Genomic DNA, 136,001 nt, shown 5'->3' with positions numbered 1-136,001 from the left:
CAGTCAAATTCTTTTATCTCAAAAATGCATTTATAATAATATGCATAAATGTTTCATACCCAACTCCACAAATAGTACACCTTAGTTTGGTTTTGTATGTTTCAGATTCACAATGTGTATACTCTAAATGACCATATTTTTTATAAATACGGATTTGTTATCAAGCTCTTAATTATAAAAATATAATTACTTAATAGTTATATAACATATATATGATGCGCCGAAAATCTTGATCTTCCATCGAATAGCTTCACCATTAAACAATTTTGAATCTAACCGTTTGGAGTATTGAAAAATCACTAATCAATTTGCAACTAGTTTTCTTCCATTGTAAATAATTGACACATGGATGAAAATTTCACTGAATTGAATGCTATAATACAAGACAAGATAGAAACGCATTTTTTAAATATTTTTAATATAATATTGTCATACTATAAATTTATAATAATTTTTATTAATATATGATAAATTTATAAATATCACTATAAATTATAATATATATATATATAAGTAAAATAATGAAAATCTTCTTTAAATATATTGATATAGATATTATAAAAAAATAATTTTTTTGATAAATAATTATGTAAGTTAATTATAAATATTTAAATGTAATAATTACATTATAAAACAATTAAGAGTAAAACAGAAATATTAAATACATATTATTCCTATATATTGAAAAAATATATTAATACATGTGCATGTGTATCATCTTTTTATTATGATAGAAAAAAAATAATTTTTTTATCATAATTATTAAAATAATTTTTTATTAAATTTTATAAAAAAATATGTTTATAAATATAATTATAAAATAAAAAATTTATTATATATGATTATTATTGTAAATAGTTAATTGAGTTTAAAAATAGAGGATAAAATAATAAATGTACACTGAAACAAGTTACACAAGGTTATAAAAATAATTGCAAGTACTTCCAATTGTAGTTTCAACTACTTGTTGATTTTCAAATTCTGTTGCACTATTTTTGTCCCCTCACGAGTCACAGATAAATGTGAACAATATTCAATTCACCGCTTCAATTAAATCTAGCAATAATTACAACTGCTTCTGATTCTATATTTGTTTTTCTCATTTTAATGATTGAAACAAGAAAGAAATATATTTCACTGAATTGAATGTTATTGATGTTTCAAAACTCAAATGTATATGATAATTCAATTTTTGCTGAGAAAAAATAAAAAAATAAAAAAAATATTCTAGAAATTATGAATTTATCACGAAAATGACAAACTAACTTTGAGTAGGATGTTTCCAATCATTTTCACCGAAAGATTGAAAAAAAAAATCTCTTTATTGATAAGTCCATGATATCTTAATCAAAAAAAAATTGTTGAGAGTCAATGAAAAAACAAATAGAGAATTGATCGTTTTGGAAGTAAATTATGTTTTTCAAGATTTCTAGGATATGCAGAATTATGGAAGAAAACATGGCATGAGTTTGAGACTTTATGAGAAACAAATTTATTCCACCTTATACTATAAGACAAATAAAAGGTTTAGAGAAGTTAGACAGATTTTTTATAAGTTATATAAGGATGCAGGTTTAAAAACATGGGATGGAGAATGCAATGTCTCCAAATCAATTATAAGACCCCATTCAAAAAATTACAAGGTAGATAAAGATCTAATGCCAAAAAAAAAATCAAAAATACAAAAATTTCTATCATAACCTTAACCATCATTTGTGGTTATTTACCATGTTTCATCCATGATTTCCTCAGTTATCCTTCTTGTAAAAAATTGGACCACGAATTTAGCAGTTTATTATCTACCAGCAAACATACAAACATAAATACTAAAAATATCTCAAAGTTGAAATAACTCAAAAATAAAAATATATTTAAATACTAAAAATATATTTAAATTCACATTTGAATCTTCTTGAGAGACAAGTTTCTTAATATCAAAGACAAACTACCATAAACACACATCAAACAATTTTTAAATAATTTGTCTATTCACAGGCAACCCAAGAGGAAAAACATCTTAATATCTTAAATATAAAAAAAATAGAGGAGAGATGCCCCTTGATTTCCATACAAAATTTATCAAATAAAAAATCATAGTATTAAAAATACATTTATTTATTGTCAAGCTTCTTTTTTCTTTTATTTTATTTTCTCTTGCCTTTTATTTTTTTTATTGCTCCTTGATATGTAATTCATCCAAAGACAACAAAACAAAAAGTGTTAATTGTTGACTATTTTACGGCAAGAGTACCAAGTCAGAAGTAGTAATATATTCTTAAGAACGAATATCAAACTCATAAGAAATAATTATTTTAAATCTTAATAGTAGCATTCACTTAAGTATATGAATATGTACAATAATTAAATTTGAAAGAGATTGACATAAGTTTGCATGAAAATTAGATGAAAACAAAATAAATTAGTAAAATAATTCAATTGAGAAAATTGAGAATGACATTTATCCTTCTCACTCATCTGTATCTACAATGCATAAAAACATATAACATTTCATCTTGATTAACTTTGATGCACATATAAAAATCATTCATATCGATTAATCGCATACAAAATTATTAAGATTATCTTCTAAGTATCGATTCACAGTGTGTTTATAAAAACTTTTTATCAATACGAACATATGTTATAAAACAATTAACATTTCAAATATATTCGTAACATTCAATTATGTTAAACATTATCATTTAGGCTGGATATCTAGAAGTATTTTCCAGTCAAATATAATTATCAAAATAATGAATAAAGGTTCAAACTTTGAAAATAAAATGAGAATACCGATATAAATCAAGCAGAAAATATTATAAATAAATATCATCTCAATACATAAGAATTTGAAAGAAGAATTTTCAATCAACCTAATGACATGTTTTGTGCAAACTTATAACTTTATTTTATACTAAAATCACTTTTCATATGCTTTATTTTTAATTTTTAACTTATTTTCTTTTTGTTACATTTAGAGTCACAACGACGACAAAAAAAATACGAAAAATGGATGGAACTACTATGGAAAAACATTAATATACATCATATTGTTGATTATTCATGTGAATTTTATTAATAGGAAGTTTTTTTTCTTTTTGAAAATGGCTATTGAACATAAGATGATGTGTAACATTATACAAATACTTAAACGATTATTTTTATTAAATACCAAATGACACGTGAGGTTACATGGATGCCAAAAATTATATTTTTATTTTATTTATCACAAAAAGATTGTTGGTGGTTGTGTATGTAAAAATGGGTGGCATATAGCAGAAACACTGGGCCAAACATGTGGGCCCAACCTTTGAAAAACTTATGGTGGAGATATTAAAAAGGGGACCGTTTCTTCATGCATCTCCATATGTTCTTCTGCCACCACATAGAAAACATGAAAAATACATTTTTACCCTTTTTGTGCCACCCCCATAGAGTAGCTTTCAAATTATGTAATCCGAATACGCATTTGAAAAAATACTTCCATATTATATAATCCAGAAACTAATCATGCATTTGAAAAAAGGCTTCCGGATTATGTAATCTAGAAGCTAATTACAAATTTTGAAAAAAGACTTCCGGATTATGTAATTCAAAATATTACATAGAAATATTTTTGGAAATACAAAAATTTATGGAGGTGAGAGAAGAACATATGAAGTTGCAGGAAGAAACATTCTAAAAAGGGAATTTCAATTAATGGAAACTGTGGGCGGAATGAATGGGTCCATATTTAAGAAAAAAGGCGATGAGTGTATATAGAAAACATGAGTAGCAAAGAATAAATCTATTGGGTCAAACGAATGGACCCAGGCTTTTTAGAAAATTAACGACGCATATATAAAAAAGCAAGTTGCAAATAATAAAAACGTTGAACCAAATGAATGAGCCTAAGCTTTTCAAAAAGCTGATGGTGCATATATAAAATAGAGTGATAAATAATAAAAATGTTGGGGGCATAAAAATGATGAACTTGCCCAAACATATGTTTTTTTTGCAGTTCGAAAATGGCAAATTCTACCTTCACCTTTATACTTCCCCCGTATATCTCCATATTTTTTTAATTCCAATTTTACACTTTTGAGTATACGTTAGGATTTTTTTTCGCTTATTTTTTATTTTTTTTATGTATATCAAATTGTAAAATTCAAAATACTCTTTACTATAACATGTATTGTGGATTATAGAATTCGAAAGGTAATTTTAGATTGTACTTAATATATTTTAAAATTAATATTTGTGTTCATTAACAATCTAAAAGAGTGATAACTCTTGTATACATCGTAATATGTTACCCTTTTTTCTAGAGAGCGAACATGTGATTTTTTTACAGCACATTCTTTGTAAACATTTTGGTCTTAACGATGTTCTAAAGAATACTTGTGTTAGTCAGTTGTTGCAGTGTTCTAAAGAATACTCAGGTTAACCATAAGTATCTAACTTCCAAATAATATTTAGTGTTTAACTAAGGAACTTTTATCCAAATAATACTCAATTTTAACAAAAAAATGTTCAATGTCCAAATAATATTAATCTATATCTTGCCTCTAATATTAATCTATATCTTGCCTATGTAGTATGCCCACTAAAACTCAATCAATTTATTGATATCTAAATGTAATATTTATTAACAAACAACCGATATAAGAATACAATGTAACTCAGTCCTTTCATTGTACTCCAATAAATTAATTTCAACAAAGTTTTGTAAACCATTTCTACAAAGAAAAAATCTCATCTACTCAATCCAATGATGATAATGTAGACATCATTTTATGAGACTTTTAAGAAAATCTTTTGGTCACATAAAATAAAAATACATGTAACTTACAAAATTTATGGATAGCAACTTATTCTCTCCGTTAATACATAATTTTTTTTTATCTTTTAATTTATGATAATAACAATAATTTATTCTTTCTACTTTAATATAAAAAAAAAGTCTCTTTAGCAAATTTATATAGATTACAATTACAATCCACCGTAAAGTGATATTTTTATATCAATTACAATTCTAATTAACATAAAATGTCACATTTATGTTACATGTAACACTTGATGAAAATAATTGTTTTTCACTACTCATATCTACATGAATTATATAAATTATGTAATTTGCTAAAAAATAACCAACATAAAAAATCTACTTTAAAGTGATGAAACATCTTAATTATGAGTTGTTGAATGTTAAAGAAGAATTAACCACCTAATAGATTTTTAATAGTTTAATAATCCAGCCAATTTAGGAAAATGTGGGTTGAGCATTAGTGAATCAAAATTATTTTCCCAATCCATTTAATTTTGTCATCATAAAAAAAATATTACATTAAAGTTAAGCATGGATATGGATTGATTGAGTCATGGATACATAAATCATTTTGTCGAGTGATGAAAATATTATAAGCATGTGATTCGTTTTTATTTTTACCCAAGCAAAAAACTGCATTATTATTTATAGTGGAAGAAGGGTTGAAACTCTACAAATTGTGAAATGCTTTTTTTATATCACCCAAACTCAAACAAATTGTACATCTTCCTTACAAAAGATTCGAGACACCTAGAATTAACCATCACCTCATTGTATTTTGTACATACCCTATCCCACGAAATCTGAAGTTTGTTTCTTTACACCAGAAAAGACCATTACATAAATTTAGATTTGGCATTAAGGTAGGTGCAGGACATAAAACATCTAAATACCCATTTATAGATGAAGGAAGATATTGATGTATATATATGCAACATAAACTGGGATAAATTTTCTATGCACCTCTATAATGTAATTCTATATATATTTTTTTAATTTCAATAATATATATATTTTTTTAATTTCAACAATATATTTTTTAAGTATAGTAAAGAGTGTGATTCATTCTTCCTCATTTTCAAGTGATGGTTGTTTGTGGTGACTGGTAGTGTATCGAGCTAAGTTTTACGGTCACAAAATTTAAAGAAAAAAAAATAACGTGAAAAAATGGAGTACAAAACTCAAAAATAAAATTATTGTAATGCTGAGAAAAACTGAATACAACAATTTTTTCGTGAATCAATCTTCTCACACATACTCAATAATGGGATTACTCTATCAAACAATGTAGTCGGAGAAAAATGAAAAAGAAATATGAAAGTGCAACGATAGAACTTGCTATTTAAAAATACAAAGTTATACTTTATTTAAGATTGTATTAGTTAAAAAAAAATTAAAATCGACCTTTTTTACAATAAAATGTAGAAACAAGGAGTGTATGTAAGATGGTAGATGAAGAATTTGGCTAAGTGAGTATAATATAAGTGTTTGATTGTTATTGGGTTGATGCTTGTAGATGAATTTAAGCTTGTGTGGTTTGTTTTGTTGGGCTTTTCTAGAGAGAAAAAAGTTGATTATTTTGTGTGGCGTGTGGTGCGAAAATAAAGAGTCCTTTAAAAAGACGCGAGTGGGATTGTGTAAAATATTAAAGCAATAAAAGAGAAAGGGGAAAAAGAGAAGAAAAAATGACCAGTAGTAAAAATGATTGAGGATGACAGTGATGTGATCTGACGGTTCATGAGGCACCACGTTAGAAGTGTGTCCCAATGTCAGACGATAATTAGGTCTAGAGATGAAAGGAAGGAACACGTGGCAGACAAGAATTGGGTCCCACACTCAAGTGTGAAAAAAAGGATTTTTGAACAAACTGACTGAGCCCTAAAGGAAAAACTTTCTGCTTTGGACACCCTCGATGGGAACAGATTCCAAATATTGGAAAATCTATATCACAAGAAAGGAATGGGTTTGGGATCCCACAAAAGATTATATTTCCTTGGACCCACTCAAGATTTCAAATTTCCCAAGTGGACCCATTTTGGTCCCATTTCCCACCCTTATACATCTCTTCTTCCCTTTACCATTTACTATGCAAACATTAATGCTAACCTTTGTTTGTGTAAATGTCATGCCATTCTATCACATTCCTCTCTGTCTAGTGGTCCCTCTTCTTTTTCTCATTTCTCATTCCTTGTTTAGACCTTCAAATTCTCTACAATTTCTTATAATCTTCCTCATTCTCTGATGTGACTTCTTTACCCAAACTCACCAATTAAACCAGATCCAAGATTTATTCCATGTTTTTACTCTTCCCCACTTCAGTTACAAATTTACTACAAACAAAAATAAATTCCATCACTTCTTGCCCCATGTCAACATTGCGTCCAATTTCAGGTAGGAAAACATCCATTTTCTCATATTTGGTGGGATTTCATAAAGATCTTGTTATTGTTGTTTGCGTAAATTTGGGTCATGTTAATTAAGATTAGACTATCATACTAGCAAGCCAGAAATCGTATTGAAAAGATGAAAACAACACAATAATCACCTAGGTTGAAGCTATTTGGAATAGGAGTTCATAGAATCTTAATTGGCCAAGTTAATTTCAAACATCTTATTCCATTTGGCTAGTTTATTCGATTTTTTTCGTGCCCGACAGAATGAGTTTGTCATGTATAGCGAGTTGATGGGTTTTAGCATGTGAGGATATTTAACATCAAAATTACTATTTCTCTACTTTTTTCTTATAAGAGCACAATTTTTTTTTCAGTGCCGAACTTCACAGTAAAAATAGAGGTTAATGAGCCAAAATCATTTGGGTTACATGAAATGATGAGTGGAAAATTTTGATTAACTTAATTTCTATGGACTTCTCCTTTTTACAACAAAATGATGATAGGAAAATGATCCTATTTAATTAGGGGTCACACATCCTACATTCCTTAGCGAAATGTTAGGCTAAAGTAAAATAGGGTGATGTAAGATTATCCATTAGTTGGAGAAAAGTCTCCGAAATTACCTTACCCAATGCATCATGCACTTTAGGAGTAACATGAAACACTGTGTTTTACAATGAGAAAGTAAAGGAAGTGGGTGGAGAAGCAAGAATATTAAAATAATAGGAGAAGCAAGAATATTAAAATAATAAGGTGAAAGGGAACAAAAATAAACCCCACTCTTTGGCCTTGGCCTTGGAATATTAATATAAGTAGTTGAGAAAATTAATTAGAAAGTAAAAGCGGTTTAATTAGTTAGGAAAGAAGGGTTGGTTTAATTTTGAAAGTGATGGCAGAATTAATCCTCACCCAAAATTTCAACCTTGTTTCCATCATCATGATGACCGAATGGGAACAAAGATCTTGGGTTTTTCCTTAGCAATCAAATAAAATCTAATTGAAAGGGGAAAGAGAGAGAAAGCTTATGTATGTGTGGTTGTTGTACCAAAGAGGTAGAGAGAATCTAGGGAGAAGATCTCAGCATGGAGAAGCTAAGCACACACAAAAACAACACCACATCCATGCCACTGTGCCACCACAGTTTTTTCTCTCATGCACCCACTAATACCAAAACAAAAAATCAAAAATCAAAATAAAAAGCTACAAGGGATAATCACATTCCACCTCTTCTCCCCACTCTCTCTCTCTCTCCCTCTCCTTCTCTCTCCCTGAATTACTGATATACATTTTAACCAGCTATATATATATTTCTAATAAACACATAGATAGTGTTCAGAAGCTTATTCTCAACCCTGATATGGAGTTTGTGGATACCAGAAAACTACACTTACAACAACTGCAACAACAGCCCCAACCGCAGGAGCAACATTTTCATGTGTTGGCAGTGGACGACAGTGTCATTGATAGGAAGCTTTTGGAGAGGCTCCTAAGAGGTTCTTCATGCAAAGGTTCCTACAATATATACCCTTTTCTTTTTTCTTTTTAATTCTTCCCTAGCATCTTAATGTTACTATACTACCATACCATCTTATAAAGCAGGTTCTGTGTTGCTAATTTGGTTTATGGTTGTGTTAATTATTTGTTAAGCAGTTACCTGCGTGGACTCTGGAGACAAGGCTTTGAAATATCTTGGTTTGGTTGACGACCTCCATGATTCTACTTCTTCAACCTCTTCAGAATCACCATCTTCTCCTCCACCTCAACCATTGCAGCAAGAGGTAATAATCTTATTCTGTTTTTGTCTTTCTATCTGCAATGGTTGTGCTTGTTGTGTACTACATTTGAGCCAGTCCATTGATTTGAGTTGTAATTTCATTCTGTGGACTTTTTCTTTCTGCACATAGAAAGTAAGTTCTTGCTTAATTCGCTTACAAAACTAGTTTTCAAAACACACGGCTTCCATTTCGTTGCAATGCAGCATTAGTTCATGTAGTTAAACTCTTTTTCCCCCCTTAAGTAACAGCATTCAATTGCCAGATTCTTTAAGGAAAAAAAGGAAGAAGATGAAAGTTAAATAGAAAAATCGAAGTGTTTAGTTAATTCTAAAGGGAGAGGAAGCTAATCAATGGAAAATAAAACATAGAGAAGTATAGTAGTCACTTCATATAATTATAGATTTAAAATTGAAAACTAAAATGGGATATATTTTCTCCAAAAATTACCTTGGAAAGATACATATATACAGCAATTAATAACGATCGAGGAAGTTTCTGAAATTGTTGTTAATGTAAATAACTCTTGTGGTGGAATCACGTAATGGTGGCTAATCTGGAGAATCATAAAGTGACTTTGTGTTACTCTTTCAGCACCACTTCGATTCATTGAGATCGGGCATGCATATTATGTATCCAAATGCATAAGATAGCACACTGTTATCTTTGTTATGCATAATTGTTTGTGCTAGTTTTCTTGAAGATCCAACGGCATTGTAATCCGTAAGCATGGCATGAAAAATAATACAATTTTGATGGGGTGTACGTAGTCGTAATTGTTGTTATTTTTGTTTTCTTGAATTTTCTTGAAGTTTGTGGAATTTGGTACCTTTAGTTTTTGGTGACAGTAATACGTATCGATCTAGTTATAGTGGGGTTCAATATTCCAAATTAATAGCAAACAGTAACATGTACTTTCTGCTGCATCTTTTGAATTTCAGGGAATCAAAGTGAATTTGATCATGACAGACTATTGCATGCCTGGGATGAGTGGCTATGATTTACTCAAACGAGTCAAGGTCAACACACAACTCTTATTCCCCGACACCTTCCCCAAATTCCCTCTGTCTTTTTTACCATCTACTCACACTCTCTAAAAGATTCCAAACATTCCCTTCTCCTTCAATCAACACTTATACTTGCACACCACTTCATTCATCTACTCTTTTTATTCACCATCACATACACGTATCATTTTTTTTAAACGACTCACTCATGATAATGTAGTTTTCAGCAAAAAGAAAGATAAAAGAAAAAGGAAAAGTTACAGATCTCAGGATCTAAGTTTGCTTTCACTTTTTTTTTTCTCACTTTTCTTTAATTTGGTCATTCTTTTTGTTTTACTTTCTTTCTTGTTTTGACATTGCTTACCGCTGCAGGGATCTTCTTGGAAAGATGTTCCCGTCGTGATTATGTCATCAGAAAATGTACCTTCCAGAATCAGCATGTGAGTTTTCTTGCTTCATTTTTAGAATTTGAGTTAACTTTTCTTCTGCAATTTTTAAAATCGTGTGATTGAGAAAATTTTGAAATTGTTGATAGGTGCTTGGAAGGAGGGGCAGAAGAGTTTCTGTTGAAGCCTCTTCAGTTATCAGATTTGGATAAGCTTCAGTCATACTTTCTGAAATCCCTTGAAAACTCTTGCGAAAAAGAATCTGCTAACAGTATCATAGATTCCGAGAATGACAATGTCATCATTAACATCAGTAACACTAACAGTAACCATATCAATATCAATAACAATAACAGTATTAGCAAAAGGAAGGCCATATCTGCGGAGTCTCATCAAGAGAGATCAAGACCCAAAATGAAAGAGTTGGCTGTGGTGTAAGAAAACAACAACACTATAGAGAGTGTTTGGTGCATACCTGTTATATAGTTTGTGACTATGATCCTAATTATGGCTATCTCCTCAATTCTCAGAGCTTAATGAATTCCCAGTGAGTATTAATATCGTTATTCACATTTAATTACCATTTACCTCTTCTTTAAATCACCATTATTATCTCCTTTCCTCTTGTTGCATATACCACTTCCCAACTTAATTAAATCACTGTCAAACAATTTTCACAAAACCATATTTTGCACATGTAGCTTTTTAACTCCCTTCCAAGTTATATTATCACTTCCATCTTCATGTTGAAGAAGGAATAGTTCAAGAATATACCATTTGTAATATTCACATAAACTTAATTTAGTGCGTATATAATATCATAATTTAATTCTATTTTGGAAATCATTTTATAAGATAAAGGATATGAAACACAGGTGAGTGGCTTAGTGGGGTCTTTGTAAATCCTTGTGTCTACTGCATAAACTAAACTCTTGATTACACGTTAAAGGTTCTTGCTTTGAACATACGCAACAGATGGTTACTGCCAAAGAGTAAAATCAGCGTTTACAGTGACAAATGGTGTGTGTGGTGGGGTATTGTTTGTATTGAGTCACAGTGATGAACCAGAACAATCACGTAGCACGTGCTTTCCACTGTTTTTCTTTTCTGAGTTGCATTGCATGTATCATCTACTTTTTGTTAATGCTGTTGTACGCTAAAACAAATCATAGGCTTTTATCATAGGACACTTTTTAATACTTTTATTTTGTAAGGTTTGTCTACATATAAATAATGTTACTTTTTTTTAACTACATTTGAAATACTGGTGGAGTATTTTCATGCATAAAAAGTATATAATATTTTTTTTATTCAACAAGGTAAATTTCTTAATATACAATTCTAAATCACCCAAAATCGTAAATCCAACTTATAAGAGTATAGTTATAAGAGCATGAATTGACATCTAATCTTTTTATAATTTTATGATAAAAAGGCAGTTTATCAATTTAACTTAAACTTAACATACCAGTAAATACATCATATTACATTAACAATTAGTGAAATTTCAAATAAACTTTTAGCTTCATGATACTACAAACAAAAAAAACATTAAATAAAAATTAATTTTAAAGATAAAAAAAATTACTTAATATATTGACTAAATTAGATACTATTTTAGAGACTAAAAAGAATTATATTATTGTTATGAAAGTAGTTTCAATTATTAATAAAATTTATAAATTAGTTTATAAATTGTTATCCAATTAGTTATCAATGTTTTAGCTATCAATTTTATAATCTAAACTAGTTGGTAGCTTGAACATTGGTAACTAGTTAGATATCAATTAACTAACATTAGTGCAAAAATGCTAATTTACAACAGTTAATATACAACGTTCTCTTTGCTCATTGCTTTTGTAATTTCTTCCTACCCTCATTGCTTATTCTTCCGCTTTTGTTATCGGCTTATTCCTCCTCCATTCTTCCATTGGTTTATTGCTCATTCTTCTATTGGTTCATTGTTTAAGGTTCTTGTGTGCTTCCTCACTACTGTTCTTTTTCTCGTTTCTATTATTGCTCTACCACCACGCTTCGCTTTCCCTCCACCGCTGCCCTCCACTGCGCTCCGCTTTCCCTCCACAGTTGCCCTCCACCACGCTCCGTGTTTTCCTCCACTGTGCTCCGCTTTTCCTCCACCACTGTCATCACCTTGAGGTCGATGTTTTTTTTTTTTAGTTTTTATAATAATTTATATATTTTAGTATTTATTATAATGTTGTATATTTTAGTATTTACAATTTTTTAGGTAATTATTATTAATTTATATTATGTTAATTGTAGTTATTATTAATTTATATTTTGTTTATTTATATTATGTTAATTGTTAGAATATAATTATTAATTAGTTAGATTATAACTAGAGTAATATTATTTTATAAATAATTTAATGATTTATAATTAATATTCTTGATTGAATTGTTTTTATGATTAAATTTGTTAATGTTATATTACATGTATATTTATAATTCTTTGATACGTGTTGGTATTAAGTCTGGGGGTGTTCAACCCTCGAGAATTGTTTTCGGTATGAGAGATAGGATATGTATTAGTGTTTGTAATACATTTTATCAATATATATAATTTGCTTCTTTGAATGAATGTGTTTGAGTTTATGTATCTATTTGATTGGGTTTAAATGAACAAGTTAATTAAGATGAGAAAATGCATAAAACACAATGAACTAAAAAAATGTCCACAATAGACGGTGATTATGACCATAACTATCGTCTATACCTCTCAAGGAAGGAGTATAAACAGCGGTTATGGTCATAATCGTCGTCTATACCTCGACCATGCACACATTTTGAGTAGTGACAGGGAAGGGTATAAACGACAGTTATGACCATAACCATTGTTTATACCTCGACCATGTGCACTTTTTTAACAGTGTCAGAGAAAAGTATAAACAACAGTTATGGTCATAATTGTCGTCTATGTGTGACTTATACACGACAGTTCTAGAGTCGTCGTCTATAACACAATAGAATAGACTACATGCTAATAAACATCGATTTCTAAACCACTATCTAATTGCTAAAAAATCGTTACCTTTGACATTTTTTGCACTAGTGTAATACCAATTTAGAAATTACTTTATAAATTTAGAAACTATTTAGATACCAATAATTTTTTAGTCTATAAAATAATATTTAATTTATTTAATATAGTAACTAATTATTTTTTGTCTCAAAAATTAGTTTCAAAGATAATGACTTTCTAGTAGTGTTACTCATACTTATTTTTTGATGTTATAAAAGATATATTTTTTTTTTCTACTAATCAAATGCATGAGAGAAAAATTGAAAAAGAGAAAATATGATATAAAGAAGTTCAATAAAAATAGTTTCATGTTTCTAAAATTGAAAATGAAATCAGTTTTAAGAAAATATAATTTTGCAGATACAATTGAAGAAAAGTTAGTAAACATCACAAATCAAAATAGGAAAGAAACTAATAAAAAAAATAATGAAAAAATGTGGTTTTATCTAGTGTTATAGAAAAAAAATATTGTGAAGGGGACTTGAGATGCCCTTTGTCAAATTGTATGTGGAATATTCTTAAAAAAACTTTATATTTTTTTAAATTAGTGAACCCACATTGACTGAAAACATCATCAACAATTTGAATGCCTTATTTGCGCAACTTTCAACTGGAGATTTCAACATAATTAAAAATATGCAAAACTTCTACTTCATAATTAAAAACATGCAAAACCTCTACTTCACAATTTACCTTATTCGTATTATTAACTCATCATCAACATAATCTACACTTTGTGGATGTTTATGAAGTTATTATTGAAGAAGCATCTACACAGAAGAGTAAGGTAGATATGGTAGAAAGTTTGAAGCAAACAAAACCTTAAACAATGATGAGAGGTACATTAATGGAATATGATTCCAATGGGATCCAAAATCAAGGTAGATCAAAGTCTTGAAGAAGGAAGATTTTCAAGTGTTAATTACCATTGTTGCATGAAAGGGCTCATAAAGAAATTTGGATCCAAAATTTAGGAAGTGTATATTCTTGAGTATGTTAACAATATGAAGGGGTATCCCTAATGGGATCTCACTACCCATGAGGTTCTTGTTAGTAAGTGATGTAACCATGAATGAATCATCATCATCTGAACTAACCCAACCTTACAAGAGGATGATCAGGAGTAGGGAACAAGATTCAAGGCTAGGTCAGACATCTCAGGCTAGGTCACAAGACCTCACCATTCATAAGAAGATTATCAAGAGAAAAACACTAAAACATGGGCCAGGATACCGACTATTCTTTCTTTTAATCTTTTTAAATAGTAGGTGTTAAATATATAACATAAACTGGAATCACATTAGTTCAAGAAGAATAACCTAGCTTAGGTTTTTAGAAACCTTAGTTGGAGGCGAATATGCTTAAATGTGTAAAGCATTATCCCATCTAGATCCACAATTAGTGACATATTTATAGGAGTTAAGCTAACTTAATTTGAATTTCAAATTTTACTCATTGCCTTAATCACATGACACCTATCACTATAAATAGGTAGTCATCCCTTCTTGTAATATGCATTGAATTTTGAGTAAAGAAACTCTCCTTGAGTGAATTTTCGTGTGTTCTAAAATTTCCTCTTAATCTTATCTTATATGGCTTCAAGTGACGACTCCTCTTCACTTATCTTGGATCCCTCCTCCAAGTGGCGTGACTACCTCCATGATTCCACCTCCATCGGATTCACTTCCTCCATCTAAGTGTCTTCATCCTTTCTATCTTGTTTTGTTCAATTTATTTTATTCATTGTCTTTACTTGTTGCTTCTTTTTATTTTTGTAATTCATCATCAATTAGAGTGTGTGTGTATTTCTTCTTTTCCTCTTTCAAGAGAACTTTCACATTTACTTAACCAATTTGTTAAATTCGTGTTCAGTGACGATCATCACTCAATTATCATCATAATTGTCAATTTAATTCCTAATCCAAGTAAAAACTATAAAAATATATGTAATTATCAAATCAACTAATATCAATAAGAATGTAGTCCGTAAAAAATAATTGAAAATAAGCATAAAAATGTTTGTTTTACAGTACAAAAAAAAAAATATATTTATCAACAGATTTTATCCACGGATCTAAATTCGTCGATAAATTTAGCATTACTTACATATATTATCTGCAAATTTCTATTAGTAAGTAAATTCAATATTATTATTAATATAAATATTTTTATTAACATTATTAATTATATTAATATTTTTTATTATAGTATTAATAATACTACAAATATTAATACAATTAATAATGTTTATAGTATTAATAATATTAACAATATTAAATATATAAATAATCTTAATTATATTAATAATTTTAATTTAATAATATTAGTATTATTCATAATATTAATAATATTATTATAATATGATTAACTATAAATAATAGTCGTAACTAATATTTATAAATAATAATAAATACTAGTTGTAAATAAAAATCATAAATAATAAAAAACAATAAAAAATAATGAAAAGAATAAAGAAGAGTATGCAAGATTATCATCGAATTTACTCAAATAGGTAGATATTACCTACAAATTAGTGGATAATATTTACCGACCCCAATTGGTGAATAATACCTATAACTTAAAGTGAGGGAGAGTTATCTTGAATTAAAGTTAATAAATATTATATAATTAATAATATTAATATAATAATATAAATAATAATAATATCAATAATATTTATAATATTAATCATATTATTATTAATAATATTACTATTACGAATAATAGTAGTAATAATAACATTAATATTATTATTAATAATATTATTATTAAAATGATTAATAATATTAATAGCATTAAAACTATTAATAATATTTAAAATATTGATAATATTAATAATATTTATAATTTTAATAATATTAAAAACATGATATTAATATATTAATATCTTAATCATATTAATATTAAAGTTATTAATAATATTAATATTATTAGTTTTATTAATATAACTAATATTATTAAAAGTATTACAAATTTATTATATTTTTAATATTATGAATAATATTAATTATATTACTAATGATAATATAACGATATTAATATTAATAATATAACGATATTAATAATATTAATGATATTAATAACATTATTAATATTAATGATATTCATAAAATAAAATGAATAATATTAATGATATTAATAATATTAATCATGTGATATTAATAAAAAATAGTAATATTAATTATATAATAATTATTTTAATAAGATTAATAATAGTATTAATTATTAATTATGTTAATTAATTAACTAATTATATTAATATATTAATTAATTAATTATATTATATTAATTCTCAACTCTATTAAAAGGAGTTATTACATAAGAAGTCCGCCACGGATTCCATCATTTTGTGTTGATTCCTCGTTTTATATGCTTTCAGGAAAGTTTTTTCTCAACAAAGTTCCCCTTATCATTTTTATCTTGCTTGTCAAATTTCCGAGGCATTTTTTGTTTGGGAGGACATGTGAAAGCTTTTAAGTAAATGACAAAGTATATTACTTTGTCGGGGTTGCTGGTTATTGACTATCAAGTTTGGGAGAAAGCCATTGTATTGAAAGAGGAAATTATAAAAAATAATCAATTATTTCTTTTTAAATGATAAAAAATAAGGTTTAAAGAATATGAAGGCAGAAAAAGGATTTTATAATACCGAAGATAATTAAAAAAAGTAGTGTTTACATTAATTTTATACAAAAGAGTATTAAGTAATAAAAAATATTGAAAAGAGGGTGTATTTCTTACGCAAGAGGTGTGTAAAAGAAACATAATGCCGTGAGTATAACCCAAACTATTTTATTAATTATCAGTATTATTGATGTAAAATTATATTATTAATCACTCATTATTTCTCTTAAAAATCTTAAAATCTAATTTAAAAATAGAGATTGAAAATATAAATTAGGGAAACAAAAAATACTCCTAACGTCTTATTTTAAAAAGTAACTCAAATAAACATGTTTTGTTTAAGTTACAAGTTCAGAATGATAGTATGATAATATACAAATTGATTCAATTTTCGTGCGACATACTTTATGGCAAACATTTGCACTAGAAAACGTATTAACGGGTTTCTTTAGTCTGTATATCAATTGAATTTCGATTAAAACAAATTAAACCGAATTGAATATAAATTATAGAGAATAAGATACCGGAAATCTTGTGCTAAAAGCATTCACTAAATTAATTTAGATCCAAGCTACAACTTTTCCAAAACTTAAACTCTACTCCGCCAGGGAAAATCCGTTTTATTTCTCGAAAACTGAAAGATAAAATGATCCGAGAAAGATAGTTTGCACCTAAAATTCTAACTTCTGATGAAGAGATACAAAGGGGGTTAACACCCCACATGTAACTATGTGTGCCTATATCCCCAGAGAGGAGCAACTCCTTTCCTGCAAAAAAGAGAGACTAAATAAAACATATGCAAAGTCTTCCAGACCTTTTATAGGCATTGCAATGAAAATGGACAACTAATGATCAACACAAACTTACCTTTCAAAGCTCATCTTTTCCTGTTTCTTGCTCATCTTTTACTTGTTCTTGATGAGCAGGTTTATCTTGTTCTTGCTGGGCAGGTTTGTCCCGGTTCTTTTCAATGAATTCTATGATGTCTTCCTTGGTCCTACCACCGTCGTATTGTGATAGAGTTCCACTTGATGACCTGAAGTACAGGGTTGGATAACCTTGGACCTCAAAGATATCACTTGGGATATCGTTGGCAGTTGCATCCTGGAAAGTGACAAACGACATGCAGAATGTAACCAAGCAAAAAGACCACGGAACGGTAATTAAAATATATTTCTTAAAGCTCTGCAAAATTATGCTCCAGTTTTATACCACCGCTTTCAGTTCACCAGTCAAAACTACTCCCCAGCATCGATTGACACGGATCTACTATCATAATTATCAAAAGCTGAAAACTTAAGACATTTCTTACCAGTTTGGCAATGATAACATTAGCATCACTTTGATATGAGATAGCAACTTCCTCCAATATAGGAGCCAACTGTTTGCAATGACCACACCAGGGAGCGTAAAACTCCAGCAGAACTGCAAGTAAGGTGTTTGTGTTAGCAGTTATCATGGACTGATAAAGGTTTACCACTAATTAACAAAAACGATGCAGATGTATGAAAGGTTCTACTATGAGCATAATTACTACCATATATAATCAAAGACAAATAGTTTTCTGAAGAAGATGAAGATGTCGTCATATTAGCATCGGCAGCTTAATTTTGTACACAAACATAAATATAATATGCAAAACTGTCAGCAAATTTGTTCACAATCAACCAGCTACTACCAACAGTCAAGAAAGCTTCAATTCCTTGAAAACAGTATGATTACAAGCTAATAAAAGCAAGAGAGAGTATTGGCCAGTATGATGCCACATACTATTTTGCTAAAATCTTTAGTCCTTTTAAAAAGAATGGATAAATTTTGTTATTCTTTTAATTTCATAAATGAAGAGAAAGACGTCTAATGTTTAACACACCTTCTGATTAAAAAATTCAAGTTTGCAAAACATAAATGATTATGCAACAAATGCCTATACAAACAGATTCAACATATTAAATGTGGTAAAAATATAAAATCATATCTATCAGCTTCAGGTAAAGGTTGGTGATATTACACAAACTAAAGACGCATTCATTATCTAAATTATCTAAATTGGACTGTAATGCTCCATCAAAAATGAGGAACAAACATTAGAAACGTGATATTTTTTAAGAGTACAGTGTGTGCCAAAATCTCTGATAATCCACGAAATAAAACCAAAAATAGAAAAAAAGGATAAGTATACCATTCTTCCCAGACTTGAAAACGATGTCCTGGAGATTCTCCCCAACTACCACTTTAACTGGTTCATTGTTAGTTTCAGGAATAGGTTCAGATTTCACATATGGTGCAATATTACCCTCCTGAAATATTCAGAAGGAAAATGTTAAGATTTATAACTTCCCAACACGAATAGCAGTCACAACATAATTTAAAATAAAGACTTCAGCAAACTGTTATATCCTAACCACTAAAAGTAATAAACCGGATTGAATTAGGCCTACGTAATAAGCCATTAAGAGAAATAAGAATAACCTTGTATGCCTTCAACCAAGTTGGAATGTGGTCGGCTTCCAAATTGGATTTAAAAAATTTCTTTCCGTCATTATGTTGTATGATAATTAAAGGTACTTGTTCTTCCTTCAGTCCAAAATACTGTCAAAACAAGTCATACTCACAGTCAAATATTGACATTAAGCAAACAACAGACAGTTATAGAATGTTACATATTTTGATACAAACCTGGAAAGCTCCTTGACTAGACTCAACATCTCCAACCAGAAAGCTTACACCCTGTTGTTTATATTGCTCAGCAGCTTCACGGTATTTTGATTTGAAAGATTCAGCACTTTCAGCAGTGAAGTTGATGAACATCATTGCCTGCCAATATCAACAATTTAAAAGTTTCTTGAAAACAGGATAAAATGGGCGGCACACAACCAAAACAAAGGAAATTATAAATATTATGGAACAGGAAGTGTAGAGAAAGGTAACAAATTTAGGAAAATGCTATTATGGTCAGATTACAAAAAGGCAAAAAGCTGCTAGTAGCCAAATGGCCGCCATTGAAAAACTCTATTTCAATCCATGCCCTGCTACTCAGCTATAGCAATTATTGAAACCATGGAGGTGTTTAACAAATAACAATTCAGCTGCAACAACGTAATTAATACGGAAATCTTCAGTTCAATATTGAAAGAACAAAATTGACTTAAACAGCCCATTACCTTTGCATTGGGGCTGTTGAAGAATTTAACAACAAAAGGGTGATTATTAGGATCATTGTTAAAGACAGTAACGACAGGGGTACTGGACTCCTCAACAAATTTCTCTAGGGTATCCACATGGAAATCCTGCAACCACAAGATAATTTTGTACACATCCAAAATTTGATTAAAACATCTAATAAAAATTGCAAAAATCATTCACATAAATCAACACTACCTTGGAGTCAACAAAAAGTTCATCGAACGGCTTGAATAACCTAATTAAAGGGCCAGCGACTGATGATTCACCTCTTGGAAGGTGTTTGGCATTCAGAGTGTGACCAAAGTCATACTCAGCACGCAACTTCTCTGCTAAGGCAATAAAGTTATCAAACTCCTCCCCAGAAAATTTCGGGAAAACTCCAACCTGAAATCATAGGAATATGTTATTATTACTGGCCAATATGAGTTTAAAAAAAAAAACAATTGATCACTTACAATAGCAATTTTATTTTCACCAATCAAAGCTGTAGCTTCATCAGCAGATTTAATTTCTGTTGAAGCCGGACCATTCTGTTTCTTCAAATAGTCAACTATGCCATCGGCTTCACGAGGACCCTTGTATTCTTGAATATTCTTTCCCCCATTCCTCACAATCTTAATTGTCGGGTATCCCTTAACATCATATTCCATTGCAAGTTCTTTGTTCTTCTCTTCATTGGCGTCAACTTTAGCCAAAACAATCGGAGGATCATGACTGCTCAAGATAGAAGCAGCTTTCTCAAACTGCAGAAACAAAATGCCAAAAAATCATCATCCGCACAATCCTACAACAAAAAATCAAAGGAAACCCCCAAATTAAAGGTGACCAAAATTACCTCGGGAGCAAGCTTCTTGCAGTGGCCACACCTGCGAAGAAAAAAAAAAATATCACGTAAAAACCGCAATGCACTAATAACATAACAATCGATGTGAGTGAATCCGATTCAGAACAATAGATTCAACATGCAAATCAAACACTGTCAATTCAAATCAAAACACGGAATTAAATCCAAAACACACAAAAATAAATCAGAGTAAATTGTGGACATCAGTATAGATACAGAATCACAACAGGAAGTTAACAAAAGCGAGATGTAGAACAAAGTCAAAGCAAATGTAACAGATCAGAAGGAGTAAACATCAAGCAGAAGATAAAAATAAACAAAAATACAACAGAATCGGAACATACCATGGAGCGTAGAACTCGATAACAATGAAATCGTGCTTGCTGACAGTGTCGTGAAAGTTGGTGTGATCCAGTGTGAGCACGAATTCCTTAGTCTCAGAGGACTCCTCAGCAGAGATCTGAGACGCGATAAGAGAAAGTGCAAACACGAAGAAGAAGGAACTAATCGAAACCCTACGCGCCATTGTTCCTCTGAAAAAGAAAAAGAAGCTGTGAAAGCAATTGGGATTAAGAGACGGTCACGGGAGGGGCTTTTGTAGGAGTTAGAAATCAGACCCAGAAAAAAAAAACAGCGCATGACACGTGCGCTATGTTTCTCAGATATTTTGAACTGTGGGTACTGCTAACGAATCTCATATCCCCACGTAAGCACTCTGAATGACGTGGCAAAATCTTATTCGACAATTCTTGTCACACAACATTTGTTTTAATTTTGGTAATAGGTTTTGGTGTTTTTATTGGTATGTTCTTTTCTTTTCCTCAGTATCTCTAGTGAAACGGATTGCTCTAAAGGGCTTTAATTAAGGGATAAATGATTCTGAGGGTGCTCATAATCCCCTGTGGGTGAGGTGTATATTAAACATTTTTGGCTTAATAAATCTGATGGATTTGAATCATTCCATAGACATTTCGCTGAAAGATTGATTAATGATTAAGGAAAATAGTTTATTCTTGACTAGTGGAAACACATGGATTATAAAGAAAATATTATTAAATTTATAAAAAATATGTTCATAATATGTAATTAGAAAATAAATAAATAATTTTTATAATTAGTAATTTATTTTACTGTAAGTACTTAATTGATTTTAAAAAAATTAAAAAATTTAATAAATAAAATATATTAATAAAGATAAAATCAATAATAAATTATATACATTAAAACAAAGATTACAAAACTGTTATAAGTCATCTATACTAATAGTTATAAATAACATCATTTCCGGACTCTTTTTTTTTAGAGAAATATTACTCTATAATTACATGCATATAAACTTTACTATAACTTTATAAGCAAAACTATGTAAATATATGTATACATAAAGTCTCCATAAGAATTTACATTATTAAAAGTCATATAAAAAAATAATTATTAAATTTATAAAAAAAAATATGTTCATAATATGTAATTATAAAATAAATAAATAATTTTTATAATTAATATTTTTTTTACTGTAAGTACTTAATTGATTTAAAAAATTATAAAATTTAATAAATAAAATTAATAAAGATAAAATCAATAATAAATTATATGCATTAAAATAACGATTACAAAACTGTTATAAATCATCTATATTAATAGTTATAAATAACATTTGATTCTTCCCCATTTTTTTATAAGACAAATATTACTCTATAAATTACATGCATATAAACTTTACTATAACTTATAAGCAAAACTATGTAAACATGTATACATAAACAAGTCTCCATGAGAATTTACATTATTAAAAGTCATATCCTATAGCTCCTATAGTTATCACATTAGTTGAAAGTCTACCAACTTTCACTACTCCAAACAAACAAAACAACTCAGGTAAGTTAATATAAATAAATCATCACACCATATTTACATGTATATAAGTCAATCCAATTAGTATCCATCACCCACAAATGACCACCCAAAAAAGGACACATGTATATTAGGCATACATCATAATCATAAAAATGCATCTTAACATTAATACACCTCAGGTAAATCATTAAATAATAACTAAATTTAGAGACAAAATTATTAAATAACAATTAAATTTAGAGGCAAAAAATAATTAGTTACTATATTAACTAAATTAAATACTAATTTAGAGAATAAAAAATTATTAATATCTAGAATAGTTTCTATTATTAATAAAAATTTATAAAATAGTTTCTAAATTATTATCTAACCCTTGACTACCTAGATTTTAATTACTAATATTTTAGATATAAAGACTAATTTAGAATATAAAGTAGTAGGTAGTTAAAACCTTGCTAGCTAAGGGTTATATACAAATTTAGAAACTATTTTATAAATTTTTATTAATAAGAAAAACTACTTTAGATACCAATTAAACTTTTAATTTATAAAATGGTCTCTAATTTAGTCAAATAGTAACTATTTTTTTTTTCAAATTATTTCTATTTAATATTTTTCTTGTAGTGATGATGTACCTTATATAAATTGAACACATTTATAAAAACATCTAACATCGCACATTCCAATATATTTTCGTTTGATTGAACTCATCTTGCTTAAGGAGCTTTTTATAGTAAACAAGGGCATTAATCATCTCACTTAAGTAATATTCTTGCCACTAGAGTGAAATACAACCTAAGAGTAACATCCCCTCTAAGTTTTCTTCTCTCCAACTATTGTTGAGTTCTATGCACATATACAAGACTTTGACATCACATTCAACCCAAAAGCTTAAGACAGTGACTTTGTGTGTCTTCTTCATTATATGTTGCTCTGTTTTACTCAATGTAAGACTCAAATTCATACTTTGACTCCTAACAATCTTTCCCTCAAGTGGTGTGTCCCTTTCACATCGGTACACTCTCCCTCGAGCAGGAGAATTTTTAACAAGTTATTATAAGGTGACCCTTGCTTATCGTTGCCATAATCAGACACACGTTTGTTCGAAACTCTTGTTAAGAAGACTTTCGATACAAGGAATCAACAACATTAGATGCTTCAACCACAATGTTAGAACCATCATCTTTAATACAACCGTTGGATTCTTTCGAGAGAGTTACACCTATAAAAAAACTATGACACCACCTTTAACCTAAAATCTTAAGGTCGTGAGTTTCTAGGTCTTCTTCTTCATATGATGCTTAACTTTCTCATTTTTACTCAATGTTCGTCTCAAACTCAAACTTGGATCCTAACAATTTTTTACCAAGAGAAAATTATGAATAGAGATGTCACTTAACCCAAGTCCAATTAGGTTAAATAAGAGAGTAAGACATTGAGAAAGGAAGAGAAGAAACCCTAGGAGGTTGTCGTCAAGGAGGCTCTCGATCTTCTTCTTTTACTTTCAATCATCTTTTGGTGCATGTAATGACTACCATGTGTGACTAATTCATTTCCTTTGGAATTGGATGTGATTGTTTCAAACTCCTATGTATTGAATTGATATTTATCTATAACATTGTACTCTTATTTGATATTGTTAATTTTATTTTATGCTTAAAGCTTAAAAATTTTATTCTTAATTTAGATCTTTAGAATTGACTGAGAAGTATTTCTGATGATCTGACTTAAATGAAAATATAATCCTAGGAATAAAATTATTATATATCTAAAGCTTTATAACATATTTTCTTAATCATAAGAACTTTTGCTAAATAGTTGAGGAATCAATGTTTAGGAGATGATTATTTCATATGTGAATAATCAATATGAATGACTATTTTTGTTGCATCAATATCAATTAAATAAGAATGGTGTATGTTTTTATTTACCAAAATACAAACGAACCAGAAAGATTAATTTCAATCACAATTCAACAATCAACTTTTCATACTCATTTACTTTGTTTTTATTGCTTATGACTCGGTACACTTGTGAAATTAAATCAACAAATACTCACTAGAAAACAAAATATCCTCCTATTATCAAAAATATCACATTAAAAAAAAAGTTACTCGAGAAACTTCAAGACTTTCAAATTCCATACCATCACTCCTAACATCATTCACCTTTTCGTTTGAGCCTCCATTGTTTTAAGTGTTCTTGCCAACATTTGAGCGGCAACCACTTGCTAAAAGTATTTAAACACCTTTTCCGTTGACATGCGTTACGCATTGTCTTTAAGACACTCGTACATAGTCTTCACCACTTTTAAGAGAAAAAAAGAAACAAACTAAAACTCAGGCATAATGAAACATACTAAAAGAATCTAGACTTTTTTTGGTTTAAAACAATCAATACTCTTCTTAACATTTAAATTTGGAAAAATTTATATGATCATTTTTTTTTATCCCAAAGAGAATATAGAGACAAGGTTTTCAAATGAGAAAATATTTAAAATAAAATAAAAAGAAAACATCTAACTTTTATTTTTAGATTTTTATTCTTTATTAATTTAAAATCGATTATTAAATAATATTGGAGTATTGGTTCAAATACATGTTTACTATTTTTTTTATATGTATTCTTCAATTAGTTCAAAGTTTTCTTTCTCAATCATCTTTAATTATCTATATTTTTAAATTTTTATATGGATATCTAAAAAACATTTATCCTGTTAAGCTATATTTTTTTGTTATAATAAATTTAATATTTTTCTAACTTATAAATATAAGTTAATATTTTAATTTACTTATTAAAATTTAAGATAACTTTATGCGACATTATTAATTATTTGTTAACATAGTATTTTATATTTAAATACAATTATTATGAATTGAATTATAATATATTTTTGGAATTGAATATATTTTGAATGTAGTTTTTTTAACTATATAAAAATATTTATTTATATATTATATAAAATGTACAAATTAGAATACTAACTAGATTTTAAATTAATATTGAAAATCCTTTAAATATTGTTGGTTATTACTTTATGTGATGAATAATTTATTCCAACAGAGTGATTAAAGAAATTAATTTTAAATATTTTTTTATTTTATGTAATATGATAACCTTTACATAATATAAATCATTTATCATAACTAATTTGAAAGGCAGAATTCTTAAATCAAAATACGAGTTTATAATGAATTAAGCAGTTTTATTCTACTATACTTGGATTATATTTCTTATTGTTGGTACAGGTTCTTTATACTACTTCTTTAACAAATATTTTTCGCGAAAAAAATGTGTGTGCTGACAAGTTGGCTAATTTAATATTTATTTATAGAGAATCATTTCCTTGGGTATAATAGACTTCCATCTAGTATGCTTTTAAATTTTTTTATGAATAGGTATAGTCTACCTATGTATCACTTTTGTTAACATATGAGTTTTGATATAGTTTCCCCATATTTTTGTATTTTCTTTCTTTTTTTTAATTACTTTTTTCATGTGATGGCAAATGTTGTTACTTGAGGTGTCAGTCTAACTCAGGTGTCAAGTTGCATAATGATGCCTAACATGAAAGTTTTTATATAAAAAAAACAGTTAAAAACATTTATTTTATTTTGAATTTTGACTACATTATAATATAATTTATACTTTCAAAAATATTTATTATTTTTTTTATAAAAACATAATAATTTATCTTAAAACTAACAGTAACAGAGGAGTTAACATCGTATGGACAACATTAAAGAAAATTATTAGATACAACCAATTAATTTTTGTAGCATATTAAAAAAAAGGATAAAAAAATTTAAAATTGAGTTTTAGTTTCTTTAGAAAAAGTTACTTGCTTTGAGTCTATGCAATTTTATTCTACACCGTTTTTATGTTAATAGTTCATATAATGTGTTATAGAATGATAAAGAATAATTTAAATTGCGTATAAAAGGTAAAGAGTAGTATTTTAAAATTAAAATAATAGAATAAAAATAGGTAAAAATTTGAAAGGTTAAAATGAAACCTTAAATTTTTTATTGGACAAAAATATAGTTGAATCCGTATCAAAACAATGTAATAATAAATCAAAATAAAAACTAACAAAGTAAAACTTATTTTGATCCTTCGAAGTTCTTAAAATCATGCGAGAGATTGGTCACCTCTAAATTTTAGACTTCTCAATTTTTCTTGCTTCTAATCATAGGAAGACTTTTTTATTTATTTATTTTAATTGAACATCCTTTTAATATTTGTGTCCACACCAGATTTATCTAACATAAGCTTCTTCTATTTTTGGGTCCATGGGAATTTAAAATACAGAATGACTTTACATCTTTTTAAAGTATAAAATCATATTTATATATTATAAATTAAGACATATAACTTAAAGAATAGAAGTTATTTTATTCTCAGGTGCAAATTATATTTTTATACAAAAAATAGTTTTTAAGCCATTAACAAAACTAAAGTGGATATTACATAAAAAAAATTATAATAAATAATAAACATGCCTATTAATCTCAATTGCAAACTTTGTATTTCAACATATCATAAATCCAAATTACAAAATCCAATTCATAATTATCCAAATCCATACTAATTTTGATCCATTTAAATGGATTTATCTCAAATCCAAATTGGATTTTAAATCCAAGTCGAATTGAGTCGGTATAGACCAAAGTCAAGCCAAGTTATTTTGAGCCAAAGTCGAGCCAAGTCAACCCTGGGCAGAGTCGAGCTGAGTGGCCGATATTGAGTCGACCCGAGTCGGCCGAGATCGATATTGACCGAGCTGGCCCATGCCAATGTCTAGTCGAGTCAGTCCAGGCTCATGTCGAGTTGAGTCTTTCAGGTCCGATATCGAGTTGAGCATGCCCGGGCCAGAGCTAATGTCGAGTCGAGCGGGCCCAGGCTGATGTCGAGCCGAGCAGGTCCGACTATAGGTTGATGTCGGCCTGAGCGGGCCAAAGTCGATATTAAGTCGAGTGGGCTCGGGCCCATGTCAAGCCGAGCAGGCTCGGGCAAAAGTCAGGCCAAGCAAGATCGAGACGATGTTGAGTCGTCCGGGCCCAGGCAAATGTTGAGTCGCTCGGGCCGATATCGAATCGAGCGAGCCCGAGCTGATGTCGAGTCGAGCGGGCTCGGGCCGATGTTGAGCTGAGCGGGCCCAGGCCGATGTCGAGTCAGGGGCTCGGGCCGATGTCGAGTCAGGGGCTCGGGCCGATGTCGAGTCAGGGGCTCGGGCCGATGTCGAGTGGGCTCGAGTCGATGTCGAGTCAAGCAGGCTCGGGTAGGGATGGCAAAGCGGGGCGGGTCGTGCGGGCCGGCCCGCAGGTAAAAAATGCGGGGCGGGATGACCTTTTCAACCCGCTAACCCGCATTAGCCCGCCCCGCATTAGCCCGCAACCCGCGCGGACCAGTTGCGGGGCGGGGCGGGCTGGCCCGCAAACCCGCAAGAAAAAAATATTGACACTTAGTAGCAGCAGGGCAACCTAAACTGGGTTTAGAAGTTATCCATGACCAAACCATCAATTGAGCCAAAAGTTATCTTATTTTTATTGTATTATTTTTATGAAAAATTAATTAATTAATTGTCATTGTTTTAATATATGCAGATGACGGGGAAGATTATAATTATGAAATGTTATTGAAATGGAAGAATGCCAATAATGTTTATGTTTAATGTTTTTGAATTAATGTTTATGTTTAATGTTTTTGAATTAATGTTTTGGAAATGGAAGAATAGTGATATTTGATATTTATCTTAATGTTTTGATGTTTGACTATATTTGAAAAGGAATGAAAAAAATTAGGTTTGATAATAACAAATATATAGGTTTAATTTGACAATTTTTTAATAACAAAATGTAAAAAAATAAATATTTAATTTTTAAAAAAAAAAGAACGTGGGCTGGCCCGCAAACCTGCGGTGCGGGGCGGGTTGGGAATTCTAGCCCGCAATAACTTTGCGGGGCGGGCCAACCCGTCCCGCATTTTTGCGGGCCAAGCGCGGGGCGGGCTGGCCCGCTTTGCCATCCCTAGGCTCGGGCAAAAGTCAGGCCAAGCAAGACCGGGACGATGTCGAGTCGTCCAGGCTCAGGCCAATGTTGAGTCGCTCAGGCCGATGTCGAGTCGAGTGGGCCCGGGCCTCGACCTGGGCCAATGTCGGGCGAACTCAGACCGATGTCGAGTCGAGCGAACCCGAACCTATGTCAAGCCTAGCGGGCCCAAACCGATGTCGAGCCTAGCAGGCCCGAACCGATGTCAAGCCTAGCAGGCCCGAACCGATGTCGAGCCTAGCAGGCCCGAACCGATGTCGAGCCTAGCAGGCCCGAACCGATGTTGAGCCGAGCGAGTCCGGACCGATGTCGAGCCTAGCGGGCCCAAGCCGATGTAGAGTCGTTCGGGTCAGGACCGATGTCGAGTTGTTCGGGCTCGAGCTGATGTCAAGTCATCCGGGCCCAAGCCGATGTTGAGTTGTCTGAGTCTGGACGGATGCAGAGACGAGTTGGTCTGCGGCCAGGTTGAGTTGGCTTAGGTCTAGTTTAAACCAAGTTAGATTTAATGTAATTGACAAAGTGAATAATTAACAAAGTGAATTTAATCTAAATTTAATCCACTTTAAATGGATTTTAAAAAAATTTAAATATATTTGATCTAGTTAAATCTTTATTTGGATATGAATTGGATCTGGATTTTTCCATGCCTACCCCTATTTTTTTTATAGATAAAGAAACCTATTTTAATCTGTATTTTAAAAAAGATCAAGAATAAGAATTATACGATATTTAGATACTAGAAGAGATATTTGACTCGTGCCTCAGCAACAACTTGTAGAACAACACTAAATTCAAATCCACCAAACAAAGACTCCCATTTTCTTTTGTTAAACATACATACTTTGTTTATAAGTGAAACCGAAAACATTAAAGGCTAGCAAAGGAAGATAGAGTGGTGTCTGTTTTTATCTCCCAAGATGAACAATCCCCTTGCAGCAAAATATGCATAGCAAAGTTTTGAAGAGTTTTTTATAGCATTCCAGAAGAGTAAATGGACAACTGATGCTCTCCATATTCTTACCTTTCAAAGCTCATCTTTTAATTTTTCTTTCTCACCCTTTGCTTGTTCTTGATGAGCAGGTTTATCCCGATTCTTTTCGATGAATTCTATGATGTCTTCCTTGGTCCTATTGCCACCGTATTTTGATATCTTTCCACTTGATGACCTGAAGTACACAGTTGGATAACGTTTGGCTTCAAAGGAATCACTTGAGATATCGTTGGCAATTCCATCCTGGAAAATGACAAACAATATGCAGAATAAAACTTTAAAAAAGAGCATAAGATGATAATCTTTCATAAAAATGTATCTTAAAGTCCAGTAATACACTCCCAGCTTCAGTGACAAAGCTAACTCTAGCATAGATTGAAACAAATGTAATATCATAATAATCAAAGCTGGAAACAAGATACATTTCTTACCAGTTTTGCAATAATAACACCAGCATCACTTTGATATGAGACGGCAACTTCCTCCAATATTGGAGCCAACTGTGTGCAATAAATACACCAGGGAGAATAAAACTCCAGCAGAACTGCAAGAAGTTTGTATTAACAGTTACATTATTCTAACTCGGAATGGTAAAGGAAAAGTGATTTTATGAGAGATTCTACTTTGTGTGTAAATACTGCCATATAGAATCACAAATACATAATGTTATCAGAAGGGCATGTTACTTTGCATGTACAATTAATGCTGCTATATACGTAATCCCAGATACATAACACTATCAGAATGATTGTTTCCTGAAGAAAATAGAGGTTTAGTTATATGACCATCAGCAGTCTAATTTAGTATACAAACATCAATACAGTACACAACTTTCTCAGCGATTTAACACATCAGAAAAGATCTTTAATAGATAATGGATGCCAAGATGTAGACATTCACAAAATACTACATCACTAAGCAGTAAATGTGGCTGGCCTGGCCACAATCAACCAGCTACTTACTTACCGCCAAGAGAAATTCAATTCCAAAAAATTAGTATGATCACAAGTTGAGAGAGCATTGGCTACTTTGATGCCACATTCTATATTGCTAACATAAAATCTTTAGTCTTTTTATGAAATTAATTTCATCATTTTTTGTTAAGCTTTCTTTTAATTTCATCAAGGAAGAGAGGTTCCTTTGATTAAAAAAATCGTCTTTTCCTTTATAATTTCCTACCAATGATAATAGTAACAGGTTCACATTACACATTTATAAAGAGAACATTATTAGGTCCTAGAAATGTGGTAAAATCATATCTATCAGCTTCATGTGAAGGTTGATATTAAAAAAAAACGAGATACATTATCCAATCATCCAAATTGGACTGGAATATAATGCTTTTTCACACGCAAAGAACATTAGAAACGTGATATAAAACCTATCTCATAATCTGTGTTATAAAACCAAATAGAAACGGTAATAAAGTATACCATTCTTCCCAGAGTTCAAAACTATGTCCGAGAAACTGTCCCCAACAACCACTTTAACAGGTTCGTTGTTAGCTTCAGGAATAGGTTCAGACTTAAAATATGGTGCAATATTTCCATCCTGAAATGTTAAAAAAATGATAAAATTTTCAATTTTCAATACAAATGACAGCCTCAATGAGATAATTTCAAATTAAATAGTCCACTACAACTACAAATAAGATGACAGATTAAATCAGGCAAAAGCAAAAACTACCTAGAGAAATAAGAATAACCTTGTATGCCTTGAACCAAGTTGAAATGTGCTCAGGTTCCAAATTGGGTTTAAGAAATTTCTTCCCATCATTACGTTGTACTAAAATTAGAGGTACTTGGTCTTCCCTCACCCCAAAATACTGTGAAGACAATCCATATAAAATGTCAAATATTGATATTAAACAGAGAACAACTACAGAACGTTGCACCTTGAGTATTTTGATTTAAGATACCTTGATTTAATGCACACAAAACTGCAGAACGTTTAACATGTTTTGATACAAACCTGGAAAGAACCTTTAGTAGACTTGACATCTCCCACCAGAAAGCTTACACCTGATTGTCTATATTGCTCAGCAATTTCTCGGTATTTTGATTTGAAAGTTTCAGCACCTTCAGCAGTGAAGTTGATTAACAACATTACCTACCAATATTATAAATTTAATTGAGGTTTCTTGAACACACATCATATGATGGGGAGAAAACCAAAACAAAGGAAATAATAAACATTTTGGAACATAAAATGAGTGAAAGCAAGCACATTTAGGAAAATTGTATCACGTTCAGAATGATAGACTAATTGGGAGGACACTAACGGAAAGTGGGGCTCTCATAGAGATGCATAGAAGCCAGCAGAAAAAACCATTAGCAGAAAGCGGAATGGCTACTATTTTAATTATTACATATTATATATAATACAAACTAAGTAATTTATACCATATATAAAAATACTCAAAACAAAGAAAAAACGATATTATAGAAATTCATGATAAACAGAAGGTAAAATATTGTGAAATGGTCAAGGAAAAAAATAGCCTTATTGTGTTACTGCAAACAAATGCATTAGAGAATGAGGGAGAAATCACAATTTCATCCAAAATAAACCTAGACACCGTTCCAGTTGTAAAAATTATTTAAAAGTCTTATGTTCTAACAGCACAAAAAAGCTGCTATAGAGGTTGCAATTACAGCTATCGAAATCACTCTACTATTTGAATCCATTGCGGCCAGACCACTCAGCTCCGCTATAGTGCATTATTGGCAACATGGTGGGACTTGACAAATAGAAATACGTCTACAAATAGTATGATTATTGATTAATAACGAATTCTCTGGCTCAATATTGAAAGAACAAAATTGACTTCGATAGATACTTACCTTCGTATTGGGACTGCTGAAGAATTTAGCAATAAAAGGATGATTTCTCAGATCACTATCAAAGACAGTCACAACAGGCACACTTGATTCTTCAACGAATTTCTCTAGAGCTTCCACATGAAAATCCTGCAAGAATGAGATAGATGCTCAAGAAAAAATGAGATAGATGCTCAAGGCCAAAATAAGATTGAACAATCAATCCACAAAAATCAACACTACCTGAAAGTCAACAAAAAGTTCGTCAAATGGTTTGAATAACCTTATTACGGGCCCAGCAACTGATGATTCTCCTCTTGGAAGGTGTTTGGCATTCATAGTGTGACCAAAGTCATAGTCACCACGCAACTTTTCTGCTAACACAGTGAAGTTATCAAACTCCTCCCCAGAAAATTTCGGAAACACTCCAACCTGAACACATAGGAAATATGATTACAGACCAACTGATTTAAAATAAAGCAAAAACATGAAATGATTGGTCACTTACAATAACAACTTTGTTTTCACCAATAAATGCAGTAGCATCATCAACAGATTTAATTTCAGCAGAAGCAGGACCACTTTGTTTCTTCAAATACTCAGCAATGCCATCTGCTTCACGGGGACCTTTGTATTCTTGAACATTCTTTCCCCCATTTCTCAGTATCCGAATTGTTGGGTAAGTCCTAGCTTCAAATTCGGTTGCAAGGTCTTTGTTCTTCTCACCATCCGCATCAATTTTAGCCAAAACAACCGGAGGATCATGACTACTCAGGATAGAAGCGGCTTTTTCATACTGCAGAAACAAATATACTAGAAAATCAGCATATGCATAATCTTTACCATCAAAGGAAACCCCAAAATTAAATGTATACAAAATTACCTCCGGAGCAAGCTTCTTACTGCGCTCACACCTAGAAATAAAAAATAGAATCATATAAAAACCGAATCCATTTCTATGTAATCGATTTTGACCTAAACAAAATACAACAAAACTTCCCGCTGAAACACAACTTTTATCCAAATGATGTAACAAGAAAAACAAGAAGCAAGATACAAAAAAAAGATCAAATATACGCAGCAGATGTCTTAAAAAGAAAGTTCTAATACTATCTTAGATTTGTTGCTGCAACTGCCACTCCATTGAAATGTATTGGTATACATATCTGTTGCGATAAAGAAAACAGCACCTGACTAAACTGCAGCCTCTGATGGAGAGAAAACACACGCAAGCAAGAAGAAGAAGCAGGGAGAAGGAGAAAGGAAACAGAAGAGATATCTTTTATTAAACTGAGTGAATATGAAAGATTACACACACAAGCCTGAAAGACAAGGCTTTATATATACTGTGTAGACACGCAAACAGCCGTGCAACAAGCTATTGTTCTTGCTTGTGACACTGCAGATACACTGTATAGACAATGGTTTCTTGATCCGCCGTGTGAACAAATCTTTGAGGATCAGAAAATGTACGTATCAGTTCAATACCATGTAAGATAGGAAAACCTGCTGTTTCCACACAAGGAAATTCTCTTCATTGAGAGTTTAAGAGAGATGGCTGTGGTGAAGTGATGCAGTTGTGGTGAAGTGATGCAGTGAAAGAGCCATGTGTTGGGAAAGATCAGAGGAAGAAGAAGCAGGGAAAGCGGAAGTGGTCATGTGTGAAGAAGATTGATATCTGAGTTTATGATACAAGCAGTGCTCTGTATATATATGAAGAGATAGGCCGTATGTACATGGAGACCCTTACACATAACTGCCTGATTTTGTAGTTTTTGTTGTAACATCAACAAGATTACTTTCATCAAGTTACTAGGACTTATTTCAATGAATATTCATATTTCTATATGAATATTTAAACAAATAATGATGTTTTCTATATTTATTTATAAAGATGACAAATGAAGAAAAAATAATCATCTGTCTAAAGGTAAACCAACCTTTATGAGAAGAAAAGAAATAAAAAGAAAGATATTAAAAGTTAAATTGTTTAGATAAAGAGATATTAGTGAAAAGTTGAGAAGTGGTTTGATTTATGCGATGCAATAAATCCGGTTATATAATTAATAATATATTTAAAAATTTATAAAATAAAATCTTAAAAATAATTTAATGTAAAAAATAAATTTTAAATTAAAATGAAAAGTTATTACAAAACTTTAATGAAAAAAATTATATTTCAAACTTAAAATAGATTATTTATACATGTCAAAATTTAAATTAATTAATTTTTTTATTAATTATTTTTAATTACTTATTTGTTTTATAAAGCACATATTAACAAAATATTCATTTTATCATAATATTAATTAATATTAATTAATATTAATAATATAATTATTATTAAAATATTATCATTACAAAGGTAATTTGATTATGTAAACGTAAAATTTACAACCTAATGGATTATACATTTTAGTAAAACGTATAATCCCATTATAACATAACACAATCGAAAAATAAGATTTAATGTTACAATTTTTTGTTCATTTTTTTCGTATTTTTAATGTTTGAATGGATTAATATCAACAATTGATAATAATGATAGAACTAAAACATCTTATTAGAAGGATCAAAATACAAAAAAAAATTATAAATATAAATTATTGTTTTAAAATATGTAAGAAAATTAATATGGAAAAAAAATGATGTGATGAGTTTTGTATTGATTTATCCGAATCAGGTAAAATTAATAGAAGCGAGTTTTAAAATATGAATTAATCTCTTATAATCTCAAACTTTTCTAATCCTCTCTACGAATTAGAACAAAATAGAATGTTATGTGTATCTTTTTTTTCATGTATATGTAAATATTTACGGGAACAATTAAACTATAACATAAGTAAATGAATAAAAAATGGATATATTTTTTTTGAATTTATTAAAAATATGTTATTTACTTTTATATATGGAGGCAGGGGAAGGGAGAGATCATTTAACTTTTAAATTTTTATTTTTTTCGTCAAAATAAGTAACTTGCTTTAAAGAATGTTGGAGTGAAAACTTCCTTTTAAAAGAGAAGGCGAAAAAGTATGTCAAACACAATCCAATTTATGGAAGGCCTAGAATCAGGGAAATATGTGTTAATGCCGATCTAAGGTCTCAACTAGTTCAAAACACACACTGCATGCACAATTTTTTTTTGCATAAAAAATAACAAAATTATGATAATGCATGCAATAGTTGCAGTAGAAATTTCCTTCAAAAAAATAGCACTACAATTATTTTAGTGTATGGCTTAACTTTGTAAAAAAAACAATTAAAAGTTTATCTGGAAAATATTTAATAAAGTATTATTCTTGGTCCTTTTTTGCGAATGAAATGCAAACTGTGAAAAAGTTTTCAACTTTTTGAACGCATAACATTTTTTGGTTTCAAACACTGACAAGAACAGGTAGAATTGAAGCGCGAAGAAGAGCAGAATCGGGACATACCATGGTGCGTAGAACTGAACGACGATGAGATTATGCTTCTTGACGGTGTCGGAAAAGTTGGAGTGGTCCAATGTCAGAACGAACTCCTTAGCCTCCGATTCTTGAGCAGAGATTTGAGAAGGAAGTGTGAGAAGGAGAGAGGACACGAACACGAACGAACAAATCGTAATTTTACCCGCCATTGTCTTCTCAGAAGCAGAAAATGAAGAAGAGAGAAGATGAAGAAGAAGAAGAAGAATCTTTGAAAATTTGTTGAGCTTCACTGGGTTTTGTAACAAGAAGTCACGTGCAGTGTTGTTTTAAAAAAAAAATCTCATGTAATTTATTGAAACTACTCTCACCAGCTAGAACGCTTTATCGTACGTGGCTCAGTTATTCCTGTTTTGTCAAGTCCACACCATTTTACCTTTTAACTTATTCTTATTTTGATCTTTACCAATTTATTTATTTTTCTTAAACATTTATTTCTTGTAATAAGTTTTTTATATATAAATAAAAAGAAGCTGTGAAATCATTTGGGGTTTAGGTACTGCTAACGAATCTCGTACCCCCACGTAAGCACTCTGGATGACATGGCGAAACCTTATTCGACAATTCTTGTCACACAACATTTCTTTTAATTTTGGCAATAAGTTTTGATGCTTTTATTGGCATGTTCTTTTCTTTTCTTCAGCATCCCTTGTTCTAAAGGACTTTTCACGTGGAGGATGGAATGTCATGGATTAATTAAGGGTAAATGCTTGTGAGGTGCTCATAATCCGCTGTAGTGATGTGTTATATTAAACATTTTTGGCTTAACAAATCTGATAGTTTTGAATAATTGCTTAGCCATTTTCCTGTTAGATTGATTAAAGAAAAGAGTTATTCTTGACTAGTGGAAACACATGGATTATGAGCATGTACATCCAGTTTTTTCTTATATAACAAAAGTTAAATAAATATCTTTTATAGAAAAATATTATTAAATTGATAAAAAAATATATGTTCATGTAATTATAAATAAATAAATATTTTTCATAATTTTATAATTAGTAATTTCTGTACTGTAAGCAGTTAATTGATTTTTAAAAATATATAAAATTTAAAAATTAAAATATATTAATAAGAAAAAGATCAATAATAAACTATATAGATTTTACAGATATAATTCTTTATTAATAGATAAATAACATCATTTGATTCTTCCGGATTTTTTATTTTTATTAATAACACTGTACTAGTCAAAGACTACTCTATAATTACCTCTATAAACTTTACTATAAGCAAAATTATGTAAATATACATATACATGATTTTGGAACTTAGAAGCCTCCATAAGAATATACATTATTAAAACTCTTATGGCTTTCTATAATTATCACATTAGATGAAAGTCATTCAGAAATAACTCAACAAAAATTAATATTGTGTTTGAATTAAATAGGAAATTTGTGGGGGAGAAAAGAAAATGAATTTGTGAAGATTAAAGTTTTGGATAATGAAATATGATATATATTTTTTTCGTATGTATGAGTTAATTAAAAAATTTAAATATATCATATTTATAATTATTTGTATTTTTAATAAAAAAATTTAAATATATCATATTTATAATTATTTGTATTTTTAATAAAAAAATTTAAATATATCATATTTATAATTATTTGTATTTTTAATAAAAAAATTTAAATATATCATATTTATAATTATTTGTATTTTTAATAAAAAAATTAACAATATAATAAAAAATATTAGTGTTAAATTGAAATAAATTTATTAACTATATTAAAATTTGTGAAAATAATATTTATTATTATATACATTTGTTATTTTATATAATTATATATGTTTAGTTAATATTATAATTTTATTTTATTATTTTTATTATTTATAATTATATGTTATTAATAGTATAATTAAATACTTTTAAAATTTAAAATTTATGTAATATTTAATTTTGTATATTGTAATAAAATACCTCCACAATAATATTTTGGTAAAATGCAAGAATCCTACCTGTAATAAGCACAAATCTCTTTATTTGTGTGAATAATGAAAAAAAGTTTTCACCCTTCCTCATCCATTTCTTCACCCTCAAAACCATTTAAATAAACACAAGGAGCACCCCTTCCATATTGCACATATTTGAAAACAAACATAGTATAATTGAACTTTTTTTTCGATGAGGGTGAAAGTAGAAAAAAAAAAAAAAAAGTGAGTGAAAAATGGTGTTTTTTGAATTATTAAAAAAAAAATTATCAAATTATACACAATTATATGTCATTAATTTGATAATGATAAAATCCAGGATGACCACATAATTAGCTTATAATGTGGAGAGAAGGTCTCTATACACTTCATTTACCGTTTTTCTACCTTCTTCTTATATACCATATGGTATCAAAGCACCCATCTTGGTGTTGTGACAACCTCTCTATTTTTATCCGTTAAATAAGATATCATGTCTGGCAAAGAAGGCACAAGTGACGTGTTTAACTCGTCTATTGATTCCGCTTCTACGAAACCATAGATTTTGGATAGCGGAGCAACCGATCACATTGCACATGATTCAAAAAAAATCGCACACACTTCATCATCATTTATTCCAAATGTTAATCTGCCCATAGTCTCAACTGCGATCATCTCATCTACGGACACAATTAAATTCAATGACAATATCACTCTTAAAAATTTAAAGATGATATTTGCATTACTTCTTTTAATTTAAATCAAGATAACAGTTCACTAAATTGGTAAGTCATTCTTTTTCCACATGGTTGCGTAGGACTTGCTTAGGGGGAAAATGATTCGGTAAACAATACGCATACTTATACTACATGTTCCCTCTTCCAAACCAAGCTCGCACATCTCAAATTTCGACCGACCCTGATTTATGACACAAGCACCTCAAACATCATTTCCCGACGCGTCTATGCATCTTCATTACTACATTCATAATAGTGGTAGTATTTGTCCCAAAGTTAAACAGACAAACTACCCTTTCTTTTAAAATACGCAAATGCCCTTAAAAAAAATTACAAATAAAAATTCATTCCAAACCCCTTTTTCTATAATATGTTTTTGAATTTTTTTTTTCAAAATAAATTTTTGGATTGTGGATTTTCTTATCCAAATGGACTTTTGATTTTTATTTCCGAAACACAAAAAGTTCTTCTAGAATGTATTATTTTCAATTATGCACTTTCATTTCTGAAATAAAGGGTATTTTCAGAATTTTAAAATTGTGTTGGGTGCATAATCAAAAATATTGGGTGTAGGAAGAATTTGCATTTTTTAAACACTCCCAAACCATTGCAAGATGCATAATTCTAACTGCTTATTTAACTAACACAACTTGTCATCTCGGCCATATGACAGTAAAATAAGCAGAAATTTCCGGTTTGTTTGACAATAAAAAATGGAAATAAAAATCATTTAAAGCCTAAAAAGTAATAAAATAAAATAAAATATGAAGTCCACAAATTTAAATTTCCTTCCTATCCGATTTTGTTGGCAACCAAATAAGTTAAACTTTTTATTTGCTTACAATTCATCTGCATTGGACTCTATTTCCCTTTCCATATAGGGATTAGGGCAATTCAGTGTTGGCTGGCAATTGGGACTACGAAGTATTTACAACACTTCCCTTCACTGTCAACCCTCCTCTATCATTATTCTCCTCCATTCTATCATATTCCGCACCCAATCAACTCTTTCATCGGAGAAGGAAAGAATCAAAACTACAGAACATTATGTTTTAATTCACCAGATCATTCTTGAAACAACTACAAAATTTCCCTGCTTGCTCCTCATAAAGATCCTACTCCTTCCTAGGCATATGAAACATATACAGTCCACCTTCATGTCACAACCAATCAATCAATAAACGAATTTTTTTTCTATACAATTTTCCCCTAACTGTGTACGCACCCAGACCTTCATTGCTGAAACATGTTTCAAGCAAACGCTTTCCTACAGAATAAGACTAACTATAGCTGCAAAACTGGTGGGTTAGTTCTAAATCTTCCAGTACAACCCCTAAACTCCCCCAATAAATTCACACTAGTAAATGCAATCATGTGATTCAACAGAAAAAAAAAAAATAGTTGGAATCTCTACGAATCCCCAGCAGCATTTTGAAGCCTAACTTGTTCATGAGCTTTCACCACCTCTGAAGTGAAACTCTCTAATGTCTTAAAAATGGGAATCAAACCAGCCTGTAAACTGTTATTAGCTGCATCACGAACAAGTTTGACGGCTTCTTTATGCCTGACCCTCTCTTCATGTAATCTCTTCTTCATAGAATCTAAATCCACCTTTAGATCATCTAGTGGTGAAACACCACTATCAGAAGTGAGCTTCGATAATGCAGTCTTTCCTGAAACGTTACCATGTTCTAGGCCTCCCATTTCTGTGCGCAATGTTCTAAGTTGTTTTTCAAAGTCCTTTCTAAGATACTCAGCTTTGATTCTCTGGCGTTGCGCCTCATCTTGCCTTTCCCATAACTCATGTAGTTTTTGAGCAAATTCATGCATGGCCTCTGCCACCCCCGTTTCTGAAGTTCTAGTCATTGCTTGATGCCAATCATTGCAAATTATAAAAACTGGTGGAGCATGAAGCCGACTTGGAGAGAAAGGGGCAATACCGTCAGATGTTTCTTCAGGTTCGTTAGGAAGGCATCTCATGAGCCACTCATTCAAATTCTTGACATAAGTTTTTTGAGTCTTAACCCAAATGTTGAACTGACTGCACCAATTCAAAAGCTCCTTTTCAAGTTCTACAATGGCCTTCAGAACTTCATCTCCTTGCAGACCAACGTTAATCTTAAGAGACTGGCTTTTACTCTCCATGATAGCTTGAAACTGTTTCTGGTGGCATTTGAGCATGAATTTCCACATTCTAGTGAATCTGCTGACAAATAGGCTATTCATCAAATCAATAGCTCCATAACTTCTAACAAGAAAAATAATTCTACCATGTAAAAAAATAGAATTATCCATTCCAAAACCGAATAGGATAATGTTAATAATGATGACATAAACACGTCTTCAACCACTAACAACTGACAAGAGATAATCACAGAAGCCTATTTCTCATCAATCACTTGAAGATATAATTTGACTCATTGCCATCCCTCTATACGACTTGAGACAAAATTCTCAATGGAATGTCTGATTTGGTACATAAATTACCTTGTACCATCAATTATTGGCCTCTCTTGCATCTAGGGGCATTAATAATGACAGCACGATTTTTAAATTGCAACCTCAAGCATTCCAGAAGGGATTTCTCATTCTTAGGTGAATGAGAGAGTTGCATTGAGCCAATTGAACTGTGGTGAACAAAAACAGTTAATTGAAGCATCTAAGGAGGAGAACAGGGTTTTACTCAATTTATTTGTACATAAAAAGAAACAATTATATCAATTAGATCATTAAATGTCGTCATAATTCACAGAGATATTAAAACATGGCCAAAATTTATGTAAAACTTCACATAGTGGCTCTCGTGTGTTTAAAAACATTAACACCCCATCTTACTTACTTTAGCCCACTCTCTATAAGGGAAGAAGAGAGACCAAACACATTACCCTTTTAAACGATAACAAAACAGCCTTTTGACAGTATTTTCTTGTAAATTTTTTAAATGTTTGTGACCAGAAATTAATAAGAAATGACAGATAAAAATTAGCATAGTGAATGAGTGAAGCAATTTGATACCCATTAATCAATGCTGCAAGTTGAGGCTGCAATTCATTATCCCTCAATTTATGTATTCTTCCCATTATAGTTTCAGCGGTTCTGATGCAAATATTGATTTTTGTTTGCAACTTCCTAATTGATGCTCTAGTAGCATCAATTTTACTAGATTCAGCTCCTAGATTATCCAATGTTTTCAGTCTCTTGAACTGTTTCTCATAAATGACCCGTAACCTCTCTTCATCCTGAGAACAGGGCAAAAATATAAATACATAAGCATAATTTGAAATTAACACAGTATATTATCTACAACCACTTATCAATACAAGTATGTGGCATAATCTACAATTTATTGAATAATACAACAACAATTTATCATTAAAGATGATGCTGAATATGCATGACATTGAAAATACATATCATTGAGTAATGAAGTTTCAAATTATATCCCCTCCGATCCAACAACATGAAAGTATTAATGGGACTATTTCATAAGGGATTTAGAAGCCTTTGCCCTCAACAAGTAGGTCCATATAGCAAATCAGTAAGAAGGATATCAAACTATGAAAAGTTTAAAAAAAATTCTAATTTCATGATTCATTAAAATTGGAGTATTTTGAAACTAATCAAATACATACCTTAACTTCCTTGTACAATTTCTTCTCCCATGCGTAAAGCTTCTCCAATGTAGATGAAAGATTTTCTGGATTTGTCTTGAAGTCTTTCCCAGGTTCCCCACAGTATGTTCGTGCCAATTTCATTTCCCTAGAAGAAAATTGTATAGATGGAGGATCTGAAGGTAACCTGGAAGGTGCTACCATCTGCAAGATTCTGGAAAAGATAACTGCATAAAAACACATAACATAACAAGACATTCAGTTGACCCATGTTTCAAACTCAACATAAAAGAAGGTAAGGAGGATAAAAAACACAGATTTTAATAATAAAGCTCCACACATACGCTCACATGTATGTATGATTGCAGTAGAAAAATCATTTGAATGACTCAGTTTACTTGGACCTTCTAATCAAAATACATATGCATTTTCTTGAGGCACAAGCCTGGGAGGCTCGAGCATGGAAAATAAAACTAAAGGGTTCATAATGAAAAATCTATTCCCTTTATAATTATTCAACTTGGTTGACAGTCGATCACACAATCTGGTACCGCCTGCAGTCTGTCCATGACTTGATTATTTGTTTTAGGAGAGGAGAAAAAAAGGTGAATGGTACAGAAGAAAATGACTAAACGGAAGAAACCACAAAACACGTCTTGTAAATATAATAACACAGCATAAGAAATATTCTGCTTGGAGCTCATGCTTGCCAAATCAACAGAAGCCTGTTGCAGTAAGTTGTACAGAATACTGTTTTACAATAAACGTGCTTCCATTTAATGGAGTATTTAGCTTCTTGCCTTTTTTTCTCAATGCTATCTAATTTTATTGAGATTATGGTTTTTACATAAATACAGAAAGATCTTCACAATCAAACCAGTGTACACGGAATGATCATCAAATTGCATAACTCGTGTTTATTCTAACTAGTTAAAAGCACGCTGCCAGAGCCTAAAGAAAAAACACAATGAAAAAACATAAGACAACTCAAGCTATGTTTGGAAAGTCGGTAAAATATTTTTGCAACTTTCAATGCACAATTGTAAATTCCGATGCAAAATGAAGAAGAAATAATTTGTTGCTTTTAAAATAATAGTAAATTTGAATTCAACTGAAATCCAAACATGCTATACAGGCTGAGGAGTTTCGGACGCTCGTGCCCTACATCCTAGGATGAAAAAACAACCATACAGACAACAGCATTCATGTGGAGTCGCGGAATACTACTAGATGTCGGATTCATCCCAGCTATTTTCTAATAGAAATTATCATTGCTCAAAAGCCACAACAGGCTCCGGGTTTGTAAAGAGGATCTATATTTAGACCAGCAAAGCCAAATTATAATAAAAAAAAGGAACTAAATCTAACAAAACGTAAAGGATAAAGCAAACAAAATTAGCTTATTCTAGCTCTCACTTAATTACAAGATAATCTAAATAAAATAAAAAACCCAATTACAAAACGAAAGCCCCAAAAGGAGCAAATAAGCCAATCTACGTCATGCTTCCTTCCTCTACAGTCTACAGGTTCAGCAAAAGATGTAAAATACGCCAAATACTAACACTCACACATCACAATCTACAAGCTCCACACACAAACAAAAAATGCATGAAATAAAGGTAAGGCATAAATCTAACATTTAACAGAAAAGGATAAAACGTTTATACCTCTGAGTGCAGCAACCCTAGACCGATAAGGCGGTTTGCAAACCTCAAGCAACAATGCAACCTCTTTCCCAAAATTCGATGCCGTCACAAAGTCATCTTTAATCTCCACCACAACCTCACGCAGATCCCTGGTGCCGTGCGCCGACAAAGTGGTTAAACTACTTAGAACGGAAGAGTCACCGTCCACCGCCGTGACCGTCGCTTCATCAATCTCAAAACTCACCCCTTTCTTCGCACCATGCTCTTCGGAAACAACAGTGTCGGGACTGCTCTTAATCTCTTTCTCAACGGTACCGTTATCGCTGCCGTCATGGAACCTCACTGTCTTGGAACTCCCCTCGCTGCTACTCACCTGGTGCAACGGCACCGTTTTAGAGTTCGAAGGCCCTTCCCCGAAATCCCTTGCTCCAGCGAAACCCTTTTCCTCAGCCACCTTTTTATTCACCTTCTCCTTCGCCGGAGCCTCTCTCGGGGCTTCGTGCTGCGTTTCGTCTTCCAAATCGGGAATTCCCTCTCTCTCCCTCACCTCCTTTGAATCGGGACTGCTCGCGCTAGACCCGAACCGAGGGGGATAAACCGGGTACCCGTTCTCGAAGCTCTCGAAAACGTTGAGGAAATCCCAAGTGGAGACGCGAGGAGGAGACGGCGGCGCGGGAGGAGGACGCGGCGGAGATGACGACGGTCCCGGGGGAGGGTAGTGAGGGTAATCCCGACCCGGAAACGCGTAGAAACCATAACCGTAAGAAGGATCGGGCCATTGTCCAATTGTTGCGACGTGTCTCTCTGGTTCTTCATATACCATTGGTTTTCCGTTGGGAACAGACCTCTTCATGTAATGGGCGTATTGGTAATTTTGATAGTACCCGTAGGGAGGTGGGTCGGGTTCTGGGGAACGGAGAATGTGAGGCGGCGAAGAAGAATGAGAGTGCGAGTGAGAATGAGAATGAGGAGGAGAGGGAGAACTCAATTCGGATCCAGAAGAAAGAGGCAAGTGAGAACCCTCGGGGGAATCCGCGTGAGAGATTGAAGCAGAAGAGGATGAGAGTTTGTGATTGTTGATGCTTTTGGTTTCGGAGGGTAATGTAAGAACCGGAGAGGAAGAACCGGTGGTGGAGGTCAGGTCTTGTTCCGCGAATTGACAAAGAGCATCGCCGATTTCCCTGAGCGAATGGAAATACGCCACGTGTGCCGCTGCTAGAGCGTAGCGTTGTTCCGATGCGGCTTTTAAAAACCTCTTCCGCTCTCTGCAGAGAGCCACCGCGGGGAAGTCCTCTACCTTGGAGACGTTGCAGCCCATATCAATGACCGGAGATCGTAGACTGAGTTGCGGATGTCAACGCCGGAGAACATGCTTCAACGGCGCAGTGGTTCATGGAGACGGCGGCGCATGACGAAGAAGGTGGTGTGGTTGATGTAGTTGTGTTGTGTGTATCATTTAATAAGTGAGGGCGTGAGAAAGAGTGAATGGTGAGTGTGTGTGCATGCAAGGGGGTTAATGGGGGAAGGAGAGTAACAGAGAGTGAAGATTCCTGAGAGATTTATAATTATTAATTTTGAAAAATGGAAAAGAAAAGAGGGTGGGGAGGATGTTATGTAATAAAATAATAAGGAGAAATTGTATTGAGATTGGTGATGGTGGGGATCTGGGTTTTGTTGTTGGTGTTTGAATTTAAACAAAAATTGAGTGAGATTTATGGAAGTTTGAGAGTGCAGAAGAAGAGAAGAAGAGAAGAAGAGAAGAAGAGGGAGAAAGAGGAGACCCGCCATTGGCAACGGACCCCTTTCATCATAATACCATCTCATGCTTCTCTTTTTATTTATTTATCTTTATTTTACTATTTAATTTAACTTTAATATTTAATTTGGATGCTTTCACTGTCGCAGTAACTTGGACCAGCCTTCCTTGCACTTCTTCATTACCCATGCAATCCCACCTCAATATTCTGTCACACCCAATTTACATTTTCAATGCTTCCGCGTTATTCAATATACAATCCGCGTTACACCTATCTCTTATTTTATAATTTAAATCATTATTTTATATAAATAAATACCTTTTTTATACACTATTTTTTATAATTTTACCTTCTGAGTAACAAATGTTTCCCATATTAATTAAATATTATGGATCAAATCTGTTTTGTTTACCAACAGGGTCCATTGTTTGATCTGGAATGCCTTGCCTGATATTCATTAAAGGGAGATTAAATTGACTTAATTACAATTTCATGTAGCCACAATATTATTAATTTTTTTCTTTAAATTAATTATCTTATTTCTATTAAATAATATATACTGTATATTTTCGGACTGTCACAAAGTCCTTATATAACCGCGTGATCATTAAATATTGTAAATTATGGAGTTATTTTATCAGAAAAACTAAATATATGGTCGCCTGAATTTCACAAAATTTTATGTAAGAGATGTAAAAAAATAAATAAAAAGATTGAAATAAATTTGATTCAAATAAAATATTTTTATATTAATATATTTTAAAAATAGATTTATAACTATTTTAAAATAATTTATGTAAATAATAAATTTTAATATATGAATTGGAATTAAATAAATTTTAAATTAAAATAAATAATCACTATAAAACGTAATAAGTAAAATATTATATTAAAAAATAATAATATATTAAAATAAATTATTTTAAAATTATTAAAATTTAAATTAATTTAATTAAATTTATTTTTATTTAATAATAAAATATTATTATATATAACCAGTTATAATTTACTCGTGATTATACATATAAATATTTTTATTTTTATTTTTTAATTAAATTTCACTGAAATTTATATAAATTCACAATTGGAGTTTATTAAATAAATGATCAAATTTATAAATTTTATAATTTTAGACCATAATAAAAATTAAATAAAAACATATTACTGATTTTTTATAGTTTAATTTGCAGCTAATTTTCTGCTTGGATGAAGATTGATATATTTTCTTTATAAACCATGCAATTTGTAGTTCAAACTTTTAATATAATTTACTTCTAAAACATCAAAATATCATTTTATAAAAAAATATGTTTAGCTCCTTTAACTTCAAAAACTTACTTTTAAAAAGGTAAATTGTAATTTTTAATTAAAACACTTTAAATGTATTTTAAAAATAATTATGACTTTTATATACATTAATAATATTACTATAAAAATAATTATGTTCAATAAAAATACTTATTATATGAAAGACATAATTTCTTAAACTCAAAACAAAATTCAACCATATTTATTATATGAAAGACATATAATTAATTACCATCTTACATGACAATATTTATGTTAGTGTTTAAAAACACAAACAGAATTATATTATTATATAAAATTTATCAAATTTTTGTTATTATACTAAAAAAGTTAACAATATTTATATTGTATAAAATTCATATTTTACCCTAATAAATTAAAATTAACTTATTTATAAATTAAAATATAAATTTGTAAAGAGTCCAAAAAGCTTTTAAAATAGTTTATAAGTTAATTTCAATGTAAAAAAAAAAACTCATTTTTTTCTTCTCATATAGAATTTTATGAAAAAGTTATTCAAATACGTAATTAATATTTAAAATAATTCAATATTTAATAGGTAAAAAGTGTAAATTAGTAAGTTATTTAATGATATACCATTTTCTTAGTGTTTAATTATTTATAAAAAAATATATAATTTAATGATGATTTTACAAAATTTAATAATGGAGCCTAATTTTTATACTTTTTACAAATTTTAAAATTGAATAATGTTTTTCTTTTCAAAAAACTTAGTTAATAACGGCTTAATTTGAAAAGCATCCTCAAGTTGACGGGAAAAGTTCCAAATGAGGGAAGACTGAGAAGTAATATGTGACTTCTGCCATTAAATATTTGAATCTTTCTTAACGGGAATGAGAAGACCCAATTAGAAAAAAACAAGTTTATATTTTTATTTTGTAAAATTTTTATAAGGACAGATATAGATATTATATTATCTAACTTGTTATATAGATGTGTAATTAGTTCTTTAATGTGAAATAAATTTAAAACAAAATATTATTGTTACACAAATAACTATAACTAATTACATTGTTCTATAATTTCGGAATGTATTAAATATAATTAATTTATGTTATTATTCTTTTTTTTCTTTTTTAATCTCATTTAGCTGAAATAGTAAAAAAATACAATATATTTTTACTATCAAATTAAATAATAATTTAATTTATCTGACATCATATAATTATAACATGCATATATATTGAGACACTACAAGAAAATCATGGAATATAAATAAATTTTATAAACAAAAAATAATTAGTTGCTATAATGATTAAATTAGAGATCATTTTATAAATTAGTTTCTATTTCATGATTTTCTCGTAGTGCTACAATATCTCAGAAATGAAAGCAAATCTTCTGCAAAATACAAGAAGAATTATGGAAACTATTAACAAAATATAAACTACAATATTTTTCCAAGATCCTTAAAGAAGAAAAACTTATAAAAGGACACAAGCATCTAGGAGAAGAAAGAAAGCTTCATAGGATTTTTTTAGTTTCTTTTAATCTTTGTAATTCTTTTGTTTTGCCTCCGCATGGAAGACTAAACCATTTTGGTTGATTCCTTTGTAATTTTCCATTGAGTTCTGAGGTTCCGATCAATAAATTTTTTTATTTTTAATTATCTATAGCAGTTTTAATAGTTTAATATACTGGAAAACTAGTTTTTGTGAGAGGTTGTACTTGAACGCATGATTGAGAGTTTCTATATCTTAAACTTTGGTTTCTTAGTTAGTTCGTATTGTTCTAATTAATTTCTTGGGCGCGTGATTCAAGAGAGAGGAGATAAGCATTCTCATGGAGTATACGCATGGAACAAAGTGTGTATTGATTAAACCAGTAGACGCATGCTTTAATAGTGAGTTTCAGTTGAATCATATTGGCGCATGTTCAATCAGGTTTAGTTCTATTGGAGGATTTATAAATGATTAATCTTTAGAGAATTTGTGAAGAATGCAATGGTGAAAGAACTTGGGATCAACCGCTTTTTATTTGCTATTTTAATATTTTTTATATTTTTTGCACAACTATCAAGATTCGTGGGGAGACAATTTGGGATCATCTTACCACAATTATACTATCATCTCTCTAGTGTTAGACAGGTCTATGCGGGAATCATATTTAATTTGACTGCTAAATGACAACTATAATGCACACATGCAATTGGAACAAAAATATTAAGACATAGAGGAAAATAATAACTTACTGTGATTTAATCACCTGTGACATAAGAGACGCATTCTTATTATGTAGTTTTGCTTGGTGACAACTCAAGAAAGGTAATATGATGGTGCAAATCTTGAAGTTTAATTCAATAAACATATCTTCTAATAATATAATCAAATAAATTTTATGTTGATGCAGTGATTGATAGTTAAAAATCCAAGTATAAGTTGAAAGTTTCTCTTTGATTAAAAATGAGAAATTTAAATAACATTTAAGATGAAATAGACGCACGAGCATATAACCTTAGGCTTTGTTTAGATTGAGGAGGTGATTTGTGAGGAGGGGAGGGAGTGGATTTGTGAGGATTGAAGAGGATGTGTGAGGATATGTGAGATTGTTTGGATTGAGGGATGATAAAGTGAATTTGTGAGGATGGTTTATTGTAAGTTTACAAAATTATCCTTCTTATTAAAAAATATTTAAATAATGAATTATGATTTTTTTTTAGGTTTGAATTAATTAAATATTTTTAATATATAATATCCATAAATATTTATATTTTTAATAAAAAATTAAAAAATATAATATAAAATATTTTAGTGTTAAATTGAAATAAATTTTCTAAATACATTAAAATTTATGAAAATAATATTCATTTGTTAATTTATATAACTATATATATTGTTGATATTATAATTTTATTTTATTATTTTATTATTTATAATTATATGTTTTTATTAATAGTATAATTAAATATTTTTGAAATTATAAATAATAAATAATAAATAAATTTATGTAATATTTAATTTTATATATTAAAATAAAATGCTTGCGCAAGGGTATTTTGGTAAAATGCAATAATCCTACTAAATCCCCACAAATCTCTTCATTTTGTGAAGAAAAAAAAAAACTCTCCATCCTCTCCCCCACTCTCAAACTATGGAAACAAACACAAAAAACACTCCCTCCCTCCTCCCTCCTCCCCCCTCCCTCATGCCACTTGGAAGCAAACACACCCTTAAGATTTTGGGTTACAGGAGATTCTATGTTTTCTTATATGAGTTTACTTGTGGTTCATATGGTATTGAACATATTCCTTTAGACAAAAAAATCAATATCAATGATATGTAATATAGTTAGTCGATTAAGAGTTAGACTCTTGATTAGAATATAGTCTTTTTAATAAGTGAGTTTATATCAAACTTAACATAACAAAACCGATGAAGATTGCACCTCACTTATATATTTATAATTTGACCTTATACTAGTAGATGTGAGATATTCAACAATTTAAATGAATGAATTGAATATATATCAATGTAATTAAATATTTATGAGTGGTCTAACCAGATGTCAATGCTAGTGACACAACAACCCCAATAAACTTGATTAAGATAGACTATAATATTATATTAACAAGTGATTATATGTTTAAATAAACCTCACAAAATTGATTTGTTAGATGAGGATTGCACCTCATATATATAAGATTATATTAATAAGATGTAAATTGGTTCAATAAATTGTGAATATATATATGATTTTGATATATGTGTATATAAGAAATTTTAAATTATTATTTATTATTGTTGTGTAGTTTGTGTTGTGATTCAACTATGATAATCACAAATATATACGAAAATTAATGTTATGATATGTGAAAATTTTTATATGATGGACTGATGTAAGAAAAATATATTTTATATTATAGATTTTTTATTAAATTATGTATATAAATCTTTACGAAAAGAAAATTAAAATTGTTTAGAACATAATATATAATATTTGGGATCTTAGAGAGAGTATTAATATATATATATATATATATATATATAATATATATATATGGTTAAATATTTTTTTATTATTATAATACGAAATTGATTTTTTTTAATCTAAATCTTATTATTTTTGAATACTTATAGTAAAAGAAACTATTTAAATATTATAAATTATAATATAAATTATGATATTAAGATATTCCAAATTCACTTATCATTAATATAAACAATTTACTTTAAAAATTTATTTATTTTAATGAAAGAGAGAAAAAAAAATTAAATATAATAAACAACTTGATATCTATAATTAAGGTATAAAAACACTTTGTAGTGCCATCAAAATTCTATAACGGACGTAGTTTTCATATTGTCCGTAAAATGTATTCTTTTCTTACCAAAAGAAAAGTATTTAAGCTGACATTTTTACACCGGTTTTAATTTATGCAAAATTTATATAATAACATAAAATGAACATACTTATGTATAATTTTCTAATGCATATATTTCTTTCTCAACAAAAAGTATAATCATCATAGCAAATTTTATTTACATGTAACACATTATTTGTACACACTAATACTTTCGAATTGAAAGAGAGAATTTGAGATGAACGAATTCAATGTAAAAAAACACCTCTAATAGTAATTCTTTATTTAAAATATTAAAAATACTTTTAATAATAAAGAGCTCATATATTTATGGTAAATATTTATATTTTAGATAATTTTTAATGCATGAATTATAAATAATAAAATCTTATGTAGATGTTATTATATATTACATAATCTTTTGAAAGAATTTACAAGTTTTGTTCATGCTCTTATAAAATCTACATTTGTGTTTACATTTTAATGTAAATATAATTTCTATTCTTATAAATTAGGGTTTTATATAAGATCCAAAGATCTAATAGTATTTTATACTTGATCAACATATTCAATGATTTCTTTTGTTTATAATACTATTTATCTATAATATTATATTATAAATAAAATAAGAAATGTTTACGGAAGAGAATAATAACATTAATTATTGCTGCCACAGTGTCATCAACTACGCAACTACCTCTTTTATTTCATGCAATATGTTTAATAGGTTAAAGAATGCGTTAGTAACATTCACACAAGTAAGTACATAATACGTCCCAATTTCATTCTCATTTTAATATATTAGTTATTATATAAATTGCTGATAAAAATAAAATAAAACAAAAACTATATTTACATCTATTACTATTACTGATGTAATTAAGTTCGTTAATAATAAATTGTTGAATATCCCTGTAAATATGATCTTATTTATTTTTCTAGTTTTAAAAAATTATTAACTTTAATTTTTTTACATTCATATAAAAGAAAATTCAAAATTAGTTTCTGTTAAACTAAAATTAATTTATTCATAATATAAAAACTCTCTTGTCTACTTTTTTCTAATTTTTAATTTAATATTTACAATTAGCTTACTATTTAAAGTTTGTGCAATTAGTGGAGAGGGTAAATTTTGTGGCCTAATTTGATAATGGAAATTTTTTATTTCACATTATTTTTAAAAAATTTCTAATCTGACATTGTCTTACACAAATGAAGTTCACGTGGCAAATGATAGTTTTCTAAATGTGATGTAAACATTTATTCAAAATTAAATGATGTTAAATAAGAGTGTATTGATAGAAAGTGTCAACATATAATTTTCTTTATAATCACAAAGTTAAAAGCTAGATGTGAAGTGGTTATTTCGCATGAGAAGAAGGAAAATAACATCTAAATAACTAACTGAATTTTTTTTTTTAAATAAAATTTGTTATTTCAATATATTCAATAATATAACATTGTTTAAGAGTTAAAATCAAAGATAATTTAAATATTTTTTACTTTCTTAATCCATCAAAACGTTTTTTAAAAATAAAATTATGACATAATTTTAAATTACAAAATAAATAATATCTTAAATAAAATTATGACATAATTTTAAATTACAAAATAAATAATATCTCAAATTCAATAATTGATATAACAATATTTTATAAAGTGTCTTGACTTTCTTATATGTTTTTACTCATTTTAGTTTGATGATGCAATTCGTTTTTGTTAATATTAGTATTTTTAATAACTATTTAAAAGGAATTAGATGATTAAATCTTTTTATTTTTTTATAAGAATTGAATTATCTTAAAATTGAAGGAATTAATTTGTATTGCTGATAAAAAAATAAATCATTTTAACTTTAAGTTCGAACCACCTATTTACATTCAAAGTAGTCACATAATAGCAAATGACCTATACTAGAGTTTATGATAGTTGTAGCATTTTGGTTTTTAGGGTTGATGGAGAAAGATAATTTGCTTCAGTAATTGTCTTCAACAAACAAACTATCGTTGGTTCGTTGGTTGGAACTTATACCCTATAATATGAGCCCCACCTGCACGTCATTGTTGACTAGGATGGAAGAGGACCTACAATATTTGTGCAGTAACATAACTTGCTATTAATGTCTCTGTCCTCACCAAAGGTTGTCTCTTTTGGTTAGTTTTAAGAGTACCTGAAATGCATCACAAAACCACACAAGAAAACCATTTTCAACCACTTTTTTAATAAGTCAATTAACAACAATCTTATCACCCTCACCTTCCTGGTTTCTCCCTTTTTTATTTATTGAATTACTTTTTATATAATAAAGATTAAACACAATTTGTTTATTATATACTATGAGCGGATGATACCTAAATATTATATATACCAACTTATCGAATTATTGGCTTACCTAATTACACCTAAAAATAAAATCATATTTCATATTGGACATTTTCTTCCTCTTTTCTTTTATTATTTTTAAAGAGTGTGTGAGATAATCCGTGTGAAGATTGAGCTGCTATTGTAATAAAAAACAGGAACACTTTGTCGGCGTCATTGACATTGATACTAGGGATCCACCAGAGTATATGTAAGATATTATACCCACTTGTATATATATCTATCAGTGTCCAAAACAAATTCAGATATTTCAATGTTATATCCCTGTCTATAACAACTTTCATTTTTATTTATATATTTTTTCAATACTTATATGTATACCTGTATTAATTATGCATGCAGGATCGTGATAAAAAAACAGAGTCTAATTTTTTTTATGCATATAGTTATGACCTTATTTTATTCTATTATTAATATAAAATTTAATAAATTTTGTATCAAATATGTTACATTAAGTATTTCTAACATTTAATAATTAATAGAATATTTTTTACATAATTAAGTCGAAAGTTTCTAACAACCTTTCACACCTTCTGAATCTTGATACGGTATTTACAAATATATCTTGACGTTCAAATTTGTGTGAGATTAGAGTTTTGATTATCTTTTGTCATTAAGGTGTTTACTTATTTATTGTAATCGCGTTAGACTTTGATTAGAGGGTGATTAATATAGAATCAATAAAACTCAATCGTTACTTGATCATAATTTGACGGTGTTTTATCATACATTATTTGTTAAAGATGTTAATCCTTACACAATGTTGATGAGATCTAAACAACATGTGTTGAGATGTCGAGATATCGTTTATATCACGGTATATGATATACATGTCAAGATGTCAAAATGAAAAGGTATCCCGACATTCACTATTTCGGCAGAACACTAATATTAATTAAAAAAATTAATTTAAATAAATTACATTATGCATTAATAATTACAAAAATATTCATTTATATATATATATATATATAAAAGTAGTTAAAATAAATCTTTTTGACATAATTTAATATTTTTAATCGAGTGTAAATTATTTTGGAATTATTTAGATACACTGTCAAATATTTAATAATTTTTTTTCGACAATAAAAAATAAATAAATGTAAAAATATCATACAATAAAATTTATTTATTCTACGAAACCGTTTCATTAATATGATATCTATAAGCTGAATTTCATTAGGTTTATGGAAAGAGTTTTAGCATTTTAATTATAAATATCTTATTTTTTTAATATTATTTGAAATGAATTTAGTTGAAAAAATAAATTAAGAGCTTTAATATCAAGTCATCTCTAATATAGAACTCATAATATTGAATTTTATGTTACTTTTTGCGAGTTTTATTATACCACTTCATTTTAAAGATCTCATGGCTTTTTCTTTTTTCATGCAAATATTTTGTCAAAATCACATTTAATTATATGCTATTTGTTCTTTAATATAAAAATGTTTAATTATTACATTTAATATTATCATAAGTTATTAAGAATGATTATTGTTATGGAATATTAAAACTATGAGTCTTAAATTAGCATACTTTACATTTTAAAAAATTAAGATTTTAAATTTATAATCTTGAATATGATTCCTTCATTATAGATCTTTCTTGTATTATTTAAAATTGTGAGAGAGATACTGTGCTTTTAATATTATACGTGTGAAATGTTTTAATAGGTGTGTTTGTGCATGAATATTGCTATAAATCTGACCTCAATCTATATAAAATCAATTTATAATATATAATAAATAAGTATAAACTTTATCTTAAAAAAAACAGGTTAAAAGATTTTTGTTTAATACTATGGGATCCTTTAAAAAATGAGTAGTAGTACTAACTCTAAAATTAATTAGGCTAACTCTTCATATTTTAGCTTCTCAATTATATATATAATATAGTGATTGTCATATTTTTTGTATTGTACGAGCTAATATACTATTTTTCAATAATATTAAATTCCTCATAAATATTATGTGATAACTTTAAATACGAGGAGGAGTATATCAATAAATGATGTACTCTTTCTTACCATATATTTTTGTTCTACAATGACTATGAAATTTAAAGTTTTTACATATAATAAGAATAATAGTAAATACAACGCTTTTAAAATATATTTTTTTCAGTCTCAATAAATATATTGTTTTGAAGGAGAGAGGAAATAATTAATTAGAAGACAATTTAAGAAAAAAAAAGAGTATTTTACTAGAAATTTAGATTTTTATTAGAACTAAGACAGCAATCATTGTGGATGGAATGAGGTGTTTTACTTAATTTTTAAAAAAATACAAAAAAGACAAAAAAAAGAAAAGAAATGTGTTTCTCGTAATGTTTCCAACAACATGGTTTGAGTGTTCCCAGGAATGTGTGTAGAAAAGCACAACAAGGTCCAAATGAAATCCATAAACATTAACTCGAAGTTCAAGTTCCAACAATTCAAATTTCAAAGTGTGGACCTTTTGAAAATGAAAAGGAAAAGATTCGGAGATAGAATTGAATTTTTCTACGATTTGAGAAAGTTCTTCTTAATTGGTTCCTTAATTTGTCAACAGCAGAATCTAATTCTCGTGCAGTTCATTCAGAAAATGAAGCATCTCAGGGTCCCATCACTGAATATATACATGCAACTTTTTTTAATCAACAAACAAATTTATATATAAGAAACCACACAGCAATTATACAGAGGGTCCCATGCATGCATACATACATTGGACCAATGCATTTCATTATCTTTTTTCCTTTCTCACTTTGCCAGCCGAAATGGTTTTTTTTTCTTTCCTTGGCTACAAATATCTTCGTTTCTCAAACATTTATTGGGGACACATTTTCAGGATTAGGGTTTTATGTGTAACAATAATAACTTCTACCATTAAGAGCAACTTTACAATTCTCTATATTTTTATCATTTAGTTTATTAATCAACCTTTTTAATCGATTAATAAATAAATTTTCAGTTTTTTAACACTTTAACTTGTAATTTGATTTTTCTTAATGAGTTTGTATAATTTTTAAGCAGCAGTACCCTTTTGTGGTATGGTAGCTAATGGAGTTTTATCATGAAGCTTATGAAAGAAAAGAAAGCGAAACAGATAGCAAGAACATGATTGCAGAACATTTAAGAAAAAGAAAACCTTTTTACTAACCTTTTTACTATTCTCTTGTCTGGAGAACATTTAAGAAAAAAAAAACCTTTTTATTATTTTCTTATGTCTTTGGATTGAAGAGGAGATTTGTGAGGAGGGGAGAGAGAGCAGGGAGTGGATTTGTGAAGATATGTGAGATTGCTTGGATTAATGGATGATAAAATTAATTTATGATAATGGTTTATTGTAAGTTTACAAATTTATCCTTGTTATTAAAAAATATTTGAATAATAAATTATGATTTTTTTTTATAGATTTAAACGACATGTGTTAACACAAGAAGTCCAATTAGAATTGTTGAATCCTTTAGAAGGAGAAAATTACCTTTGAGATGGTGAAGCTTTTGTATACTTTGTGAGGAACTTGACGATGATGTACATGTTGAGCCTAATATTAGTTAAATAACTATGTTTACCTATTAGCCTTCTATATTCCTTTTTACCATGTATATCTATGTTATCTTCAAAGACATACTTCATATCTTTTGTTATATGATTAGGAATAGACTTGACCCTCAACATACATTCATCTGCGAGAATGTCTAAAGAATTTTTTTTCTTTAACATATATGAACCCCTTTATGTGATCAAGCAATTTCAAAGACTTCATAAATATTTAAGATGATCGATATCTTTTTTCTAGAAAGCATTATTTATAAATGTTTTAACATCATTGATATCAATTATACAATCTCTTATGTCATCCACCTATATAATATGAGTAATGAAAGAAATATTTGTTTTCTTTGTGAATAAAGAACTATCAAATTTAGATTGAATAAAATTGATAAACAATAGAAAATTAGTGAGTTTTTCAAACCATTGTTGGCTAATTTGTTTTAAGTTATATAAGAACATGGTCAAACAATATATACTTGATTAATCTTGAAAGGAGTCATACCTTGAGGTATGTTCATGTATATTTTTTTATTCAAATTTCCATGTAATTTTTTTTATCCATGTCTAATTGATTAAGATGACAGTTTTTTTTTTTTTATAGTAGTAACGACAATGACAAGACGGACTATAGTGAGCCTTGTAAGAGGATAATATGTATTCATGTAGTCAACCACTTCCAATTGTGTGTAGCCTTTTACTACTAGAAGTGTCTTTATCTCTCAATATCTCCATTGAATTTACACTTTATCTTATACACCTATACACCCATTTATATCCAATGGATGTTTTTCTATAGGTAAAATATTAAAAATCATGTATTACTTATCATGTATTACTTTTCATTAATAAGGAAGAATGAGTAGCTTCATAATAAAATTGTGTAGAAATTAAAAAAAAAAGTATATTTAAGATGATTAGGAGATAACCTTTTTATAGAATAAAACACAAACAATCAACATATTAAACATATAGTCAAATATATTAGAGTAGAAGAAAACACTACAAAAAAAAAAAAGTAATATCTACGAATTTTTATCCACTGATTTGAATCTATAGGTAAATTCAGCATTACCTACGAATATTATCCATGGACAACATTACCTACGTATATTACCCACAAATCTTAATTATCTGCTAACTTTTACCCACGGATCTCTATTACTTACCAATTATCACCTACAAATCTCTATTACCTACTAACTATTATCAAAATAATTATATACATAATATTAAAAATATTATTATAATATGAATAATTATAAAATCATAATTAATATTCATAAATAATAATAATCATAACTAATAAGTATACATATTATTAATATTATAAAATTAATAATATTAATATAATAATATAATTAGTATTATATTAATAATAAGAATAATATTATTAGTAATATTAATAGTATTAATGATATTAATAATATAACAAAATTAATAAAATTAATAATCAAAATATTATTAATAAAATTAATATTATTGATAATATTAATAATATTAACACTATTTATAATATTTAATAGTAATAATATTTAATAATATTAGTGATATTAAATATATGAATAATATTATTAATTTTTATTTTATTAATTATATTAACATTGATAATCATATAAATAAGTATAATAATAATCATAACATGACAACAAAATTTGACTTGTGTAATGGTTAAAATTATAGTGAAAACTTACTTACAAAATTAAACTCATTGACAAAATAATATATAATTCACTCATAATTTAGAAAAAAATACAATCAAATCTTAAAAAATAAATTCAAGAAAATACTCAAATTATAAAATAAATAATTAAATAATTAAGTTTCTAATTTAAATACTTGAAACTTCAACATTTAATATTCATTATTCAAAACTAATTCATTATATAAAAGTCACATTCTCACATCAAAGTTGATATTATTAATTTTTTTATAATATTTATTTATTTGTTTATGTAACCATTAATGTCGTTACAAAATATTATAAAAAAAATTATAATTATTTGTTAAATCATGATCGGATAATAGTATAAAATTTTCATCTCATGGTATATTATGATTAAGAATTTGGAAGATGCACCTCCCATAGATTAAATTATATTAACTTTCTTTGCATAAGGTAACGAAGAAGAAAGCCGAAGTCGAGAAGAGAAGCTTGGTTTGATAATGGTAAACTTTAGGTAAAACAAAACTAAAAATCTAAAATACATGGATGGAGCAAATTTGAACAGAAAGACGAAAAAAGCTTATAAATTGAGAAAGCTATTAGCTTTGTACGAAAAGTCATGAAAGGGAAAAGTAATTTTCCTTTCTTTCATTTTATTCGGCTTTGAAGAAGGTATGAAGAAAATCGTAGGCATCTTCGCTTCTTTTTCGGCTACCAAGATGCCTCTCTCTATTCTCCACCAATAAAACAAATAATCAATTTTTTTAATTTAATTCAATTACACACTAGACCGAACTTATAATTTTGGGTTGATAATGCTTTTAGACTCAAAGATAAAGGAATGGGGTGAACTTAGTGAGTTAGAGGAGTGTAAATAGAAATTGATATTCCTCCTCATTCCCTCTAAAACTTCAAAATCAATCTCTCTTTTCCTTCGTTTTGGTTATTTGTATAAAGGAGGTATATAGAACAACAATTTTGAGTATTGGCTAGGGTATATTCTTCTTCCTTTCTTCTATTTTCCATCTTTTATCTTAAAATATCTCATGCATGACTTATGGGTTGGGGTTGTATGGAAAATAAAGTTTCTAGCTTCACTTTGGAGTGTTTGATGGTTAGAGATTTTAATTTTAGGTAGACAATAAGCTTTTCTGGGGTTTTGCTTCAATTATGCTTTCCAAATTTTAGTTAGTATAAGAGGAAAAGTTTAAGGCAAGAAAAATAAACTCTAATTTATATTCTAATTTTGGTTTTAAACGACATGTTTTCCAAATTTTAGTTAGTATAAGAGGAAAGTTTAAGGCAAGGAAAATAAACTTTAATTTAGATTCTAATTTTGATTTTAAACGATGCATGTAATAAATATGTGGATCAAATTAACATTTTGTCAAGATTTTAAGAAAGTTTTGTTTTAAAATTGGAGTTAAAGCTCAATTTTAGTTCTTGAATTAAGTTTAGATTCTAGTTGGCAAATGATATTCGATGTTGTGAGAATGTTGTACTATTAGGGCATTTGAAATGTTGGAATAAGTGGTTTGATTTAGATATGTTTAAACTCTAATTAATGATGTAGTTAATTATAATTCTTACTTTGAAGTTGATATTGGCAAGTGTAATTATCTTGTGACTTGGATTTCAATGCAAGTTCTTAAACTTCTGATCTCTCTCCATGTAGTAATTAATAGTTGTTTTATTATTATGTTTTTCATGGAATAGTAATTTAAGTTATGATAACATGTGCAAAAAGTTTATGAGCATATTTGGAATTTTTCATGGAGTAGTAATTTTAGTTCTGATGTGCAAAAAGTTTATGAGCATATTTGTAAACATAATTTTAGTTTTAGTTTGAGACAAAGTAACATTCTTAAAATTTAGTTTCTGAAATCGATAACTTGGTAAAAATTTTAGGTTTTTTTAAGTGACACATTTGCATTCTTTGTTTAAATAATGATTTTTTGATTGAGTAAGGAATTTTTTAAGAGAAATTGATTATTTTTAATAAGTTTTCACTCAAAGAGGATCCACTTAAGAGAAATTAGCTTTAGTATATTTATTTTCACTCTTAATTATGTGATAGTCCATTTGGGAGAAATTGTTTAAATCTTATTCTTGTTAAAATTTCAGAAGAATCTTGCTCACGCAACTTTTCATTTGAATGATATCCTAACAAGAGATATTGAGTTTTTTTATAAGGAATGTGATTCAAATGAAGAAATATCACTTAATAATATTACCATGTTATATAAATAATATTTTATCTTGATTTTAGTTAGTTTTAAAAGTGGTGCAAGTTAATTTGATCGTTAAATACACTTTGATAGATATGACAATTTTTAATCATAAATTTTCAAACTTAATATATTATTTTTTAAATCATCAATCTTATGACTATTGACTTTTTTTAATGTTTTCAATATACAATGAATATATATATTACATATTTATTAAATTTGAGTATGTTTTATCATATTTATTATGTTTTAGATTGTATATATATTTTTTTATATAAGTTCACTTATCCATTTATTTGAGATCGTTATTTAACTTTAGTGTTTAAGTTTGATATAAATATATATGAAATTGCAAGTATAGATTCGTACGAAAGGAATAATAACTTTAATAGATTTTGGTTTATAAATGATTTGAATATATATATATATATATATATATAATTATTTGTTTTATGTAATTTAAAGTAATAATAATGAGATTAGTAAAATTTGTTTCCTTGCTATTAACTATGTCTCGAATGTTACAAAAATTACTAATGTGCATAAAATTTAATATAATTTCTTTTTATCTTTTTAATAGACATTAAGAGACGTAAATTTTTTAATTTTAAATTAAAATTTGGAATGAAAAAAAAATAAAAATTTGAAATTTAAACAAAAAATTTAAATTAAAAAAACTAATAATATATAAAGAGAATTCCATATAAAATATATATTAATTAAAAATTATTATAAATTTATAATATAATAATATTTATATAAAAAATATTTAAAAGATACAGATACATGAGAACAATTGTGTTTCTCCTAATATATAAAGAAAGTTGAAAAAAAAAATAAGAATGTAAAATATTAGAAACATAAAAAAAAAGGAAAACTGATTTAAATGAAGATAGAAGACAGAAGATATGTGTGAAAGTTACAAAATTAAGATAATCGATTATATTTTAATGTAATTAATTAATTGTTTGATATAATAGATTATTATTAATATTTTATTAATAATTATATTTTAAACGTAATAATTAGTTAATTAAAATAATTTAAATTTTGATATTTATTTTTCTATTGAGATATAATATTTATTTATGAACATTGTATATTATCTTATTTTTAATTTTTTTTGTTTTTATATTTTAATATATTTTCATTTTTGGAATTTAATTTAATTTATGAAAACTTTATATTTTAATTTAAAATTTATTTTAACTTTAGTTTGTATTTTTAAGAAGTAAATTTTAGATTAAATTATTTTTAAAATAAATTTACAAATTATTTTTTAAATATATTAATATACAGTTAGTATATTACTTCAATCAAATCATCTAAAATATTTCTCTTCCTTTTCTTTCACTTTTCACCTTCCTTCAATCTAAACAACTTCAGTTTGTACTCTCTTTCTCATCCTTTTTATTTTTTTTATTTTTTTTATTTCCACTCTAATTCAAATAAAGTAGTCCAAAACCTTTTTTTACTTTCAATAAAGATTAAAAATACATTTAATACATAAAATTTAGGAAAAAGAGAATAAATATGTCATTGAAGTTACTTTGAATAATATTTTATTAGAAAAACAAAAATAATCATTAAGGACGGAAAAAATAAAAGAACATGACTTGAAAACACAATTTTTTTTTTCAAAAAATAAAAAACTTCAAAGTATGATTTTTTTAAAAAAAATAAATAAAAAGATAAAAAACATGGTTGAAAGCTTGATTTTAAAAAATAAAAAAATGTATTAAAGATGTGCTTCGAAAGAAAAAAAAAATAAAAAAATTAAAGTAATGCTTTCATACACTATTTATCCATATTGTAAAAATTTACCAATTTTAATAAAATAAGATAGGAATTACACCATTTTTTATAAAAGAAAAAACTTAATCAATACCCTAATTATTATAGTCAATAAAGCCGCATACAAATTTGGCCCAAGGAGATTGTTGTCATAAGATCTCTTTTCACCATTTTTATTTTTATTCAATTTTAGAGAATATTCTTTTAACATTTTAAGAATAAGATATTTTGTCATCATTTAGGTTTTTCGGTCTAATATTTTATACATTTCTCTTTGTTCCTTTTTGTCGTCGTTTTGAAATAAGAGATTTTGAACATTTAATTATGTTTGTCTTTAGGTTTTGTAATTCGGGAGTGATTTTCAAGGAAAATATTTATTTTTTCTTTTTTAGTGGGAGAATAATAATAAATAGGTGTAAATAAAGTTGTCCACATTTATAAGAAAAAATTGCAATTTATCAATCTTATTTGATCTAGGAGGTAAAATATTTTAAGACTTTTAGAATTTGTGAAAATAATTTATATTTTTTATCCAAAATGTTATCACTACATTTTTGAATTAGTTTTTAAGAAATAATTGTAATACATCAATCACGTATTAATATAATAATAAAATATTATATAATTAAAATTATTATATTTTTTAATATTCATCTTTCTATATAAATTAAAGTAGCTATATATAGATATATTGAGAAGTTTTATTTTCGAAGTACTTTTAAGATTTTTTAATCTTTTATCTCCTTTACTAATTTATCTTCTCTAATTGTAAATTGAGTTTTAATAAAATTTTAAATAAATTAACAGTAGTTAAAAATAATGCCATATTGTTATAGAAATTATAACTATAATTTACAGTTTTAAAAATTTTATGTGTTACAAATTTTAAATATAATACAATTTACACGCTAAAAATATTTTTTATTTTAAATTTTAAAATAGTATAATTTATAAAGTAAACAAATTATTTACTATAAATTTATAAAATAAACCGTTGAAAAAAAATTATAAGTTTTTTTTATCAGCAAATAAAAATAATAAATAAAAGTATTTAGGTTCAATCCTTATAATTTTTTTTACTAAATATTGTTCATAAAAAAACAAATCTCACTACATATATCTTCCATGACCTACATTATCTAAATTTTCACAATTCTAATAAATAAAATAGATTCAATAAAACATAATAAGGGACATAAATACAAACTAAAACTATATAAAAAATGCATCCGTTAAATCAAAGAAAAAAAAAATCTAAAGTCACGTATTGATTAACTATTTAACTATTGATTTACTTAAACATATATTCTCTTCTATCTCACATCCACTATTAACTTTCTGGTCTGCTCTAAAGAAATTAATCTTCCATCATGACTACTATTACAAGTATATTTGATTTCAGAATAATAAGATTTTCTCTTTTTTCATGTCATATTTAGTATTTAATATGTTTTATTTAGTTGACAACTTAAGATTCTTTATATGTTAAAAATTCACCAAAATACATTTCCATAATAAAAAGTTGTTTATTAATTTGTATTAATACTTTTAAATTTTATTCAATCAGTTTTTATTTAGAATAATTATAATTTTTTTCAAACACTTTTTAATAACCCTTTTACAAGAATTTTAAAATTTTAAAATATGAAATGTGCTTATTTATTTAATAATATATTTTTTATAAAATAGATAAAGTTAGTAAAAAAGTGTAATAAGAAAATATAACATTATCGGTTTGCTCTTGTCTCTTTGAATCTTCTATTAGTAGGGCTCGTAATCATGAAAGACTTGAGACTGTTTAAGAAAATTACCACAAGGTAATTTATGAAGATAGTAATAAAACAGCAAATCATGAATTCTTTAACTATTTATTACAATAATATTGTGATTAATCATACCGTGCTTAACTTTTGAGGAGTCTGTTTATTACAGGATAATCTTTGGAACACTTTAATTACTCAATTATTTTTTCTATTGGTATAATTTTCCATTTGTATATATGCTCTGTTTTAATTCCAATAATTTTAGATGGCAGATAAATTAAAAAAAAAGAACATATTAAAACATAAAGACTCTGATAATACAAGAACTAAACGAGTAATGAAACTTTAATATTATATTTAATGTAATATAATGTCTTGTTTTGTTTTGTTATCTCAAACTGATTATACTTTTACAGGCTAAGTCAACATTTCAAATCTCAAAAGATATACTAATGGTGTGTGAAAATTGACATTATAAAGTCATACACAGAAATGAATCAATACCATTAAAAACGACGAATAAATCAACAGAAAGTTGTGTAATTCCTGCACATGCTTGGCAATGTTGTTGAAGTCTATCTTGGACATTTACTACTTTCAAAAGTTTGGTTTTTAAAACTTTGAATCACCTTGGAGAAAAGAAAAACAAATACATGTACAAGTACAACCTTGGACATTGAGACCAGCAAAGCATTACACGCGTTCACAATGGAAAAGAGTGAACAAATTCCCACTTGATTTTAGGGAGAAATGTAAATTTGTTTGGAGTAGTGAGAGGCCATAAAAGAAGAAGAAAAAGAAAATAGAAAAAAAAAATTTCAGCAAGCCACTTTATTTTTTGGTCCAGTGGCCGTGTGACCACTTTGAAGGTTTTGGGAAGTTTTGACGCCACAAAAGTGGGAAAGGATAATGAACTTTACACTTTCATTGATCACTAAAATGGTGAGGGAGATGTGAAAGAGAATCTTCATAATTTACTGGAACAAAAAGCTTACCAAATGTGATTCATCTACGAGAGTGATAATCAACACAAGAACCCACATGTTCCTAATTGGGAAACAGACCCATTTTTCGCAGCTTTTCACTCTGACTATCAAAGCAAGTTGCAAACGACTTCACATCCAACACCAGTCAGCTTTCCTACTTTGACCAACCAGTTTGTTTCACACAGAAAGTGATATTTCATATAAATGTTCATGCTTTCATTTATTTACGCAGTTATTTCATTAGTGATACCATCTCATATAATGCTGGTAAAGAACGTTATCAAAAGTTTTGGTAGACGAGTGGTTCTAAAAGACAAAAAAAATAAAATTATTTGAAATTCAAAATAATAATATTTATTTTATTTTTTAATTTAAAATCTTAATATTATTATTATATTATTAAAGTTGATTGTTAAGTGGGTGCCTTTTTTTATGGTCATGAAAATATTCTTTCTGTTTCGTAAAGAGTTAAAGTTTTTAGAACAGATTATTAAGCTTATCTGTATTACGATTTTGTCACTGTACAATTAAGAAACAGACATTTTTTATCATCTACTCGGATATTAAAAATTTAAATATTGAGTTTGTAAAACGAGACATATTTACTTTATTTTCTTTTTTGGTAATATAGTAATCTCCATACACAAATTATGAGTATAACAAGCTTAATAACATTTTACATTTTTTTTCAAATTTAATTTGTTGCGCTACATAATTTAGTTTCAGTAAAATTAGTTTATTAATATGTAACATTTTTCAAATATAAATTATTATTATTATCATAAACATATTATTAATTTAAATTAAAATAATAAATTGTTTTAAATTGTAATAATTACTATCAATTTTAATTTCAAATATTTTTTGGTAAATATGCCTACTTAACCTAAGCCTCTTCTATTGACACCAACGACAATTTCATCCTCATCTCCATAGTTTTACTTCCTACTTCCTGTACCTCCATAAGTCTTTCAATTCCAAAATTACCTTTGAACAAAAACTAAGATTTGTTTTTTATTTTATTTTAGAATGTTATAATTAATAAATCTTTCTGACTCTAAAATTCCGACTACAAAAATAAATAGCAATACAATTATTCATATTTTACAACTAATCTAGTTGGACCCTTGTAATAAAAATGGGCTACCTACGAGTCATTAACAAACAAGTCAAATTTTTAACTCGCACAACTTGAATTTTATGATTAATCAATGAATTGCATAAAAATTAGTTACGACTGAGTACTTGCGCCACCACCTTGAATTATCTTAAAACAAATATATTTTCCTAAGTGAACTCATTCATTCAAAATGAGACTACACAGAACAAGAAAATAACTAAAAGAATGGTGAAACGTAATTACCTACTCCTTATAAGCTGCAGAATACGAATAAATTTTATAAAAAGAGGAAGGAGATGAGGGAAGGAGTCAAAGTCTGTTCAACCAAAATGAATGTCAAAATTAAAATAATACTAAATTAAAAAAAAAAATTGTCAATGTTGTTAGTGCGTGGCTGCCGAAATCCTTGCGCACCCTCTTTTTCCTGCGTGTTTTGTTTTGCCATACTTGGATGAAGTTGAATTCAAACTAAAGAAAAAGTTATTTCTTTTTCCTGTTCAACTTCCTCATGACTCAAGAAAGTGACTAGTGCTTTAAGATAACAGCTAACTACACCAGGATGAAGTTACACACAACATTTGGAAAATTGGTTCCTGTCAACATTTTTTCCCAGGGATGGTTCAATATTTGAAGCAATGAAATTTTTTTTTATTGATTTCAGATACATTTGAATCGATGAAACAAAATGAACCAGAGGGAAGAGAAAAGAGACTTTCTATGGTAACTCTCAGACACAGAGAACTCTCCCTAAAAGTAACCCTTCATCTTCCTTTTTTTCTCCTTCCAAATATACATTCAAAGATAAAACTAGCAAGACTAAGGAATATCATTTTACATTGAATGTATTAAAAAATTGGCTAAAGCTATGAATAGTTTTATCAACAGCCGTGTCATGACACACCTCAGACGTGGATTGCAGAAGCAACAATTAGTTGCTTTTTACACAATTTGACCAGAACACATTGTCAAACATTGATAACTATTTAAAATCCAAATACGCAGCAAATCTATTTACTAAAAGAAAAATATTGAATACTGTTTGATTTGAAGAATTTAAATGCATTTACTTTTTCATCCAATAGCTTTTTATAAAGTATAGAGAGGAATAATAGAGAAATATTGTAAAAAAATTTAACATTACTTGTTGCAATTTGCAAAAGCCACATCCAGTCCAACCAATTAACTGCACTGTCCTACAACAGATAACAGCTAATACAAAGAGGTCCAGGTACTGGGAAAAGAAAAAAGTGCTAGCAAATTAGTAGTATTCTTTATTTACACTATTATTAGGTGAAACTTAGATCTTACTAAATAATGTCAGTCTATTTCACACTAATTAACATTCAACGGGCTTTGTTTTTTATTTTGCTATTCTTAGATGATTTTCACCTGATAATAATGGTGAAAATGTGTGAAAGAGCATGTATCTAAACATGAAATTGACGAGTGAGTTGCAGAGGATTTTTTCCATGGTCAGAAAATATTACTGGATGGATTTTCAGAGAATTCTACAGAATTTTGGAATGATATACTGAAATTGAAAATGAAAATGTTAGCTAAAAAAGAATTCAAAGAAGAGAATTATTGAAAATTATGAGGTCATGGGCCGAGCCGAATCATGTGACAAAACGGTCTTAATGCCGATTTCTGGAGTTAATGAACAAAATCCAATTTACTTCTCATAGAGAGGAGAGAGTGTTAATTACGGAGATTGAATAAATATGCGGGATTGTAATTAATTTGAAAATATGACTCAAAACAAGACCAAATATAAGAAGAAGGGGAGAGAACACTATTGTATATAAGGGAAAAAAGATGGTCTGATCAAGGTAGAACAACAACTCGGCTGGAAACCACTGTTTCTGGCTAAACTGAATGCTCTAGTTGAAAGACATCCCTCTTGGCTAGAACATTTTGACGCCTACCATAGGGCAGATAAATCTATCCTGTGCCATTTTTAGAAATGTAAGTGATAGGAAGTACGATGACACAAAAGAAAGGGGAGACAATACATCAAATCTTGTACATGCAAACCCTCGTGTTTGAGTTATATACTCTTGTTTCTTATAGATTTTTTATATCTTGTTTTTATAAAGTTTTTAACGTGACAAGATGAAAATAATTATCATGTGTTTATCATATGTGCGGTTGATATTTTCAGTGAAACCATATGGCATTTGTGAAGAAGTAGGAAGGAAAGCATGTCGTTTGGCCGTGGCCAAGTACCAAGAACAGAAAATTTGGCTAATTTTTCAATTTTAGTTTATTAGGCACTATTTTATGTTTGTTGTGTTTCATTGTTTCTTTTTTATTTTATATGTTTTTACTTTTTTAATAGTAGTCCCTCCTGTTTTAAAATAATATCCAATTGGGGATGGTTGACAAATGGAAATTGCAAAAACCAACCAAATAATTTTAATTAATTTAAATTTTCTTAAATTAGGATGTTTATGTTTCTGGTGATAGACCCTATCGGGTTCAAGAAGTTGTTGGAAAAGGAGCATATTGCTTGAAAACTTTAGATGGAGGTCGTATACCGAGAACATGGAATATAACTAACCTTAGTTTTTATTATGGTTGAAATTGTTAATTAGTTTCAAAACTTGTTATTACAGTTTGTTTATAAGTTGTAATCAATGAGTGTTTCCGAAGAATTAAATGAAGAATTACAGTGTATTTTTAATTTCATATGTATTTATTGTGTTAAAGTTATCAATTACATATTAGAAGAAAAACCATGCAAAAGTCTTAACTTGGTATGGTGTTGACCTCGTTCGGTCTAATTTATTGAAGGTCACGTACAGGTTTTAACTTGACATGAAGAAAAAACCATGCACAAGTCTTAACTTGGTATGGTGTTGACCCTGTTCGGTCCAATTTATTGAAGGTCGCGTATAAGTCTTAACTTGACATGAAGAAAAAACCATGCACTAGTCTTAACTTGGTATGTGGTGTCGACCTTGTTCGGTCCAATTTATTGAAGACCACGTACAGGTTGTACCTTGACGTGAAGAAAAACCATGCACAAGTCTTAACTTAGTATGGTACCGATCTCATTCAGTCCAATTTATTGAAGACCACGTACATGTATTAACTTGACGTGAATCTTAACTTGGTATGGTGCCGACCTTGTTCGGTCCAATTTATTAAAGGTCACGTACAAGTTTTAATTTAACGTGAAGAAAAACCATGCACAAGTCTTAACTTGGTATGGTGTCGACCTCGCTTGGTCCAATTTATTGAAGACCATGTACAAGTCTTAACTTGATGTGAAGGAAAACCATGCACAAGTCTTAACTTGGCATGGTGTCGAGCACTTGCTCGGTCCAGTTTATGAGTTTTAAAATTAACATTCATTGCAAGTGAAGGAAATGTCATCATCAGAAAATAAAAACCATGCACAAGTCTTAACTTGGCATGGTGTCGAGCTTTTGCTTCATCCAAACGAGTTTTAAATTAATACATACATTGCAGGTGAGGTCATGGGCCGAGCCCAATCATGTGGTGAAACTATCTTAATGTCGATTTCTACCGTTAATGTTTATGAACTTATTAGTCTCATTGGCTTACGCCTGAGACTAGGGGGCTATGAGGTCATGGACCGAGTCCAATCATGTGGCTAAATAGTCTTAATGTCAATCTCTAGAATTAATGAAAAATATCTCATTTACTTCTCATAAACAGGAGAGAACGTTAATTATAGAGATTGACTAGATATGCGGGATTGTAATTAATTTGGGAGTATAACTCAAAACAAGACTAGATACAAGGACAATGGGGGGGAGAACTCTACTGTATACAAGGGAAAGAAGATGACCTGATCAAGGTAGAACAACAACTCAACTGGAAACCACTGTTTCTGACTAAACTAAATGCTCTAGTTGAAAGACATCCCCTCTTGGTTAGAACAGAAATAAAGAATTTTCCCATTCCAACCCACCTCTCTAATGTTCTGTCAGCAAAAAGGCAGGAAGAGATAAAAAAAATAGGATAATTCATGTGCTGAGCAGAAAGAGATAAAAAAATAGGATAATTCATTTGCTGAGCAGAAAAGAGATAATTTATAAAAACTGACAAGTCATGAGGTACCAAATACCGATATGCTAGATTCTACCACCTCGTTTTACCCACCCAGAAATTTTTTATAACTCCTCCAATCCCAAACCAAGTCATGATTATATGATTTATTGCCGCAATTATATACTGTTTTCAAGTGCTTATTTTTGGTCAATCAAGAAAATACTTGCTACCATTGTTTTAAAAATTAGAACAAGTGTGTAAATACCAATGCAATTATAGCAAAAATCAGTAGAACAAAATCCAACTAGTTTCCGAGAAGTGATGTCAAAAGTGCCAAAACTGCAATAATAATCATGATGTTTAGAAAATAGTTCGACTGTAGAGGCTTATCTGGGCTTCCACCAACGGCCTCATATTCAGCCCGTATCTTCTGCTTCATTGCTTCAGATAGCTCTCTCTGCAATTCAAATAGGAACACTATTGAATTTTATTCCTGTCTTCTTCATTTAAAACTTCCATATTTTACATGTGATATATCACATGATTTGAAAATAGCTTCATCTTGTATTACAAAAAGATACTTGCACAAGAAAACATGACACTTGTTTTTATTCCTGCACCAAACCAGGAAAAGTAAAACAATGAACAATAAGCAAAATATACATCCTATGCAAGTCTTCCATAGAAAGCTATCCAATATATTTTCTCAATATAAACAAAATGAATAGTAAGATTTGATATGTGCAAAGATAAGAACCTTTCCAGTGGAGTATTTGGCTGCTACAAACTTCTCTGCCTTTGGATTTGGAGAATCATCTATCACAATGCCCTGATAAAGAGATACCAAAGAAAACTTCTTACTTGGTAAATAGGTTAACTGTCTCGTTATATTTACTTGAATATACAGACATGAAAGGTAACGAAGTTAAGTCCACAAGAACTGATATCTTAATTTGTAAAGCACAGTAACAGTAATTCAAATTGAACAGACCTCTGGAGGATCAAATTTGGCTCCAAGGTTGCTAAGTTTTGCATGGGCTTCAGCATAATCTTTAAAGAATGCTTCCTGATCTTCAGCATATTTCTCAGCATATACCTGAATATTTCATAAATTATTTGTTGTTTTGGTATGTCACAAATTTTGAATTGAATTGTAATAACCACGAAATAAACCTCCAGAGCTTACCTTGAAGGATGGGTCTTCAAATAGAGCAGCATCAGTTGGCAATACCAATAGATCTTCATCCTTTTTTTCTTTAATGTCCTTGATGTAACCACAGTCACAAAAAACAAAAGGGTAAATTCTCCGTACTCCTCCCTCCTCTAACACTCCCCCTGATAGAGAACCGAACCCCCTCCCTGGAAAAATAAAAATATATTTCTGACCTTGAAGTAAGAGTTGTCAAATTTCAACCATTGCACTGTCCAGGATTGTCCTCCAGGTGCTCCTGGCCCATCTTTCTGTAGAGTGAGAAATACATGTGAATTTCCTGCTGTTTTATTGTGTATAACTGAAAACTAGTTGATTATCATTTATCAGTAATACCACAAAAGCTAAAATTCTAGAGATGTTGCATCAATAACGTCTTCTACTCCAAAACAGAGTGATTGATTTAAAAACCCTTGATATGTACTTGCAATGTGCTTTGAATCCCCTTTCATCAGGGATTCATTTCAAAGCGCAACAGATAAACAAGTAATTGTTCCTATAGCAGGCCAACAAAGACTTAAGCCACAAATTTAGAGCAAGTCCAAAACTTTTATGTGTAAAGTAGGAACCACAATCAATATTTAAATCACAAACTTAAATTGGGTCTGTCTGTCTTTGCGCTAAAAGAAGTAATTGTAAAAAAATAAAAGAAAAAAATATAAGAAAAGTGCTTATTTTGAGAAGCAACAGTAGCTTCTTACGAAAAGCAGTTTTCTGCTTTTGCTTTTTTAAATAAATTTACCCAAACATGTAAAAATTGCCAAAAAGGGATTATTTAAATAAAAAAAATACTTCTTTTTCTAAAAATGGTTTAAACAAACAGACCTACTATTAAAAAAGTCCCAAGGTGAGTCATCTGTGGAACTTGGAATCCTTGCAGAAACACTACTGAATGTTTGGAAATGGGGGAAATCGCATTAAGAAATAAATTCAGTAAATTGACATGAATCTGGAGTATTCAAATTTGCGGCACACATTATCTTTTCATCAATCATGAAAATATTACAGTCAATTAAGTGACTAGAAGCTGTTATATGGGAATTAAGTTATGAAATGAAAGAGAGCAGTCAAATAGTGGCCATCTTCTACGAATCAAAAAGTTTTAACATAAAACATATATCCAATACTTCTGATTATTTCCTTCAGCTTAAGGTGCTCAAGGGATACCAGTATCAAATGTTAAAATTAAAATTTGAAAATATGGTTTCAACTTGCACAAAATCATTCTTATAACTTGTGGGCAGAAGGAAGAGAATATACTGTATATTTACTCTCAGGCTTTCCCCAACCACTACGATCTGGTCTAGACCGCCCCAGTGTGTGTGCACCAGATAATGCAACAATTTCCTGCAAAAACACCAATTTAAAAGTCAAAATCTGACATATGACCGGAATCCAATTTACAACCTTAATCCTTATGGAACAAAAAGAAAATTACCTTGTCATTCAAACCCATTCGGTAGAAAACTTGACGCAAATGATCAGCAGGTGAAGGGGGCCCAGCATCTAAATACATATAATAAATAACCACAGAAAACAATTTACTAAATAACCTCACATTTCTTGCAACTTCAAATGATAAAACAGTTTATTAATAGGCATCTTATAAATGAATAGCTATCAGTTTCTCTCACTTTTTGTTTTCCCAAATTAATAGTAGATTACGTAATCCAGGTCCTACAGCGAACAATGCAAAGAGATAACAATTAAGCTACCACGGGATGTATGGTTATTACCAGGAAGCCTCCCTTCTTCGGGGCATTGTTCAGGTTTAGATACATCCACTCTTCCATATTTCATAGGGAGCTTTGGGCCTCCAGCTTCCTGAAATTAAAAAAAATGAGATAAATGAATATATTCAAATAAGCAATAGTCAGTCTTAAAGCCAAAATAGAACTGAGACAACCTCCACAGCTGTGGCACCAGCCAACTGAAATAAGTCTGCATATGTCACACCAGAGTATTTCTCTTTGATTGGCTGAAGAAGTTTCAATGCATTTACAAGTCCTGATATGGCAGTTCATCAGGCATGTTACCCATAAGCATAATTCGGAAATAATCAATATTCAATTAATCATTACCAGCATTGGCTGCATGTTTCAGCTCAATTTCAAATCTTAAGCTACCATTTGCTCCACCTCTTTGTGGCCATTCCTCAATATTCTTATTATAAGTACCAGCATCATGCCATCCCAAACGAATCTATCACATTGAAGTTTATGTATGTAAATTATTGAAATAAAAAAAAATCTCATCAATGAAACAAACAAAAATTATATGACAAATTCAAGTCCCATCTATGGTACAAACTAAAATTGCATGACAAAGGTCCAAGTTTATACAGCAGATATATATCATCAACCCACAGTATAGTATGGTTCATCAGAGTTCAACATCTTGACTAACATAGTCACTGTAAAGTCTATTCACTATCCTGGACAAGTTTAGTTTAGAAGTCAGAATTGATAAGTTAACAGCCTCTTTACAAATAATTGATATGGTTGGTCCAGCAAAAGTAGAAGACAACAACCTGACCAGATTACAAGCCAGTTTTAAGAGGTTGAGTTAAACTTAAATTCCACTAGTTTAAGATGGTAGAAGAGTCATTCATTCAGAGTCTATCATAGCAAGGTGTTGGGCCTTGTGTCACCCACTATTAGGTTCCCCCAGTCCCATGCTCGAGATGTCCAATTCTCGGTGTGAGGTGTGTTGAAGAGCACACATTGACTAAAGATAAGTCCAAATTATAGCATATAAGTAAGTGCAAACCTCACCTTACAAACTAGCTTTATGAGATTGAGTTAAGCCTACATTCCACTACTTTAAGATAACCCATAGGAAGCCAAAACGTTGCAAAGACTGTTTAATTAGAAACTATAAATCATTTCCTTAAGGATGTTCCAGATCAGCAGTTAGGATTTTATACTTTGAAATATGCAAGGAAGAAAGAGGCAAGGTGTCTTCAGATCATAAGTATAAGGGAAATGCTGTAGTCATCTGTTTTATTATGAATGAAATTGGGAACCAGAAAGGTTAATTAACATCATTTTAAGACTTAATTGTAACTTTTGCTCCAATGCAGGAGTCTTGTAAGACCCCACTTTAACAATATTTTTCTTTAACTTCTTGGAGATGCTTTTAAGATAAAATAAAATAATTATTATTATGACCAAGGGTCTTATTATGACCATTGCTTCAATGGAAGAATCTTATACGATTTAAATTTTAAACTTATGACCTTGCAATGGAGATACCCTAATAGTTGTTAAACAAGATATAAATATATTTTTTAATGATGTTATAAATTTTATAAGTTTGACTTTTCATGTAGGTCAACATGTTTAATAATTAAGAAAAAAATCCGATTTTTAATACATTATAACCAATATAATATAATAAAAACCCTAATAAAATTAGGATTTGTATTTAGTAGTTAGTATCTTACGATTCACGATACATATTGTACGAAACGATACGGTTTCACCCTCCCACGATACGAATCGTGTGAAGAATCTTTTTCGTCCCTGAATCTTAGCTGTATCATGCGATTCACACAAAGAATCGCTGAATCCCGAAACGAAACGATTCTGTATTGTGTGAATCAGTGTGGATTTTAAAACATGAGTAAATAAAAATAGACATAATTTGTTTAATAACATGTATGCACCATAGAGGTTGTTTTGGTGAAATTGTGTGGTATATATATATATATATAATTTATTGTATCTTGCATGTATACATATCTTATATATTTAAGTATATATTAAATTTTTTAATGTTTATGAATCTTACGATTCACGATACGAAACGATTTATAATATCAGCTTTCCGATACACTACTTGTATCTCGATTCTACTACCATTTAATAGACCGATCTACTAGGCCTAAAAAAACTAAAATGACTTGAGGAATGACCTTTTTAACCAAATAAATTTTAATAATATACTACACTTGACCTGCTTTCTGAAACATCTAATCCGGACTTGATGTAGGTTAGGCTATAAGCCCTTGCCAATTAGCCTTACCTATTTCCACCTAGATTTATAGTCAGAATCTTGCATCCACAACTGAATGGGTGCCAATCTAAATGGAAGAGGTTTCGCATCACCAAGTTTGTAGAGCATCATAAACAATTCTGGATCAAGCAACAGAGGACTAGGAGTGCTAATCATATCTTCAAGGTAGCAACTCAAAGCTCAATGATACAAACAAAACTCTAGATCTCGAAATAACAATGTAAGAGCCTATGTGGTTCATCTCTACATTGATAGATGGGAGTGCTTGATGAAAATAACACTTGCAATCATTATGTTTCAAGATGAAAAAAAAATTATAAATGCCTTCACCAAAAAAAGAGAGTATGAAGTCCATGAGCAGAAGTAAACTTGAGAAAAAGTAAAAAACAAAAGAAAAACAAAATAAAATCAGTTGCACTGCAAATTGGTGAATGATTATTTAACGTTACTTGCACAAGTAGAGCATGGCTATCTTGTGGTAAAATACGACTAAAAACACGAACACGGTAACTTCTTGAAGTGTTGTTATAAGCACTGTAACTAAGGATTTATCTGTGATATGCCATGCAACAGAAACCTCTCGTACACGAGACTACAGAACTAGCAAGAGCAGAAAAGAAAATCCAAGATTAATTATAGAAGACCCAAACCTGACCGACGCGTAACAGAAAAAGAGGAGTAACATTATGAAATAGGACAAGTTCGCAAGGCACAGTGGTGATATGGGTGCAAGACAAGGAAAACAAGTATCCCGTTTAAATAAAACTTATGATAAAAACTTGGAAATGCTAGAAGAAATCTGCAGTAGTTTAAACTGAGTCGTGCATACAAAGTCCAAAGGAAGTTCAATCTCATGTCTGAAATCTATTGGCGAGCCTCTAGTTTCCCATTTTGAAGATAGAAGGAATTTGCTGGTTTAGTTCTCATTTCCCACTTTGAAGCTATAAGGAATTTGCTAGCCGAGTGAACTAGACAATGTGGGAATTTTTACTTTTAGAATATAGTACAAAAAACAACAACATATCTAAGAATAACATTCTCATCAAACAAATAGGTATTTGAAAACGCTGCAAAATCCAATGACGATGCAATTCAAGAAAATAAAGCTCACATGCTTCTTTACTTTTAACATTAAAATAAAATGAATTAAGAAACCGCTACTAATTCAAATGCAATACAACAGTCAGCGGATAGGGATCGTTAAAACGAAAAAACAATAAAAGTAAGAATCGAACATTACCAGAATAGGATGACAGAACTTGGACCTGAGAAGCTCCTTGATATCTTCTCTAGCGTTCTTCAACTGATCAGGATCAGACGCGAAGGACTTCGGCGCCGACACCGTTCCGTATCCTCCACTCGAAACGCGAACCTCCGCTCTCCTCTGAAAAAGCAAACATAGCGTGCGGTTCTTAAAGACGATCTCAAATTCAAGAAACAATCAGAAGCGCAGTAATCAAAGAGAGAACGAAGCCAAACCTGATTGAGAAACAGGTGCGAAATGCGAGGAGAGGAGCGCAAGCATTGAAGCGAGGGAGAAGAGGAAGAGAGGGAAAAGAAGGAGCGAGAAGAGGAAGAGAGTGAGACGGAGGGAATGATGCGAGCGGAGGCGGCGCCGCTGAAAAGAGCCATTGTGGTTGGAGTGCGTTGAGATGGTAAAGGCAGTGACGAAGGAGTGAGGAACGCACGCTCTGCCATTCAGTTGGGTCGCGCTTTAATTAATATTTATATTGATTTTTATTTTTTGTTTATTTGGTTGCCTCTCCTCTCGTTTCGGATGATGATGTGCCAGATGCTACCCTTGTGACTGAGTTACGACTATAGTATAGTAACCTGCGATTGGAAAATAATGAATGATGTGCTTCTTTAAGTCCTATATATAACTCGCAATTCCACCTACTGCCCCCATCTAATCCCCAAGAGGCAAATCGGTTTACGTACCCACCTTCCCATCTAAGGTGCTAAAGGCTGAGCAGTGGAAAAGGGATAATTTGTACTGAATAATCAAATTCATTAGTATTCTCTCAACTTTTTCTCTCTTTCCTTTCCAATTAGTCTCTAAACATTAATTAAAAGATTAAATATTTATTACTTATTCGTTAATATAGTTTCGTGTGAAATTAGTTTTTTTTAATCAAAACTTTAAATTTTCTTAAAATTTTAAAAAAAAACTATTGAAATAACTCATTTTTTAAAAAAAATTATAATATTATAAGAAAAATCGCTTTCAAAACTTCATTTATTATGTAAAAAAAAATATTCGTAAAAGTTTATTTTAATAATTTTTTTATTATAAATATTTTTAAATTTTTTAGAATAAAAATAAAACTATAAATAAAAATCATATTTAATCCTTAATTAAATATATTAATATAAAAGTTAAATTGTTAAATATTCAAAAGAAATTGAAATTCCATCATATTGATAATTATTTAAAAGAGTAATATATAAGATACTAAATTGTTAATTTAATGAATGATTTTTGTTGAGTTTTATTTTTATTTTCAGCATGCGCTCAAAAATAGTTTTACATGTATATTCATATGCTTATAAATAATAATAAAGCTTTCTTTTTATTATTATGAAGATATTATAATATTATAAGATAATTCACTTTAAAATTTTATTTGAAACTTTATTTATTATGTAAAAAAAACTATTCATAAGAATTTTCTTATTACAAATATTTTTAAAATTTAGAATAAGAATAAAAATCTATTTCTCTTTAAAATTACAAATAAAAATCATATTTAATCCTTAATTAAATATATTTATATAAAAGTCAAATTGTTGAATATTAAAAAAAAAATTGTAATTCCATCATATTGATGATTATTTAAGAGAGTAATATATAAGATACTAAATTGTTAATTTAAAGCATATTTTTTTAGAGTTTTAATTTTATTTTCATCATGCACTCAAAAATAGTTTTACATATGAATTCATATGCTTATAAATAATAATAAAACCTTTTTACAAACAAAACATTTATAAGAAAACCAATTTGTTTAGTTTTTAAATTTCACTGATTATCAATTAATCTTTTAAATTTTACATTAAAATAAGATTTTTAATTTACAAACACTCATGATTAATGTAGATAAAACTTTACAAATCATTAATCTTCGATGATTAAAAAATTAATAATACCAGTAAAAAATATATTTAAAAAAGCAAATGAAAAATAAAACGTGACAATGATGATTAGATAATAAACAATGAATGTTTTCTGGTGTATTGTATCAATGCATGAGTGATTTGAAAAGATTAAAAACAATATAAATAATAATAGTAATTATAAAAGTAAATTATATATACACTAAACATATATATCATTTTACTAATAGTGATAGAAATCGAAGTTTAGAAAATGGTAAATAAATAACTAATGTTTTAGTCCATCTATGATATAGGATAGATGTTTACTTTATATTTTTAAAATTTAAAATCAGTTTTATTTGATATTTACAGTGAAAATTTGAAATTATTAACAAATCTTTTGGTCCAACTTTTACTAAAACACGAAACAAAACTTACTCGTGTGAAAGGAATCTTATGAAGGCAATTCTGATCTAGGTAGCTGAAAATAAAATATTTGTTTTAGAGCTTTAAGGGAACTTTGTTTTTAACTAAACAACTATAGTGGGATGTGTGTGTAAACATGTACTTTTAGTCAAAGATCCCTAAATCCTTTTCGTTATCTCCAAGAAATGCCAATGTTTAAGTGCACATTAAAATTAAAGAAATGAAAGAAATCCTAAATATTTAATTTACAAAAAAATGAGTATAATTTTATTAAAAGATATAAGAAAGTAATTACTATTTATTAAAAAAATACGATGAAGGTGAGTATGTGTTTAAATTTATAAAGGATGTCATTTAAATTTATGTTATTGAAAATATATAAAATAATTAATATTTAAACTTATATTTTTAGACTTATGATTTATCTTTTTATCAATCAGAATAACTTTTTTTAATATTTGAGAATATTTAGGATGTTTTTTTTTTATTTCTACATTTTTCTCCTCGTACTTAATTATTAAATTATTTTTTGAACCTTTTAAAAACCTTAAGGAAATAGACTACTTTCACAATTTTTCTTTCTTACTTGGTAAGTAGTTGTTTGTGATGTCGTTGGGTTCGAAAAAGAAGTAAGACTGTTTTATTTTTTTGAATGGGCCATAATGGCACGGGAATTCTTTCGGATTGACCATTTCGGAATACCAAATTGGAATAGGTGATCCAGAATTTATCCGAAATATGTTGTTCATAATAAAATCGAATTTACAAATTTGGTATGAGGTTATGTGTAATTTTTGTGTTGACCTAGGTTGTCCAAATAATTGGTTGTGTTGTTTCTTATATGATGATAATGAATAATTAATCAAATGGTTCATCTTTATTCATTTTCAAGAAACAATAAATGTTATTGTTAAAGCATATGATTTTTCCTTTACTGCACAATTTTTGTGTTGTACTAGTGAGAGTCATACGTCTAATGTCACGTCTTAGTTTTCATTACTGGGCCGAACGAGGTAAAAACCCACATTCATAGGGCCGACCGACAGCACAAGTTCAATTACGCTCAATCAAGATCAACGAAGCTAATTCGCGATTAAGAGGTAGGTAATGCAACCCTAGACGCGATCCAACTCCTTAACATGTCCTAATAAGGAAAGCTCATCACAGGTAATATAAATAGTACATATTCAAAAAAAATAAAGTACACCATCATATACCGTGCTCTGAGAACCGAGTACAGAACGTCTTTGCTGACTTGAGCATTTTGCAGATACCCTCCGAGTCTGAATTACAAGAAGACCAATAACCGATGCTAGGAAGGAAGAGTGAGGAGTTTGCAAGGGAGTTGAAGGACAATACGACCGATAGAAGGAGATAAAAGAATTCTCTCAATAGTTCTCTAGGCCTCAACCCCCATACGAGAACATGTTTCAAGCAAAGCAGAGATGTCAAGCCCCAGCATGACCTTCACACTTCCCTCAAGCATCCACAACCTCCATGCAATAGATTTTACCATTACAAACCACCAACAAACTATTTGTTCTTATTTCCATAGTTGATCACGAAACCAATTCAATTTTAATGGCCAAAATTCTAATAACTAAACGAATTTGATTTTTTTTTAAATCTGATTTATTTATTTAATTAAAATGAATTGCAAACATAAGCAAGAAAAACCTCATATGTATACCAGTGTAAAGGGTTTTGCTTGGGAATCATTATATGAAAAAAAAAATATTCACCAATCTGTAAGTCAAAAAATACATTTCGGATAGGTCATTCTTGAATGCTTCTTTAACATAAAATGTTGGCTTACAGATGACCGACCACCCAAGTCCAAAAACTTCAACTTAAATCTCAGAAACGTGATCGCACTATCTCTACTTACATTCTTGCTATCAAACAAGTCTTGGACTCTCTCGTTGCCATTGGTTCTCCCATCTTATCGGAGGACCATATCGATGCCATTCTTGACGGTCTGCCTGAGGAATATGACAGTTTCATCACCTCGCGGCTCGATCCATATACGGTACATGGATGTTGAATCTCTTCTTTTGGCTTAAGAAGATTGTTTTGATAAACATAAGTTTCTTGATTCATCTTCTGCACAAGCCAACATTACCTATACAAATTGGGTTCCTTCGTCAACTTCTAAGCATTCTTCTCGCAGCGAACGTCTCCCATTCCGACTGCCTTACAATTCCAAACGTCAAAACTTCTCTCGTCCTCCTCAACCAAATTCTTGGCGGGCCTCTGTTCCTGTTTCAAATCAGCACCAGTGATCCTCTATGGTACCCGGACACTAGAGCTACCCATCATATCATGCATGACTTTACTGTTTTCAACAAGAAACAAAATTACATTGGCCATGATACTGTTCAACTTGGTAATGGTTCAGATATGCCCATTCATAATGTTGGTTCTACTTCTCTTTTTAATGCTTCTTCTAATAATTTTTTCTCTTAGTAATCTTTTACATGTTCCATCTGTTAATCTTTCCTAATCATTGTTATGTAAAAAATCAGGTTACAAAGCATATTATTCTTCAAGGAAGGATTCGTGATGGTTTTGATGTTTTTCTATCTTTACAACACTTTTTATATCCTTCTCTTAATGCTACTTCCTATAATTCCATTGTAAATAATTATGAACTTTGGCATAAACGTCTTGCTCATGCTTCATCTAGAACAGTGCATCTGGTTATGCGTTTAAACAATGCTAATTGTAATACTGGTGTTTCCTTTTGTGATTCTTGTGCACGGGCTAAGGCTCATCAACTTCCGTTTACATCTTCACACACCACTTATACTGGACATCTACAACTTGTTTTTGTTGATATCTGGGGCCCTACTCGTGTTGCTTCCACTAATGGTTCCATGTACTATGTTGTTTTTGTTGATGCTTTCTCAAAATATACCTGGCTATATCTCGTTTCCCACAAATCTCAAGCCACTTCAGTGTTTTTACAGTTTAAAGTTCTTGCAGAAAACCAAACTGGCTATTCTTTAAAAGCTCTTCAAACTGATAATGCAAAGAAATTTTTATCTTTAACCAAAGTTTTAAACACGTACGGTATCTTTCACAGACTCACTTGCCCTCAAACACACGAGCAAAATGGTTCGAACGCAAACATCGCCACATAGTTGATGTTGGCTTAGCTTTTCTTGTTGTCGCCTCTCTTCCTCTCAAGTTATGGGTGAAGCGTTCTCTTCTGTTGTTTTTATTATAAACATCTTACCCACCGCTATTTTACACAATCTTAGTCCATATGATTTTTTTTTCTCGCAAACCAAATTATGCTTTCTAAAGATTTTTGGATGTGGATGTGGTTGTTACCCTCTGTTTCGCCCATATAATAAACATAAATTTGATTTTCAATCCTCGCTATGCTTGTTTCTTGGTTATGATTCTCATCGCAAAGGCTATCTTTGTTTAACTGAGTCTGGTAAATTTATTGTTTCATGTTATGTTCTTTTTAATGAGTTTATTTTTTCTTATTCTATGCCTAATAATTCTTTTCAGCTTTCTGATAATATACGTGTTGAGCCTCCTACTTCCCCATCCCTTCTTACTGTTGTTTCTCTTCCTCCCACAACAACTCCTCCCGACAATCCTACTGAGTCGTCGCCTCTGTTGTCTACTGCTACTTCATATCTATCTACTGTTACTCCATCTCTGTCTACTGCTACTCCATCTTCGTCTACTACATCTACGTCTTCATCTCCTTCTTCAACACCAGAGGTTGCTCTTGATTTTAATGTTCATCCTATGGTCACACTCGTGCTAAAAATGGTATGTATAAACCCAAAGTGTTTTAGTCTTCTGTTCATGTTGACTCTTTTGAACCCTCCACACACAGACACGCCATGTTTCACCCTCACTGGCTCTAAGCGATGAAAGATGAATATGATGCTCTTATGCAAAAGAGTACTTGGACCTTGACCCCTCTACCTCTTGCTGCTAATGTTGTCGGGTACAAATGGGTTTTCAAAAAGAAGTATAATGCAAATGGTTATTAAACCTACTACTATTTGGTTAATTCTCACCATTGCTTTATCTTCCTCTTGGCCTATTGATCAGATAGATATAAAAAATGATTTTCTTCAAGGTGTTTTGGATTCTCCCGTCTATATGCAACAACCTCCTGGGTTTACAAGTTCTGATACATCACTTGTCTATTGTCTCAACAAGGCAATTTATGGTCTCAAGCAAGCTCCCCGCTCCTAGTTTCAGAAACTCTCCACTCTTGTCCGCATGGGTTTCTCATCATCAAAAAGTGATATCTCTCTGTTTACCCGTTTTACTACTACTGACACTCTGTTTCTTCTAATATATGTTGATGATATTCTTGTCACTGGCAACTCCAAAAATCTAGTGCAGGATTTCATTCAACGTCTTAGTTATGTTTTTGCTTTAAAGGACCTTGGTCCACTTCATTATTTCCTAGGAGTTGAAGTTACGTGGCTTCCTGATAACACTCATCATCTTTCATAGTATAAATACATATGTGATCTCCTCAGGCGTACACACATGCTTGAGTCTAAACCGCAGCCAACTCCAATGGTTTCCTCCCTACGTCTCACCGTCGATGACTCTGTCTCAGTAGCTAATCTCACTCTCTATCGTTTTGTTGTTGGAGCTCTTTAATACGTTACTCTCACCAGACCTGAACTCACCTCTCTATTAACAATGTGTGCCAATACACGCACAATCCAAACTCACACATTGGAAGGTTGTTAAACGTATCCTTCGCTACCTTGCAGGTACTGAAACACAAGGTTTACGTCTTTATTCTTCTTCAAGCTATTTTGTTGTTGGTTTTAGCGATTCGAATTGGGCCACTGATCTGGACGACCGCAAATCCACCTCCAGTTACTGCATATATGTTGGTCGCAATCTCATTTCCTGGTCATCCAAGAAACAGAAGGTGGTCTCCCGTAGTAGCACTGAGGTTGAATATAGAAGTGTTGCAGCAGCTCTTGCTAACATCATCTAGCTCAAGTCTCTCATGCAAGAACTTCGCCTCACCACGACAACATCGCGACTGTACTCTGATAACATGGGCGTTGTTCAACTTACAACAAATCTCATCATACATTCACATTCCAAACATTTTGAGTTGGACCTACATTTTGTTCGGGACCATGTGCAAGATAAACGTTTTTTGCTTCTTCACTTACCAGCCCAGTTTCAAGTAGCATATATACTCACAAAACTTGTTTCTGGCTCTTCATTTCATATTTTCAAACATAAACTTTGGGTTCTTAATTTACCTACACTAAGTTTAAGGGGAATTGTTAACGACTCTCTTACTTAACTCCTTTTATGTTTCCTCTTCTCCATTCTGTTACTACATATCACTATTAATATCTTATATATAATGCATTCAATATGAATATAGTACTTTTCATTCTCGTCCTTATCTTTTCTCTCTCCTCTCATTCTCTTTCCTTACCATTTTAAAGATAAAAACTAAAAACCAGAAACTACTTCAAATGGAAAATTTATCAATATTATAGCTATTTTTCTTCGTCACTTTGTTAAGATTCTTGTAGTAATGTGTGCCCTTTTAGAGGCTATGCAAGTTGTCATACTCTCTTTGCTCATATAACATGCTCAATGCATTTTACTATAAATTTGCTTTGATCCCAATACATGTTTGGTGATGAATGATATTTGAAATTTTGAGATGCTAATCTAATTAAAATATTAAAATTTCATACCAATATCTAACGCAATTTTAACATTTTATTAAATTTGGTTTCTTAATTTCTGTGCATTTAAAGTGGTTTAAAATCGTTCTTCCTTCCCTTCTCCATTTTGCATCATAGTCGCACCCATTTTCATCAACAACAAATAATAACATAAAATAACATCCCAACAACAAACAAACAAAAAATATCATTTTCAAATAAACAAAAAGAAAGCATTTATATTTTTCAGAACAAAACTATTTCTTCAACCAGATAGATTAAACGACATTTTATGCTAAGGTTGCATGTTTAAAGATTTTTTTTTCAGAAGAAAAAGAATAAAGAAAGGGTAACATAGTACAATTTAGTCTTTAATAAAAGGTGATGATATATTAACATCATGGAAGTAAAAACAAACATTTCACATATTAGTAAATTGATTTTTTATATATTTTATATATTTTAATTTTTTTAATTTAAAATATTATCGTATTATTATAAACATGTATGTTTTTCACTGTAGACATAGTTAAATAAAGTTTTCTCTTTAATAAATCTCAAACTGATGTCAAATGGAGTTGTTGATATTTAAGGCACAGTGAATGAGTTTGGTTACGATGTTTCCTTGTGTTGAAAGTCAAATTTCGGAAATAGTCAATTTCATTTCACCGCACAAAACAGGAAGGAAATCAATCTTGCTAGCGTTATAGAAATTGAAGCAACATTTTTTCATTACTTCTCAACAAATAATTTTTTTTTTCACTAAAGAAGTTACCCTTTATTTAAAAATGTGAATAGGTTAAGTCAAAGACAACATAGATTTACTATTTATTCGTTTTAGGAAATGCTACTAATCAACTTTTTGAAAGAAAAAATTATGAGTTGGGGATAAGGTTTGTAAACTTTCTCAGTTTTAGAAAATTAAACAAAGATAAGTCGACGATGTGAATTTGTGGTGTCTCTTCCCACTTCTATAAAGAAAAATAAAATAATAGTGACTCTTCTAAAGAACAAAATATATGGTATGATTAATCAAAAAAATTCTTTCAAGATATCATTATGATTTGAAATATGAAAGAGAAATATGATTTAACCCGATGGGCAAAATCTCCATGCAACTCCATATCTTCTTCTATGCACTTCTAAGTTTTTTAATTCTAACAATCCTTTTTTCTGATAAAAAGTGTGATGTTTTTTTTATTTTATTTTAAATAATGATGGTGATGGTAATTATTTGTAGTAAGATGATGAAGATGAAATAAATTTTAAAAAGTATTTTTATTAATAATGGTTGTGTTTTCGATTAATTATTTTCTTCAAGTCATAATTTTTTTTAAAAACAATCTAAAAAATATATAAATAAAGTACAAAATAAATAAAAAATTATTCTTTTAAATTACGATTGAAGAAAAATGAGAATGTTGTAGTGGAAAAAAAGTATGCGACTTAAATAGAAATATAAATATGAAACTATGGGTTATTTAAATTTTTTTAAAATATTAAAATAAACTTCTCAGAATTGATCAAGGAGAAATTAGGGAGGCGGAGGAAGAATTTGTGTAATTATGTTATATTGAAAACAAAATAAAAGTTCTGTAGTGAAGCGTTGTCGGCACACGGTCTGCGGAGTGACTTTATTTTTATGCACCTCTATGAGTTCTTTCAACATCCTATATTTATAAAATATTAAAACTATTCTGTATTTTTTTAATTCTTTTCATTTTAAAAATACCTTCGATATTATTATCTGAAATAAATAAATAAAAAGTATTCTGAAGATATTTTCGGATTTAAAAATATTTTTCAAATTTATAATAAAATTATATTCATTAATTTTTTTATAGAAATTAAAATATACATTTTAAAGGTTAAACGTTCTTTTCCACCGTTAAAAAAATTAAGGTGCTGCTCGAAGAAAAAGTTGAGGAAAAGTCCAAACGCGCGTCCATTCCTACTGACACAGTTTGAACGTAGTTTGGACGGTAGCCTCACACCGCCAAGCCACCGTTTAATGAATGCTATCATGACATGATATGACAATTGGGTTGCATCGTTATTCATCACATCATATCAATCTTCTCTTTAGCTACAGTTGTGATTTCGATCATTCATTAACTAAACTCACATTCTTAAACACACTATATAGTTCTCTTCTCTCTTGTTTCTAAATATCATTTGTATCTTCTTGGTTGGAGAAAACAATAATGTCGGACAAGGATTCGCAGACACAGGGGAAGGTGTTTGACGCAGAAACGGCGTCGTCGCTGGTGAAGGAGTTGAGGAAGAACTTTGGTTCGGGAAGGACGCGAAGTTATGAGTGGAGAGTGTCGCAGGTGAAGGCTCTCTTGAAAGCGATGGTTGATAACGAAGACCAAATCGTCGATGCTCTTCGTTCAGACCTAGCCAAGCCTTCACTCGAAACCCTCGTATACGAGGTATGTTTGGCCCCTTACTCTCTTGCATGGAGAATATTTCCTTCTTTTTCTTTTCTTTTTCACTGTAAATCAAATATTTTACTTCAATACTCGCCGGACTTTCGAAATAATTTTGTAGCTATTTTTATAATCATTTTATTTTTTATCATGAAATATATTTTTGGCCCTTTTTGTCATTATTTTAATTTTTTATTACTTTGACATTCCTTCTTAATTTTAGGAGGTGGTATTTAAGATTCTAAAGGATTTAGCTATAGATCAACCTTTTATAGGCTATATACTTTTGTGTAAAATTTTAGAGGATTAATATAATCACAATTTTAATATTTGAAGGATTAATTTAATTATTCTTTTAATGTTTAAAGATTTGTGATGAAAGTTTGGATACAATCGATTATCTAATTATATTATTAATATATTTTGATATTTTACAAAATATTTTAATTTATTATTTTAATTATGATTTTGTATTAATATTTATAATTTTTTATAATTTAAAATTTATTTTAACTATAATTTATATTTTTAAAATTTATTTCTTTATATTAATTTTTTATAAATTTTCATGCTAATTTTCACTAAATTTCCCAACATCCATTCGAAATAAGAAATTCGCAAATAAAGATTTTAACACTCGTTAATTCAAAAGAGAATACTAATAGACTGTTATGTAGAGAAATCTAACACCAATAAATTACAACATCATCTCTCTGACACAAAATTTTAGTCTAAAGTCGAATCTCCACTGAATCTTTGCTAGAAGAATCTATGATCATTAAGAGGTATAAAGGAAAATTTCTTTAAAAGTAGGAACATTAAAATAGTGTACCGAAACGTAGGAGGCAAAGATATTGTTAGTAAAGAGAAATAGACGGATGGAAACAACTTCTAAATGCTCTGTTAGAACACTTACATTACATAGGGATGAATACAAGTATAAAATGGCTTTAAATATCATATTTTCTTTCAACTCTTAAGATGTTGTCTGTCTTGCAGATTGGTTTGCTTAAAAGCTCTAGTGAAGTAATACTGAAGGAATTGAAGCATTGGATGACGCCAGAAAAGGTTGAATTCATCACAATTAATTTCCTCACCTTGAGAAGGCAATTGATCAATAATGATAATTGTATAATCAGATGGATGTTCATCCATTTATTTCAGGTCAAAACATCAATCAAAACTTTTCCTTCTTCAGCTGAAATAGTACCAGAACCACTGGGTGTTGTGTTAGTCATCTCTCCATGGAACTATCCAATTTGTATGTTAATATTGAAGTTTTATATTTTTCTAATCAGCTGACATTTTCAGCCTTGTCTTCTTTTAAAATCTACAATAAGTTAATTTTTACCTATCTCTGTCTATAATTCCAGTGTTGACCCTTGAACCAGTAGTTGGAGCTATAGCAGCTGGTAATGCTGTGGTTCTAAAGCCATCAGAAATTGCTCCAGCCACATCATCACTACTAGCGAAATTGATAGAGAAGTATATGGATCACTCGTTTGTAAGAGTTGTCGAGGGGGCAGTTGATGAAACAACTGCACTACTGGAGCAAAAGTGGGACAAAATTTTCTACACAGGTTTCTCTTCGTTTCAATCATTCCACTTTTCTTTATAGTTGGTCTGCTTTTATGAATATATATATATATATACACGCAACACGTTCAACTTTGAAATCCCTCCTCAGGATCTAATAAATGCATAATTTGTACAGAAAATAGCAGGAGAATTAAATGAATTGTCTCATTCTGGTTATGTACGTATTTTCTATCATAAGTAGTTCCTGGATTGTTAGGTAATGGAAGAGTTGGAAGAATAGTGATGACTGCTGCTGCAAAACACCTTACACCAGTTTTGCTGGAGCTTGGAGGAAAATCTCCCGTTGTCGTTGATTCAAATATCAACTTGCAGGTATTACTATTCCCTAAGCCTCTTGTTTCCCAATTACTTGCTATTACCTTAACCTCTTCCAATCTCATTCTTGACTTACTTGTTAATAGGTAGCAGCTAGACGAATAATTTCTGGCAAGTGGGGATTGAACAGTGGACAAACGTGCATTTCTCCCGATTACGTTATAACAACAAAAGACTATGCTCCTACGTTGGTATGAAATTTCTTTCCCCCTTGTGTAATTTCCAAGTGGAGCTCTTAACCCATGTTTTTGTTTATTTATTATTTGATGCCTCCTATTTCTAGGTGGATACCCTGAAGACTGAATTGCAGGAGTGTTACGGTAAGAATCCGTTGGAATCAGAAGATTTGTCTCGAATTGTGAGTTCCAACCACTTTGCTCGCTTGTCAAAGCTCTTGAATGACGATAAGGTTTCTGGCAAGATTGTTTATGGAGGTGAAAAGGATGAAAATAAATTGTAAGTTCCCTTAATCTGTTTTTAATTAAATTTGACTTCCCTAACTAGGTAAATTTTTGTATTAAAGAAATGCTAGGTTTTTGACATTGGTGTTTTCGTTGTCCCAAAATTGCAGAAGGATTGCTCCCACTATTCTATTGGATGTTCCGCGAGATTCTCTGATAATGGGTGAGGAGATATTCGGGCCATTGCTTCCCATCATCACGGTATGAATAAAGTAACATAAAGAACCGTTTAAATGATATTTTGAACTTCAAATTTCATCTGTGTTCTTTGATTGCTTTTCCAAAAGTCTAAAATGAACAATACTCACATAGTTTTATAAAATGTTTTCATCTGCAAGAGTAACTGACATGTGCTTCTTCTGCTGTGATAAGAGTCACAAACAAGTCTGAAATTTGTGAAGTAACTACTCACTTGGAAAACTAGTAATAAGATATACTGGCGAAAACTTCAATTCATTAAATATTACGTAGAGACTAGTCTTTTTGTGGAAATTTACAAAAGTCATAAGCTAAAAGCAACAGACAAATATAGATTATGTTTTAAAAAATTCTCAAGTTTTGAAGTAAAAGAAAGATTAACTTCCATACGTTTTTTGTTGCGCGGAACAGGTCAATAAACTTGAAGAAAGTCTAGATGTAATCAACTCAGGAGAGAAGCCCCTCGCTGCATATGTATTTACAACCGACGAGAAGTTCAAGGAGCTGTTCGTAAGGAATGTTTCCGCTGGAGGGTTGCTTGTCAATGATACTACCCTACATGTAATATTTGTTCTTACAAAAATTTCCATGAAAATGCATGAATTTGCTTCTGCCTCTAATTGTGATTCTAATCACTGAACAAGGTCTTAATCTGCTTCAAGTTTTGGATTGTTGACAGCTTGTTGCTGTGAAATCATATTTTTCCTAGCATACTTTTAAACTTGAATGGATATAGCCTTGTTATTCGACATTCCTTAGTTTCTGTTTTGTATTATCAATTTAAAATATGAACATTTTTTATGTTTTCATGGTGTAGCTTTTGGTTGATACTTTGCCATTTGGGGGAGTTGGAGAGAGTGGAATGGGTGCATACCATGGCAAGTTCTCCTTTGATGCTTTTACACACAAAAAGGCTGTTCTTTATCGCAGTTTTGCGGGTGATTCGTCGGCAAGGTACCCACCATACACAGATACAAAGCAAAGATTGATGAAAGCTCTGGTTGCTGGTACCGTCCTTGGCATAATTCGTGCTCTTTTGGGATGGTCCTAAGCTTATTTTGTTGCAAAACTCGTTGTTGTTGATGTCTTTTTCGTTTAGAGTTTTTGTACTTAATCATGCTGTGCAGTTTTATTGTTATTTAAAGAAACCAATAAGCTACTTGAGCTTGAAAAGGCAAAATAGTCGCTACCACTCTTCTTCGTGATTGTGTTAGACGTCTTGTGATGGTTTTCACACCAGTATATGTTAGGGCTTTTCCAAAACATTTTTATTTAGGTTTTGGACTCTGTTTTGTAATAATATTCTCTTTTCGGTTTTCAAATAACAAAAAGTTCAAATCTTTCTCTTACATGGTGTGTGCTTCGTTTTTTTTTCTCTGCATGCTATTCCATGCTTCCCACTGGAGTTCTTTCTTTCCTCCTCCTTTAGGAGTCTTTTCTCTCTTTTCTTCTCTTTCGCGAAACTCCTAACTTTTGATGGGCTACCATCTTCAAGATGGTATCAGAATAAGTTACGGCATGCTCTGCTTCTGTTGCTTCTCTTCTTGTTCCTTATTCTTTCTTGATTATCTTTTTCAAGAATTAATGGAGTCAACAATTTCTACAATTAATCAATGTCTAAATCCTGAAGAATTGATCAATGTCTTTGTGTCTTTTGATTATCTTTTTCAAGAATTAATGGAGTCCCTAATATTTGCATTTGCATCCTGGAGACAAATTCAGGACTAATTCTTGTTTCTCCATTCCTCAATGAAACCAACTACCACCTCAATACCTCAATGAAACCAACTACCACACTTGGAGCAGAAATATGAAGTGAACTCTTTTGTCCAAGAACAAATTATACTTTATTGAAGTGGGAGCAGAAATATGAAGTGAACTCTTTTGTCCAAGAACAAATTATACTTTATTGAAGTAGAAATATGAAGTGGACTCTTTTGTCCAAGAACAAATTATAGTTTATTGGAGTAGAAATATGAAGTGGACTCTTTTGTCCAAGAACAAATTATAGTTTATTGATGGGAGTATTTCTAATTCAGGTAATAATGAAAGATGTAATGTTATGGGTCTTTCATGGATTAGGCGGGCTCTAACACCTCAAATTAAATTTGAGAGCGTTGTCTAGGTTGATGTTTTTAAAAGTCTTTTGGGTTGGGAAGACTTGAAAGAAAGTTTTGGGTTGAGAAGACTTGAAAGAAAGATTTTCAAAAGAGATCATTTTCATATCTCAGATTCACTTCTTGAAGAAGTGCATTCTATCAAAGGAATGTTACACAATTTTGTACTGATATGAAAATCCTTTGGAAAGAACTTTATACAATTTTTTGGTCTAATCCTTTCTTGTAAACACTTTAGACATTTACTTCATCGTGAAATGGAATTTTGCTTTTTTAAAATGAACACTTACATACAAACTCACTTTTCATAAAATAAAAAGGATAAATTGAATCAACTAGATATAAACAAGAGAAGGGAGTCGATATCAAGACACAAAGTTCTATTGGTTAAGCCAATATGTTCTACATCCACACGCAACATCAAAATTTCTACAACGACTAAAACGTATAAAATTTGTGAATGACACAAAAAGCCCTCTCATAAATTATTCTCCTGTAGAAGAAAAAATCCTTCAATTGAAGAAGGAAACCTCATTTGTTGACTTTCTAAAAAATTGAAAAGCTTTTAATGATTTCCTTACTGTTTCTTTCCCATGTACTGATATGTGGGATCTTATAATATTGATCCACATCAAAGTCTAAATCAGTTACAAGATTGATTAGCTATTCATATAAGAACAAAATATCACTTCCCATGAGATATACCCACAGCTAACATTTCCAATCCTGATATATATCCTCTTTCCATAAGATATGATCATACCTAACAGTAAACTGTATAAAATGATACAACAGAAGTTCTTAGAGAATAAGGCATGCCCACGCCTAATATAGCAATGCATCGTTCTTCCCTTTATGTAGTTTCTCATAAAAATACCCTCAAACTCTTCTGGTGTGATCATGGGCATATATATAGTCATGAGATCTGGGTGCTACTGATGTATCTTTTACTAGTTAACAAAAACCATAGCATATGCTACGGACACTTCATCAAATTGACCCTTTGAAAATATTACTCAGAGTTACTTAAATTATTTTCCTTTTAGAGGGGTGTATTATTATTATTGAATTTGAATGAGTTTGCGTTTTTCCTTTCTTCAGATACTGTGGTATTAAACCCGTAGGTTTGAAACATAGTTACCAAAAAGAATGATAGCTGTACCTAAGATGCTGAGAAAAGCCTAGAAGGGGATTTTGCAGATACCATTCTCAGAAAATTTGTACATTTGCAAACAAAATAGCTCTCACAAGGAGTTGGTTTCAGTAGAGTGATTAGTAAAGTCAATTTCCAATAGATAATTTTCGATCTGTATACTCTGCCATGATGTTTATTCTTCCAAGATTACGATACAAGTATTTTTTTAACATTATATGTACTGGATTTTCCATCCTAAGTTTTGAATTCCACCAACTATAAAGCCTTGTTTTGCTTTTGGGACTTATGATAATAGTGCCCCCAAAGCCTTAGAAATTTAATTCCATTCATTAAATGAGAAAAAAAAGGATTGAATGAAAGAAAAAAGTAATCGCAGATAACTCTCGAGCATCTAAAAACTAAAAATGCTATGACAATCAAGAATCCTGTAAAATACGAACAACCTCTGATCTTTGACTACTTGTGAGATGTGTTGGAAACTGAACTTGAAATGTAATACTCAAGTTTCCTCTCTTTCCTTGTTCTCTGGAGATTGGCATGCCTTGATCAGGGACGATCTTTTCATGGCCAGGGTGTATGATGTTGTCAAGTTTCAGATTCATGTGCCCTCCACCCAACAGTGGAATTAATATTGTACACCCAGAAAGTGCTTGTACTAAGGGAATTTTTACACTCAATTCCAAATCATCACCGTCTCTTCTAAATAACTCGTGTCTCTTCTCGGAGATGATAAATATTATATCTTCTCTGTATGCCCCTGGTCTCTCATTCCCTTTTCCTTCAAATTTAATCTCTGTTCCTTTCTTCCAACCAGGTTGCACATTTATCGTTAGCAATTCTTCCTCTTGAAATATTCCCCTATATACAACATATACCAATCATATTCGTTAAGCTTTTGCCAAAGAAATACACAGTCCATGAAATCCTGAACTTGCAAAGTTATTACTGACATAAATATTACTCCAACAATGATTCATGAAGCAAATAACATTAAACACAGATGGTGCATATAAATAGACAAACACTTGTAAGTATGATGAACCATTTTGTTAGGATAAACTCATAGTGTTTATACTAATAATTCAAACTTCCTGAGACGAAGTAAATACAAGAACGAATCTAATAACTGGCATTTATATTTTGTTAGTATATGGATGTTAGTGGGCTCCAACTTTAAATCTGTTAGTAATACATTCTCAAAGTTTACCCAGCTAACATGCTTGCAAAAAGTAACATTTATTTAAAAAGTGTGAAAATTAGAAAGAAAGGAGCAAAGAAGGGTGTGGTGAATGAGATGGATACTAACCCTGTATCTGTGAGGACATCCCTGGTGATCATGATGTTTTTCTTGCAACCATAGCACAAGTCTTCCAGAGTGCATTCCAGTTTTTTCTCAATTGGTGGGGGTTTTTGCATCCCAGATGAATTGGAATACATGATTGGATTGTTGCTCCTGGTGCTGGCATTCCTTGAGTTCAGATAAGGAGGCATTCTTAAACTGCCGCTTCTGTTCAATGAAACAGAAGGAGAAGGTGAAGACATAAAATCACAGTTCTTGGTCGATGTCTGGTTAGTCTTTCTGCTTGCATTTCGAGACGCAGAATTCATGCAAGGAAAGCAGGAACTATCTGAGCTTCTATGCCTACACAAAAAACATCCTCTTGGACTACTCATTGGATGATCACCCTCATTGCTCCTCAAATCATCGCCCTTGAATCTGAAGCACCCAATTCCATTCGTGACTTTGCCATCTTCAACAGGATTCTGGTGAAAGAAATGCCAGGCGAAAACTTTTATAAATTATTAGATTCTCTTTACGTACCTACGTGCATGTGTTCATGCATTCTAACAATTCCTATGTATGGAAAAAAAAACCATGCATTCGAAAACTATCTTAACCACGTTTTTGTTAACAGGTTAATCGTGATTTTCTGTACCAGGTAATCATAAATGTAACGGCCCAGTAGTCAAAACATTTAACTGTCTTGAGTTTTAACTTTTTGATGAACAGAATTAGAAAGTTTTCCATGAAGAAAATGACAGGGTTTCAAGATTCTGTATATACCTGTTTTTTTGGGTTGTGGCCTCGTGGTTTCTTGCTACCACGAAACCATCTTTTGATAATTGATTTGTATAATTTGCAAAGGTCACGAATAGAGTTGGTGCGAAAGACGCAGGTAACACCCACCATGAGAGAAAAAATAGAGAGGGGAAGATAAGATACAACAACAGTCCCAATCTCAACAGGCGAATGCATGGTAAACCATATTTGGTTTTTCAACTGAGTCTTTTATTAGCACCATTTCTGTTCAAGGGAAACCGAGTGATATTAATATTTATTTTAAAGTGAAATACAAATATATTAGTATATTATTAAAATGAGTTTTTTTAGAGTTTCAAAAATATTATATTTTTTGAACACCTCTAGAACATAGGTCTTACAATGATGTAAGTTTATTTCACAATTCTTTTATTCTTTTATGTTATTGTACTTTTATTCAAACTAAACTAACATTTTTTCTATCAATATGACAGCTTAGAGCAGACTGAACAACCTACTATCAAGTTGAGTTTTCTTAAAATGTTGAATAACAAATTTTTGCTCGAATATAAGGATTATCACCAATCATGTTATTTTCAATTCTCCACAAGTTTCTCTCACTTACATCACTTTTTCATCACAACTAAATATGATTTTTGGTTGATGAAATATATTTAACACTTTCATAATGATTATAATTGTATTTCATCTAGTGTCAATGCATTGTTATTTATTCACATAAGTTTAATAATTCACTTGAGGACAATCAACATGAACACAGTGATGATAGTGTGGTATCATCACTTCCCTGATACCAAACATGGGTTATAAAGACAACCTTAAAGATAGAGATAAAAATTACCATGTGACACAACGTCTCATAGATAATATATTTCAGTTTATGTAATAACAACAATATTATGGTTCACATCTATTTTTAGTGTAAATTATTTTACTTAATTTAATATTTTTTTCTTATTTTAATCTATTTACTCCTACTTGTTTTTACTCAATAAAATAATATAATACCACAATATACATATATTAGTTAATTTTACAACAAAATTTATTAAATAATTTTTAACATAATTCATTAAAACATTATAAAAAATTTAATGCTAAATAATGTATTATTAACACACTATTAACAAAACAAACCAGTATTTATTACATCATTTCTTTACTTTATATATCGTTACACACATTTAAAACAAATTATTACTTAATTTAATTTATTAAATTATATAATTACTTTTAAAAAAATTGTGTGGTGACATGATTTTATTATTAAATAAAAATAACTTAAGTCATTATAATCATGACTTTAATTTTTTTTATTTGGCATTAAAATTGTATCACCTTTTGCAACTTTAATTAAATGTGTTTTATTATCTTTATAATTGAGCACTGCACCTAATGGAAATTTATTTACAAATCAATTATGAGATCAGTCTTACACTAAGTTAATCAAGTGTTCACTAACATAGAGCTTAATTACAATGATAACACTTTCCGATAAAACAAAATATATGTTTGCAAATATAGAAATTTTTTAACTCATTTATAATAACATTAATAGTTTATAACGAGTTTAATGAAGTACATTATTAATTTTTATAAAGTCATTCAATCCATAATTATTTTTAAACATCTTTTAAGATAAATTATATAAAAATTAATAAAATTATTATGTATAGGTATTTGTAATCAAATAATCATGACCATGTTAAAATATATTTTAGTAAAATTACTACTGCATGATTTATTTTTTATGCATGTATAATCTAGCATAATCTTAATTGGAACAGTTGTGATTATAATTTATCCTTTAAAGTAAATTATTATTTTTAAATTAAAAATAACTAAAATAAAACTCAAACATCTAATGCTAGAAGTGATGAAAATTGTTAGGTATTCTTAGGAAAGAGAACAAGTAATTTTACATAATATTGTTATTTGAATTAGATAATGAATATTGAACGTATTTATATATTATTATTTGAATTTTTCATCATAACTAAACTAATATAACTTTATGTCTAGATTTTGTTTGAATGAAGGTGGGAGTGGAAAGTAGAATTATTTGAATGTAGGAAAAGTGATCAATTTAAGTGATAAGTCATATGAAAAATTTGATTAATGGGATGACATAAAAAAAAAGTTAAAAATATAAATTATAATTAAAACAAATTTTAAATTAAACAAATTGTAAATATTAATAAAAAATATATATTTAAAATAATAAATTAAAATATTTTTATAAAATATCAAAACAAATTAATAATATAATTATTAAAATATTAATAAATGATTATACATTATTTATAATCGATTATCTAAATATATATTTGTGTGATTTACATTTTTCAATACATAGATTTCTACACTTTCTCTATTCTTTATCTCCTCGCAAACAATAAATCATTAAATCCTAATAGACTGTTAATTTACTTGTTCAATGATGAAAATGGTTAAATTTTCTTATAATAATATTTATATTTTTTACTTTATTTTGAAGTATGCCAACTTTATTTTTTTAATATACTTTTCATAACCTTTACCTAATCACAAAAAATTAAAAACTATTTAAGGAAATATGTTGCTAATTAGAATATTGGTTTTTGATTTTTATAATTACTCACAATTTTTATAAGGCTCGATATATTTTTTGTAGCAACCTTAAAAAGTCATAGTAATGACGTAAGACGAGAGATTCCATTTGCGCGTGTTTTATCTCTCTCTTACTCTTTCTCTCTCTCTCTCTCTGCAGACACGGTTTAGTACTCACGTTAGAGGAGAGTGCTCTCTCATTCAATTTCATCTCTATCTTCTCAGCACAATTCTCAATTCTGATTTCGAGTTTTCAGCCCCTTCTTCTGAACATGGATGTGAAAATTAGGAGAATTTCACTCTTTTTGCTTCTTTCTTCCATTTTCTTAACCTCTTTCTCAGAAACCGATCAGGTTCTCAACTCCAAGAAGCCAACACCTTCAACCTCTGTCCACTCCCCTGCTTCCTCTTTCGCTTTTCAGATTAAAGGAAATGTTTATCCAATTGGGTATGTTATGTTATCTTACTGTATATTAATTATATTATGTATCCTCTGACTTGTTCAACAAACTTCTTCTAAAAGTCCTATACCAACTCTCATTCTTTCTTATTCTCCAATATTTTATTTTTGGGTTATTATTCTTTTAAGAACTTACTAGTTTTTCTGATACTCGAAAATTATTGAAAAGTTCTTCTGTTCTGGGAACTTGCGCAATACACATCCACATCGGATAATTACAGTGATTACTCGGAAATCAATTTTTTTTGTTTTAAAGTCTAATTTACTACACTTTCAAGGGTCTTATTTTTCTGGGCTTGGATTTCTTTTGGATAGTTTTCAACTTGTACTTGTTTCGTCATTTTTATTTATGTATATTACCCCCTATTATATCTTTGAATGCTCCGCTCAACCAATTGACTACTAGTCCTTCTAATTTCTTAGGAAGTTTCAGAACCATCCATGTTTATATCGAATTAATCCGATTTTCATCGAGTGATCCTACAAAAAAAAGTAGTTCGACAGACCCCTTTGTGTAATTTGTTTCATCTGATAATTGCTTTCAGCAGTGTTCTTATGACAAAAAGTAAAGAAACATGATGGTTGGTTTTGAAAATGTAAATGAATGAATTATTTGCATGCAGGTATTACACGGTGAACCTTGCCATTGGTAATCCCCCTAAGCTTTATGATCTTGACATTGACACAGGAAGTGATCTCACTTGGCTTCAGTGTGATGCACCATGTAAAGGGTGCACTATAGTGAGTTTTACTTGAGTTGAGAACGTTCTCAAGTACTTTTATACTAATTACTAACCAGACATGTTGTAATGAAGGATTATATTCATCTCCTTAATTGCTGATTTTTCAGCCTCACAATCGACTTTATAAACCCCGCGGAAACCTGGTGAAATGTGTGGATCCCTTGTGTACTGGAGTCCAGTCAGCACCTCCCTGTGCTGTAACAAATGAGCAATGTGACTATGAGGTTGAGTATGCAGACCAAGGATCATCTCTGGGTGTGTTAGTCCGAGATTATGTTCCAGTTAAATTTACTAATGGATCTTTAGCACGCCCTATTCTGGGCTTCGGGTGAGTGTTTTCTCTCAATCTATTTCACAGTTGTCGGTTAACTAATTTCAAATTGTTCATTCATAATGCTGAAATATTTGTAAGGCTTCATTGTTTTTTTATTCAATAGGACAACATCTGTCTTCGGTCTCTTAGAAACTAATGTCTCTTTAGGACATTCATTTATAAAAATGTATCAAGGTTTTTTGTGTGTTTTATGCTAGGTGTGGATATGATCAAACGCATCCTGGTCATAATCCCCCACCTATCACAGCAGGTGTTCTTGGCCTTGGAAATGGCAGAGCAAGCATTGTATCCCAGCTTCATTCTCTTGGCATGATTCGCAATGTAGTAGGCCACTGCTTAAGTGGGAGAGGAGGAGGTTTTTTATTCTTTGGAGATCAGTTTATTCCCCAATCTGGAGTTGTTTGGACACCCATATTGCAAAGTTCCTCAGTGTAAGTGCTAAACGACATTTATCTGTTTCCTTGTGAGATATTACTAGTCATGAGAACTTACACACACTCTTTTGTCTCAGACAACACTATAAAACAGGTCCAGCAGACCTGCTTTTCGATGGAAAGCCTACTTCTGTGAAAGGTCTAGAACTTGTGTTCGATAGTGGGAGCTCCTACACATACTTCAATTCCCGAGCTCATAGAGCTCTTGTTGATCTGGTGAGATATGGAACCAAAAGAGCCTTATTGTATTGGCTGGCTTATTGTGTGAAATTAATAATCCTGACATTCAATTAGTAATCCTTGATCTGTGATTCAGATAACTAATGATATAAAGGGGAAGTCGTTGACTAGAGCAACTGCGGATCCATCTCTCCCAATTTGTTGGAAGGGTCCAAAGCCTTTCAAATCCTTACATGATGTCACCAGAAATTTTAAGCCACTGGTACTCAGCTTCACAAAATCAAAGAACTCGCAGCTGCAAGTACCACCAGAAGCTTATCTAATTGTCACTGTGAGCACCTTTTAAGACTATCATGACTTACATGTCTCTTTCTCCTTAATGAAAGGAACAAAAGAAATCATGTGTCTAACATGCTACCCTTTTCTAGAAACATGGCAATGTCTGCTTGGGGATTTTAGATGGCACTGAAGTAGGAATGGGAAATATCAACATAATTGGAGGTAAGCATATGAAATACCATAGAAATATAAAATATAAGAGAAATCTTATTTTTCTTTCTCTTTTTAGTTTGATTGTAACACATTTGCTTTTGCTCTTAACAGATATATCTTTACAGGATAAGATTGTGATTTATGACAACGAGAAACAGCAGATTGGATGGGCATCTGCTAAGTGTGATGGACCTTCCAAGTCATAAATCAGTCTATTGTGATTTTTCTTTAGCTGGGACTGTCCACAGGACTTTCTCATTTGGAAATCTCAGCAAACAGGTGCCCTGCAACTTTTGTTATAGAGTGTGAACCAGTTAGTTGTTAGCAAGGAATGTTAGAATGCAAAATGGTTGGGATGGCATATACAATCCCATATATATGGCACAACATAATCTATACAAATTTTCATTTTTAACATGTTACTATTTTTTTTGGTTCGATTCGAACTATAATTCTCTGTTATAAGATACAATACGCATTTACAAAATGTATGCACACAAAATTGTGTATAAGGATATTAATACAGAGGTTGAATCTAACATAAACTGTAAAAAATGAACCGAAAAGCAAAATTAAACAAATCAAAATGTAAAAAATGTTAATTTGATTGAATGGAATTTACTATGTAATATAATATGGTCTAAATTAAAATTTAATTGGTAAAATAAACATCTCACATATTTTTATGTAATATATTCATAAATTTATTTTATTTTTAGTAAATTAAGTTTAAAAAAACAAATTTGGTCAATAAACTTGAAATCTTAAAATTGTCATTTTCTCACTCAAATTTTTAAATTGGCATATAAATTGTTTTAAACATTTTCCTCGAGCTTATTTATATGCGTTAGCAATATTCGGCTAGCTAATAAAAAGATTTTACCAACGAAAACGCCAAACTTCTGCAAAAATCTTTCAAATTTTATGAATTTTTTTACTTATAAACATTTAAAGTTGTAACATCAAAATGTTTAGATAAAAAATGATAATTTAAATGTTTTAGACAGAAGAATAAAGAATAAAGAAGACAAATTTGCTTGCTTTTAAAAATAAAGTAATTGACTTAAAAAATTGAAAAGTAAAATTTGGCATCGTCGAAATTAAAGTGTTTCGTACGGAAATAGTACAATAAGTAAAACAACGAGATATTTCTGAATTTTCTTTCTTGTGAATCTAACTGTACTATTGGACCTGACTTCGGACATCGACACATGTGGAGCAGGTTAGCTCAGTGGTCTGGTTGCGATAGTGGGCCACGTGAGTGGACCCCAGAGATGCGTGTGTTGAACGCAGATATGAAAGGCCTAGTCAACGAGTAAGTTCCTGCATGGGGTGTGTATAGTACATTTGGGTCTAGCACAAATAAATATTTCATGAAGACGTCAAGGCCCAAGAGCGCTAGGGTTTTCACGGAAAGTTGCATGCATGATACGTGAAGAATTAGGACACCTACATAACAGATGGGCCCCGCAACACTGGTACATGAGTTGGTACCTGGCGGCCATACTACTAAGATTGTGTGCACTCTAAATAGGAAGATTGTGTGCGGTTGTTGGGCTAAGATTGTGCAACAACGTAACCAAATGTCCTCCTAGTAAACCTAATTTCACTAGAGATAAAGCTTTGGTGAGAGAGGGATTGAGACAATTAGTTAACCAAAAAACAGTTTATAAAAGGGAGTTGAGATCCCTAGTAAAAGTACATTGTTTCTAAGACTGAAACTACTATCTTATTTACTCATTATTTCTTAGTCTAGTACTGACTTGATCACGGAGTGCAATCAACAGGTAGGGCTCCCTCTATTTCAACAGAGCCGCTTTCCAACAACAACAAGAAGCACAGAATCCACCAGAAATAGGAGGAGCCACCGCTTGCCTTTGAAGTCAACTGGCGACCAGGTCAATTGGCAAGAACACTAACCATTCATGATTTGAAAATCAGTTAATTGCTTGGAACACGTTTGATTCATAATAAAAAAAATTAACAGGAAATTTTACCATTGTTTAAAAATTCAAATTGTTTTTATTTTGAACATTTTATTTTATAAAACAGTTTAAATAAATAATTTAGTTACCATCAAATATAAAAATACGAAACATATAAATTACTATTTTAATCCTAGAAACATTCAAACCAACCTTGATGAAAAATAAAACATCAATCCAGGAATAACTATGATATTGATAAAAAAAATATAAAGTAACATGAGTTGAAATGTAATTTTCTAATGGTTGAGAAATATTTATGAACTACATTGTAATAGATATTGGTAAAAAAATTCTCAAAAATTTGTTGATGTTGATAAAAAAAAGTTAACTTATGTTAATTGATAGATAACACTTACCTATATAGATTTTTTATTTTTATTTTTTTTTATCAGCACTTACCTATATAGATAAAAAGAAATGACTTTAATAATAATAAAAAAAGTAATCATGATTCACTCTAATAAGGTTGTGTTTGGATTTGAGAGAGAATTTAAAGGAGTGGATTTGTAGTGATTTGAGATAAAAGTGTAAAGAAAGTGAGGTTATTTGGATTAGGGTTTAGGGTTTGGATTTGAGAGAGAATTTAAAGGAGTGGATTTGTAGTGATTTGAGATAAAAGTGTAAAGAAAGTGAAGTTATTTGAATTAGGGTATATTATAGTGCATTTGTGAGGAAAGTTTATTGAAGTGTCGGAGTGATAAAATTTATTTTTTTTAAAATATGTAAAATGTAAGTTTACAAATTTAATCTTTCTTTAAAAAGAATTTAAATAATAAAATATAAGATATTTTTGTGCTAATTTTAATTAATTAAAATTTTATAATTACATATAAAAAATATTTTCTTAAAATCAAATCATATCAAAATTAAATTTATTATTATTATTATTATTTAATAAATTATTTTAATTATTATTAAGTATTAATTTATTTTTATTTTTATAATTTTATTTACTATTATTATTTATTATTTAATTATTATTTCTATTTTAAATTTTAAAAATTAAGGGTAATTTAGACACCTCCAATCGGGGGGGCAACTGAGTGAAAACAAACCAGAAATATGTGCATTTCAATCCTAGTCAACACGGTTCACTCCAATGTAAACAAAGCATAAAATAAATAGATGACATTGCACAACGACGAAATCAATAGCATAAAAAAAATTAGGGTATAATTACTAACAATTATTATTATTAAATAAGACACATTAATTAATATATCGAATACATCGCAAGAAATACTTTTTATTAGGGGTTGTAAAACTTTTATCTATATTGATGGGTGACACTTAAAACAAGATATGATAGCCAATTATCGTTAGTAGTTATAAGAAAATGGTATATAAATTTTTTTTACCATCTTATATATTATTTTTATGATACAAGTTTCATGCCGAGCAAATTCAATAATTGTCCAAGATAATAATAAAAGTGACGCATTTTGCCCATAAAAATGACTATTAATTTTACAGAATCAATCAATCACATTGCATCTGATTCACAATTTTTTACACACACTTCATCATCAATGATTCCAAATGTAATCTGTCCACCACTCAACTGCGACCATCTCATCTACGGACATTATTAATATCACTCTCAAAGATGTTCTTTATATTCCTTCTTTTAATTAAATCTCATATCCATTAGTAAGATTTATTATATCGTTCTTTTATTAAATAAGATACATTAATTACTATTTTGAATACATTGCAAGAAAAATCTTTTAAATGGTTGTAAAACTTTTATCTGTCTTGATGGGTGACACTTGAAAACAAAATATGGTAGCCAATTATTGATGGTAGTAGAAATAGATTCAAATGACCATGATTCCTTACATTTGCAATTGTGAAAAAATGAGAGCAAAAAACTTAGAGATGGTTACTTAGATTATTATTAGAGGATATTGGTAACATCCAAAACAACCATTGGGGGTATATTTTATCAACGAAAGGTACAAAATTTCTGACTCTACAATTATTGATGATTGTGATTATAATTACTAAAAAATAATGCATTAATGACTATTTAATTATTTGTCTAAGACATCTTTATAGCAATGTAAAGAAAAACAATTGGAAGAGGAGTACTCGTACGAGATCTGATTATGACAAGTGCAAAAGCAACCTACTACTAAGCATGAGATGCAAAAATGGAAGAACTGAAAAAGGTAAATGGGTAAGCAATCGGTAAGTTCAATTTCCTGTAAATGTTGGTGCCAACATGCTTTTAGTTTCTACCCTATGTGTGATGCCCTTGAGAACAACCTGTCAGATTCCTTTAACAGTACAATATTGTTAGCTAGAGATAAACCAATAATCACAATGCTGGAGTGGATTAAGGCATATTTAATGAGTAGATTTGCAACTTTGAGGAAACATTATCTAAATATTTTGGTAATGTAATGTCAAAGCCAAACAAAAGGCTAGATAGGGAAGTTGATAAAATGGAGATTAGTTAGCTATTCGGTTTGGATATGATAAGTTTGAAGCTACTCAGGGTTTATACCATGGAAAAATTTGTAGCTGACCTCAAGGATTATATACTTGGACATGTATACCTTGCACAGTCGTTGTTGTTGTTGCAATTAATTATTAGTTAGAGTCGTCTGAAAAATTAAGTACATAGATATTATAAGAGAGATGCATAAATTTCTCCCATAAATGGACAACAGTTGTGGCAAGAAACAAATGCACAAGAAATCATACCTCTAATATACAAGACATCTCCAGGAACGCCTAGAAAATTGAGGGAGGAAGTTGATGAAAATGTAAGTCATTCAAAAATTAGTAGAAAAATGCTATCACGAAGTGTAGCACATGTCAGTAATATGGTCATTGTAGTAGAGATTGCAGAAAGTCACATGGAAATGGGACCAAAAAGACTATACAGATAATAAAGTCCTTACAATTATAATAATGTTAAGTTTTTTTACAATATTACATGTTAATTTCTACTATATGAGGGAAAACGAAGAACCAAAAAATAAAACTGGAAAGAGGAGTAAGAGTAAAAGTTTTCTACCTCTGAAATGATAAACTAAACCACATCCACACCTGTTCAACCAACACTGAAAAGGAAGTCCAGATCAACCAAGTCTAACACTGATAGAGGAGCAAAGAGAGGAGGGAAAAGAACTCAAACTAGTATGGAGTCCCAAATTTTAGGCTCTCAAGCGAGTTCAAGCGAGTCTCAAAAGAACATGTGAAAATTTATTGGGAATTGTAATGTTTATTTGGAGTCATGGGGCTACATTACCACTTTGAACTTTTGGATTTGGCGTTAGCTAGTCAATGTTATTTTGAGATTTTTTTCATGTACTTTTGTAGTGTTGTATTCAAGGTTCCACTTTGTATTACTATTTCCATTTTACTTATTCAAATGTATCACCTAATACAATAACAATTTAACAATGATTTCATTAACTTGTCCTGAAAACATAATATCTTAAAAGGAGAAAACAAGTACTGAAAACATTAACTTTTCCAATACAATTTTATTCAACATAATATTTCAAAGCAAGGCTCTTGCACTTAAAAGGGAAAACATTACATACTACATAATTGTAAATGCCTAAGAGACAACCAAAAAACACATTCATTTTCTCAAATTTCACTCTACCACTAATTTCTGGTTCAACTTAGTTTTCTTCTTAACAAATTCCTCTATCATTTGTTCACTAACAAAAGCAACTTGTTTGCTTCCGGGTTTGGTTCAATTTTAGATTCAAGTCCACAACTAATTGAAAGTAGTTACAATGAAAATGAGTCTACAATCAAAACAACAAACAATTAACAAAAATCATTTCAAGGAAAATTATATGAATTAAATCCAATTGTAACATTAAATTTTCTTACTCCCTTGTTTCTACATCTCTAAAACATTATTCGTTTATTCTTCAATGTGCTTGCTTTTAGAGCAACAACCCTTGGTCCTAAATGTGAAAATGAAGATAATGTTGCTACAGATTTCAATCCACAACTCCTTTGCATAGACCAAGATGAAAATACTAGGATTTCATTGCACAAGCATAACTTAACAAATTTGATGACAGTTTGAAAAGGCATATGAGATTTTGGAAGAGATGAACCTTTTCGAAACCGAAAAAAAGGAGAACAATAATAGCTGAAAAGATTAAAACTTGTGGGTTTGTGTGTGCATAAGAGACAATGTTTTCACTAATTGTAAAGGAGAAAAACCATAATAATAGTCAACAGAAATATGAATGGTCACGGTGTAAAGGAGATAACCATTTATCTACTCAGAGGAGGAGAAGAAGGGGAAGGACATGAAAACCTAGAGCACAATAATAAAACAATATTTAGAATCATAATATTTCAAAAGTAAAATGCACAAAACGCACAAACAACACACAATCCACATGGAAGTTATATTATAGTCCATTGTGAAACTCCATTTGTCACATGAGAAACACTTTTAATGTCGTTTGCTAGTGAGAATATTTTACATGACTTAAATAAAGTGCAGGGACGAAAAAGATCTATATGTTAGTTCACGAAATACAATTTTTGAAAATAGTTCACAGAAAAAATAAAATTTAACCTTATATTATATATAAAAAAAATACATGACATTTTAATTTCACAAATAAATTATGTATGATAAGTTTAATTATATTGGATTGTATTATATTCTAAAATTTCAATTCATTCAAAATTCATTGTATTTTATTTTGATTTGTTTCATAATTGTTTTTCCGACCATTTTTTACAATCTGCATTAGATATGAATATCCTTAAAATTATTTTGTGTATTCATTCTCCTCTGCGAATGCCATGCAGAGCAAACAGAAATAAAACAACTGCATAAGTTGAAAAAAGCTCTATCAAGAGTCTCAACTTAAAAAAATTACATTAGACTGATTTATGACTTGGAAAGTATATCAAAATATGCAGAGACCCATCCAATCTGATGTTTCTCGATGTCACAAATCACTATCTTATCTTATAAAAAAATATTTGTTAAGAGCAAAAGAAGATGCATTGCATCAAACTAAAATGAGAAGTAAAAAATATGATTTCCTTATACTTCATTATTTTTATTTGTATTTAATATCCCTAGTCAACTGCTTTCCCTTTATATCGTTAGTTATCTGAATCACAGATCAAGTGTGGCTAATAACCCAAATTCTGTAGCAACTACACAGCATGAGCATAACATATAATGGTTGTAATACAATCTGAATCTCAAGGTAATAACATAAACAATATTTCTCAAGCTATATCACCATCTTGTTTCAACTATTTGCATGATACATTACACGTCATTTTTCATCCAATAAACAAATTTCAAATCTACGTGAAATTGTAACCAAGGTAATTTGATGCAATGTAAGCATACCTCATATGTAGCTCTAGCCTTGATCAACCCCTCAACAAGCATCTTTGGCTTCCAATCAGAATCTTGTGCACTATCGTATTAGCTTCCATCTGGTTCAGAAAAGCTTCATAAGTCAACATCGCTCAGCAATTACAATAAGAGGCATTTATCGAGCAAGACCCAGAAGCAATATACCAGTTAGCCTAACTAAACAGTAACATACCAAATTTCTTGCAGCACAAGGATAACAGACTCCTGAACAACAGTTATGCTGATCATCAACTGTGCGACCCACATATCAGAGTACCATTTTTTTGTTGGACTTACTTCAGTCCAACATTGGTCCCTCCAATAATCATGACACTTCCAAAATTCCTTACAGCAACTGCCACACTATCCAGTCATAAGCCGTGCCAATCTGATCCTCTTCCTAAGCTTCCTCTCTTCATTAGTAAACCCAATACTCCGGAGGCCATCAAGAACAGCCCGCTGAGTGGCCCTCAACACCTGGTACCCACATTTCAAACACGAAACCAGCACCTTCGAGGCAGAAAGGAAGCTCCCCGCCTTGCAAAGGTTGTGCACCAATATAGTATAAGTAAACGAATCCTTCACCTCCATCATCTCAAACAACTTCAAAGCATGATCGATATGTCCAGCCTTCCCCAAGCCATCAAGCATACAATTAAACGCAACCAAATTATATCCAAACCCTAATGTATTCATATAATTCAAGTGCCTCTGAGCACCATCAAAATCACCAGCCTTACACAATCCATCAACAATAATAGTATGCGTGTACTGATCACACTCCAAGCCCTCCTCCTCAATCTCATCCAACAATTTCAATGCATCCTCCAACCTCCCCTGCCTGCAATAAAGGTTAATCAAAGTGTTATACGACACGAGATCCGGCCGAATGCCGGAACTCACCATGACTTCAATTATCTCCTCCGCCTCGCGCATCCGGCCAGTCTTGATCATCGCCGCGATAACCGTGCAATACGCGAATCCGTCAAACGTGAACCCTAAATTCCTCATCTCCGACAAAATCTCCAACCCTTGCTCGAAATAACCGCACCGGAAGCAGCACTTCATGACGGTGGTGTAAGTAATCGCATTCGGTTCGTAACCGGATTCCCCAAACTCCTTGAGCACCTTCCGCGCGTCCTTCAACCGCTTGGCCTTGCAAAGGCCGTTGATAAGCGCGTTGTAGGTCAAAACCTGAGGCACGAAACCGTGCCTCTGTAAGTTCCTGAATAGGCTCAAGGCGTGGGAGACGTAGCCGTTCTTGCAGAGACCGTTGATCATGACGTTGTAAGTAGTGGCGTGAACCTCGCCGCGGATAACGGATTCTTTGAAAACGCGATTGGCCTCGTAGGGCTTTCCGAGCTTGAACAGACAGTGCATTAGGATGTTGTGGCTCCACGCGTCGGGGGTTACCCCACTCGCCATCATTTCCTCGAACAGGTCGATGGACTTGGAGAGCAGACATTTTCTGACGGCGCCGGAGACTAACGAATTGTACGAAACGACGTCGGGGGGAATCCCTGCTTCGCGCATTCGCGCAAGGACGGAATAAGCGACATCGATGGAGGCGAAACGACAGTAGGCATCAATTAGGGTGTTGTATGTGACCGCGTCAGGTAGCACGCCGATTCTTATGCCGTCGGTTATTACGGATTCGGCTTTGGATATTTGCTTCTTTTTGCACAACAAAGATATGGTTATGTTGAGGAGCTTGGTTGATAGTTTCGACCTCGGTGGAGACCGAAACGGCATCGTTTTTTTATCTCCTGGACGGAACTGAGAGTGGTTCCGTTTGAGAAGACGAAAGAGAGATTGAGAGTAGTGAGTGTGGGTGCGTTGGTTAGTAAGACCCGGAAGCATGATTCGGAACAGAGAAAGTACCCCAGGAAGAAGAAGAAGAAGAAGAGGGAACTTGGGGGGAATTTGGGACGCTTAAATTGGGCCGGTTAAAGTAGTTTTCAAAGTGCCAAATACACCTCCTTTATTACTATGTGTACACTTTCTTTCTTTGTTTTGCTAAACTATACTTTTAGTTTAAAAAAAAAATTATTTCCAATTTTGGAAAGCGATTTTGAAGATTTTTTTATTAACTCGGTACATTCTTTTATATAAAAGTTATGAAATCAGATGTATTTCATACAAAATAAATCTCAAAAACAACCAAACTGTATATTATATTTAAATTTTCTTATTTCACGTTAGACTTTTTTTTTCACACAAATTTCGTATTTTTTAAACTACTTTTAGTTTGGATATGTTTTGAGTTATGTAATTTATATTGGTAAATCTAATTATACGAGTTTCATATCTTCAAGGTAAAAATAAAATGAATATGTATCTCAAATTACAATAATTATTGAATTTCGTACTAATCCCAACAATGTCGATGCTATCAAAACTATGGACATACGACCAGAGAATGTGAAAGAGTTTGAGATACATCAAATATCTCATTCAATTTGGGACATTGACTTGTTTTTATGGAAAGTGATTACATAGATCATGATAAAGACAAATTAGAAGTTGAAGATCAAAGACAATGTGGAGAATGAGGTAACCAATAAAAATAATGGATTTAAAAAAAACAACTCTTTATAAAAACAAGTCTAATAGTATGACAAACTTTAAAATTGTATTATCTTGGTGATTTCACCAAAAGAGGTTGTATAAGCTTGACGAAAAAGCATTATAATATTACATTAATGGAATCATATCCCAATTACCTCCATAAATGATAATTTTAATGATAACAATATTGCACAACATGATTTAATTTTAATTATGATCACGGTAGGGATGGCAAATTGTGGAGTGTGAAAAATCCATATGGTTTGAGGTAGCTCATTTACTACTTAACTTCGTCAAGCTTTTTCCAAAGTCCTTGCTTGAGTTTGCACGAGAAAGGATACATATGAGAGGATATATAAACTTTCTTACTACTTTTGACACTAATAAAAAAGGTCGACAAATTATTATTTATTATATACTTGAAAATATTTTCATGTTTAAAAAGTTATATTAATCCATGTGATTAGTAGTTTCATTGTAGGAATGAGCCATGAGATAACCATTTAATTGCATGTGTTTTATAAGTTGTACATGTTCCGTAATTTTTTTTTTCAAGTTATATTACTTCACTTTCTCTCTATATATAGAGAGATTACTTCACCCGACTCTCCAAGGATAGATTAGACGAGCTAATATTAGACAAATTATTATTTCCTAACTTACTATGTTATTTCATTGAAAGTTATATTCAAAGTTGAGTTTTTTAAAAAGTTTTATTGAACATATTACTAATATAAGCTTCTACTCATATATGTACCAATCTATAAGTTGTATGAAGCATCTACTGGTTTATGCATTTTCTACAGGAAGCTTATCATACTTCATTCACTAAACTTGAACTACAAAAAACAAATTTTAACTTCAGTAAACAATAACAATAGATGTTTTAAGACACTAGACAATAATACTAATAATTATGTTTTACATTAAATAAATGCTTGAAACAAATTTAAAAGTGACTGAAATACATTAAAAATATTAAAATGGTAGGAAACTAAAATAGTTTATTAGATGATGATCTCTGTTCTCATTTTGTTTCTCATTTTTTTCCACTGTTTTTCTTATATCGAAAGTGTAACATGTATCCTTTAATTATAGGGTATGTTGTAATCATTACTTGTGGTTCCCTTGGAATGATTTAGTTTGGAATTCAATCATATTCAAATTGCTAGTTTTAGTGAAATGCGAGGTGACACATATAAGAATTGAGGTGGAATGATGAATTTATGAGGGATGAGACTCACTTTTTAAGTTTACCTTATGTGAAACATTAAATGTACAAAGACATTTTCTTTCTTAAACTTATCTCCCCTTTAAAAGGATAAGTCATTTTTCCATTTAGCTTTACTTAATAAATTGTCTAATACATTATGACTTACCGTTTAGTGTTTCCTTGATCATCTAATGCTTTATTGAAATTGTCACCACTTTATTGACCTTTTACTATGTTTGATTGTCTAGTATAAGATTTACCATCTAGGTTTGACCTTTAAATTCAAGTTGATCGTATAATCAAAGTTTGATTGTGCAATTTTGGGAGTTAATTTGTATTTTTTTATTTTTTGAATGAGATTCATTAAATAATCCATTATTTGTTAGAACTATATAAGTTTGTGACAAAGACAAATAAAATATATAGATGTTCTTAATAGAAATTTGTACAATCATAAAACATACTAGATGATGAGAGTGTCTAATATGTTATTACTATTGTTGTTCTAAAATATTATAAATTTGTAGATGTTACAATATGAATATGCATGATATCTACATATGAATTGAGATGGTAAACTGGACATTGGCCTATGGATCAACTCAAGGTTCACTCCCCATTGAATTGAAATTTTCACTTGTTAACTTATTTTGTCCCGCCTTATTTAACATGTCATATTAACAGACTTGTTCGCCAACATATTATTTTACAAATTTAAAACTAAAATAAAAAATAATTTAAAAAATTAAATATTTTTGTATTATATTATTTAAACGATACAAATATGCTATTAAGACCTATAAACTAAGTTTCAATTATTAATTATAATAAAAATTTAATATAGAAAATAATAATTATTTTAATTTATATGGTTAGAAATATTAACTAATCAATTAAAAAACTTAAAAATATTTATAAATTAAATGTGCTTATAATACACACGTGTATATATATATAAATAAAAAATAATTGATTGACAATTTGATCCGTTAATCCATAAGAGTCAAGATTTTCAACGTATTTTAAGTCCCACACCGTTACACTTCCGTAGGTTATGAGAAATCCGAGAAAAAACACCCATTTTAATACTTTTTAACCCTTATTTATTATATATATATCTTTCACAATTATAGTGCACATATGATTAACATGATCTGAGATGGTGAATTTGTTGAAAATGTACATTATTAATTTGTAATTTTTGAAAGGTTGTTTTACTTTTTATATTAATTTAATAAAATACCAAGATAATATATTAAAATTAAAAGTAAGAAAAAAAAGAAGAAATACCCATTTTTTTGAGTGTGAATTCCCTAGAATGAGTGAATATGTATTTGGCGCCACAAAGCAGCAGTCACTATTGTCACTTCTGAGGAAGAGTTTAGAATCATTGGCCTATCAATGACGACCCATCCCATGGAAATCGACAGCGACGGCGATGACCACACACACTCCGCCGGCGAATGTGTCATAGGTTCCGAAGACCTTCCCGCTTTCGACAAGGCCATTCCGTGGGTTGAAAAATACCGCCCTCAGTCCCTCGACGACGTGGCCGCTCACCGTGACATTGTTGATACCAGTAAGACTCCCTCCCTCTCTCTCTCTACCTTTTTATCTCTAGGGTTTATGGTTCAAGTTGTTCGTCAGAAGCTCAATATTGGAATTTTCACTGTTACAATTTAGGTTATTTTTCTTATTTTGATCCGAGTTTTTTCCCCAACGGTCCTTATCTTAGGGTTTTAGGGATATGGAAGTGGTGGAAGTGTAGTAGTTTGATTGTGCAACCTGGTTGGCGAGGGAACGACATATCTTGTTTTTATCTTTTTAGTGTTTCATATTTAACTTGGTTTAGTGAAAATTAGGAAATTAAAAGGAACGTGTAATTGTACACTTGTAATATACTTTCTTGGATCTAATGTTTGTTGGTGTTTGGTTGATTGGTCATTGTTCTTTGTCTGTTAATTTGCTGTGTAGTTGATAAGCTGACCACAGAGAACCGATTGCCGCATCTTTTATTGTATGGCCCTCCTGGAACGGGCAAAACATCAACCATTCTCGCTGTGGCACGCAAACTATATGGTTCACGCTTCCGCAATATGATTTTGGAACTCAATGCATCAGATGACAGAGGAATTGATGTCGTGCGACAGCAGATTCAAGATTTTGCTAGCACTCAGAGCTTATCATTTGGGTTGTCTGCTCTGTCCTTTATTCCCTTACTTGTACACATCTTATTACTGCATACATGTGTTTACTGTCTCACGACTAGAAAAATTGTTTTCTGCAGTTTGTGTTGTTGGTTGGTCTGATTTCAAGTTGGCTGTTAAATTGATATTCCTTCAAGTTACTTTGTTTTCATGTGGTGATGGCTTTAGTTAGAAATATAGTTAACTAAGTTGAACTTGAAATCTTCAGAAATTTATAGTTTGATTATGCTCCCTGTGTTTCCTGTTCCGTGTTAATCATTTTCAGGATTCTGCATAGTGTATTTAGTCCACTGGTCAATTCAGAGGTTGTAGTGTTCTCCTTTGTTATAGTTGTTTGTTTGGCCCTATATCTCCTGCAAATTTATTTCTCTAACAATTGTAGTTTAGGTGCTAAAATTTGCTCCCACTCTTCTCATTATTATTTTCTATCCTGCAAGGTGCTGCTAATCTTCCAATATTTTATTGAAATATGCATTGCAGATTTTGACTCATACCTTTTTAACATAAATCCCTCACTGAGTGGTGTATAACTAGGGTAGTTATATTGCATACAATTTCTATTCATGATGCAGATATTACCACATAAAACATTATAGGCAATACAAGGACATTTATAGGCAATACTTTTGTGTTCATTTTAATTTTCAGTTGTGATGGTTCGGACATTTCCTTTTTGTTTATTGTTCTAGAAGTGGACTGAATCTGCAAGTTTGCGTTAACTGACTATCTAAAACTCTCTGTTCAGTGTTAAGTACTCTGTAAAACTGGTATTGTTAGATGAAGCAGATGCCATGACAAAGGATGCCCAATTTGCATTACGTAGAGGTGTGCACTAATTTTTATAATCTAATGCAGCATCAATGTAGTTTCATGAGTTATAGTGCTCTTATCTCCTTTTCATGCAGTGATCGAGAAATATACAAAAAGCACCAGGTTTGCTCTTATCTGTAATCATGTAAACAAGATTATTCCTGCACTTCAATCTAGATGCACTCGGTTTCGGTTTGCCCCTCTTGACGCCGTCCATGTCACTGAAAGAATGAAACATGTTATTAAGGCTGAAGGGTATGCTTCCTGTTCTATGTTATCTATTGTATGTGGTAGCTGGTGTCATGGACTACTTTTTTTTTTTTTTCTCACATCATCTGGAATCTTTTTATGACAATTTCTGTTGAATTATATAATTATATTCTCTAGGCTAGTTGGACACTTGTGCGTATTGAGTGCCAACATAATGATCATGAAGCAGATGAAGCTTTCATTGCTTATCATGGGAGCTTGAATTTAGTTTGTTCATATTTTAACATTTTTCAATAGTTTATCTTCTGAAAGCTGGTGATTGATAGTATTTCATGTGCTTAGTAAAATTCTGTTTCTTTCGGATATCAGTTTGTTCAGAGGGAAAGGGGCTGGGAGGGGTGAAAATGCACTTCCCATCTTTTCCTGACTCTATGGCTTATTCATTGATCTGCATTCAGTTTAGTATAGAAGGTTATTGTATATGTTTTTATTTGACTGTAGTGATTACCCTATTTGAAACATTTTCTTCTCTAAGAGGGTTGCATCTTTCTTTTTCTTCAGTTTTTTAGGTAAAAGGTCTGATTGTTCCAAACAGAAATTTGTAATCCTAAATGCAATATATAGTGAAATTAGCTTGAACTTTTATTTCATATAAAAAATGATGGTCGTATGTGTTAATGTTAGTTTTGATGCCTAGATTCATTTGTATATGTATATGTATAATGAAATACTCATCAAAAGGGATATTATACAGTCTAGTGAGTGAGTACTGATAATTGAATCATAGGCACGGTCAAAGAGAAATAAAGAGCCCATACAAGTCCTACAGTTTTAAACTTAGTGAGACCTTACTTGTGTGTGTATCTTTCTGTAACTGTTTGTATTCAGTTCAACTGCAAGTGTTCAAATTCTGGAATCACTTCAATTCTTTTTAGTTAATTAGCATTGTTAAATTGTTTAACGCAAACTATACTTCAATTTAGATTTTTAGGTTGTTTAGGAATCCTGAAATAAGTTTTTGTACGAAAAATTATGCTACAAATGCAGTAAAAACTCACCATTGGAATTTTATACTAACTTTGAATGAGTAAATGAAATTATAAGGTGCTAATTTCTGTGCAACTTGGTTGTACACGCTAATCTCCAAACCTTGTTATTGGTCCACTGCGTTTATAATTTTGTTATAAACATTTGTAATGTTGTGATTCAATTTTTGACTTAATAACTTAAAATATGATGTTTGGCATTTTGTAATTTGACTAGGCTTGATGTTCAAGATGATGATGTTTGGCATTTTGTAATTTGACCAGGCTTGATGTTCAAGATGATGGCTTAGTAGCTCTTGTTCGGCTTAGCAATGGTGATATGAGAAAGGCTTTGAATATTCTTCAGGTAAATATCCTTCAATTTTCTTACATACAAATCTATCTCAGCTAGCCCTTTTATTTTGATGTTTATTTTTCTTTTTCAAGTTAAGGATTAATTGTATAGATTATGTAGAACCAAACTCCATTTTGGTAATGAGTGTGTATACAGAAAAGTAATTTTCTCATTTATTTGTCTTATTTTCTTTAGATCCAAATGCTGGTTAGCATTCTTAAATTTTGGCTAACATGATTTTCTTCGTTCATCTTCTTCCCAAGTGTCAAGGAAAAGTACCAGCTTATGATTTTTAATCATGGGAAAAGTGTTATGAATTATTGCATCTTGAGTTTTTTTAACAATGGATTGCAAATTGCAATCTGTTTTTAATATTTGTGCAGTCAACACATATGGCTACTCAGCAGATAACAGAAGAAGCTATTTACCTGTGCACTGGAAATCCATTGCCCAAAGACATAGAGCAGATATCTTACTGGCTTCTAAACGAACAATATACAGATAGCTTTAAAAGTACCGAGTGACTTGTTAGCCTTTATTATTGTGTTTAATATTTATAAGCAATTTATGATTTTTGTTTGGTGATAATTTTAATTAGGAATAGAAGAAATGAAGACCAGGAAAGGGTTGGCCCTGGTTGATATTATCAGAGAAGTGATAATGTGAGTCTTGCGCATCATACTGATTGTCCAACATCCTGGCAACAATTTTTCCATCCTATTTTCACTTTATTGTTTTTGCAGGTTTGTTTTTAAGATTAAGATGCCTTCAGCTGTTCGAGTACAATTGATGAATGATTTGGCAGACATAGAGTATGTATTTCTTCTCTACTAACATGCTATTGTCCTTGTGCCTTGCCTGATGAACAGATGTTAGTTACATTAAACATATCTCTAACGTTGTAAAAAATGTATCTTCAACTATTTGAAAGGCCTTTAAATATGATTTAGGCCAGGTCAAGTTTTCATACTTAGGAAAAAGGCCAGGCCAAGCTGTGCTTTAAAACTCCTATAATAGGTAACGAGTTTGTCTAAAGGCCGACATTTTGCGAAAAGGAATTGCTTTATTTAGGTGAAGTCTAACTTGGTCTAACCCATTTCCGACTCTAATTGCGCAAGGGGTTGTGAACAACCATAGTAACGAAAGGAGAAAAAAATAATTTGGCTAAGTTTATTTAACGTGCATAAAAGAACAAATTTTTTGATCTCTTTTTTCCCATATCTTGGGCACTCGGATATTAGACTCTTTTAATAGTTAACAGAACTTAAGCTTCAGACTTTATATACGAGGAATGTTAATAGTAAAAAATGTCTTGCTTGTAGTCTTATTATATTACGCACATCTCAGAATTGCAGAAAATAAGAAGAGCTTCTTATATTTGTACCCTATGCGTTATGATGCTTTAGCCACATGCTACACTCCAAAATGCTTTTGTCATCTTCGTGCTGCTTGGCTCTTGTTAGGTAGCATCAGATCAATATATTATGGATGTCTAATAATTTATGGAAAGAGGAGTAGTAATACAATTTTTTTCCACACAATCTCATTTATTGGCTGAAATTTATTGCTTTGAAGAGATATGGTCCCTTCTATCCCTGCCCCCGGTCTCCCTACCCATTTTATTCTTTTTCCTCCCATTGTATTTTGCAATTTCCTCACTTTCCAGTGATTGTGGTTACCTAAAATGATAAAAAGTGTAAAGTATAATACGAAAGTTTAATAATCAGTAATAGGCCAAAGGGAAATAAGCTTGTATCTTCCTTCTGGTGTTTTTGGAATTATATTAGCTCTTCTGACAATGGGAATGAAATTTCATCTCTTCCAGGTACAGATTAAGTTTTGGGTGCAACGATAAGCTTCAGCTTGGATCGGTCATTGCTTCTTTTACACGTGCTAGATCCGCACTGGTTGCAGCTGCTACATAGCCTACTTCCTAATCCGGTCTACTGGGTGAGATTGCTTTCACATACTGTTGCTTGGCTTGTTTGATTTCCGTAGCATTGTTCACTGTTGAGAATGGGATTATGAGGATCTTAATTTATGTAAAGTGGTTTTCATCATAGGACATCTAGTCTGTTTTAAAGTTTACTTCCGTCATATTGCTATTCTAGACGACACCATTAGGATTGAAAAATTAGATAAATTAGCTGTTTTGACATCAATACAACGAAAACCCTTGGAATGTATGAAATTTTGCTTTGAAAATTGGAGGATTTATGAACCTTTTTTGGGGGATGGATGTTCCGACACGAATAGAAAATTGCACATCTTTTTACGTATTCCTGGGTTAAAAGTACTATACAACAGGACCCAGAAGTCGAAAACAACCCATTATTTCTGGGGCTTCTGTTTCTTTCAACCCAATTTGTTCAAAATGATGAATTTGCCCTTTTTATTTTATATCAACCATGACAATGGAGTTGTTTGACTTGGGATGATAACGGAGTGGGTATGTTGACTATCTCATTTCCTTTCTGTAAGTAAAAATCTATTCTTATCTCCACCATCACACCTAATAGGTATGGACTTTTTTTGCATCATCTCCATTCTCATCGGATAATCCCTTATGTATTTGTCTACTTATTGTACTTATTGTTCTAAATATTAATTAAATAATTTTTTATAAAAAATATTATACTCTCAAATATTCAATATCAAAAGAATATATACATTATTTTTTCTTTAATTTCAAGTTTCAAGAAAGAAATTATAATTGTTTAAATATCAAATAAAAATTTGACAAAGGTCAAATAACTATAAAAAAGAGTAAAAATATCATTCATTTAAAACCTAAAAATAAATTACAAAACAAATGAACAAAGAAAAGTTAATATAAATTTTGTTAGGTTACTTAATAAATTAAAGATGTTTTAGTAATTTAAAATAGAGATGAATATGAGAACATGAGTGTGGGATGTGATGGATACCTATATATATATATACCCAATTTTAAAGATTGGATATTAATTATATCTGTACTCAGTTAATGGAGGGATTTTTTTTTTTTTAAAATTGGAATGAGTTTAGACAATACTTGTCGGGACGACTTCATTGGTCATCCATATATTGGACTTTAGTTCATTAAATTTTTCTTAGATGGTACAATTATGAAGTTTTTCCGAGTGAGTAAACTAAAATAGTAACTTGAGTTTTAGTGTTTAGGTAGTAATTTGAGTTTTAGTGTTGCTAAATGTTGTACGTTATGAAAGCTAAATATAACAATTTTTGAAATGTATGATATGATAAAATATCTACATAGAAGAATTTTGGATTATATAATTTAGATTAATACTTTTCAAGTCATGTAATTGAGAATCTTATTTTTGGAATACGAATTTTGAATTTGATAATTTGGAATACTATTTTGCATTTTTAGTTTTGAAATATATTGAAAAAGAAAGTTTCATATCATCATTATCTATTGAATGTGGTTCATTTTTATTTTTTCAATCCATGTTCCAATTTTGGATGGAGTGTGTTTCCAATTTTAATCACCCGGATTTTTTTTCGATTACCAATTTTGGATGTTTCACTCATGTAACAACTTTGCCCTCCTTTAGAAACAAATTTATTCATTGTGTCATTCCAGTTGATTATCCCATAGCCAACAAATGATAAAAATTTTACAATCTAGAGACTAAACAATTTTTTATTTATAAGAACATGCTTTCTCATGAAACAATTTTCCTTTCAAGAAATTGACTTCTTCTAAAGATATTTCCTCCTTTATTGGTGATATGATCATTCTTTTGTTCATTATTACTCATCAATCTAATGAGCTCCACAATGCATATGAAACATAGTGTTGATGTATTTGAAACCTCAAGTCAAAGATAATCTCTAGTGTATCTCTAGTGTATAATTTTATTTATTTATTTATTTGTATGATTATTTATTCACTAGCACTTCACACCCTTATGCCATTCAAAAGTTTTATTCTTGAAACTATCTCAATTCAAAATACAAAACCTTTATCTACCAAAATTTCACTACATATGAGCCTCAATTTTATCATTAAGTAGATTCTTAACCTGAATGAAGAAATGTTATGGCTTAATAAATCAAGACTCTAGAAGATAACGACACTCAACTTTTAGTTCCTTTACCTAAAAGCAAAACACTACATAGGATTCAAGACTTTTCAAATTGAAAGACAATATTGATGGTCAATTGACATACGATACTCTACCTATTTCCCTTCCTTGATACCCACTAAGTATATGAAAAAATAATACTTGCAATTTTTTTTTATACTCGCGAGTATCCATGGATATTTGTAGATATTTCTTTATTCTTTTATTTTTAAATAAAATAATTTAAAAAATATTTAAAATATAAATTAGATAAAAATTAATTTTAAAATATAATTTAAATAAAATTATATAATACAATATTAGTGCAAATAAATTTGATCCTTTTAAAAAGCAAAATTAAATAAGTTGCACTACAAAGTATAAGTTTTAAAAAATCAATCTTTTTAAAAACTTCAATTTCATAGGTATAAATAAAAATATAAAATGAAATTATAAAAAATTCTTCAATGATTAATATTTTTCTCTCTAATAACTTTATTTTGATCATTGATTTTTTTTATAAAATATTTAAATAAAATTTACTAACAATATTAAGTAGGTAGTGAGGATACTCATACCTATCTCTCAATAAGTGGGTAGTTATAATTCTTGATAGACATTTTCTTCATGCTTGCTTCTTGATTTTTCTTGAATTTTTTATGGAAGATGTATGAAGCTTTCGGAAATGTGGAGGAAGAAAAGTTAGGATCATGACTATTTTGAGTAGAGAAGTGGAAGTAGCCTTCTGACACATTAGACCAATTTACTAAGAAAGATTTTAAGGAAGATTAAGAGTAAGATAACCTAGAGAAAGCTTAGACAAGTGTTTTGACTACAATTTCACAACATAACACTTATTTAATTTCAAGTTGAATTATATATAATTTATCCACTTATTTATAGTGTAACGAGTTCAACAAATTGAAGTCAAAATTTGAAAAATTAAGAAATAAACTCTCAAATGAGGAGATGTAATGTGGACTTATATCTTTCATGTGTAGCTCACGTCTTTCATATCAAATCCTCTCCATTCACGAGCTTCCATGTGCTCCTTGCCAAGGTGGATCTGCTCCTGCCATATTCTAAACGATCTAGGTTATATTGGGCTCAAAGAAGCCCAATTGAAACCCTAATTAGATGTTCCTAACCCTAACTAGTCTTATTCAACTATTAAAAAAAATCTATTATATACAAATTTGGAAGGATGGTTTGGAAGTCTTCATCCTCCTTATTTTGTGGGTGTTTATGGTTGGGCGGTATCCATCATCCCCTACCTCTTGGGAGGATATGTCCTCAGATCTATAGTCATCACCAGCTAAGTTAATGTATGAAGAATCTATTGATCATACATTTAAGTGTAGTCTATCACTTATTACAAGTTGAAGTCTATTTTTGGTTAAAGTCTCTTTTCCCACCTAACACTAAATTTAATCTTTTAGCATATGAAAATTTAGCATACCAAAAAATAGATCACTTAATTTTGTATTTTTCTTTGGTGATTCTTTTATTTCTTGAATGTTTGTCAAATAAGATATTATGTGAAAGTTTTCAGTAGTATATCTTGATTTTTCAATTGACACAACTATGCTCTTCCAGCATAATAAATCTCTTTCATTTTATTTTTAACCACCCTCACCATTAAAAATCTAAACATATAAATATTTATTATTTTATTTATGAACTTGTCCAAAAATAATTCTTCAATTTTACTCATCTCAGAATTGAATATCAAATAATTAATAGATTAACCAAGATCCTTTCTACTATTATCTTGAATCATTTTGATGGATAACTGCATAATCATAAGCATTTATTCTCCAAATTAAATAAATATTATATATAATTCATTATTCTATTTATTTTATTATTTAAATGGGTTCCATTTATTAGTAAGTTGCTATTCTATATAATTGCAAACTTACATAATTGGAAAATTAGTGAAATAATGATTATATAATATAATTACTTGATTGTAATGTAATGATTTACATTCCTTTAAGTAAAATAAAGGGGTTTAAAGAATTAAAGTGTGGATCCAACAAAATAAAATTTAGCATAGCATTTGAGACGTTGAATACAAAATTCAGCGTGCACAATCCATTGTTAATGCTATAATCACGAAGAAGTGATTAAATAATTGAATTGGGATGGTGACGGAGAAAAGAAAAATATTCAAGATTAGTATATATTATTTTCTAAATTTAAAACTTCTTATTTATAATTATTCGTTTTATTTAACTATGAATTGAGTAGATGGTATCTATTTTTCCTTTATTCCTTAATTTGATCGATTGTTTAACTAATATACCGAGTGGTGATACTCTTAAGTTTTGGACCATATTTAGATTTTAATTAAAATTAAATGATCAATAAAAACTTGTTTGATTATAGGAATGTCACATTGGTACCTAAAATACCATTCAGACCACAGTTCCAAAACTCAAAATGTTAGTATAAAGGTTGTCTCGCGGGGTAATAAAATACCTAACAAAACACTTCTGTTATACTAAACATATCATTTGTCCACTGAATAGGTTTAATGTAAGATTGCTTGCTTCTCCATCACTCACTCTTCAACTTGTTTAAGGGGTTGGTCAATTTCCACTAGCTTACACCATTTTTTTTAGTTAGATAATTAACTATTGCAAGGGCTTTATATGTTCAGATGCTGTTTCTGGTGGATAAGAATTAAAAATAATGTTCTAAAGGGTTGAAAAAACAAAATTATGGATTAAAAAATTGATTTCTTCCTGTTTGGACTAAGAATGTCCTTCTCATTGATCAAATTTGATTTTCGGTTATTTGAATGTCCATAGTCTCCGTTTAATTGTCGGTCTGAGTTGAAATTTTAGATATGTAAAAAAAAAACACTTTTCATGGTGATTGAGTGTAATAAATAATAATAAATATATCTTGATAGGATATTTGTTGGAGATTCTATATCAACTAAAGATTAGAGTTTTTCATTGTATATAAGTGGGTGCAAACCTCAACTTCATGAGCCGATTTTATGGAATTGAGTTAGGATTAAAATTCACTTTATAATAATATTGATTTAAAGAGACGAAAATTAGGTGTTCATGCTTATTATGGACCTTAGATTAATATGATTTTCATAGTTAATTCCCATATTACTTTGACACTAATTTTCCTCTTATTTTATCTTTAGATATCAAGATATTTTTATTAAGTATTTGAGATATATTTATTTGAACAGTTAGGTACCTCAGATATCTCGGATAGTAGAAAATATAATCTCATACCATTCAATTCAGACACTGAAAATGCTCATTATTAGTTTTACATATCAAAGCATAGGAAGAAAACTACAAGTTAATAAATTGTGATTGAAATACGCACGTTAACATTTCTGTATACAAAATACTGCCATCTAATAGTCCGCAGTATGAAAATATTAATTCAGTCAAATGCGCACACATCCTCAGTAATTGTGGTAGTTGATATATACATTTTTGTTATAATTTAACAACGCGATAATAGCGTAATACAACGTCAATAACACAAGGTCAAATGAATTAACTAGTCTTTTTCAATGTTAATTGAGTCTCTGTTTTTAATTGTAGCTCATTCAGCGCACTCTATAATAATATCCATTCACTGCTTAAACAAATTGTATTGGTTCGGTTAGAACCTCAATATCATAATTTGGAAGTCAGAATCACATTCATATTTTATATAGTCCAAGTTGGAAAAACTTATTTAGAATTATCTAATTGTTTTAACACTTTTTTTGGTATTTGAAAGAGTTTATAAATTAATTTTCAGCTTATTTCAACAAACTTTGCGTGCTAGCTTGTGAAAATAATTTATTTTATTTTTTTCTATAATTATAGAAACAACTTGTGTACAAGTATTTATATTCATAGAAACATCTTTAATTAAGACTCGATCGAGTTGATAATCCCTTCTCCCACAGTCATAACCCATACTGTGTTCGGCCGTGGTTTGTTTGTATTCAAATTTCATTCCACCGTATTGGAAACAATGGGCTTACAGAGCCCAATTTTCCTTAAATTATGGGTCAATCTAGTTATAGATTGTCAAATTCTCCCTCCACCCCCATATTTTTCTTCAACATCTCCGTATTAATTATAAAAAGTCAATTTTAATTTTTTAAAGTTATTCTAAATAAAAGTATAATTTTAAATTTTTAAATAATCTCCATTGTACCTCCAATCCTTATATCTCATATCCAGTTGTATACATTCTTTTCTGTCGTAACAGTTCTATTTTTTTTCCAACCACAACAGTTTGAGATAGTTCCACAAGTGAAGATTTTTTATTTGATTTTTGTACTTTATTTTTGCATTTTTTTGATTTTTTTTAATTTTGTACCTTCTAGAAAAATAACTAAACTAATAATAAAAATAAACATATTTTTTAAAATATTTTTCTATTGTATTTGATTCAAATTTTTTTATTATTTAAAGAGAAATAATTTATTCATTATTAACTTATATTTTTATGATATAAATTAATGTAAATAATTTAATATTTTTATTTAACTTTTTTAGTATTTAAAAATAATCAAACATATTTTTCTAAAGTAAAAAGGAATCAATTTAAATGTGATATCTAATAAATTTCGGTTTTTATAAAATTTTTATTTAAGATATTTTTAATTTTTTAGTATTTTTATTTATATATTTTTTGCTATTAAGAGAAAATTAATGTAAATTTGATATTTTATTAATTTTAATTTAACAAATAAGGTATGGAGATTTTAGAGGATTTGACTTATTTGATATGATTTAAGAGAGAAGTCTTCATTCCAGAAAGGAGTAAAATATGGCCACCTTACGTAAAATTTGTTAATATTACTCTCTAACTAGAATTGACATTTCAGTAATCATCAGTTTGAGCGCAGTGACATAAATGAAGAGACTGAAACGCAATATTTTTAATTAAAAATTAAATTAACAATTAATACTTCGAAGAGCATATCTAAGTTTTTGCATTTAAAAATTGAAATGATTTATGTAACTTCAACACTTGTGGTTGGTAAGGATAATGCACGCTCTGTTGACCTTAAATTAATAGAAGGTTGATTTTTCTGATGAAAGAGAGTTGTGTGGAAAAATGAGAAATAAATGTCACACCTTAGCCTTCATATAAAAACTACGAGTCCCACCACACATGGATTGGTTCATCTTGAAGTTAAAACTTGAGATTGCGACCAAATATGAAATAGTAATAATAACATATATATGATTAAAGAAATATAAATTAGAAGGTGGGAATTGAGGTTTCACATTTGGTGTTTTGGTGAGAGGAGCTTGTATCACATGAAGACAACCTGTAGTGTACCTATCTATGTTCTACAAGAGCTGTACACATGCTACTACTAGGGACAACTCCATCATGCGCCGTTCGATTGTCTTCATCGCATACCAACATACCCAACCCCAACGCTGGACCCAACACATGCCCTCCAAACTTTTTTTACATTTTTCTCAGCCCAAAGCCTCCGGTAATCAATAATCGTGTGCGTGATCGCACAGGCACACTCATGGACCTTCAGTCTCGTGCTGCCGTGCAATGCGAATGCGTGGTGCTGTGTGTGGCCGTGGGCGACGTAGGAATCTGTTGTGGGGGTGTGAAAATCAAAAGGGCTTTGGCCAGTACATGAACATGTCCTGAAGCGGCGACATCTGAATGTTGTTGTTGTTATTGCTCGAGAATTGGCTGAAGCCGTTGCTCAGACTGGTATCCATGTAATACGGAAACTCCAGGCTCTTCTCCCACTCGTTCCACTTTGGCTCGCTCTGCACCTCGCTCGCGAATTCCGGCGAAACCACCTGCTCCGAACAGCTCGAGTCCGTGTGCAGCTTCGGGATTGAATCCGACGGGTCGAAGTACATGTAATCCGTCATCGCCGGCGGAAGACCTCCTCCGCCTTTCAGAATCTCCGGCTTCTTCTCTTCGATCTCCGGCGATTCGATTTTCCGGCTCACAACTACGTCGGTGCTCGGTTGTAATTTCTCGATCGTGCCCTTCTTGTTGTAAATACGGCACAGCACCCAATCATCCAACTGCAGAAGGAAAACGGTTAGATTAATTTTTCATGATTTATTTATTAATTAAAATGAATGTAAATTTAATTGTTGAATGGGATGATGCATGTGAGAGAGTTAAGAAAGGGATAATTTCTATAAAGGGAAAGGGATAATTGGGATTTGGAGAAGATTTTTTTTTTTTACGGCAATTATTGTTTGATTAGGGTAGGGGGTTTAGTTGGTTTGGATGTGATGTTAAGTTTTGGGCCCAAATAAATCAGCCCACAGCAGATACGGGGGTAAGTCTTCAACTAGTGAAGGTTCCGCGTGGTTGTGATCACATGATAAAGGTGGGATAACATGTTAGGACCATACATTTTGCATGGTTTCCAGCAAAATCATGGACTTATCCGGGAGAATTATTATTATCATTATCATCCTCAGCTTCATGAAAAGCCAGTGGGACCCTCCAAGGGCTAAACTCGTAATTTAATAAAATTACTCTTGAACTAGGAAGCGATGTATATACCCTTAGGCTGTTCTTTTTGCGAACGGAGCGATCTACATCAGCCAGACGATACTCGTGCATGATCCAATTGCTTTTGTCCCCTTTCGGAGCTTTCCCAGCGTAAAACACCAACGCTTTCTTTATCCCAACCGCTTTCGGCTGACCAATTGGCTTATCCGCCCCGGTTGCCTTCCAGTAACCGCTTCCCGCCGCCCGGTTCGGCCTCGAACCGTTCGGGTACTTCCGGTCCCGCGGTGAAAAGAAGTACCACTCCTTCTCTCCGTAAGAAGCCAATCCTGGAAATTAAAAAGTTGCATTTCAAATGATAATAGTTAGTTGATTTAAAAATTATATATATATATAAAAAAACTGGATTGAAATGAAGAAGACTGCATTAATTACCGGGAAGGTCCCAAGGGTCGTATTTGTAGAGGTCGATTTCGGCGATGATGGGAACGGCGATGGGCTGCGAGGCGCATTTGCGGCAGAGATAGTGCATCACGAGCTCCTCGTCAGTTGGATGGAATCTGAAGCCTGGGGGCAGTTGAAGCTCTGATGCCATGTTTTTGCTCTAAGAATATTATTTCTACCCTGAGATTGATCTCTGGTTCTCCCTATATCCCTCCCTACTTCAAGACTAAGACCAACTATGGTGGCGGCGCTTGAAACTTATTTCATAAGGGAGAGGTGTTTATTTATAGGCGATTTGGGAACACGTGGCGGCAGGAGCCAGCAGTTTCTAGAACACACATGGGCGATAATGTTTAGGCAGTGGGCCTTTGATTTTCCATCTACTTTTTTTTTTCTACTTTTTTTCTTTTTATTATATTCTATTACATAAGACCTTTGTCCTTTTTTATTTCTTACCATATGCATTACGTGGTTGCCTCATGGAGCAGAGCGTGGGAAAGAAAGGAATTAGGAAGAAAAGGCATTTATTTTTGTCTTTAATTATACATGCCATTATTTGTTTAATCTAATTTCAAATCAATGCTCCATCGTTAGGTGAGGTGACAATTTTAAAATTCAAATCTAATATTACATAAGTTAACAGTTAAGGTTAAGGTGAAAAGGGCCGTCATTATCTACTTATATTTTTAAAAAGTTGTGAAATGTGTATTTCTTTTTATTTTGTACTGTGTTCTGATTCCTTTTACATTTCCTTTTATTTTCTGGTGTTCCTTTTATACTTTATTTAATGTCTATTTCAATGGCAGTTTTTTTTAAATAAAGAAGGTGGGTGATGGGTAAGCGGACACGTGTCGTGCTATCAACTGTGGTGCGCGCGTGTCGAGAGCCCACACGTGGTGATTTTGTCACTGCTTACGACACTGGTTTTGGAGCGAAGTGTGGGCTAGTCGGTTGGGGCCCACGGCGTCGATGGTGTTGCATGGAATCGGCGCGTTAATTTGACTTTTGCTGCAGAAATCGGACAGTGGATGAAGGGACACGTGTGTCACATATGTGTATTCACGTTGGATCATCATCTCGCGTGATTTATGATTTGGAGCTTTGTAGCTTTTCTTCTACGACATATGGCCCCACCTCACCGCGTAATCTCTAGCACCTCTTCCATATTCCTATTATTTTCTAATTTTTTCCTCCTTTATCTTTCAGTTTTCACCTCCTAAAACTTTTAGGTTGTTTTCCAAGAAAAATATTCAAATTTCAACCAAATTTTAGCATATAAATTTTAAATTCATTATGTATATATAATCAAATATTTTATATGTAGTATTAATTCCAACTGACTTAGTAAATAGTGAACAAAACAACTTGTTTAGTTGCTAGAAAATATTTATGAGGTAATAATAAGTGAATTGTTAAGTTTAATAAACTTTGTATTATATATTTTTTTAAATAACTTTGATATTATATTATAAATTTAATTTTATATTGTTAATTTATAAAATAAAATTTATATTTATTTATAATTATGAAATGTTTTTTTTACGTGGAATGTATAACAATCTAAATGAAGTGTTTTAAATAATTTATTCAATTTTTATTTTTTTTAAGTTTTTATGTTAGATATAACTATGCAACTTGACATTTCAGTTAGACTGACACCTCAAGTAACAATAATCTTCAATCATCACATAAAAAATATTATTAAAAAAAATACAAAAATATGGAAAAACTATACCAAAACTCATATTTTAATAAAAACGATACATAGATAGATTATACTTATTCATAAATATTTATAAGAACATACTACATGAAAGTTTATTATACCAATGATATGATTCTCTATGAATAAATTTATTTATTTATTTTTTGGATTCATTAAATAATTTATTACTCGTTTATAATTAACCTATTTTAATAAATTTTTTAAGAAGGCCTATTTTAATACTTTTGTTAATGATGTTTATCATGATAAAAATGTATGAATTGAATAAAATATATTATTAAAGTTTTAACATGAATTCTTATGTGATACGAGGTTACTAAACACGTATTTAAGTAAGTTGCTATAGTTTATTCAATTAGTTTATTTGTGGTACTTTTTAAAACGACACAATTCATGTTGTATATGATACATGTCTCGATAATTTTTTGAAACTTGTGCATAATCAACATTTTGTATTTTAATATATGTTTTAATAGACTGAAGATATATTGTTATGCATCAAATCATAATTGGACTTTTCTTTATTTGGGTCATAATTGGGTATACATAATATGGCAGGCTTTATTAAGGTTGGATTCGTCTTAGTCTATAATTTGAGGAAGGAATTTAAAAGGTCATGCAAGAAATCAGAGGGACCGCGGATAAGACTATATTGCTATGTTAGACGAAAGTGCACTTGAAATTATAGGTTGATGATAATGATGTTAAGCTTCTTTTGCATAAGAATGGGTTTATGCCCAACTATTAGAGATGCATACTTTAATTACAGTCCTCTACGAGTATTAAATGGTGTTAGAAATTTAGAAAATATATAAATGAAATAAATCTCATCTTATAGATTATTTTTATTAGAATGAAATAAACTTAAAGTTATTTTTTAATATATTATCAAAATTTATTCTATGAAAACTTTACATCAATTAAAAATAAATTAGATTATAATATTTAAATGAGATAAAATTTATTTTATAACCAATTTTATAAGGACGTGTCAATCTAGTGAGAGTATGATGATTTTTTAATTTCTTTGTAAGATAAGGCATCTAACTCTTATGTATATTAAGGTAGTTGATTTTGAAAATTTACATAATGAATCAGAATTGTTATTTAAAGCTCGTAAATTAAACCACGACGCCAAAGAGTTACCAAATCTTAATTGTTAGTGCGTACATATACACTATTTGTTTTTTAATTTTGCTTTTGTGAAATCTTTGATAATTAAGAAAATATTACTTAATAGAATGAATGAATTCGCGTTTTAAAGGTTGAGAATATTAACTATTGTGTTGATCATTATTAAGATAAAGATAATAAACTGAATGAATGAAAGATCTGCCAAAAGTCAAATTGATATTCCATTAAGAATAAATTGGAGAAATATAAAAAGTCATAGTGGGTCAAGTTAATTGCATCATGTTTTATTTGTCAATTGCAATATCATAAAATACATATCTTATTTGCATTCGCATAAGGAATGAAACTATAACATGTATAACATTACGTGATTCTTTGCTGAGTGTCAATGAGTTTAGGGTTTAGTGTTTAAGATTGATTGAAAATGGATGGATACGCTTCATTGAAATGAACAGATGGACTCATTCATCAAGATTATACAAACTGAAATTAATAATCCATTTTATTACGGGATAAGTTGACAAATTGCGAACTGATTCATAATTTTTTAATAATTTTTTAATTTTAAATCTATTTACTTAATTGTAGTAGTTAGTATCACTTTTTTTACATTAGAATTGTAAAAAAATTAAATCAAAATTTAATATTCTAATTAAAAAAGTTTAATATCTAAAATAAATATCAACAATAATTTAATAAATCAAAATGATGTATAAATAAATTAATATAAATAAAATTTTATATAAAACATGTACTATTACGGATCTTAATTTCAAAAACATGATTTTCTTTTTAAAAGTACAAAAATAAAAAATAACAGAATGACAGTCTCGATTAGTGTCATTCTCGATTAGTGAGTTAAACAGATCAACGAAAAAAAAATTGGTTAATTAAAAAGTTCACTCGAGCATTTAAATGAGGGGAAATCGGATTCCTTTTACAATCATTATTTCTTTATGGTAATACAACTTTAATTTTATTAGCGAAAATTGTATAATAGTGTTGAATTCTATTTGAAAGGATATACAATATGGAAGTTTTTAAGGTTAAACTAAAACCTTTTTTCAGTATACACATTCTATAATATATATCTGAAAAACTACACAATCTTTCTCTTACACTGGTATGATAAATAAATAAGCATATATATATATATACATATGTATATATATTGACATTTTATTATCTAACACGACATTATTGTATTTATTAAGTGTCAAATCTTACATTAGGTTGATCTTAGCATGCAATAATGATTGAACAAAATTCTTTTACATGTTTGGACTCGGTTTTTTCAAGATGATTTAAGGATAATATATTGATATATTATAATGTCATATGTTAGTTGAGATTAAAAAAACAAAAGCAAGTCAAAGTACAAAATGCAGGTAAGCTATAAATATTACTTTTTTTTTAAGCTTAAATCACTTTGAAAAAATATCACAAACAGAAAGCTCCAAATCATTAAATTTTAAAAAGCTCCAAATCCTTAATTTTAAGAATTTGTTTTTTTATTACGAGAACATGGGTTATATTTTTTTTTTAAAGTTCACCTGCTATGAATTAAAATAACCAATACTTTGAAGAATTTACTTGTTCCATTATGGTTGCTGTTTTTATAAAAATCATTTTGATCATATATATCTATAATAATATTTTTTTTAACATGAAATTTGTTAAAATAATATTATTTGGATCAATAGGATGCTTAGACATTTAAAACTGAAATTTTTATAATCATCTTTAACTTTAGTCTTGGATGATATCCAAAGTTAATTTGTAATTAAGAGTTAATTTGTAATTAAGAGCTAAGAATATAAGAGCTAATTATGCAAATGGTCCAATTCTATACAAGCATTTATAAATTATTTTACGACAAAAGGAAAACTTCAATCAAAATCCTATAATGACTCATTCCTACTCTTTCCCACGTGTGATAATGTTAAATTTATGTAGAATTAAATGCTCAGACAGGTTTGATTTGATCTTTGACATTGAACATTGAATGTTGAAACTTGATTACAAGTTTGGTCAAAGTAGACAATAGCAGAGGAAGTTACCTAGCAACTACCCTAGTCGAAGGCTTTATTATTTTCCGTTCTTATTTTTAGGAAAACTTTTATTTTGATACTACAAATATTAAAAACCACACATTTAACAATCTTTATAGTAATATAATAATATTTTAAATTAACAAATAAAATAAAAATAAGAAAGATGTTAATTAAATAGAATGTTAGGTGTATGTTTTTATTTTAGATGGTGTGAATGTATCCGCATCTTTAATTTTATGGATAAATATTTCTCGTCCAACATTTAGTGTATTTTTATTTCATTAATCATATTTTTGTTTTTGGTTGAAAGTAGAAAAATAGAAAAACAAGTTTGAAAAAAATAAAGAAAGACGATAATCTTTTACTAATATGGTCAACTTTTACAAATTAATTATTAAAATTGATAAATTTTTTAAAAAATATTAAAATTGATAAGTTATTAATTTTCACTACAAGAAAATTATAAAATAAAAATCAATTGTAGAGACAAAAAATAGTTAGTTGCTATAGTGACCAAATTAGAGATATTTTAGAGACAAAAAAAATTTTAGTTTCTAAATTAGTTCTATTATTATTAAATAGTTTATAAATTGGTATCTAATTAACTACCAAAGTTTTAACTACCAATTATTTAGATTCTAAATTTGGTATCAAAAACTTTGGTATAGTTAATTAGATACCAATTTAGAAACCATTTAACAATAATAGAAACGGTTCTCGAACGGGTGTTGGGGCCTAGAGAATGATTGCTCTACTTCTCCCTTCGGTCGGTCGTTGTCACTCTCAGCTTCCTACTTCGTCTTCCTCCTCTCGGTCGTTTGGTCTCACAGGATGGGATGGTACCTGCAAAAGACACTCCGACGATCAAGTCAGTCAAGGGGTCGACACTTTGTTGTCAGAGTACTAAATAATGACGTACCTGATTCTTGGAATCTGTGCTATTTATATTACCTTAATGGGCCTTCGTTGGTGGGCCGAATTAGGATGTTGGTTCATGTTTAGGATTGTGATAAACAACTCTTAATTATGGATTAACCCTACTGACTTAGTCAACCCATGACTCGTCGTCATGGGTCGGTCGGCCACGTGTCATAACGTGACATTCTTATCGTGGTCGAGTGGTTCGAGTTCCTGGTCGACTCATTAAGTCATTCGGTCGTACCAGTACAAAAACTAATTTAGAAACCAAAATTATTTTTAATTTCTAAAATGATCTCTAATTTAGCCACTATAGCAACTAATTATTTTTTTGTCTCTAAAATTGGTTTCTATTTCATGATTTTCTTGTAGTTTAATAATTGTTGGAGATTCTACATCGATATTAACCGTGCAAACCTCATCTCATAAATCAGTTTTATAAAATTGAATTAGATTTAAAATATTTACTTTTTAATATGATACCATAGTCATTTAAAGTCTATACTAGTGAGAGTTTATTGTATTTATCATATTACTTGTAATTGGATTGTTAGAAGAAACATTCATGATATATAATCTCACACACAAATTGAAAGATATATTATGATATTATTATAAAAATTATTATATTTCATAATGAATACAAAATCTGATGTTATAAATAAATTTTATAATATTGAATCATATTTAAAATTTATTTCTTAATGATAATTATATTGTGAAATTACATAATATCAATAAAAGAATCCAAAAAACCGATAAGCATTGATGTGACGTGAGACTTAGGGTAGTTAGGTAAATTAGTGGTTGTGAGTGGATGTATATGAAAGTCATGCCGTTTGGTTCATTCATTTTCGGTGTTCGGTGCTTTGTAGTTTACATGCCTCTTCCATCCCTCCCTCACTCTACAGTGCATGTTTTTTCTGTGCAAATCCATGCTACCAATGGTTCATGCTCATTGCTCCATGGTCCACACTCTAGGTTCACATTTCACTAAATTTCAATACACCCACAACAACAATAAATTATTCTAGTTTTTAATATGCCGTTTTGACTTTTCTATATTAAAATTAACATACTCCACTTTTAAAATAATTGTTTTAATCCAACCATCTAAATTAAAACTTTCCTAGTTAGAATATTAATGTTCACTCATACATTATATTATCACAAGAATAAAGAAATAATAATACAAATGCATAGAAAACAATATTACAATAATCATAGTCACATTGAATATAAAAAATATGAGTACCCTGTAAATTAGAGTGTTAGAGAGTATAATGTGGAAGTCATAATCAATATCTTAATGGTAAATGTCATAAATTGCCCGGTTGAATTAAAATTATTAATTTTATAAAATTAAGACAGGATGTTTTCATTATGAGAAATTAAAATTATAAATTGAATTTTTTAAATGACCAAATGTATATTAAGTTCACTAACATAGTTCTCATACTATAACAAATTTTAATGTTAGGCTATTATCATTTTAACTTTTGTTAATATTTAATAACCAAGAATTATTTAAAATCAGAACTTCTAGACTTGATTAAATATTAAGTTTGTTCGTTAATTAGCTGCAACTAGTTTCATGTCATTTTTCAAACAAAATATAACTTATCTTGATAATAAGTTATATGACCAATTAAAAATTAAGAGAGATATTCAATAAAATTAGTTTGAATCTTAGGTAAAAAATAAGGAAATATTTGTATGTGATATTTGAAATTGGTTGAGAAAAATTTAAACTTTAAGAATTAGATAATATTAATTAAGATTCACATAATAACATAACTAACAAAGAAAGGAAAATTCCAGATCCTTTAGCTAAAAACTCTAGGAAACAAAATGAGGTATTTTTGGCTAGAATATTTTGAATCTAATAAGATTTTAATCATCGTTACAGTTGTAATATACACATGAGGTTTGTACACCTCATTACGACTCTAATCGAGATTTTAATCCTCAATATAGTTGCGACATGCATGCAGCCTTTGCACACCCCATTACCGTTCTAATATGTATTTTAATCCTCATTACGCTGGGACATGGATGTCAGGTTTGTACACTCCATTACGACTCTAATAGAAATTTTAATCCTCATTATGATTGAGACATGCACATAACATTTTTACACCCCAATACGAATTTAATTGAGATTTTAATCTTTATTACAACCAAGACATGCACATAGCGTTTATGCACCCCATGACGATACTAATAGGGGTTGTAATCTTGAATACGGCTGAGACATGCACGCGAGGTTTTGTACACCTCATTGCGGCTTTGAACCGGGACATACACATGGGGGTTGTACACTTATTATGAGTTTAATTAGATTTTAATCCTCATTACGA

General features: G+C 30.1%; 12 protein-coding genes and 1 long non-coding RNA gene across 17 annotated transcripts; 6 read left to right on the top strand and 7 right to left on the bottom strand.

The window, feature by feature from the left end:
- Positions 1-8,184: 8,184 nt before the first annotated feature.
- On the top strand, positions 8,185-10,942 carry LOC137821619 (two-component response regulator ARR17-like). Its single transcript, XM_068626301.1, has 5 exons — positions 8,185-8,708; positions 8,851-8,978; positions 9,914-9,991; positions 10,352-10,419; positions 10,515-10,942. The coding sequence occupies exons 1-5, from the start codon at positions 8,558-8,560 to the stop codon at positions 10,801-10,803; spliced, it is 714 nt and encodes a 237-aa protein (XP_068482402.1). The 5' UTR covers positions 8,185-8,557; the 3' UTR covers positions 10,804-10,942.
- A 6,621-nt stretch (positions 10,943-17,563) lies between these two features.
- On the bottom strand, positions 17,564-21,903 carry LOC137821963 (protein disulfide-isomerase-like). The gene is made up of 11 exons (XM_068626788.1): positions 21,403-21,903; positions 21,050-21,080; positions 20,670-20,957; positions 20,410-20,598; positions 20,193-20,318; positions 19,708-19,845; positions 19,501-19,620; positions 19,211-19,328; positions 18,344-18,456; positions 17,899-18,135; positions 17,564-17,798 (listed from the first exon to the last, which is right to left on the bottom strand). Exons 1-10 carry the CDS (start codon positions 21,582-21,584, stop codon positions 17,902-17,904), a joined length of 1,539 nt encoding a protein of 512 aa, XP_068482889.1. The 5' UTR covers positions 21,585-21,903; the 3' UTR covers positions 17,564-17,798; positions 17,899-17,901.
- Positions 21,904-29,755: 7,852 nt separating this feature from the next.
- On the bottom strand, positions 29,756-36,589 carry LOC137821962 (protein disulfide-isomerase-like). Of its 2 annotated transcripts, none has more exons than XM_068626785.1 (10): positions 36,210-36,589; positions 33,659-33,689; positions 33,284-33,571; positions 33,019-33,207; positions 32,800-32,925; positions 31,928-32,065; positions 31,662-31,781; positions 31,390-31,507; positions 30,388-30,500; positions 29,756-30,199 (listed from the first exon to the last, which is right to left on the bottom strand). In XM_068626785.1, exons 1-10 carry the CDS (start codon positions 36,389-36,391, stop codon positions 29,990-29,992), a joined length of 1,515 nt encoding a protein of 504 aa, XP_068482886.1. In that variant the 5' UTR covers positions 36,392-36,589; the 3' UTR covers positions 29,756-29,989. The 2 variants fall into 2 exon arrangements, with proteins under 2 accessions (XP_068482886.1, XP_068482887.1); XM_068626786.1 differs by lacking the exon at positions 36,210-36,589 and adding an exon at positions 34,264-34,523.
- Positions 36,590-39,646: 3,057 nt separating this feature from the next.
- Positions 39,647-46,169, bottom strand: LOC137821330 (protein ROLLING AND ERECT LEAF 2-like). Its single transcript, XM_068625878.1, has 4 exons — positions 44,172-46,169; positions 42,526-42,731; positions 41,909-42,132; positions 39,647-41,096 (listed from the first exon to the last, which is right to left on the bottom strand). Exons 1-4 carry the CDS (start codon positions 45,466-45,468, stop codon positions 40,304-40,306), a joined length of 2,520 nt encoding a protein of 839 aa, XP_068481979.1. The 5' UTR covers positions 45,469-46,169; the 3' UTR covers positions 39,647-40,303.
- A 25,119-nt stretch (positions 46,170-71,288) lies between these two features.
- Positions 71,289-78,226, bottom strand: LOC137820301 (probable L-ascorbate peroxidase 6, chloroplastic/mitochondrial). Of its 2 annotated transcripts, none has more exons than XM_068624296.1 (12): positions 77,743-78,226; positions 77,504-77,647; positions 74,328-74,448; positions 74,153-74,253; positions 73,983-74,070; positions 73,685-73,752; positions 73,507-73,593; positions 72,423-72,497; positions 72,223-72,300; positions 72,028-72,132; positions 71,794-71,865; positions 71,289-71,650 (listed from the first exon to the last, which is right to left on the bottom strand). In XM_068624296.1, the coding sequence occupies exons 1-12, from the start codon at positions 77,959-77,961 to the stop codon at positions 71,645-71,647; spliced, it is 1,164 nt and encodes a 387-aa protein (XP_068480397.1). In that variant the 5' UTR covers positions 77,962-78,226; the 3' UTR covers positions 71,289-71,644. The 2 variants fall into 2 exon arrangements, with proteins under 2 accessions (XP_068480397.1, XP_068480396.1); XM_068624295.1 differs by having other exon boundaries at positions 71,289-71,493; positions 77,743-78,184.
- Positions 78,227-84,042: 5,816 nt separating this feature from the next.
- LOC137822286 (uncharacterized mitochondrial protein AtMg00810-like) lies at positions 84,043-84,784 on the top strand. The gene is made up of 2 exons (XM_068627171.1): positions 84,043-84,214; positions 84,552-84,784. The coding sequence occupies exons 1-2, from the start codon at positions 84,043-84,045 to the stop codon at positions 84,782-84,784; spliced, it is 405 nt and encodes a 134-aa protein (XP_068483272.1).
- Positions 84,785-87,380: 2,596 nt separating this feature from the next.
- Positions 87,381-91,835, top strand: LOC137821443 (aldehyde dehydrogenase family 3 member H1-like). The gene is made up of 10 exons (XM_068626038.1): positions 87,381-87,916; positions 88,913-88,981; positions 89,078-89,174; positions 89,287-89,493; positions 89,709-89,824; positions 89,914-90,018; positions 90,111-90,283; positions 90,399-90,489; positions 90,898-91,047; positions 91,304-91,835. Exons 1-10 carry the CDS (start codon positions 87,686-87,688, stop codon positions 91,535-91,537), a joined length of 1,473 nt encoding a protein of 490 aa, XP_068482139.1. The 5' UTR covers positions 87,381-87,685; the 3' UTR covers positions 91,538-91,835.
- Positions 91,836-93,916: 2,081 nt separating this feature from the next.
- On the bottom strand, positions 93,917-95,989 carry LOC137822498 (uncharacterized). The gene is made up of 3 exons (XM_068627393.1): positions 95,825-95,989; positions 95,066-95,523; positions 93,917-94,617 (listed from the first exon to the last, which is right to left on the bottom strand). The coding sequence occupies exons 1-3, from the start codon at positions 95,948-95,950 to the stop codon at positions 94,176-94,178; spliced, it is 1,026 nt and encodes a 341-aa protein (XP_068483494.1). The 5' UTR covers positions 95,951-95,989; the 3' UTR covers positions 93,917-94,175.
- A 2,500-nt stretch (positions 95,990-98,489) lies between these two features.
- On the top strand, positions 98,490-101,475 carry LOC137821578 (aspartic proteinase Asp1-like). The gene is made up of 8 exons (XM_068626234.1): positions 98,490-98,858; positions 99,494-99,611; positions 99,721-99,941; positions 100,145-100,378; positions 100,459-100,597; positions 100,698-100,892; positions 100,990-101,062; positions 101,165-101,475. The coding sequence occupies exons 1-8, from the start codon at positions 98,683-98,685 to the stop codon at positions 101,257-101,259; spliced, it is 1,251 nt and encodes a 416-aa protein (XP_068482335.1). The 5' UTR covers positions 98,490-98,682; the 3' UTR covers positions 101,260-101,475.
- A 3,742-nt stretch (positions 101,476-105,217) lies between these two features.
- Positions 105,218-110,365, bottom strand: LOC137821347 (putative pentatricopeptide repeat-containing protein At4g17915). Of its 3 annotated transcripts, none has more exons than XM_068625896.1 (4): positions 108,606-110,306; positions 108,404-108,492; positions 105,751-107,338; positions 105,218-105,650 (listed from the first exon to the last, which is right to left on the bottom strand). In XM_068625896.1, exon 1 carries the CDS (start codon positions 110,270-110,272, stop codon positions 108,776-108,778), a length of 1,497 nt encoding a protein of 498 aa, XP_068481997.1. In that variant the 5' UTR covers positions 110,273-110,306; the 3' UTR covers positions 105,218-105,650; positions 105,751-107,338; positions 108,404-108,492; positions 108,606-108,775. The 3 variants fall into 3 exon arrangements, with proteins under 3 accessions (XP_068481997.1, XP_068481998.1, XP_068481999.1); XM_068625897.1 differs by having other exon boundaries at positions 105,751-105,780; XM_068625898.1 differs by lacking the exons at positions 105,218-105,650; positions 105,751-107,338 and having other exon boundaries at positions 108,191-108,492; positions 108,606-110,365.
- Positions 110,366-113,512: 3,147 nt separating this feature from the next.
- LOC137821826 (replication factor C subunit 3) lies at positions 113,513-119,005 on the top strand. Its single transcript, XM_068626591.1, has 9 exons — positions 113,513-113,772; positions 114,168-114,384; positions 115,146-115,225; positions 115,306-115,465; positions 116,731-116,812; positions 117,184-117,313; positions 117,399-117,462; positions 117,544-117,612; positions 118,626-119,005. The coding sequence occupies exons 1-9, from the start codon at positions 113,595-113,597 to the stop codon at positions 118,723-118,725; spliced, it is 1,080 nt and encodes a 359-aa protein (XP_068482692.1). The 5' UTR covers positions 113,513-113,594; the 3' UTR covers positions 118,726-119,005.
- Positions 119,006-126,077: 7,072 nt separating this feature from the next.
- On the bottom strand, positions 126,078-128,196 carry LOC137823141 (NAC domain-containing protein 2-like). The gene is made up of 3 exons (XM_068628284.1): positions 127,801-128,196; positions 127,420-127,694; positions 126,078-126,926 (listed from the first exon to the last, which is right to left on the bottom strand). The coding sequence occupies exons 1-3, from the start codon at positions 127,958-127,960 to the stop codon at positions 126,498-126,500; spliced, it is 864 nt and encodes a 287-aa protein (XP_068484385.1). The 5' UTR covers positions 127,961-128,196; the 3' UTR covers positions 126,078-126,497.
- On the top strand, positions 126,805-129,075 carry LOC137823142 (uncharacterized). Its single transcript, XR_011083071.1, has 2 exons — positions 126,805-126,942; positions 128,616-129,075. It is a non-coding gene; the product is annotated as an uncharacterized lncRNA (long non-coding RNA).
- The last annotated feature ends 6,926 nt before the right edge of the window (positions 129,076-136,001 follow it).

This window comes from Phaseolus vulgaris, chromosome 9 (genome assembly GCF_000499845.2).
Source record: "Phaseolus vulgaris cultivar G19833 chromosome 9, P. vulgaris v2.0, whole genome shotgun sequence".
NCBI lineage: Eukaryota > Viridiplantae > Streptophyta > Magnoliopsida > Fabales > Fabaceae > Phaseolus > Phaseolus vulgaris.
Note: the sequence above shows the minus strand (reverse complement) of the source record. Positions and strands in the feature narration are given on the sequence as shown.

Bases quoted from the DNA above. Each gene is read 5' to 3' on its own strand.
- LOC137821619 (XM_068626301.1), top strand. From the start codon at position 8,558: ATGGAGTTTGTGGATACCAGAAAACTACACTTACAACAACTGCAACAA. The intron at 8,979-9,913 runs GTAATAATCTTA...TTTGAATTTCAG, and splicing joins CTCAACCATTGCAGCAAGAG to GGAATCAAAGTGAATTTGAT. The intron at 10,420-10,514 runs GTGAGTTTTCTT...AATTGTTGATAG, and splicing joins GTACCTTCCAGAATCAGCAT to GTGCTTGGAAGGAGGGGCAG.
- LOC137821963 (XM_068626788.1), bottom strand. From the start codon at position 21,584: ATGGCGCGTAGGGTTTCGATTAGTTCCTTCTTCTTCGTGTTTGCACTT. The intron at 20,319-20,409 runs GTAGTGTTGATT...TTGTGGTTGCAG, and splicing joins AACTTTTTGTTGACTCCAAG to GATTTCCATGTGGATACCCT. The intron at 19,846-20,192 runs GTAATGGGCTGT...TGATATTGGCAG, and splicing joins TCAACAGCCCCAATGCAAAG to GCAATGATGTTCATCAACTT.
- LOC137821962 (XM_068626785.1), bottom strand. From the start codon at position 36,391: ATGGCGGGTAAAATTACGATTTGTTCGTTCGTGTTCGTGTCCTCTCTC. The intron at 33,208-33,283 runs GTAAGTGACCAA...CTATGTGTTCAG, and splicing joins GTGAAAACAAAGTTGTTATT to GTTGGAGTGTTTCCGAAATT. The intron at 31,508-31,661 runs GTTATTCTTATT...TTAACATTTCAG, and splicing joins CTTGGTTCAAGGCATACAAG to GATGGAAATATTGCACCATA.
- LOC137821330 (XM_068625878.1), bottom strand. From the start codon at position 45,468: ATGGGCTGCAACGTCTCCAAGGTAGAGGACTTCCCCGCGGTGGCTCTC. The intron at 42,732-44,171 runs GTATAAACGTTT...GTTTTTATGCAG, and splicing joins TAGGGTTGCTGCACTCAGAG to TTATCTTTTCCAGAATCTTG. The intron at 41,097-41,908 runs GTATCAAATTGC...ATTTGTCAGCAG, and splicing joins CTTGCAGCATTGATTAATGG to ATTCACTAGAATGTGGAAAT.
- LOC137820301 (XM_068624295.1), bottom strand. From the start codon at position 77,961: ATGGCAGAGCGTGCGTTCCTCACTCCTTCGTCACTGCCTTTACCATCT. The intron at 74,254-74,327 runs GTAATGATTAAT...CTGCCATATCAG, and splicing joins GAAACATGCAGCCAATGCTG to GACTTGTAAATGCATTGAAA. The intron at 72,301-72,422 runs GTCAGAAATATA...GGTTACATCAAG, and splicing joins TTGACAACTCTTACTTCAAG to GACATTAAAGAAAAAAAGGA.
- LOC137822286 (XM_068627171.1), top strand. From the start codon at position 84,043: ATGGGTTTCTCATCATCAAAAAGTGATATCTCTCTGTTTACCCGTTTT. The intron at 84,215-84,551 runs GTCCACTTCATT...GCTACCTTGCAG, and splicing joins TTTTGCTTTAAAGGACCTTG to GTACTGAAACACAAGGTTTA.
- LOC137821443 (XM_068626038.1), top strand. From the start codon at position 87,686: ATGTCGGACAAGGATTCGCAGACACAGGGGAAGGTGTTTGACGCAGAA. The intron at 87,917-88,912 runs GTATGTTTGGCC...TCTGTCTTGCAG, and splicing joins TCGAAACCCTCGTATACGAG to ATTGGTTTGCTTAAAAGCTC. The intron at 89,494-89,708 runs GTTTCTCTTCGT...CTGGATTGTTAG, and splicing joins GGACAAAATTTTCTACACAG to GTAATGGAAGAGTTGGAAGA.
- LOC137822498 (XM_068627393.1), bottom strand. From the start codon at position 95,950: ATGGTGGGTGTTACCTGCGTCTTTCGCACCAACTCTATTCGTGACCTT. The intron at 95,524-95,824 runs GTATATACAGAA...TTCTTTCACCAG, and splicing joins GCCACAACCCAAAAAAACAG to AATCCTGTTGAAGATGGCAA. The intron at 94,618-95,065 runs GTTAGTATCCAT...TGTTGTATATAG, and splicing joins GATGTCCTCACAGATACAGG to GGGAATATTTCAAGAGGAAG.
- LOC137821578 (XM_068626234.1), top strand. From the start codon at position 98,683: ATGGATGTGAAAATTAGGAGAATTTCACTCTTTTTGCTTCTTTCTTCC. The intron at 99,612-99,720 runs GTGAGTTTTACT...CTGATTTTTCAG, and splicing joins CATGTAAAGGGTGCACTATA to CCTCACAATCGACTTTATAA. The intron at 99,942-100,144 runs GTGAGTGTTTTC...GTTTTATGCTAG, and splicing joins CGCCCTATTCTGGGCTTCGG to GTGTGGATATGATCAAACGC.
- LOC137821347 (XM_068625898.1), bottom strand. From the start codon at position 110,272: ATGCTTCCGGGTCTTACTAACCAACGCACCCACACTCACTACTCTCAA.
- LOC137821826 (XM_068626591.1), top strand. From the start codon at position 113,595: ATGACGACCCATCCCATGGAAATCGACAGCGACGGCGATGACCACACA. The intron at 117,314-117,398 runs GTACCGAGTGAC...AATTTTAATTAG, and splicing joins ATATACAGATAGCTTTAAAA to GAATAGAAGAAATGAAGACC. The intron at 117,613-118,625 runs GTATGTATTTCT...CATCTCTTCCAG, and splicing joins AATGATTTGGCAGACATAGA to GTACAGATTAAGTTTTGGGT.
- LOC137823141 (XM_068628284.1), bottom strand. From the start codon at position 127,960: ATGGCATCAGAGCTTCAACTGCCCCCAGGCTTCAGATTCCATCCAACT. The intron at 127,695-127,800 runs GTAATTAATGCA...TTTAATTTCCAG, and splicing joins CGACCCTTGGGACCTTCCCG to GATTGGCTTCTTACGGAGAG. The intron at 126,927-127,419 runs GTATATACATCG...TTCCTTCTGCAG, and splicing joins GCAAAAAGAACAGCCTAAGG to TTGGATGATTGGGTGCTGTG.